We start from the raw sequence: 137291 nt of genomic DNA on the forward strand, positions 1-137291 counted from the left end.
AATTAAAACAAACTAAAACTTAGGAGTATTTTTGAAATTTTTGTCAAACTTCAGAAACAAAAAATATACTTTATCTTATATTTTAATTGCATCTTATTGAGTTAAGTCTTAAAATGATTTTTTTTATTAACTGTGTGTACTAAAATAATCTCTAAAATTCTAATTATATTAATTAATTCTATAAATTGATAAAAGTATACCATATTAATTTCTAATCATGTGATGAGATACTTGATGAAAAAGAATAAAAAAACTAAGGTACATAATGTACATTTATTATTCTTAAAGACGTAATTAATACAATTAGAATCTTGTAAATTATTTAACACATGTAACCAATTCAAAAGACCTTCTTAAAATTTAACTCAGCTTTGTTTGGAAGAAAAGATAGTTATATTTTAATGCATTCATATATCTTGATTGTCGTGTACATTGCACTAATCAAGAGCAACCTTAAAGACCATCAACCATGTATAAGTAAAATTAAAATATGGAAAGTACCTACCAATGAAAGGCTTGATACAATTTCATAACGAGTTAAATCTTATAATAGTTTTTAAAATTATACTCTAATTTTAAAATGGTCCTTAAAATTAATAATTACTCAATTTGTTCTTGAACTTACACTTTGAGACTTATATTAATTTTTAATGTGCTTTCCGTCCATCTGAATATTAAAACGACGTCGTTTTATATTTATAAAACAAAAAAAGTAAACCTGAGCCTCCCTTTCTCAACCCAAACCCCTTTTCTTTTTCCTTTTTTTCTGTTGTCCTTTACTAACTTAATCTTTTACATTCTTGTCTCTTTATCTTTCTCTGCCTCCTCCTCTTCTCTTTTATTCTCTCTGTCTCTCTTTGCTTTACTGATCCCAAGATTAATTTTTTCATTATCTCATTTTGTTTTTCTTCATACACAGCTAACAATCAATTTTAACAGATAAATTAACTAAACATTCTCATTACTCATCAATACACACCATTTCAACAAACTCAATTCAAAGTCAACTTTCATTTAAACCACAAAATTCATTTATCAAGAGTTTAAAATTGTATACAACCAGTGATAGAACAAACTCCATTGTAGTAAAAAAATTGAAAAAAAAAAAAAACTCATACAAGAGAAAAGAGACTAGGTTGGGTAGGGAAGCGAGCAGCGTGACACTGTAACGAAAGTCGACAAGAGGTGGTGGCAGAGATCTTGGGTTGTAGAAGGAAAAGGAGAAATTAAAGGCTTCAGGATAGAAAAGGAGAAAAGGAAGGAAAAAGAAAAGGGGAATTGGAAAGAAGGAGGAGAAGGAGAAGGGTCTCGGATTGGAAAAGAGGAAGGGGATAGTGTTTTTCTTTCTTTTTTTTTTAATAAATATAAAACGATACCGTTTTCAGTGTTCCAATGAACGAAAAGTGCCTTAGGAACTAATATGAGTTTTGGAGTACAAATTTGAGGATAAAATTGAGTAACTATTAATTTTAATGACCACTTTAAAACTCAAGTACAACTTTAAGAATCACTTTAAGAATTAACTTGTTCCATAACAATATTCTTTAATTATTGAGCAAAGTTATAATTAAATTCAAAATGGGTGAATACCATCATTCCCATCCAAGAAGCCAGCATATATTTTTCCTCTATGTTGAAAGGAGCTAATTGTTGAAGGTAATTCATCACGCTGACTGAAAGTAAAGGAGTTGTTATAGTAGATGCTTAAGATTCATGAACAAGAAATATTTAACATTCAAATCAATGCCCTAAAATTCTTGTTGCCAACTCTAAGTTCAAGTTTGTAATTTTATAGACCGGTGGGGAAGGAACAAGGAAACGAGATTTAAGAAACAAATAGTAGGTTATTAGTGGTTTTTCCTTCACAATAATTAAGTATCTTGTAAAATTGAAACTAACCTTGTTCTTCTTATTGCATGCATACAAATTTAAGTAATTACCATATGTAGTTTTCATTTGAAAGTGAGAATTAAGACAAAAGAAAATAAGAGGTAAGTTGACAAGCTGATGAATCGGGATGCCAAGCAACAACATTTTAAAAATAATTGTACAATGATTATTAACGATCGAGTCGGTGCTATTTATTTATATATTATATACTATAGGTTTATGCATAGAAGGCATGGAAAGAAACTGCCCAATCAGAAATCCTGACAGTTTGCAGCATTAAAGAGTTGTGTAAGACTCATTCTTTCGAAGTGGTATTTCTTTGCGAAACTAAAAACACTACTTCGAAGGTAAAGAAAGGGTTAAAGGAAGCAAGTTTCGGACACTCGTATTGTGTGGAACCAAATGGAATTGCTGGCAAATTGATAGTTGGTTGGAAGGAGAGTGTAATGCTACAAGTAGTTAACTATAAAGACTATTTTATTCAATTTAAGATGGAAGTACCAGGAGTCTGATAGTGAGAATCATTAGTATCTTTTTTATATGATTTATATAGTATTTTGTTGATTTATTAGAGAATTTTAGTGAACTATATCTTAGTGGATATTACTTTAAATTTTTGTACTTTTTTATTGATTTTAGATAGCATTCGGAGAAAGATTTGGTAAAAAATTCATGAAGGAGCAAAGAAGAACTCACGTGTACGTATCTACGGATTTTCAAACCATAACTTACCGACAAATGCATTGGATCGTACCAAGTAATGAACTCAGGTGAGTGAGTATTGATCTCACGAGAATTAACGGACTAAGCAAGTTATAATTCTTTAACTGTTCTAGTTAGACAAGTTGAAATGAGAGTTTTGAATATCAAATAGTATGAAAGACAGTAAATTAAAAAAAGCAAAACAGTGAATGATTGAGAAAATAGTATGAGAACAGTAGAGTTAAGGTTTTTAAGATGTTTAACTTTTTGGATTAACATTTAATGTCAACTACCTTGATCACGCCAAGATTGAGTTTATGGCAAACCCTAGGTGATTGAATTCCTATTGCTAGGAAATTCAATCTCCTCTAACCCAACCAACCATCAATTCCTTGATCAATAAATTGTGTTAGAAGGTTAAATTCAAAATCTGATTTATAAGCCACACAATCCCTAAGAACCCAAAAATGATCCAATTATATATTACGTATCACATTAAATCCATATAATTAAGGAGTTGTGAGAAAAGGGTTTCAAGCTTTAATTCTAGTGACGTAACTTATCCAAGATTCAAAAGAATTCAAATTAGATTAGGGTTATTTTTCAATGCACACTAATCTGTGAGATGAAGAACGAAACCAATTCTTAAACATAAAGCAATGCATTAATCAAGAGTAGAAAAATAAATAATTATTAATCCATCAAAGTAAACAGAGCTCCTAACCTTAACAATGGAGGTTTAGTGGCTCATAGTGCAGAGAAAAATCTAAGAGTAAAAAAAACTGTAAATTGTAGAATGAGGAATTAGGAGAAAAGAAGATTCCTACGAGGATGAATCTCTATCCTATTTATAGTCTTAATCCTAATTGATTTAAAACTTAAATTAAAACCTAAATATATATTTTCTAATTGTGTTTTGATTTAAAATCAAATAAAAAAGGCCATCGTATGACTTGTTTGCATGCGTGGGAACCAACGGAAAATTCACTCCCGACGCTAAACGCTGGTGATGTAGTGTTTAGCGCCACCCTTCCAGAATGGTTGCACGCAAATCAATGGCCCCAGCGCTAAATGTTGGTGAGGTGGCGTTTAGCACCAACTGTCCTAAATTGAATTGGCTTGTTGAGCTCGTGCAGTCATGCGTACGCGCAATAGATGTGTACACATGAGGTCCTTTGCTGCGCCAGTGATGCGTACGCATGTATTAAAGAAAATTATTATTAATATTATTATTATTATTAATTTATTAAGAATATTATTTAGTAAATATATTATTATTATTATCAATCTTATTAAAAGTACGATACAACAGAATAAATAGAAGTACCCTTTAAAAGATTTAGAAACACAAAGTTAATTTAAGAATCTTATAATTCTCTTTCCATAAAATATTTAGTGGAAAGCAAGAGTATAGTGTAAAGATATTTTGCGCTATTAAGGATAAATAAGTAAAAGACTAAAGAAAGAGAGAAGATAAATCAACACATGTGATTAGGAAGGTGACGAAAGGGTGACGGTAAGTATGGTTACGGTGCTGAAGGATAAATGTTAACAAGCCGTGGGCTTTATATGTGAATGATTGTGTGGAGACGCCCATAAATATCGAATGACTTCCAGGAGAAGGGGTCATATACTTCAGCTGGAGAATCAACGCCTGCAAGTACTTGCAGAGGTCATATTCGACATACTTCAGGTGGAGAATATGCACCTGCAAGAAGTAGGAACTTGCAGAGGTTATGTCACTGGAATGCCTTATCCGACTTGCGAGTTGGATTTCGTCGGGTGTGGGACAAAACCAACAAATGAGCTCATTACTTGTGATAGGAATAGACATGCATCATCCTTGTTTGAACATTTTGTATTTGGTTCGGTGTTGTGAATTGTTTGCGATTGCTCGAGTGTGTTTGTGATTTCTATTGATTGTTAATCTGATTTTCTGTAGCTGGTTATTGTTCTGGTTCCCTGTATTTGGCTGCGATTGACTGAAATTGTGATAATACTAACTTGATTATCTACCTCCAACCCTAATAAGAACTCCCCCTCCCCCCAATTCTTACCCCTTCCTTCCTCTCCTTTCAGATGGAGACAGAAGTTCTGTTCCTTGAGCTAGAGCATCTATATACATATGAGGACCCTGTATAGCATAGTTTTTATATAGTAGCTACTGAGCCTGGAATACGTATGTACGTGTTGCGTGATCATCCCTTCCAACATCCGATTAACACTCCGCTCTTTAACTCCGATATGCCTTACGAGTTTCCTCTAGCATGGCTTCACCCAGACGCTCCTCATCATCCGTTCCATGATGGACTTAGACTTCATCATTACCCTGTTCAGCTTGAGGATCATGTTGCTCCTGAGCCTAACCCTGTGGAGTGTAACACCCTTACTATCAGAATGTCATGGTTCTAGCTGTGCCACTCTGATAGCGAGAAGTATTACGACGACTTCATATACTTAATAATAAAATAGGATCTTTCGACTCGAAACCGTGTCACTGTTTTCTTTGAAAAACCGGGAAATATTTTGCCTTGAAAACAAACAAGCATATACATATATACAAAACTTCTTACTTAAGTAACTTACAAATATTATGTATATACATGTCAATACAGTCACTGAAGGGTATTTACAAATTTGATTAATTAATATTATTAATATTATTGATATTATTATTAATATTATTAATATTAATAAACAGTTACTAACCGTTTTGTACCATTTGGTTGAAGGGACACAACCTTTTAAGGATTGTGTATGTTCAAAACATTGTGTCTATTGGCTAAAGGGACACAACTCTTTAAGAGTTGTATATGTTCAAAACATTGTATCTGTTGGCAATAGAAATGACACAACCATTTGTATACGTAACTAATCATAATTGCTACGTGCAATATGTATAAATAAGTCCTTGTCCACTATTTCAAACATGAAGTACTAAGCGTACAATTTACTCTACTATTAAGAAATTTTCTTTGTTCAAGAGAGTTGAGAATTTCTTACTATTGCTAATTAAGAAATTCTTAGGTTTATTTCATTGTATCCTGGGAGAGTATTGTCATCAACCCTATAGCAACTAAGTGTGGGGACAAATATTTCTCTAAAGAAAGCGATCTAATCGTGCCTTGAAACCACTACACAAATATAAGATTTTGTCATCTTACCATCTTCATATACCCAACAATTTTAGAGAAATATTTTTTGAAGATGGCACAAGATCAAAACACTACGTTCAAGGTCATGAATCAAGAGTTTGTCAAATTAGATCGCTTTGATGGAACAAACTTCAACCGTTGGAAAGACAAGATGATGTTTCTTCTTTCAGTTCTCAATCTTGCATATGTGATTGATCCAAAGACTACACCAATTGCCGATGCCACTGAAAATGTCACACCGGAAGAGAAAGAAAAGATAGTTCAATTGAAGAAGAAACGTGATGAAGATACTTTTGCATGTCGAGGTCATATTCTCAACACTTTATCCGACCGACTCTATGATCTCTACATGTCAATTCAATCACCATTGGAGATTTGGAAATCTTTGGAAGAAAAGTACAATACCGAACGACAAGGAACAAATAAGTTTATTATGATGAAATATTTTGAATTTATTATGAATGATACTATGCCTGTCATGGATCAAATTCATGAATTACAAATCCTTGTAAGTAGACTTCGTGATCTACAAGTGGTGATCCCTGAATCATTACAAGTTGGAGCAATTATTTCAAAATTGCCTTCATCTTGGAATGGTTATAGGAAAAAACTTTTACATCTTGGTGAGGACTTCACAATTGAGAAATTACTAAGGCATATACGTATAGAGGAGGAAACTCGAAAACATGATGCTGTGTATCTTTCTCAAAGTTCTAAAGTGAATCATATTGGTGGAAACACACCAATAAGAAGAAAAGAAAGTTTTCTAAAGATTCAAAGCAAGATAAGAAGAGACAAAGAGAGTGTTATCATTGTCACAAGAAAGGACACTATATCAAAGAATGTAGACTTCTGAAAAGGGAAGCACCAAAGACCAACTTAGTGGAAGAGAAGGATCTAATTGCTATGGTTGTAGAAAAAGTACAAAACATGCATATTGGCATGGTTACAGAAGTCAACATAGCAACACAAGGAAAATCACTTGAGTGGTGGTTAGATTCTGGGGCTACTGTTCACGTTTGCAATGATCGCAACCAATTCAAAACATATGAAGAAGTGAACAATAGAGAAGTCTTGATGGGCAATGACAACTCAGCCAAAGTTTGTGGTCAAGGAAGTGTGGAATTAAATTTTACATCTGGAAAGAAATTAAGTTTAATAAATGTACTTCATGTTCCAGATTTGAGAAAAAATTTAGTTTCTGTTAGTCTCTTGTGTAAGAAAGGATTCAAAGTTGTTATGGAATCCGATAAAGTGATCTTGCTTAAGAATGATGTATTCATAGGAAAAGGATATTGTACTGAAGGCATGTTTAAACTTAGTATTAATAAAGTGAATGTTTCCTTGTATGTTGTTGATTCTTGTGATTTATGGCATAGTAGATTAGCACACTTAAATTACAAATCAATTGAATATATGCAAAAGAATAACTATATTGATCTTAGTAACAAGGATTTTAATAAGAAATGTGATATTTGCATACAATCCAAAATTACTAAGAAACCTTTTCCTAAGGTTGAAAGAAATACACATTTATTAGAATTGATTCATAGTGATATTTGTGAGCTAAATGGCAATATTACTAGAGGAGGAAAAAGATACTTTATAACCTTCATTGATGATTGTTCTAGATTTACTTATGTGTATTTGCTTAGAAATAAAGATGAAGCTTTTGAAATGTTTAAGAAATATAAAATGGAAGTAGAAAATATGCATGATAAGAAAATAAAAGTTCTTCGTAGTGATCGAGGTGGAGAATACTTTTCTAATGAATTTGATCACTTTTGTGAATTACATGGTATTGTGCATGAATCTTCCGCTCCATATACTCCGCAACAAAATGGTTTGGCGGAAAGAAAAAACCGTACCTTAGTGGATATGGTTAATTCAATGTTACTAAATGCAAAATTGCCTTACAATTTGTGGGGTGAAGCATTATTGACATCATGTCATATCCATAATAGGATACCATCAAGACATAGAAAGGTTTCTCCTTATGAAATTTGGAAAGGAAGGAAACCTAATTTAAATTATCTTAAAGTGTGGGGGTGTTTAGCCTTTTATCGAGTTTCTGATCAAAAGAGAACCAAATTGGGGCCAAGAGCCATAAAAGGTACTTTTAAAGGATATGCTCAAAATTCTAAAGCATATAGAATATTAGACTTAGTGTCTAATGTAGTTGTTGAATCAAGAGAAGTAGAATTTATTGAAAATAAATTTATCAATGATTCAACTTCTAATTCAGAGTATCCCCAAAATGATACTAATATTTCACAAGAAATAAATAATCAAAATAATAAACGTCTAAGCGACAAAGAGTTTATTGAACCAAGGAAGAGCTTGAGAGTAAGAAAAGAAAAGGACTTGGGTCCAGATTTTATTTCTTCTCAGGCTATCACCTTTTTTGTAGAAGGAACTAGGAATTCTGTGACAAACAAGATTCCTATTGTTATGAACATAGAGGGTGATCCTCAAACATTCAAAGAGGCTATGGCTTCAAGGGATTCTGCTTGTTGGAAAGAAGCAATAAATGATGAAATGGACTCAATATTATCTAACAATACTTGGGTCTTGGTTGATTTGCCTCCAGGATCAAAGCCTACAGGATGTAAGTGGGTATTTAGAAAAAAAGTATAATACTGATGGTTCATTACAAACCTTTAAAGCAAGGTTAGTGGCCAAGGGGGTTTAGACAACAAGAAGGTCTAGACTATTTTGATACCTACGCACCTGTGGCAAGAATGACTTCTATTAGGGCTCTTATAGCATTAGCATCCATACATAAGCTTCATATACATCAAATGGATGTTAAAACGGCTTTTCTAAATGGAGATCTTAATGAAGAAATTTATATGGAGCAATCGGAAGGCTATGTGCTACCCGGAAATGAAAAGAAAGTTTGCAAATTAATTAATTCTTTGTATGGGCTAAAACAAGCGCCTAAACAATGGCATGAGAAGTTTGATTCAGTGGTGTTATCAAATGGCTTCTCACATAATAGTGCGGATAAATGTATTTACTCAAAATTTACTAAAGATTATGGAGTAATTATTTGTTTTTATGTTGATGATATGTTAATCATCGGAACAAATTTAGAAGGAATTCGTATAACGAAGGAGTATCTAACTTCTAAATTGAAGATGAAGGATTTGAATGAAGTTGATACAATATTAGGCATAAAGGTACATAAGAATGAAGTTGGCTTTACTTTAAGTCAATCTCATTATATCAAAAGGGTATTGGAAAAGTTTGATCATCTCACAATTAAAGAATCCAATACGCCATATGATCCTAATCTTAAATTAGAAGGAAACATGGGAAGACCTATAGCACAATTAGAATATGCTAGTGCTATAGGAAGTTTAATGTATGCAATGCATTGTACTAGACCTGATATAGCATTTGCTGTGTGCAAATTATCAAGGTTTACAGGAAAGCCTAGCAATCAACATTGGAAAGCTATAACAAAAGTTCTTGGTTATCTCAAGAAAACCATAAACTTGGGATTACATTATAGTGATTATCCCGCAGTTTTAGAAGGTTATTCCGACGCAAGTTGGATTACAAATCTTAGTGATAACAAATCCACTTCATGATGGATTTTCACCATAGGTGGTGGAGCAATAAGTTGGGCCTCAAAGAAACAAACATGTATTATACATTCTACTATGGAGGCTGAGTTTGTAGCTTTATCAGCCGCAGGTAAAGAAGCGGAATGGTTAAGAAATTTGTTATATGATATAAAGCTGTGGCCACAGCAGACGACAGCCATTTCAATCTTCTGTGATAGTGAATCAACCATGTCTCGAGCATATAATAAGGTTTATAATGGAAAGTCTAGACATATAAGTTTGAGACATGAATTTGTGAGGCAACTAATAGATGATGGTGTAATTACCATCACTTATGTAAGATCTCAAGAAAATTTAGCAGACCCTTTGACTAAAGGTTTGTCAAGGGATAAAATCAAAGAAACTACTGCTAAAATGGGATTAAAACCTATTATTGCTAAATGATGGGAACCCAACCTTATTCTAGTAGACCACTAGTTTCAAGGTTTAATAGGTAATAACAAGTTATTTAGCAATTGGAGCACTAAGGTATAGGATTTAGTGCTATTTACAATAAATTAGGAGGGTGAGTTTAAACTCTTAATGGAATGATAATATTATCTATCAAAAGATTCCACCTATATGAATATAAGAGTGGTGCCGCTCTAATCGAGAATTTTAGAAGTTTTATTCTCGTAAATATTCATGAAACCAGGATGAACACAAGGCCATATAAGTGCTTAAAATTGTAAACTCTTGAACTTGGAGGGTATAAGTAATGTGTGTGATTTTTGGTACTAGCATATGGAGTATATGTTTAATCGATTAGACACCTATTACTTCGTTAGAACTTTAAAATTTACACTAAAAGAATGTTTAATCTTAGTGACACATTCTTTATGCATATACTTGTATGACATTTAAATTTTGTAAATAGTGGGGGATTGAAGGATATTTACAAATTTGATTAACTAATATTATTAATATTATTGATATTATTATTAATATTATTAATATTAATAAACAGTTACTAACCGTTTTGTACCATTTGGTTGAAGGGACACAACCTTTTAAGGATTGTGTATGTTCAAAACATTGTGTCTATTGGCTAAAGGGACACAACTCTTTAAGAGTTGTATATGTTCAAAACATTGTATCTGTTGGCAATAGAAATGACACAACCATTTGTATACGTAACTAATCATAATTGCTACGTGCAATATGTATAAATAAGTCCTTGTCCACTATTTCAAACATGAAATACTAAGCGTACAATTTACTCTACTATTAAGAGATTTTCTTTGTTCAAGAGAGTTGAGAATTTCTTACTATTGCTAATTAAGAAATTCTTAGGTTTCATTGTATCCTGGGAGAGTATTGTCATCAACCCTATAGCAACTAAGTGTAGGGACAAATATTTCTCTAAAGAAAGCGATCTAATCGTGCCTTGAAACCACTACACAAATATAAGATTTTGTCATCTTACCATCTTCATATACCCAACAGTCACGAGTGACGACTCCTATCCCTCTTACAAGAATATAATAATATAGGTAAGGAAAATCTATAATATATGTATACAAACAGAAATAGCATATCTATGAACTTGGCAAAAACTCCGCAAGCTTCTTCATCCATCCTAAAAAGAAAAGTCTATAGGGGTGAACATCGTCATTGTAGGTTCTCAATAGAGGGTTTAAGAATTGTCATAAGAAAATATTTTAAATAAAACTATTTTCAATCGCAGTAATCGTCAGTTCATTATCCAAATTTAAAACTCATATTTTTCTTATAAAAATTTCACGCAAAATAACATTCCATACATTTCACCGCTAGCTAAGAAACCATTTTAACCAAAACTTACCACTGAACCAACCAATCACGGCCTCTGGCCCAAATCAAATCAACTCGGCCTCTGGCCTAAAATAGAATCAATCACAAGCACAAACAATGCAAAACAAATACAATTAGAGAGCAATTACAATAAGTACAACAAATAACAATTAGACATAAATCATCAGATAGGAAAACCAAAACACTTAAGCATACCCAGACAAAGCAAACAAATTCAGTATGATGCATGCGTGTCCTACTGGCCGTGAGTTCACGTGTCGGTTAAACTGTCAGAATCTGACACATCCGGTAGCTAACTTAGACATGCATTATCTCTAGGTTGCGCATCCCCAGGAGGAATACAAACAAAGGAGATTGCCTTTCCACATCGAAAAAGTGTGCCTTTCAACCTTCTCCTGGAGGAATTACGAAGGAGAGTGCCTTTCCACATCGAAGGAGTATGTATTTTCACTTTACAATTAGAGAAAGATGTAAGAAAAATAATACAAAGGAGAGTGTCTTTCCACCTTCCCCACATCCATACCATGACAAGAGAGGGAATCCTTCATCCTCAACTTGTCAAATCCGTGAGCGGGACAAAACGACTGTCATCACAACATCAATCATACTCATATATCAATCTCAAACACGCAAGTGGGATAAAATCACCATCCTTGTCAATCATATTTCAATAATATTCACAATCAATCATGCTCATAATCATAATCAAATTCCTTGAGCTAACTTCAAAACCATTTTCAAATTTAAACTCTTTTCAAAAGGTTCAAGAATTTATTTAACAGACTTCAATAATCTGTTCCTTCATATTCATTTGAAATCCCTGATAATATAACTTTTAAATTAAATTTAACTGAATAATGCTCACTTTCGTTTTAAAACGAGTTTCCAAAATTGATTTTCCAAAACTAACTTTAACTTCACTTTAAGTTTTAAAAACTCTTCCCTGAAAGATTTAAAACTATTTTAAATTCCCAATTATAAATTTTAATTGAAACAATATCGCTTATTCTTTAATACTACTTAAAAATTTGCTAAAACACCTCAAAACCTACTCCTTCCTTTAGTAAAATTAAAATCAAATAAAATAGTTCTTCAATCAATTTAACTAAAATAGAACTTCCAATTTCTCATAAAATTTTAGCAGCATCTCCTCTAAAACTCAGACTTTTACCACCCTTCAAAGGTCCCAAATAAATCATTTCTCAACCCTTTCCAACAGGTTCAAAACCCAACCATTTCCAAATCTTAAATCATTTTCCAAAATCAAATCATTTTCCAAATCTCAAATCATTCCTCAATAAAACATACGAATCAGATTTCCAAATCAATCTTTCATTCACTACCACAATGCCAACTTAATAATTAGAAATATCCACAATCCAATAATCATCATAACAACCTTAAACCAAGTACAAAACCCAACTAAACATCTTCAATCATTCAATAAACCAATCAAGCAAGCAATTGCATTTATTCAAAGCAACTCAGTTCAATCTAGAAGACTTACGAAATCATAAAAAATATATTTTTCATATTAATATCGACTTGTAACAATTCTTGAAAATAAAATGAGTTTAATAAAATGACCCTACCTCGAATAGTCAAAACCCGAAAGCTATAAAATGCGTCAAACTCTTTTTCTCCCGGCCCGCAGCAGTGGCAGCTGCAACCACAACTCTGTCTTACTTCCGCAGCAACAGCGGCAGCTTTAATCACAATATGTAATAACCGAAACTCGACCCTACGTTACCAAAACCTCATAATCTCTAACCAAACATAACAGAATACTGTTTTCAAGGGTTTCAGAATAAAAATACTTACCGCAACTAAGAAGGAACAACTGCACCGGACAGTAGCAGCTCTGACGGTTACTCTGGCGACCACAACACCATTTTCGGTGGCCACAGACACGGCGGAAACCTTCGAGTAACTCCGGTGAGCTCCGTCAGCGGTGGAAATCCCTCCTCCTCCTTCGGTAGTGACTCCCGTAGCAGCAACATCCAGGTTCTCTCTCCCATCAGCGCTCCTCTCCACAGCCACGGCGGACTCAACGGTGATAGCAGTAACGGGACGACGATGGCACTCCACTCCACGATGGCACTCCATGACGGAACGGCGACGGTGCGCGAAGATAGTCCTTTCAACTCGCGCGAGCTCTTTGGCGACGACCCTGGTAGTGGTGACGCTCCCCACGGCGGCTCGCTCCCTCTCACTCAACGACACACACTCTCTCTCTCTCCTACGAAAACGATGGCGACGACGGTGGTAGTGATGCCCACCTGCGCCGGCTCCCTCCTTCCCCTTCCTTCTTTCTTCTTCTGCTTCTCCCTCTCTTCTTTTTTCCTTCTTCTGTGTGTGTGTATTCGTTGGTGAGGGTGAGGGCTTCGGTGGATGATGGGGGGAAAAGGAAGGATGAGAGGGTGTTAGGGTTAGGTTAGTGTGTGTTTAGGGAGTGTTTGGTAAATTAGGGTTTTATTATTATTATTATTCACTACTAGAAAATTACTTATTACAAACAAATATTTTTAACAAATTTTATCTCACGGAAATGCAGATAGATTTTGCGAGGAAATTTTTGTCAGAAACAAAGAAAAATGAATTACTATGAATTACAGACGAAAAAGAGAATCTGTCAATAATTCTGTCGAAAAAATTAGTTTTATTACAAACAGAATTTTTGTCTGTAATAATTTAATAAAATTACAGCATTCTATTTATTTAAATACAGATTTTTTCGTGAAAAATAATTACCGACATAAAATCTGTCTGTAGTTTAAAATATTCCATCGAAAATGTTAAAATAAGGAGTTGGTTCACGTTACTCCCAATATTTCATTTCAATTTTTTCACGTTTTCTTGAATTACTACTAACACGTTTAAGCGTGCCTTTTCTCTCTCCATTTAAGATATGACGTCCTCCACAGTTGCCGCCGCTCGCGTCGCACGAACTCCCTCCACCACCGCTCTCAACGCATTTGCACCCTTCGTCGCCATCGTCGCACAAGCTCTCTCCGTCGTGCTCTTATCTTACGAGCTCCCACCACCTCCATTCTCATCACTACTTCTTCTCTCCTCGCCGGAGGTTTGTCATCGTCTCTTCTCATCGCCATTAGTTTAGGTAGGCCTCTGCCTCCTTCTCGTCCCTAGCCCTAACCCTTCTATTGTGATTCTGTTATGATTTCATTATTCCTAGCCCTAACCATATCCCTTCCCTGTTTTGCTTGACGTTGAAAATCAAAGAATACGATCGAAGAGAGCTCTTATTTTTGCAAATTAGTTATGGCTGCTGTAGAGAACGGAGTTTCTAAATTCTAATGTATGAATTTTGTATTTTCCTGTAATTTGTGTGAAAACTGAAACATAACCAATTCTATGATTGTGGTATAGAATGAAGTTTGTTTATGAACTATACATCTGAATTACTGAGATTTTTTATCTGGAATTTGCATGCATGTTCTTGTTCCTTCCTGTTCTTGTTATGACTATTGATTTTGGTTCCTCCTACTTGTCCTTGTCTGGATCTGCTATGTTGTAAATATGCTAAATTGCTTTTGATTCTTGTCCTTGTTTGATTTTGTTGCTGATTCTGGCAATCATGCTAGCTCCCAAGGTTCTGGTCCGAGGTTAGTTACGATTTCAATTACTTTTGGTGGGATGCTTATATTTGCAATGATGCTTGGACTTGTCTCTGATGCCATTTCTGAGAAGTTTGACTCACTGAGAAAAGAAAAAGGTGAGGTAGTTGAGCAAAATCATACTTTGATTCTTGGCTGGAGTGATAAATTGGTAAGATTCTGAAATTACTATCTGCCAATGAATTATTCATTAAAAATGAAACAATTCAAACATATGTCAACAGTTTATTGATTGATTTATTTATTTATTTTTATCAATATTTTGTACATCTCCATTTGGATCTTTTAATTTCTCATGCATCTGAACCACAATAATATAATTGGGTGTGCCAAAATGGAGTTTGATTTCTAAGGAACATCGGTCATATGCAGAACTGGGAGTTCACTGATTCTGGCTGATCTTAAAAAGGTATATGACTCTTGCATGCAATGATGTGCCTGTGACATTTTTTTCTATGTCATTTTTATCTCTCATTTTGGAAACCATCATCAAAAGATTGTGATTAATTTGCTAGCTTTATATTATAAATCGAAGCATGGTTATTGAGAAATGTTGAATATTCTCTGTTGAATAATTGGATTTGTTTTACATATCCGTTAATAAAATAAAAAAACTGGAGAAAGTATCTTTTTCATTCAAAAGTGGTGATCAATATTAACTGGGATCCACAAATAACGATCTTCAAAAAGCTATGAAAAATGATAACATACGTAAATCAGAACCCAAATGCATCGAAACGTATACTGCTTTGCACCTTTATTACAGAAGCAAAATACATAAATATCCAATTAATTATAATAAATCCACCCTTACCTGAAAGCCACTTATTATCTCCAACACCATACTTCATAAGAAAATCATTTCAATTTCTATCAAATGCATCTTTTGTAAAAAAGTTTCAAATAACATGACTCATCTCTTGTTCTATTTCTTCATGTCTCTTGTAGCCATTTAATTTCTGTATAATCTTCTTCATAATATGCCAAATGTACCACCTGTGAATTGTTGTGGGGATACAACTCTTAATAGCCCTTTGCATTGATGCATATTGATCGGTAAGAATACCTTCTGGATCCTTTGCACCCATGCAACAAAGCCAACATTTAAATAACTATTGGAATGATTGAATATCCTCATTTTTTATCAGAGCATATCTGAGAAGTATAGAATGACTATGGTGATTCACATCAACAAAAGAATCAAAAACCAAATTATACTTGAAGTCAAAAACGCTGAAACAAAATTAGGATTGTACCGACACAAGAATCTAATATGCATCGAAATTTGTTTCACAGAGCGCATAAACCAAAACAACAAAAATACGTGTTTGTATTATAAGTGGTATCAAAGAAAATAACATCTCCAAAATACTCACAAGCAGCACTGCTTCTTGCATCAGCCCAAAAAGTATTTTTGATTGAGTGATCAACCTCAAGTTCAAGCTCATAAAAGAAGTTCCGATTCTTCTCTTTAATTCTTTACAAGTATTTCCCAAATTCTTTGGCATCATCTAGTTCAGAAACATTATGGACTTTTCTCGTAATGTAATTTCTCACATCTTTTTCAATAAAGCTTAATTCGCGATGACCCTCTGCTGCTGAGACAAATGATTGATATATTTTACTTGGTCTAATTTCATCTTCATCATTATTCTCAATTGTACGGCGTACAAACATGCTCAAGTGTTTGTGTTGTTTAAAGATCTCTGCTTGATTTGGAAAACATAGATGTGAATGATGCAAAACAACCTTCCGAATAATTCAAACAGCATCTTCCTTCAATATATGTATATAAATTCTTGTAGGACAATTTAAATTAGCTGAGGGATTTGTCTTCTGAGTTGGAGATATGTTCGATTTCTTTTTTTCCTCTCTTTTTTCATTCCAATTTTTGGCACAAACTACTCATCAATATCACACATAAACTAAAAAAATACCGAAAATAGTTCTGCATTAAACCAAATTGTCTTTCACAATGCACCGAAACTAGGAATGAAACAGATTAATCGAAATGACAATTCAAAACTCGAATTTGGATCCTCTAAATTTTAAATTTGTACTTTAGAGGGTAAAGTGTGATCTTCTACCCTTGAATGATTTCTCTCTCATATTTATTCTTGGTTCCACTCATATAATAAATGGTGAGAGATCACACTTTACTCTTTAAAGTGAAATTCAAACTTTAGAGAATCCAAATCCAAAAAACTCCTACATTATATTCAAAATCAAACATTCAACAATGAAAATTAATTTTCACAAACAAAAATAAAATTATTCAACTACAAAAACATCAATTACTAATGAACTCCATTAACTAGGTTCAAGCCAAACATCATCAACTTGAATCGATTCAAAACAATAATCTAATTAGCCTTGATTCAACTGACAGTCTGAACTTGCATCATTCATCATCTTCGAAAACGAAATACCTAATCAAATCTGATTTCAATGCTTGATTTAAAAAAAATTGAACTAAATCTTTAAATCAAATCAAACAAAATTAATCGTGAATGAACAGACCATAGAAATAAACGCAAAAAATGCAGAAAACATTGAAAAAAATGAAATATTTGGTGAACAACTAAGAGAAAAAACAAAAGAGCAGAAAAGAAAAAGAAAAGAAATCAGGTTCTTAACAGCAAGAGAGGACAAACCACCTCTGGCGGCTGGTGCCAAAGGTGAACCTCATCAGCTCCGCTACCTCCAGATCCCATCTTTGCCAACCGATCTGCCACGACATTAGCTTCTCTCGGGATAAGCTCAAAACGAATATCCCAATCCCTTCTTAACTTCAAGTCAAAGATCAGTTGTATCACTTCTTTTTCAAGATGCCAGAGTGGAACTTGCCAACTAGTCACTAGCTCAAAAGCTGATGCGCAATCTATCTCACAGACAACAAGCTTAAGACCCGCCTCCCAAGCCCAAGCCAAACCTTTCCATATACTCCACAACTCCATCTTGATGACACTAGATCCAAAGGAATTTCCTGAGCATCCCATTACCCATTGACTGGAGCTATCGCGAATTATCCATCCAAAACCAGCACAATCATCTCCCAAGTTCACACTCCCATCACAATTTAACTTCCAAGCACCAGGTTCTGGCGGAGACCAAGACAGAGATTTTAATCCCTGGATGCAACACACTCGATTCTGAGTTGTATATTCAAAATCCACAATGCACCTGCGAGCCTTGTATGAAATTGACCCAGCAGATCCAAAAATTCCCTGAAAATTACCCATATTTCTGTCTTGCCAAATTGACCATATTATAGCTGCAAATTTGGAACAACCTTCATTGAGGAGGCCATGTTTGAACCAATCATGCACCTCGTGAGAGCCAAAGAAACACACATCAGAAAAACCTAGAGAAACCCAAACTGATCGCCCCACTTCACAATCCCGAAAACAATGAAGAATTGTCTCCGGAAGTTGATTGCAACGTGTACATAAGGATGAGGAGGAGAGATGTCGCCGAAAACGCAGATATTGAGTTGGTACAGCATCATGAAGGCAAAGCCACACTAGGAGCCTCAACTTTTCAGGGACCCGCGCCTTCCAAAGCCAAAGCCAATTGATATTCCTATCCCAATTCAACTTATTCTGAATTAACCATAAATATCCTTGTTTAGCAGAGTAAAGAGTGTGCTCCCAACTCCAACCCAAATCACGACCAGAAGCCGAAATATGTACTAAACTAAGAATGTCTTTCCTTAAGTCCATAGGAATAAAAGAGTAAATCCTCTCCAAATTCCAAACTCCATCACGGTAAACATCTTCAATGGTCAAAGCAGCCTCACAAATATCAAGAAATTCAACCCTCGCTCCTACTGGCCCAGAGTGCAACCAAGAGTCAAACCAGAAATTCTTAGAAAGAGCTCCCACTTCCCAAACAAACCCTTCCTTTAATACGGAAGCTGTGTGCACAATAGACTTCCATATATACGATGAAGAACCCATTGCTTTAACTGCAAATAGGTTTCTATTCTGGAGGTATTTTTGAAGTATAATCTTGACCCACAGTTTCTCTTGATTCATCAAAATTTGCCAAACTAGCTTTCCTAATAAAGAAAAATTGACCAACCGCGACTCCCGCAAAGCAAGACCTCCAAACTTTTTCGGAGTCGTCAAAACTCTCCAAGATGCTAAATGAAGACCACGGTGATTATGACTACCACACCAAATAAAACTTCTAGTAAACTTATCAATGTTAGAGCACACACCTGATGGAAAAAGGCTTACTTGCATCCTATAAATAGGTATAGAAGATAAAACTGATTTAGCAAGGCAAATCTGACCAGCTTTATTAAGGAAGCGACCTTTCCAAGATGCTAGCCTATTAGTAAGCTTATCAACCACATCATTAAAATCAGCTTTAGTAACTCTGCCATGCTTGAGGGGGACACCAAGGTATTTTCCCAGAGAATTAGCAAATCGGATAGAAGAAATACCAGTGAAGAGATCCTTGCGTTGTCTAGAAACATTCATAGAACAGATAGCACGAGATTTGTCAAAATTCACCTTCATACCAGATGCTCTGCAAAAGGTGGCCATAGTGTCCAAAACATGAAGCACTTGAGATTTCTTCGCTTTGCAAAAAAGGATAAGGTCGTCTGCAAAAAGGAGATGGGAGATTACAGGACCTCCCCTAGACACAGTCACTGGTTTCCATCTACCAACCTCCACTTGCCTAGCAATGAGGCAACTCAACCTCTCCATACAAATAACAAATAAATAAGGAGACATCGGATCTCCTTGTCTCAAACCCCTCTTTGGCTGAAAACCATCCAACCGGTTACCATTCCACATTAGAGAAAGGGAGGAAGACTTTACACATTTCATAATAAGAGAAACAATAGTACCTGGAAAGCCAAACATTAGGAGAGATTGCTCCAAAAACTCCCAGCTCACCCTGTCATAAGCCTTTTCTAGGTCAATTTTAAAAGCAAGAACACCTTTCTTTGATTTGATTTTCTTCATAAAATGGAGAACTTCCTGGGCTACAATGATATTGTCTGGGGCACCCCTTCCAGGAATAAACCCTCCCTGCAGAGGACCAATGATATCTTGTAGAAAAGGTCGTAACCTCTCCACAACCACCTTAGTTATAATCTTGTAGATGACATTACAGAGGCTGATAGGACGAAACTCTTTCATGCGAGATGGGTTATCAACTTTAGGAATCAGCACCACCAAAGTGTCAAACAGAGCACTATCCAGATCAAACCCAGCGAAAGCCTTCTTAACAAGTTCCCATACCTCTGTACCAACCACTTCCCAATATTCCTTGAAGAAAAAAGCCTGAAAACCATCGGCACCTGGGGCCTTAAAAGAGTTCATGCCCATAACCACCTTCCTAACCTCTTCTTTAGAAACATTTCTTGTGAGACTTTCAATAGCCTCACGAGATAAAGAAGGTAATTCCTGATCCCCCATCACATCAAGTTCTACCTGTTCCACATTACAAAAAAGATCTCTATAAAATCCAATTGCACATTCTTCGAGTTCTTGCGGATCAGTACTCCATCTTCCATCCTCCAAAAACAACCCCTGAACCTTGTTACGCTTCCTTCGCATAATGGTTTGCATATGAAAGAACTTAGTATTTCTATCTCCAAATCTGACCCAGTGCTCTCGGAATTTTTGATACCAAAACAACTCCTCTTGCATAAGCATATTACTATATTCAGCCTGTAACTCCCTTTCTTCCTGTATGAGGGATAAAGCATTAACTCTCTCCATTCGCTGTTGGATACTGGTCACACGCCTCTCCAATTCCCTCTTTCTTTTAAAAATATTCCCAAAGACATCTCGGTTAAAGGCCAAAGCATCATCTCTGACCTGAGAAAGGCAACGAATAGGATTGGGTCTACCCTTGTCCCAAGCACCCCTGACCACCGACAAAAAACTTGGGTGATAAGACCAAGCTACTTGAAAACGGAAAGGTTTTACTCCTACTCTTCTATCATTACCTTGACATCGTATCATAATGGGACAGTGGTCAGAATGCATCCTCGCCAAATTCTCCACATAGCTTTCCGGAAAACGAAAACACCAAGCATCAGTAGCCACAGCCCTATCCAGCCTCTTCGAGATGAACCGATTACCCTGCATATGTCTGAACCAAGTGTACAAAGATCCATGGGCTCCTAAATCAATCAAACCACACTCATCTAGGAGAGCTCCAAACCGCTCTGCCCTTCGAGAGACAAAGTTCCCACCTTTAACCTCAGATGAAAGAAGGATCTCATTAAAATCCCCAATAGCTAATAAAGGACCTGAATAATTTCTAGAAAAATCTGTCAAAACCCTCCAAGCTTCTTCCCTTTTGCTAGGAACGGGACTTGCATAAATTACTGCACAGACCCAAGAAAAACCGCCATTCGAAAACTCAACACACACCACTTGCGAACTCGCTGCCACGACATTGCAAGATACTCCGGGCCATGCAGAGAGCACCCAAATACCTCCACTATGCCCCTGAGCTTCTTCAATATGAATAGGAGTATAACCTAATCTGTTCCAAAAGACAGCCATCTTTTGGAAAGCACAATGAGTCTCTAAAATGATAAAAACGTACGGATGAAAATTCTTTACCAATTGTTTCAGATGCACCCGAGCCAGCTTATTTCCAGCTCCTCTCACATTCCAAGCTATAATGTTTGCACAATCCATATTAATATTACTTGGAGTGAGACCCACACCTCAGATTATTTGAGGGTAATGAGTGGGGTCTCCACTGTGCCCATTCTCAACCGGAGAATTCTGAAGAGAATTAGGCCTTAATCTCTTTAAATTGCTTTTGAATGGCGTTTTAGAAGTCCCCGCGCCTTGCGAATAAGCCCCTGCCCGTTCTGAACCAGGTCCTTGCTTGCCACCCGTCACACCTTGAGCAGAGGTAAAACCTGACGAAGCTAATTTAAAGTTCCTCGCTTGTTTTAGCACTTGATTGCCCTTACTTATGTGTAAAGATGATTCAACCACATTGATGCCTTTCATAGCAGGTTCTCCTTTAGCAACATAATTAGAAGATTTATCCACATAAATTTTTTTGGACTTATCCTGGTCATGCCTACCCAAAAAGACCTTCTTGCCCTTTGCCTTTCTTTCCACTTTGGTCTACGTTGTATCCCCTGCATGTGCCCCTTCCATTACATGCACTACCTTATCCTTATTCTTCTCTATCCCAATTGTAGTACTACTAAAAACAAAAGGCTTCTCAATATTAGAAGAAAATGGCACCTGATCTATCTTCTCATGATCTTGTTCCTTGTCTTCATTCACCCCTGTTTTATTAATGTTCGCTGAAATTGAACTAATCAATTTACAGTCCACACCAACATGCCCATAACAACCACACGTATTGCAGACCAACTCAAGGCTTTCATATTCAACATCCAAAACCCTCCCATCTACCTCAACACTACGAGTAATGGGAACGCCTAAATCAATCTCCACACAAGCCCTCGCATACTTCCCTCTTGCTGCCATCTTAGTTGCTACATCGACTTTCACTGGCTTTCCCACCGCAGCGGCGATCCTCAACATAGCCTTCTCATGGTAGTAACGAATCCCTAAGCCGTAAAAGCGTACCCATACCATGGTGGATCCAAAAACCTCCTCCTCTGAATAGAACTCAGGTGACCATGGTTTTACAGCAAGATAGAACCCAGATATCATCCAAGGACCACCAAGTAATACCCTCTCCCGATCTTCGAAAGCATCAAACTTCACCAGAAAATAACCATTTCCTACATCTAGAACTTGAAACCCACCCTTCAATCTCCACACCATACCCAGCTTATGCACCATTGCAGTGTAACTCATATGCTTGCCCAAGACTTTGACGACGATCGCTTCCTTATATGGTACAGATAACGCCGCCAGCCCTTCTTCTGAGAAGATGACCCGAGGAGGATGCGAATCCCCGTGGTTCCCTTTGATCACCTTGGCTAGCCTCTCTCCATCTAAAGCCTCATTCCAAAGCATAGGAGATGGAGACTTCTGTCCAGTCACCATGTCGCGGAAGAAAACCTTTTGAAAGCCATGTTCTTCCTTAGAAACCCTAGTACCCTCCTCCTTCTCACCAGATACAAACCCTCCGACGCTCTCCCCCTTAATTCTACCGCCGGCATTACTGGTTACCTCATTGTGTGTCACCCTCTTCGTGAACCCCCCGCTCACTCCGTCACTCATACCTAAACCCTAGCAGAAAGAGTACAGAAAGAGTACAAAAAAAGAGAATGTTAAGACTTTTGAAAAAAAAATGTAAAGAAAAAATAATTATATAGCTGCTCCACTCCAATATGCTGAGCTTTTTTTGTTTTAAAAAAAAGACAGTTATATATAATGAAGAATTTAATCAAAAGCTAGTTAAAATTAGTAACGCAACTTAAATTAAATTATACTAATAAAACTTAGTTGAATAATTAAGTTAGTTGTAGAGCATTATCAATTAAAAAAATAAATGACAAGAAGATCGACCACTTTATGTATGTGTAGTAACATCGAGATATACATGGTAACATGAAAGGTAGATAAAGAAAAAATTTCCCAAAAGCAGAAACATGCTTTTTTGCACGTAAACCACAGGCAAAAATAATCTCTACACCAATTAGCCAACAACCAAACAATCCCCACCAAAAATAATTTAAAAGAAAGTAATTTTATTAACAATAAAATAAAATTAAAGGCGTTTGATCCTTATCCTGCGCCGCCGCTACAGATCCCGGCTAGCGAAACTGGAAACCTATTGCACAGACTCCCCGCAGCCACCGCTGCGCCATCGTCGTCGACGTTAGCCTCCGGTGGAAGAACCCTACCGTCGGCAAACAGAACCCTCCCGCCGTTTCTCTGCTGGCCGCCACCGGCTGGTGCCACTATCCCCTCAAGCTCCGCCGCCGCGCCGTAGAATTCAACATCGCCGAACCTCCGCTCCACCTCAAGAAAATCTCCGAGCGACGCTGGGCCGGAGTCGCCGTCCCTGCAGAGCTGCCACCACCTCCTCCGCCGTTCCGCCACAGCGGCAGCTGAAGCATTCGCTGTCTTCTTCTTCTTCTTGGACGCGGCTGCGGCGGCTCGCCTCGATCCCGCTGCTGCTTCCGCCGGCGATTCGCGGCGGTGCTGCGACGGAGCTCTGAATGCAATGGCTGGGAAGCTCACTCCCATTAGAGTACCCAATGTGGTGCTTCTATCATGAAAAAATGACCCTGTGGACTATCATTCAAAACCCCGGCAAAAAAAAAAAAAAAAAAAAGAAAACTTTCAAATTAATTCATGATAAAGTTGAGAAATTTATGAAATTTGTAAACATGTGATGTAGAAAGGATAAGATTTTTAAGCAATCTGAGAATTCAAGTTGAGTTTTTTTTTTTTTTTTTCATTTTGCAGTATGATGACGATGATGAAGATATGAACGTGGATGTGGATACAAAATTGAAAATGTTAAGTACCTCAGTGTCAAGATCAGAAGAGGAGATGGAAGAGTTGGTGGGTGAAGATGGTGGTGGCACCAATTCAGCGGCTGGATCTAGCATTGTTTTGATGCCTTGATGGGTTTGGAGGTTTTTAGGGGAATTCTAATAGTTGAGATTTAATGATTTATGGCTCTGTCAACTGTCATGTAATAATGTAGAAGGGGATTCGATTGGTGTGGAATTTTCTGAGGTTTGTTAGTTTTGTAAATGAAGAAATAAGGATGCAAGCGTCTTGCTAGGGAATCAAAGAAAAAGAGGAGTGTGTTTGAAATGATTAATGCAAGCTAGATGGGTCATGGGTTTTTCAGCTTTGGGAGAATGATGTCAAGAACAGGTTTTAGTATTATCACTATCGATGTTGGGTAAAGGGTCGTGCAAAAAGGATGATTGTTCCAAATAAAACCAACTTGTGTTTTTTTTTAAAAAAAAAAAGCTAAAAAATTTGTACATTTAAAATATGAGTTTAATTTTAATGTACTGATATTATAAAATATTTTACATAATTACATTTGATTTTTTAGTTGATCATTCATGTGGTTAATGTAAAAGGTAGTTATTTTTAGGGTTAAGTATTTTTTCGTCCCTAACGTTTGAGTTTAAAATCAAAATCGTCCCCGACTTTTTTTTTTTATTAAAACCATCTATAACGTTACAAAAAGTTATAAAATCGTCATTTTTTTATCTCAATTTTATTTTTTAACCAAATTATCCTTAACTATTAATAAAAAAAATAAAAAATATATTAAAAATAAAAACTTAACCCAACCCCACCCCACCGCACTTCATTCCCATCCTCATCCCCATTTCCTTAACAAAAAAAATTAAACTCCATCCCACCATGATCATCACCCCATCCCCATCCCCTTAACGAAAAAAATTAAACCTCATCCCACCATGATTATCACTTTTCATTAACCCTCCCTTTCTCATTAACACCCCATAAAATCATAAGCAGAATTCTTTTCCCCTCCTCCTCCATCACCACCACCATAAAGCAGAGTCTTTTTCCCAATATCTTCAAATCCCAGAATGGTTAAAAGCTCCTAAACGGAAGGGTAAGCATTGAATCCTTCAAGAAAACCTCTCTCGTGTACGATTGGAAGAGAAAGGTGGTGACTTTTTCAGTCACAACTATGGCAGAGAACAGAGAATTCTGTAGAACAGAGCAAAAAAATCGTAGCAAGAGTCACAGAGAAGAGTGCATACAGAGCTTCGTTGAATTTGCTCCATCTCCCTTTCCATGCCATACTCCCTCACTTCCTTCAGAAGCCACAAACTCTTCCCTTAGCTACGGCACCTCACGCTACGGTTACCTTTCACGCCACGATGACGACATAGGTTCCAGCTCTGTCGCAGGTTCCAGCTCCGCCGCAACTTCAACAGGGAGAACCGGCCAGAGCAGAAAACAGAGAAGCTCGCAGATCTGCTGAATGAGGCGGAGGCGAAGAAGAAGAAAGAGGCGCTGGTGGAGCTGAAGCGAGTGGTGAAGGACCTACAGCAAGAACCAATTTCCCCAACCCGTTTCAGTTTATCGGATGCTCCGAACCCCCAATTGTTCCTCCAGCTTCAAACATAAAGTGGTGATATTTGGCTGTTTTAAGGGGGTTTTGGGTTCATCTTCATTCCTCCTTTTTTCGTTCTTCCTTTTTTTTTTTTTTGAAGAAGATAAACATCATTTCTTTTAATTCTTTTTTATTTCTGTGGTTGCTGATTTTAGATTTGAAGTGCGATTGATGATTGTTGAACTGTTGCCAAATTTAAAATTTTTAGTGATTTATTTTGTGGTTGTTGTTGCTGCTGAATTTGCTATTGTTGAATTTGCTGAATTTGTTGTTATTGCTGCTAAAGAAGAGAAGAAAAATTGTTGTTGCTGAATTTGGTTGTTGCTGTTGCTGAAGGAGAGAAGAAGAATTGGGGTTTTTTGGGTGGGAGAAGGGGAGGAAGGGGGAGTTCGAAAAGAGCAAAAGGAAGGGGATGGGGAGGGAAAAGACATCGGGGGTGGGGGGAGAGGTTTTTTGTTTTTGTTTTTGTTTTTTTAATTATTTTTATTAATGTAAGGGTAATTTGGTCAAAAAATTAAAATTGAGATAGGAAAGAATGATTTTATAACATTTTGTAACGTTGAAGATGATTTTAACAAGAAAAAAAGGTTGGGGACGATTTTGATTTTGACCTAAGACCTTAGGGACAAAAAAAGTACTTAACCTTTATTTTCACTAATGTGGCATGATGTAATTGAATACACGTATAGAACTACTTTACGCTTACAATACATCAAAATTAAATTCTTAATATATATATATATATATATATATACACCAACTCTATTAGGTAACCAACACGGGTGCAGTTAATTAATAAAAAAAGATGTCTATTAAGGAACCTAATTTCACTTTCAGTAAAAAAAATAATCACAAAAAACAAAAATAATATCTAAAACGTAACAAAAAAAACATCCAAAACCTAGCAAAAAAGATATCTAAAATCATTAAAAAGAATCTAAAACCTAACAAAACGAGACATAAAAAAATATTAAAAAAGAACATCCAAAAATTAAGAAAAGAAACATCTAAAATTAGTAAAAAAAATAACCCAAAACCCAAACATAAAAAATATCCAAAACTTAAGAAAAAAAAATCCAAAACATATAACAAAAATATATCCGAAATTTAGGAGAAAGTAACATTTAAAACTAATGAAAAGAATTATCCAAAACATAAAAGAAGAAGAAAAAGAATAATTCAAAACTTAGGAGGAGGAAGAGGAGGAGGAGGGTGCAATGTCATGGGACGACAAGTTGCAGAGAAAAAACTTATGAAACCAAACATAATGTAACACATGAACGACGGTGCTATGACAAATTATGAAATCAAACAGAATGTAGCACAGAAAGCATGGAGATGGCAAAAAGGTCTAGCATGCGTGGGCAAGATCAGTTAGAAGGGGATGACGACAAGAAGAGTTCAACATGGAGAGTCCAGCAGCGCAGCAAGAGGTGTGGCGCAATGTTGTGGCATTCGGAGTCTCTATCTCTCTCGCACACATAATTTTAAAAACCAAATCGAACCAGTCAATTCAATCAAAAAATCGAATCTTTATTCGGTTCGGTTTAATGTCCTCACTGTTTAAAATAAAAAATCAGTCAAACTCGTTTGAACTGATGAGAACCACGACTATTTTACAAAAATGCTACAACAAGGTGCCAAACCTTGGACCTCAGCAATACATAGACATAACTCTAAACCCTAAACCCTAAACCCTAGGCCAACTATCATCTTATTACATTGTGTGTTTATAATTTTATATATTCAATACTTAGTGCAACTTAAAAAATTCTTTTTGTTATATATATTTGTTCATATAATATATATTATATAAAAACTCATATTATAGTATAATTTATATATAATTAATTAATTCAAATTTAAGTTATATTAAATATTAATTTTATTTTTCAATAATAATATTATATTTTATTTTTATTATTAATATTTTTTATTATAATTTTATATATTTATTTTATTAGAATTTATATAATTATTAAAATAAATATTAAACATTTTAAATTGTTATATATTAAAATATTAATAAATATATGTATTTTAACTTTTAATTTTATATTTTTTATTTACGTGAGACTGATTTTATCGATTCAACCAATAAGTTATCGATTAAGGTTGAAGTGATCTTTTTTTAACTCTCTCTGAAAAGTTCACTTTTAAGAGTCATGTTAAGGTTGGAGTGATCTTTTTTCAATTCTTTTTGAAAAGTTCACTTTTATGAGTCATGTTAAGGCTGGAGTGATCTTTTTTCAAAAAAAAAAATAATAATAATAAATGGTGTAAAAATAAAATTAACTCCTCCAAAAAAAAGACAAAAATAATAGTAAATGGTCAAAATTGTCTTTGAAAAATTACTTATTTTTTAAATTGGTCTCCAAAATTTTTTTTTTTAATTAAAATAGCTCTTCAAAGATTTTAACTTAGTTACATTAATCTTTCTGTCACTTTCATTGCTGATAGCGTCAAAATTTGCTAATGTGACACGTTAAGTGATTCTATACTAATCACAACACCCACGTGGTAGTCTTAATTAATTGTTAATATGATAAGTTTTTTGCAATTAGATCAAATCAATTTCAAATTGAAGGACCTTAGAGGATTGAAATTCCTTAATTTGGAGTTAATTTGATCTAATTTCGTAAATTTATCATCTTAGTAGTCAATTAAAATTGTCAGGTGTATGTTGTTATGTCACTTACCGTATCATATTAACAAACTATGACGCTATGAGCAACAAAAGTAACAAAAGGACTAATGAACTAACTTAACAACAAAAGTAACAAAAGGACTAATGAACTAACTTAAATATTATGAAAGACGAATTTGATTGAAAAAATATTTTAAAGACCAATTTAAAGAGCGAATAATTTTTCAAAAATGAATTTGACCATTTATTCTAAGAATTGGACAATAAAACAAAAATAATCATATTTGTAATTAAGTTTTTGCCATTTCTTTTTCATATTCCTTTTTTTATTCTTTTTACAACTACAATGTAATGTAAGTATTTAGGATATGGCTATACAAATAACAGGAATTCTTTTGCACAAATTTTGATCAAGGAATATCTTATTTTTTATTAGATTTTTTTTTTTTTAAAAAGAAGCTCAACATACTAAAATAAAATAAGTACGAAAGAATAATACAAAAATATAAAAAAATAAAATACAATACTAACTTCTATGTCATCTCTAATATTGTCATTAATTACTATTCGAATTGACAACAATTCACTCCTTATAGTTTTAAATCAATGCATCAATAACTTTTACAATATCTGAGATTTACTTTGAAAGACCATTTGATTCATTTCTATCCCAAACACTATACGATAGAAAAAAATCTGTCAACCACTTCTTCTAGTTTTCTTTTTTCATTATCACAGATATTCAACTTTCAAAATATTATTTTAAATTGTCTGAGATGATTCAAAAGTAACTTGCATCATAGATCCAAACACACCATACACACCATACGTGTCAAGTTAACTCACAAGCAACAATTATGTGATATACACTTTCAATATCCTTCCTACATAGCATACAAACATCATCATTTTAACCAATAACACCTAATTTATACAATATATCTTTTATATTAACTCTATCCACTAATACAAACTAAACAAATAATTTAACTCGTGGAGGAACAAATTCCCTCCGAATAGCTTTAGTGTCTTTCGAAACTGTTTTTATTAGTAAAATCTGCACAAAAGAATAAGTAATAAAAACACCTATTTTTATCAAATTTTCACATAACAATATCTTCTTTATCTCTCATCAATTTGACTAATTATAAAGCAACATGAAACCGATTTAGCTGTTCCAATTTTTATTGGAAGAATTTTCGCTTCCATTATATTGAACATTTCACACCTATTCTATTCCATCTCAAAACTCACATTACTTTGTGACAAAGTCTTTTTTATTTGAAATCGAAATTTTTTTTTGAAAAAGTGACCTTTAAATCACGACATTATGATCAAATATCCTCTCAGAATCTAATATGCCTCCTATCTTCTAGTTCTATAGATATTTTGTTAATTATCCTTTCTTGTACCCTTATTTTTTGATCTGTAATTGACAAATATTTTTCTATGACCTCTATAATAGACAATATCTGAGTTGATAATATCTAATTAGGATTCAAGTTATTATATAAATGGACTTTTTTTTAAAATAGACAATCTCTTTTAAAGAATTGCTACCCCCACTTGAACAGAAAAATCATATTCCAAAAAAACTGTATCACCCATCCCTAGGCCTCCATGTTTTTAGGTGCTTGTACTGTTTTTCACTTAACTTGAATAATTCTAGATTTTCCAAAGGAATCTATCTCCTTTGTTAAAAAAACTTTCTGCCTCTGCATTGGATATTTTATAAAGACTAAAATAGTAAATAAAAAAATTATTGAACATAAATTTTATAAAAACTAACTTCTTAATTTTGTTCGAAATCTTAATTTTCATAGATTGAACTTCTTCTCTCGCATTATCAATTATTGGTTTCTAAATTTTTATCAGTCGTAGATTCACGGCTACATTATTTGTTAAAATATGCACATTTTTCTAATAATCGATAAGGATTAATAGTTAAATTAGTCTCTGAAAAATAGATTATTTTTTAAATTTGTCTCTAAATTTTTTTTTCAATCAAATTAGTCCTTCAAAGATTGTGAATTAATCATATTTGTCTTTTGGTGACTCTATTAATAATTTTTGTCAACGATTAACGATGTAAAAGATTAACCGAAAACATACATGATACCTAACATATCCAACTAAACGCTGATCAAATATGTTTATGAAAATCTATCAATTTAGTCGCTAGGTCATATACTGTGAATATAATTTATGTAATTGAAAAAAAGAGACAAAATTAATAAATTTTCATAAATGTATCTAATTAACGTTTAATTAGACATGTCAAGCATTATGTATGTTATCAATCAATGTTTCATATCATCAGTTGTTGACAAAAATTATTAATTAAATCACTAAATGACAAATAGAACTAATTCAAAATCCGTAAAAAATCAATTTGATTAAAAAAATTAAAGACAAATTTAAAAAATATTTCATCTTTCAAAAACTAATTTAACTATTAATCTAATCAATAACTTCCGCGCCACATTAGTCATTGAAATATGCACAACATTCCCCTAATAATCAATAACCTTTTATAACTTTTATGAAAGTATAATTAACCACAGTTACCATTTAGAATTATATATAATGGTAGACGATGGCCCATGCTAACACCTAACGGTAATGATTTTTCTTAGTTCCCCTTCCCCTTCCGAACTTTTAAAATTCTCATTAACTAAGATAGAGGAAAAAAGTCAAGATCCAATCCATTAGGTACTGGATTATTTATTGTCTCCAAAAGATTATTGAAATTTTTTTTCCATTCTTATGCGGAGGACAAATTTTATTTTCTGATAACTTTTGGTTAGAATAGCTGAATAGTATACTATTAATAAAGTAAAATGTTTGCAATTCATGCAATTGCTAAAAAATATATGGTGAATGTTATGGTGTCTAAAAGGTAGTGTCTATTTATTAGAAATAGGTTAAAAATAATATTTAATTTAAAAAATATAACAACAAATAATTTTTTAAAAATCAAAACTTACTATAAAAGGTAAGTTAGGTAAAATTTAGACACCAACTTATAAGCACCACAGAATTGGCCAAAATATATATATATATATATCTTTTAAAAACGACACCATAGTTATTCCAGTTTTATAAAATCACCATAATTATTTTCAAGTCTTGCTGTTTATACTTTTATAGAGATTAAACATGGTATAAATCATAAGATCCAAATAGGTTGGTTAAAATGGTGGAATATGTCTGATTTTATATGTCATAAAATTGTGCATTTAAAACTTAAAGGTAAATTCTATCGCACTGCTATCAGACCCGCAAAATGTATGTTAGGCGGCCAAATAGGAGTACAAATATAAGTTAAGTGGGATAGAGACGAAGATGTTGAGATAGATGAGTGGTTATACGCGACTGGATAGAATAAGGAACGAAGATATAAAAAAGAGAGTTGGAGTAACACCTATTGTGGAAAAGATCGTAGAATCGCGTCACAGGTAGTTTGGACATGTAAAAAGAAGATCGACAAAGCAGCTAATGAGGAGGGTGGATGAGATAGAAGATAGACAAATGGTGAAAGGCAGAAAAAAATCTCGGAAGACCATCTATGAGGTGATCAAACGAGATCTACATGTAAATGACCTTTTTGGACATAATACATGATAGAGTTTAATGACGTCATTTAATCTATGTAGCTACTCCACCTAGTGATTGTTTTTATTTTTATTTTTGTTGTGGTTGTTGTTATTTATACTTTTACCATAATTCTCATATTTTTTTAAGTTCTGGTATATATGATTTTGATAGTGGCACTTTAAGATGATTTTTATTTATTTTTTTCATTATAAACTCTAAATCTTGATTATAAGTTTATAACTTATTTTACTTGTATCATAATTCTCATATATATATTGTTACAGATTTTTTTAATCAAATTGAATGAGCTAAAAATTAACTTAGTTTAAGTTTACAATAGAAGAAAATATAGATGTTATAAATAGAAAGAACAAAAGTGTCATTAAAATATCACTGAAACATATTTTTTCTAATGTCTAATTATAACTATATATGACATCATGCATGAAAGAGGTCTGTTACGCATCATACGCACAAGGTACTCGCATTTTAGTTGAAAGTTGAGACTAAACTTGTGGGTTTATTTGGTGAGTTATCTTTTAACTACTTTACAGTTCATTTAGGAGGTGCAGATTCATCACGTGAAAAGTTTCTACTTTAAACCATTCAAATCGGTGGATATTAATATATAAGAGTCTATAAGGTAATTGTTTTGTGCTTCCTATTATCTCTTATTTATCCTCTGTTCCCCTTCCCTATTATTTGAACAGTATTTTCCGAATTATTGAGAGTGAAAAACTTTTTTCTTTTTTCATATTAAAGATGACAATGACCGAGAATACTTAAATTTTACACTAAACCACAAACAATAATACACAAATCTAAAAGGAGATTCTTTATTATTATTTTCCTATTCATCAACTTTCAAAGAAATCTTCTAAAACTATTGGGTTCTATCTAACGTTATTCTTAAAGCTTGAAAACTCGGACGTTTTTTTAATGGTTAAAGAATACAACGTTGAGGAAATCATATATAATCGAATGCATTTCCAATTGGGTTTTAGTTGTTGAGTTCAATCCTTATGGTCAAGTTTGAAGTGAAGTGATAATCATGATGATGATGAATCTAGTTTTTTGCTTTACATCGTGTGGTTGATTTTTTTAATAGTTTTTTTTTACAGTATCTCTTAATTCGTCAGTCTAAAACTTAATTTGTTGTGGATATAAGCTCTGTCTAAAAGTTTGTCGCTAATTAATGAATTTTTAAAGTTTGTCACTAATTAATAGATTTCTATATACATAAGTATGATTTGAAATCCAAATACTTACTTAAGTTTTAAAAAAAATTCGTATTTTTGGAGTCAATTAAGTGTTAACTAAGAGCTCAATTAAAAATATACTTGCACACCATCTTTGTGAAATTGTGATTCACAATAATTAACTAGGAGTAAGTGTTTGTGACTTTCTTTATTATCATACCTACTTTATTCAAAAAATTAGGATAAAGTATTTTTAAAATTTTAATACTTAAGTTAAATTTTTATTTTATCTTTAATATTTGAATTTTAAAACGTTTTATTTTTGTCCAAAATATCTTCTTTTGCCTTATTTATTTATTTTTTGTTAATATATATTTTTTCTTCTAAAATTACTCATTTTTTCTATTATCATCTTCTAGATATTAAATAATAGCAACAATTGTAATTATGGTGATAATGATATAATATTTGTAATAATTTGATAATAAAAGTGACAAGAAATAAGAAGATAAAAGTAGAAAAAAGTAATAATATTTTTAAAAAATATTTTAACTTTGATCAGACGATAAAATTATAACGAAATAAAATATTTAAAAAAATATACAAAACCTTTTTTTTTTGAGTGATTTAAAAGAAAATAAATAATAACTAAGAAAGAAAAAATAAATAAGAAATTGCTTAAAAAAGACAGTTCTGCTGAATATTACTCTCAAACTCCTTCCAAGGCAACGGAAGCTCCATTTGAGGAGAAATGGTCCTCATTGCAGTCTTTGACATGATGTCTGTTACTGTATTTACATCTCTCAAGATCAACTGGAGATCAGCACGTCATTTCCAAGACATGATATCTCAGATTTTTAACACCAAAGAATCAATAAACCCAGAGCAATCCTGTAAATTATTGACAATAGTAAAAGTCTCCACACAGTCTATCTCACATATAATGTCTCTTTGTCCCGAGTTCCATGCTAAAAGAAAGCCTCTCCAAATGCAAAATGCTACGACTCTCAATTGTTCCTAGACAGCCTCGTTGCCACCTTCTCTTCCAATCTCTGCTAACACAAGCAAAACCAACTCGAGCACCATTGTCAGGATAGCTAGCATCACAATTAATCTTAAAGGTACCCATTGAAAGGGGAATCCTAGAGCCACTAATGATGAAGGGAATAGACTGTCGTTGCAACTCAAAAATATTTCGGAATTCCTTTTCCAAGGGACAAAGCCATATCAATCACCGGTCCAATGCTACATTTTAAATGTTAATAACTAAACTAAAACTTAATTTAAATTTTAAAAATTAAAACAATACTCTGTACGTCCATGTAAAATATTAAGAACCTATCTGAGTTTCATTTGCATTGTTGGGAGCTGTCTTATATGTTAAATGCCTGCCTATATATATATATCATGTGCAAAGACCGAAAAAACCACGGGCATGACGATTACAACTTCACATGATTAAACTTACATAGGAAGCCTCAAATCTCAGTCCTCATGTCTCCTTCAATTCAATATCGCTCATGCAATAATCTTTGTCTTCATGATCTTTTCAAATGAGTAATGGTCCCATGAACATTGAGTATAAAATGGGGGAAAGTTGGGCCATCTAGTGAATGATGCTCTTCTAATGATCAAGCAGCTACTCAAGACTGCATAAAACATTTGTTTTTCTAAATTGCTTTCAACTTTCCACCTTAGCTTTAATTACCACTAAAAGCAATATTATCATTTAGTGTTCATGAACGGATTGGAAATAATTTTGGGAGTTATGACTCTAGAAATGGAAATAAAAGATGGGTTTTTAATGTAAAGTGGATAAAAATGTCGAACTTTCTTAAGGTTTGTTTGAGCTAAGAATTTTTTTTTTAAATTATTTTTTAAGATAGATATGGACAGAATGTACAATTTGTTTGTTGAAAATACAGTTTGAATTTTAAGATAGATATGGAATGTATTACTGAGTAGGAATAACACAATTAGTTATGATCAAGAGTACCAAACTCCACATAAGATCCTGAATGCAAAACATAGGCCACCAAAATGTAATTTTAGTTAATACCTGTGAATTTATATGTATAAAATTATAAATAACACCATCTAACAAAAGAATGTAACCAAATCTTATAGAGCAAAGTGCTCCGGAGATTTTCGTCAACCTGAGTCTCTTGTTTGTTGTCCACTTTCAAGTATAGCATACATCTTTGACTTTCATTCTGCTCACGGCAGGGGAACTAATCCCTTGAGTCCAAGAAGGAGATCTTGCATGTGCATGAGAGGAATCAAGGTTTCTTGATGAAGTACTTGCCACAAAAGAAAGAGGAGTATATAACACTTCAACAAAGCAATTATTCCTACTTTGCCTATATAACAAATAGTAGAACTTCAATATCAGTTACCTTCCATCATCAATCTTGACAAAATTGATTGCTACACATCAGAGCCGGTATACTGCTGCCCTTTCACCAAGCGGCAGGGGATGACATAAAGCAGGATATTTTTATTACATGTACTGAAATTCAGGCAAGTTAAGTGGAATTCTCAAAAAGCAAACACAAAATTCCAGGTTATAATAAATACACACTTCTAATGCCAATGCCAAACTAAGTCCTATTAACTGAAAAGGATGTAACTGAGGACGGTGTTCCTTGCAGATCGACTAGCGAAGGCATTCTAGAAGAGGTTGAGTCGGTTAAAATCCCAAAGAGTACAAAAATAGAGTCAAGTAAACCAAGTGACATAGGAATAGTTCATTCAATATCAAGACCATCGAAAACAACAGCCCTCTAAATGAGTACTAATCCCTCTAGTGTGTAGAACCAATAACTGAAATTAAAACCAAATGTATTTCTACGAAGGGGAAAACTACATGCAAAAGTATATAACCGAAGATCTTACAACAAAGTTACCACACTATTTCAAATTGTAAGAGTCTCATCCCTGAGGAAACCAGCCCAACAAAGTACAGAGTAGACTAGGCTAGCCATAACGCCGTATCATTTACCAATAATTTATGCGTGACAAATGATGGAAATTTTGATAGTAAACAAGGTGAACTTAATAGGCCTTTTGAACAAAGGTTAAAATATGCAGGTCAGAACAATAAAAGTTCCTTTTTTTTCTGAAAAATATGTAACTATTATTTTATCAGAGCAATTCCCAAATATCCAGAAACAGAAAGACCGTTCTTGATGCAGAACTATATTTGACCAAAACTTAAATATAACCTTAACTATCTAAGAGGATAGTTTCCAGTTTCTTCTTATCAAGGTGCCAATCAATTTTTTATACTCTAAACTGTCAATTAATGTCTAGGAAGTTAATCAGATTCATAAAATGCTGAAATTGAATAATATTGGAATTGTCAACCAAAACAGCATTGTTTAGAATGCTAAATGTATTTAACTGTTAGAGAGGTATAACCATTCATATTGTCTCTCTTATCGGTTTAAATTTTAGGAAGAGTGGTATTATGACATGGTATCAATGATCAAAGTTCTATATCCAAAAGATTTAGAGTTCGATTATTGGTGAGCCAACAAATAAAAGCATAAAGCAAATAAAAGAAGAAAAGAAGATTTAAGCAAAAACCAAGCTAAACTAAAACAAACTTTTGTTTAAGGAAAATATTAGAGATATAATTATTTATGTTGTCTTCTCCTATCAACTTATGTTTTTGGGATGAGTAATTTCATGACATTAATGATATGAAGATTCTATATTCCTACCACATAGGCAGATACATGATTTGCTATCCATGTCATTACACATGGGTGAGAGGAAGGTTAAAGGTAAAACACATTATTATTATTTTTTTTTTTGTTAGTTCTTGTTTTTTCCTATGGAGGGTCTCTTCTCCTCCAATCTCTTTCTAATCTTCTTTTTAATGAAATTCTTCTTTATCTCAAAGAACATGCATGAATTAGGGCAAAATAAGATTTAACTATCTAAGCACATTCCTTGATCATTAGTTTCATCCCTTTTATCATTCCTCAGTCCTACCTTTTTTATCCTAAGGTAGATTTTATACCCTCTATGCTCAAGATTATGCAAATGACGCATCATTTCCGCATCGAAAATTCTTTGCACAATTCCATGCAAGTCTTATACTTCTCTAAAAACAATGAAATCATCAATCTTATGTCTTCCAAAATCTTCTCATCCAACAGCAGCAGTGGCTTAACAAACAAGAATTTGACTTCAACCTAAAGTCAATGTTCTTAAGAGGTGAATTAGAGTGACTGACCGAGGTTCGGTAGGCCAGGACTTCAGCCTGCGTATTATCAGGATCACAAGACCCTAAACTGATTTGCAAGAATTGTTCATCATACTTCTAACTATATCCATTTGAGTACGCTTCTTCTGCCACATCATTTTGTTGTGATATGCACATATGCAATGTCTTTTTAGAAGTTTTGCAAATAACATTGACATTGTCTTGTTTCATAATTTTTTTTTTATATATTCACCACCTCTATTTGAATTAACAACTTTCACTTTTTTTTATCTAATTATTTTTCAACTTCTGTAATATAAATTTCAAGAACAGTTCCACTCTATCAAGCATCAACTATTTGAGACTTTTTTTTAAAAAATAGACATATCCATAACGTAAAAATTCATTAATAAAAATGATAAAATATTTTTCTCTATCAAAAGTAAGGGTGTGCATGGCCCGGCCCGGCCCGAAAACCTGGCCCGGCCCCGAACACTTTAGGGACTATTTTGGTATGATTTCACCGGGTCTAGAGCCGGGTAAGGGTCTCAAAAATAGACCCAGTCATTATTTCGGGTCAGGTCTGGGCCATGGCTCGGGTCACCCGAAGTCGGCCCGGTGGCCCGGTCATCATACAAAATTAATATTTTGTGTTATTAGTGATAGATGATGGCAATTCTTATATGGAATTTAAGTATTGTAAACCTTAATATTTTGTGTTATTAGTTATTATAAAACTATAAGTTAATGTTTTATGTTTAAAATACATATGATTTTAGACTAATGCATAATATTGTGTTATTTATATTGATTTAAATATTTGGTGTTATTAGACAATATTAGTATTGATTATGATTATGCTTTAATTTTAGAGAATAGTTGGTTCTTGTTATATTTTTCTAAGTGAATTTTATCATGTCAAATAATGGTTGGAGTCTTGAAAATTTGGATATTTTCACATGCTAGCTTATAAGAAGGTATCAAGGTAATGTAATGTTAACGGCCCGGTTTTCACCCGGTATAATCGTAGCCCGAAAGTGTATAGATTTCATCGGGTTTAGGGCCGGGTTCGGGTCTAATAAATAGGTCCGGTATATATTTCGGATCGGGTCTAGATCACATCAACCCGGTTTCACCCGACCCATGCACACCCCTAATCAAAAGATAGAGCATAAAAAAAATCCACATACACCAACGTCAATAAAATTTAGACTTACTTTATCTGGTTTGTTTTTCCTTATATAACCCACACATACATCAAAGTCGATAAAATTTAGACTTTTTAAATTCTTTTTCTTTACTAATCTTTCCATTCTTTCCTTTGATGTGACCCAAGTATTTTTGCTACACATAACTTTCCTTAGGCATATTCAGTCTAATTATGCAAGTCTAATACCCAATAAGCAAAGATTTAGAAAATTGATTAAGAACTATATAAATCATCAATCAGAATACCATAATAAATATATTAGAATTTTTACATAAATTAAAACAACAATTTTTACCCCTTTAAAAAAAACTACAATTGTCTAATTTTAAAACAAAAATTAAATTCCTACACGTTGGGAATACATAAAAAGTCTTAACTCTTTAAGTAAATCTAAATGATAGCTAGTATACAACACCAAACAGTAAGTCCCTATTCCTTTAATTGGAGTTTTCACATGGTTTTTCATGTAGAGAAACATTTTACTTTGACTTGTAATAGGAATAATTTACAATTATGAATAAATACAATTAGACTACAATAAGAATTTATATTATAATATACTTCCAACAAGAAAGAGATACAAACAACATTTTCTGATGTCTAACAAGCAGGATCTTACTACTTTTATCCTTGCAATAGCCCTCTAGATATCATTTCATGAAGTTTCTCCGCTTTGTCATTTTTACATTTTTCAAATAATGACTGATTATTTTGTTAGTTACTTCATTCGGAGAGCAACCAGCATCTTTCATTTTTGACTTTAAGGCCAATGCTTCATCAAGCAGGCCCTTTTTGCAGAGCTCGTTGATCATAATAGTGTATGTCCAAACATCTACACGATCGCCTCTAACTAAAAGCTTTTGAAAAATCTGTTGAGCACTCTTAAGTCTTCCACCTTTACATAGACCATCAATAATTATATTGTACGTGCGTATATCTATTGAGCAAAAATTGTCTTCCATTTTTGACAAATATGCCAATGCTTCATCAAGCAAGCGTTTTTTGCAGAGCTGGTTGATCATAATATTGTATGTCCAGATATCTGGACGATAGCCTCTAAGAAAAAGCTTTTGAAAAATATGGCGAGCATTCTCAAGTCTTCCACCTTTACATAGGCCATCAATAATTATATTGTACGTGCATATATCTGTTGAGTAACCATTGTCTTCTATTTTTGACAAATATGCCAATGCTTCATCAAGCAATCCCTCTTTGCAGAGCCCGTTGATCATAATATTGTGCGTCCAGATATCTGGATGATGGCCTCTAAGAAAAATCTTTTGAAAAATCTGATGAACATCCTTAAATCTTCTACCTTTCCATAAGCCATCAATAATTATATTGTACGTACATATATCTGTTGAACCATTGGCTTCCATTTTTGACAAATATGCCAATGCTTCATCAAGTAAGTCCTCTTTGCAAAACCCATTGATTATAATATTGTGTGTCCACGTGTTTGGTTTATAGTCTTCAATGAAAAGATTTTGAAAAATCTCTCTTACATTTTCAAATCTTCCATTTTTGCACAAGCCATTTATAAGTATGTTGTATGTATATATATCTGGATCAATGCCACTCTCTTTCATTTGATTGAATAACATTAGTGCCTTTTCAAGTTGTTTGGAATTGAACATCCCGTCCAACAAAGAATTATAAGTCACTATATCAGCAAGTTGACCTCTATCATGCATCTTTTGAAAAAGCTTCTCAGCACAAAGGATTTTTCCTGATTTTCCCAAGCCATCAATTAGGGTATTGTAAGTTACCATATCAGGAACCATGTTCTTGCAACACATCTCTTCAAAGAGATTCAAGGCGTCATCAACCATTTTACTTTTGCACAATCCCTTAATCATGATATTATAACTCCAAACATCAGGAGACACTCTACTTTGAGCCATTGTACTGAATACATATTTTGCCTTATCTACCTCACTAGCCAAACAATATCCATCCATTAAACTATTATAAATAACCACTTCTGGTTTCACACCTTTTTTTATCATAACAGCAAACACAGTGTTAGCATCTTTGATTCTTCCTTCCTTACATAGTCCATCAATCAAAGTACTATACGTACAAACATTTGGAATAATGTTTTTCAGCATCATATGATTTAGTAAATCAATGGCTTCCATTGGTTGACCCGCAAGGCACAGTCCATGAATTAGAGTAGTGTAAGTGATAACATCGGGAAAAATTCCCATAGCAAGCATTTCAGAGTATAAATGAAAAGCCTGACTTACAAGTGTATCCTTGCACAGACTATCAATAATTGCGCTGTACATTACCACATTAGGAACAATCCCACACCGTGGGTGGTGTGGGATCTTTCTCAACACTTGAATAGCAGCTGCTGTGTGTCCGGTCTTACAGAGTCCATTGATTAAGGTCCCGTAAGTGACTTCATTAAACTGAAATCCTTGATCCAGCATTCTCTCGTGAAGGTGCAGTGCTTTTTCAACCTTACTACTGAGACAGAGACCTTTAATGAGTGTATTCAATGTTACCGTATCAGGCTGAAAACCCATCCTGAAAATCTTAGCCAGTACAGAGAAAGCAAGCGTGATACGACCCATGCCGCAACAACAATTAATTACGATGCTCAAAGTAAATAAGTTGGGAGCGATTCCCCTGGCTTGTAATTGCTGAAAAAGGGAAATGGCGGTGGGGAAATGGTTGGTCTTGGCAAGAGATCCCAAAATCTTGGTGAATTGGATGATGGATGGAGGAGGACGCATAGAGAGCATGCGAGTGAAGGAATCAACAGCTTCATCAAGTGATTGGGGCTGAGAGTGACAGTGCAGGGATGAAGTTGAAGGGAAGCAAAGACGGAGAACGGAATGGGGAACAGAATACGGAGAGAGCTTTGGCATTTGAAGAGCATACTTTAATTTGACTGGTGAGGATAAGAACAATGAAAACAATTTTTGCAAGCAAGAGGAATGTGCCGCGTTGAAGAGTTCTTCGACCTGAGAGAGAGCAAGAGAGAGAGTAGTATTCAAACTTAATCGAGGATTAGGTTATAGAAAAATATTTATTTTAGTTTTTGAATTGTTTGTTTTCTGCTTTTATAAACGGCCAAAAACAAGGAATTAATAATTTTTATTATCTTAATCTATTATTATTCTTATTAGAGTAATTACTCAAATTAGTTTCAAAAAAATTTAAAAACGAATATTTTAGTTTTTTAAAAAATTAATACACAAATATTTGTAAGATTTTATTTTGATAGAGATAAATTAGTTTTCAGTTCATTTTTTAACGGAATAATTATCTAAATCAGTTCTCAAAAATTTTAAAAGCGGATATTTTAGTTCCTAAAAAAATTAATACACAAATCACTTTTCAAAATTTTTTTCCGTCAAACATAACAGTTTTTCGTCTATTTTTCGATATGATTCACTAAATTCTTTGAGTATTTATTAGAAAAAAAATATTAGTAGATATTATAATCAAATTAATTTTTTAAAGTTAAATTAAACCAATTTTATTTCTAATATGGTATTATTTAAAAAAATATTATTAAACCATCTTCACTACATACACAAGCAACGTCAATAATGTTCAATAAAGTTATTAGAGATTATTTAACAAGAAACTTAAGGTTAAAACCATTTGATATTTTTGTATTTAATACAACTTAGCTTGGTGTGATAGTTATGAATTAAGTATAATCAAAGTTATTCTTCTATTTTAACTTGAATCTCAACTTGATCACTAAATTATTAATTAACTCAAAAAATTAACTGAATTTTTACTTCATAATTAAACTAACTTAACATATACATTCATGTGGCACATACATATTATTTTTTTATATGTAATGTGTGCAAAAACCATGCTAACAAAAAAAAAGTATGCCAAATTTGCAACTTAATTCCATATGCATAATGTCAAATTGTCAACATGAATCCGACAATGTCATATTTTAAAAAACATGTTTGTATTAAAAGAAAATATTTTAATTTAAATTTTTAAGCATCATTATTCACCTTACTTGTTTTCAACCAAAAAAGTATATCAATATACTAGTGTCATCATCCACATACACAAAGCTAAGCTAATAATAATAAAGATTGACATATAATAAAAGTAAAATAGAGGAGGGACTTTTATATCTTACAGGAAAAAAACGACCGAAATTAATCTGTGTATTAATTTTCTTTTCATTTTAAAATCCTTGGGAGACTTGGGTAATTAGTCTGCCAAAAAATAGACTCGAAATTGATTTGTCTGTGGAAGTAAAATTTTAGAAATTGATCAAAATATTAATTTTGTTGAGAAGCTAAAATATCAACTTTTAAAATCTTTAAAAACTGAGTTGGATAATTACTCTTATTATTATTTTTGCATTAACTGTAGGAATCTTCTCATGAAAAGGAAACCAGAAGCATTAAAATAGAGAAAATATAAATATTTATTTTTATTAATATTTAGGATTTAGATAACTTATGTTTTAAAGACATGAATTAAAATTATTTTTAATAAAAATTTGTGATATTTTATTTTAATAAATAAATGAAAAATATATTAAAAATTTTAATTTTACATATTTTTATACAAACCTTTTTAATTGATAATCTTTAAACCCTAATATTTAACAAGTCACAAAAAAAACCTAATATTTAACATAAAAGTATTTTACTATTACAGTATTACTAACAATCAAATGTGGTACTGGAAAATTGGTCTAAGGGTTTTCTCTCTGTGCTCTGCTAGGGTTAGCAGAATAATCCTAAATTTCTCAAAGTCGTGCGACTTTTTAAAAAAATTGGTGAACAAGGTGAATCATGAGGAGCAATTTGAATTCTGTTAGACAGAATCAGAAGCATAACCTAGCTGAAGAAGAGGAGATAGTGGTGTTTGATGATGGAGACCTTCAATCTGAATTGGATAAGTGTACAAAAAGTTTAATGGGAAGACTTATGGCTGATTGTCCTTTTAGCTCAGAAACAATGGAGGCTGCCATGTTTGCAATCTGGGGACAACCGGCAGGTTTCAAGGTACAAAATCATGGAGGTAATGTTTTCCAATTCTTTTTTTCTTTATGATGAAATGGATGTACTGAGGATTGAAAGAGGTACTCCTGGATATTCAAAATTACATACTCAATCTAAAGAGATGGGAACAAAAAAAACAGATAGATGAAAGTGAATTTGCAAATGTGCCCATTTGGATATAATTATGAGGACTTCCTAATTACTGCAAAACCAGGGAGCTTGGAAGAAAAGTGGAAAGAGCATTAGGAGAGGTACTTGACAAGGAAGGAGGTAGAGAAAAGTCAGAGTCCTCAATTCAAAAATTTCAAAACTTCATCAATGAGGTTGGTTTGATAGATCTGGGTTATGAAGGACCAAAGTTTACGTGGACTAACCGTAAATATGGCATCAACCACATCAAAGAAATGTTGAATACAGCATTTGCGTCAGAAGCATGGAAAAATTCCTACCCAAGAGCCTTGGTTTCTCATTTATCTAACGTGGGATCAGATCATAGGCCGATTCTACTCACCTTGGAAACACACACAACAAAGCCAAAGAGACAATTCCGATTCTAACAAAGATGGTGCGATAAGGAAGTGATCGCAAATTTGATCAAAGAGGTATGGAGGACTGATTGTGAAGGATCTCTAATGTTCAAATTCCATCAAAAGCTAAAGAGATATAAGCATGCAATTGTGGATTGGCAGAAGACTCATAGCTCTAACTCTTAGGCCCAAATCTCCCTAATTAATAATCGGTTGATGGAGGAAAAGGAAAAGGGAAGTTCGGCAAAATGGTGAGACTATCATAATTTTAGAGGCTGAGCTGGAAGAAGCTTATGACATGGAGGAACGATATTCGAGGGAGAAATCTCGTATCCAGTGGCATAATTGGGGTGACAAGAACACCAAGTTCTTTCACACTAAATTTCACACAAGAATCGTATCTCTTAACCGCAGTTGTGCTGCAGTCAGCCACTTATTTTTTGCGGATGATTCCATCTTATTCAATGGGGCAACAGAAGAGGATTGCTTACAGTTAATAACTATTCTTCACACTTATTCTCTCGAGTAAGCGGCCAAGTCATTAACCTAGACATATCCTCTGTTTTCTTTAGCCACAACACTCCTATGGAAGTTAGAGATCACCTGGCGGCTATTCTCAATGTTCCCCATGTCGATAACCAAGACAAATATCTTGGATTACCAGCAATTATCAATAGATCTAAGAGAGAAACGTTTTCTTATATTAAAGATAAGGTTTCTAACAAGTTACAACACTGGAAACGATCCTTACTATCAACAAGAGGAAGGGAGATTCTTATTAAAGCAGTAGCATCGCACAGTCCCTTTATATACGTTGAGCTGTTTTAAACTACCGGAGACGTTCATGGAGGAACTTCATAGTATGATGATGCAGTTTTGGTGGGCCCAAAGAGAGAATAAAAAGAAAATGCAGTGGATTGGGTGGAATCTGATGTGCAAACCAAAACAACAAGGCGGGCTACATTTTAAGCATCTTAGAGCTTTTAATTTGTCCATGCTCGGAAAGCAAGGCTGGAGAATTCTGAGCAGGCCTAACGCACTGATTAGCAGAGTCTATAAGAGCAAATATTTCAGGTTTCCATCCTTTCTTAAGGCAGGAGTAGGAAATAACCCCTCCTGGAGTTGGAAGAGTATGTTGGAAGGCAGAAAAGTGATTGAAAAGGGGATTCAGTGGAAGATAAGGAGCAGCAGATCAGTGAAGTTAATGGAAGACGCATGGATAAAAAATTACCCCCCTCTATTGACTATTATGCAACACCCGAACAATAATGGGTATCTCAGCTCATGACAAATAATAGACAGTGGAAGTGTGGAACCAACAGTTTCTGTTTATCACAGAAATTTTTAATTAAGATATAACTCAAGCAATTATTCAGACAAGCATTACAGAAGGAGAGGATGAAATTACCTAGTCCAGGGAGAAACAAGGAAGATACACAGCTGCTTCAGGCTACCAAGTGGCTTACCAGTTCTATGACCCTCCTCTGGAGATGCTCTCAGTCCAGTGTCGCGAGAAGAAACTCTGAGCATCAATTTGGGACTGGCAAATACAGCTGAGAGTGAGGATTTTCCTATGGAAGATCATGCACAATGGTATACCTACGAGTAAGTGCACGAAAGAATCCCAGGAATATCTCCCTTGTGCCGCTGCTGCTCTGCCGAAGAGGAATCCGTCACCCATTGCCTCATCAATTGTGAAACCTCGCAATTAGTGTGGCATCAGACCACGAGCCTCTGACAATTGTGGATGAATTTGATTGAGAAGTTGAAAATCGAAAGAAATGGAAGAAGAAAGATTAAGGAGGTTGCATACCTGCTCTGGAAAATCTGGAAAGGAAGAAACAAGTTCTTCTTCGAAGGTGAAGCTCTCAACCCGAACCGAATCGTTGAAGTGGCCACCCGCAGTAAAGAAGAAGTTCGCAATGCCACCTCCTCAGCAACTAGATGAAGAAGATGACTTTTCCCTCTTACCGCCAAATCTATCTATTTCTCAAGCTAACATTAAATAAATAAATTAAGATAGTCAATATAATTATATATATTACAATTCTTTCTATTTTAGTTAACCCATTACAAATCATTCACTTAGTTTAAATCAAATATGATTTATCTTATAAAAATTGAATTCATAACAAATACAGAAATAATATATTTATTTGGGTAAAGTATCAAAAATATACTTCCGAATTTTATTATCGATAAAAATGACGTTAAATAATTTAAAAATGCGACAAAAATGTTCAACATTAAATATGTATTCTCAAAAAATGCTTTAGAAATTGAATTTTGATACGGTTTTTTGCAAGTATGATTAGAAAAATGAGATATTTTTATCCTTAAAATTTGGTGATTTTTTACTAAGTGTGCAAGGTTAGGGCTAGGACTTTCTACAGGTCGAAAATACACATTCGCTATCTTCTCTGTCAGTTACTGCTTCCATCACCATCGAATTCCTCCTACTTTTTCACTGGTGATATGTCTAGGTATTTTGAACCACAAATTAATTTGTGTATACTCCACATCTGCCCAGAGAAAGAGAGAGATAGAAGAAATCAAGTAATGATCTTATTTTTAAAATATGCATTTAAACGTTACACAACTAACCTCAAATGGATCATTCTGCAGAATGCCGCTAGATAGGTAAATAGACACAGTTGTACGCATCCAATAGCAGCGGTGGCATCCATCACCGCCGTCGCCTCATTTCTCTTCTTTTCTCTGTCGATCTAGCATCCTTCTCTGTGACCGTCCCTGTCGTCGTTACCCTCTTCTCCTTCTTCCGTCGTTCTTTGTTTCTTCACCGTTGTTTTCTTCTTCTCTTCTCTGCAACGTCGAAAGAGGAAGTCTTTCCCTTTGCTGGTGCCAACTACTCCCCCTTTCAAAACTTGCAGCAGGCTCTCTCTTATCTTCTCTTCTTGTTAACAATAAAAATGCAGCTGCAAGTCCTAGAATAAAACCATTTCCAATTTGAATTTGAATCAAAATCCCGCCCAATTACTTCTTTATTTGAGAACTGGCAGGTGCCCAACTTTAAAAGCAAATACTTGTCAATCACACACACAGTTTCACGTGTCGGGCATAGAACGCTCCACTTGTCGCTCACAGACCACTCTACTACTCTCCTATTATATATTAATAGATTTGAATTTGAATCAAAATCCCGCTCAATTACTTCTTTATTTGAGAACTGCCAGGTGCCCAACTTTAAGAGCAAATACTTGTTAATCACACACAGTTCCACGTGTCGGGCATAGAACGCTCCACTTGTCACTCAGATCACTCTACTACTCTCCTATTATATATTAATAGATTTGAATTTGAATCAAAATCCCGTCCAATTACTTCTTTATTTGAGAACTGCCAGGTGCCCAACTTTAAGAGCAAATACTTGTCAATCACACACAGTTCCACGTGTCGGGCATAGAACGCTCCACTTGTCGCTTATAGACCACTCTACTACTCTTTTATTATATATTAATAGATTTGAATTTGAATCAAAATCCCGTCCAATTACTTCTTTATTTGAGAACTGCCAGGTGTCCAATTTTAAGAGCAAATACTTGTCAATCTAACACAATTCCACGTATCGGATATAGAACGATTCACTTATCACTCACATACCACTCTATTACTCTTCTATTATATATTAATAGATTTGCATTACCTATTTGTGTATGATCTGGATGTTACTGTGATCAATTTTATTTGAATATCATGACAGAAAGTAAAATGACCAACTCTATCACCATTTGCAAATGCTGGTGGCTTTATTGGTCATGGTTGGAATTGCTTTACAAAGCTGATTCATCATGATAAAAGAAAATGACACTTACCATGTGATTTTGCTATTAATGCATTTATCCACTTTGTAAAGATGGACTATTATTGAGTTCTATATCATAGTGAATTGCAAAATTGATTACTTAGTCAGAAGCTCTTAGTATTGAAGTCCAAGAATATAATATGGATACAATATCCAAGAATAGTCTATCTTGTCTGGAATGTGATTTGCCGTAATTCTTTATTGTGTGCACTAGTTATTAGAGTCATATTGCCACTTAATACAATTGATCTGAGCAGTTTTATCTGCATCACGTCAGTTTAGGAATAAAAATATTTTACATGACCAATCAATCAAATATCATTATATACCATATATCCACATTTTAATTATTCTAACTAGAGTATGTTCTCGTGCCTTACATAGGATAATGCATAAAATTATATAAAAAAATTTTATTAAAAAATTAAATAAAAAATATATATAGTAATTATTATTATAAATTTTTTTAATTTAAAAATATTAAAAATAATTAGTATTTATTTTAATTAATTTGGATTGGTTAAATAGTCATCTCATTTGTCCGCTTAAGTAAATATTTGGAGCTCGAATCTCGCATTGTGTGTATAACAATCTATTAATTAACAGCAGACCCTTAATAAATAGAGCATCAATATGTGGTGGAGTCCTCGACTTGTCGAGTTAGAAAGTCCATAGAAAAAAAGTTGTATTTTTCTTTAAAATAGATTAATTTCTCATTAATAGCAACACTTATAGACTTTTGTCTTTGTTGAAATTTATCTAAGACAATTTTATTTGTTGGTATCGTATTGATTTTTGAAGTCAAAACAATATGATCAACATTGTTACTTGTTGAAACTTCACATTTTATGAAATGATTTTTAAATTTTTAAATTTATAAACTTATGTCATTACAAAAGTTATTAGATCAATTAATATTTCTTGATAACATGATGTACCAAAACACCATCATTGAGTATTAATAAGTATGAAAAGAAACCAATAACAACTTTTATTATTTAATATATATTTTATTCTATTAAAAAATAAATTAATATTTCTTGAACTTGTAAATATTTTTTTTCCTAATTTCTCATACCATTTTATTTGACAATATTTACCATTAAAAATAACAAATGACCATACTATCCTACAATATATATGATGTATAAAATAATTTCTTATCTTAAAATTAATTATAGTTAGTGAGATAAAATTTAAAATATTTTTATTTTCTTACTCAAATCTAAATTTAAATTTAGAATTGATTAACAATTCATCCTTTTTTAATTTTAGTAACAGAAATAAAATTGGTTAGATACAAAATATTCAGCACTTAATAATTTCAATCATTTAAATTTTAGTTATCAAAATTTAGGCTAAAAATTAATTATAAACATAATAATCGATAATATATATTATATTAGTACGTAAATAATAATATCTAATGTATAATCGATTGAAGATTGATTTATTATTTAAATTTTTTTCATAAACTTTGTAATATCTAAAAATAATAATCTCATTTTTATTATTATTTAAAAAATTATTCATAATTATTTGATTATGTAATTAACTTAATTAATAACCTTTATTATTATTTTTATACGAAAAAAAGTATCAATTTATACTATTTATATATTTTTCACTATTAATAAATAAGTAGATATTTGCACTACTATACTTATCATCTTAGATGATGACTTAAGTTACTTATTTTGTATGTTAAATAATATTTTGAATGTTAAATTCATTAAATATTAAGATGAGAAAATTTGTTCAATAAATTATATAAATAGTTATTACAAAAAAGAAAAAAATATTTAATTATGTGAGTGATTATTGTATATATTAGGATTATCTATTTTAATTATGTGAGTGATTATTGTTATTTTTATTTTTTTGTTATATTAGTAAATAATATTTAAAACTAAAAAAAATAATTAATTTTTTAATTTGAATTAAAAAAAATTTGTAAATATATCCAACTTTTACATATACTAAGTGTTATAATATTAAATAGTATAATATTTGCTATAATAATAACTCAAAATATTAATCCAAGATATATTTAGGTCTAGTGAGACCTCAATGCAAGCAAGATCAACCTTAAAGGCCCATGGTTAGGGTCCTAAATCCGACTTAGGTTTATTATCTTAAAGGTCCAATGCAAATGAAGTCCACGCGTCACCTTTTAAATTGGTTAAGATTGGATCTCCGTTGCTAGTTAGGTATGGTAATGAGTACTCTGGAGAGTGTGACAAGCCTCCTTCCCATCCCTCACTCCTATTTTTTAAAAAAATTCTCCCGTCCTTTCTCCGTCTTTGCAAGTCCCTATTTAATTATCCCTTAGGTAACAGAGAGAGGGAGAGAGGGAGAGAAAGAGAGAGAGATAGAGAGAGATTAGGATTACTAAATTCAAGAAATGGATTTATTTATATATAAATCAGAATAAATTAGTAATTTTATATTCGCGTGTATTTAATAGGTTTCATGGGGCAAGTACTTATGTCCGTGTTCCTATAGGCCCGTCCTGCCCCGCCAAAAGCCTACCATCTGACGGATTGGACCGTTCCGTTCCGCCTAGTGAGACGGTCCTGAATTCCTCCCACGTTCTGCCTAACGGTAGGCTGGCGGGTTGGCGGGGCCGAACCCGCCAAATCTCTCATTTTTTTTATAAATCATTAAATATTAAACAATATATATAATTTCACAACTATTTCAATAAATTTATAATTTCTAAATTTACAAACATTAAAGTCTTTATAATTATAAGTATGTAATAAGCATAATTATAAACCAAATTTTTTAAAACAAAATAATAAAACTAACATTGTCCAAAGCAAAACAAATATTGTCCAAAACATATAATTAAACATCTTCAAATTTATAATCAATCAAACATAAAATATAATCTAAAATATAACTTAGAATATCTTCAATTATATTTTTATCCTCTTGTAGATCAATAACATCATTGAAATTTGAAAAAAAAATAGCCCTGATAAAAAAAATGCTTGGCCCGGCAGGAAAGCCTACCCGCCTCCCCCCACCGAAATCCGCCAAAACCCACGAATTAGGTAGTACAAGGTAGGCAGACTTTTTAATTTTGGCGGTTTCAAATTTTCAGCCCACCCTACCTTTTTTGGCGGGTTACGCAGGCCGGTCCGACAGGTTTCAGCCCGTTTACCACACTTAGTCCCATCTAATTTCGCGTGGCAGTTCGTGAGGATTTCACGAGTTTCCATCTAACCCTAAAACATATTTTGGCTGTTTTTGTGATCATCCCTATTGCTAGCATTCATTGGCTCGTGACGTGGAGCTATTCCAACCACTCAGTAAATTCTCAGATAATCAAAATCTAGGATATATTCCTTTTTTATAAAATCACATGTATCCTTATTATAATAATATTAATAGGAGATAAATGGATAAACACTAAACTATTGTTTGGATATAAGATGAAAAATAAGAGGAAAGAAAATAAAAAGAAAGAAAATGAGAAGAAAGAAAAATAGAAAAAGATATTTTTTTTTTTTTGTGTTGTTTAGATGAAGAAAAAATAATTAATGGAAAGAAAATAGAATAAATTTTTTCTTTTGCTTGGATGAAAGAAAAAGTAAGAAGAGAGAAAATTATAATAAAGTAAAATTATATTAATATTTTTATATATTATATATAAATTATAATTCAAAGGGTAATTCTATACTTTTATCCATGTTTACATTTCTCCATCAGTTTTTTCGCAACTTTAAAGGGAAAAATTTACATGAGTTCCACATACATTTTTTTATTTTTCATTCAATTTTTTTGTTGATCCAAACAATGAAAAATTAATTTTTTTCATCCATTTTCTTCTCCACCATTTTATTTCTCTAAAAATTCTTTTAATCCAAACAATACGTAAATAAGTCACATTTTTCATATATATAACAATAACCAATTAATATCATATATTATAACTTGTTAAATCATAATATTTTGAGAAGTGATGTATAGATAACTTAAATAATATTGATAAGTCTAAAAAAATTTAGAAAAAAAATATACAAATTACATATTGATCCATAATATTTTCTTTTTAAAAATTTGTCCATAGTCTATGATTAATAACTTTAAAATTATATATATGTTATTTATCTTATATAATTTTTATTTTATAGAGGCTTATAATTTTTTTATCGGCGATATTAATAGTTATAGAGAGATTTTTACTTTTAAATAAACTTATAAAAAAATTTAAAACAAAACTGGTTGCAATTTTTATGATAATTCATTTAGTTTTTATTTTAAATTAAAATTAAATTATATATTCAATTTATATTTATTTGTTTATCCTAATGATTGTATATAATAGATAATATATTTAACTATATTTTAAAAGAAATTATTGAATTTTATATAATTGAATTTTCATATAATTTTATAGATAATATATTTAAAAAAAATTGAATAACCCTTTTTTAAAGATATGTCAATCCAAATAATATAGATTGAAAATAGAAAAAATATAACTAAATTATATAATACAACATAATATTCCTAAAAGTTTGTTTTATAGCAAATCTAATGCTAACATATTTATCATCATCTGTGATATAATCTAATTTCACAATTATTCAAACATTGCTTTTATGAAAAAATTGTATTATTTACTTTGAAAAAAATATTTACTCACTATTATAATTTAAATAAAATATATAATAGATATTGAACTAATTTATTTTAATAATTACCCAGTCACAAATATTCATCAAAGATATGAGATTTAAAAACATACAAAGTAAATATAACACCTACAACTTTTACACTTCCACGATAAGATGATTATCATAAATCTTTTTAGCATAAATTAAACAGAACAATATATAATAATAAAAAAATAATCAAATCCAAAAAGGTTATACAACACCTATCATACACTACTACTGTTAACATTGAGAAAGTTTTAACCATTTATTCTTTTATTAGTTATCTTTTTATCTATTCTACACTTTATCTACAAGTATGTTAAGGACTAAACCTATGCTTCAGCCTTTTAAAATCTCATATATTCTTGCCAAATATAATATTATTATGCGTCGTCCATATTAACCAAAGAACTGAAAATAACAAAAGCATCTATATGTTCTTTATAGAAACTATTGAATGAAAGAATTGTTGGTAAAAAGATAATATTTTTTATAATATGTATGATTTTTTATGATGATAAAATAAAAATAAAAGGCATGGAATAATATTGTGTATATTTAAGTTAATTTTAATCTTTTTTAATAACCAGATTTGTCATAATATAATTGATAAACAATGACAGTTAATAGAGATTATATATATTTTAAGTATAATATACATTTTATGATTTTGTACGAAACAATATTAGTTTTAATTTATATATTTATTATTTGATATTAAAAATAAAAAGTATTTGTATTGTTAGCACTTTTCAAACCTTTCTCAACTCCGACCGTGATTAGGTCTAAAAAGTACCCACCTCGTTAGAAATAAATGTAATCTAATCAATTTTTATCTGATAGTGCTATACATTGGCATAATCATAGAAGAATTAACTTTAGCGAGATAACAATATGATATTTAGTTACCACAGGAGTATTTTTATATATAGAATTTTCAATCAATTATGTATTATTTCTGATGAAAATAATATATTCAACATGGATATTGTTTGTTAGGTAAAAGATAACAGATTGATATAGAAAATTAATTACAATGGATATATTCATTATAAGAAATATTTTTCTATGTAATACTATAAAAAATATCAGGGTCACCCTGAATTACTACAGGTTCAACTTCCATCAACAGTGGTAAAATGCTTAAACTGAGATATTTTTGGACTATAATATTTGTCAAATAAATAATTAATTAAACACTCATCCATACATTCTCATTTTAAGTATATTTATACATAAAAAAAAAAAAAGAAAATAAGAGTTGAAATAGCAAAAGCGATAAAAATGACGATTCTTATAATTATGTGTGGCTATCTATATATAGAATATCAAAAGACTGTGATTATCTAACAAAATTAATTTGTATTTATTGCATTCAATTTGAATAGCTAAAAAATTATTTTATTTTAGTTTAGTCCTTAATTCACATTATTTGAATTTAGCTCAATATATATAATTTGATTTGATTTAATTATTAGTGAAAAATTTCTGGAGAGTCTATTTTATTCATAAATTTATTATTTTAATAATTAATAAATTAATCTAATTGATACAGATAATTAGTATAATTAATTTGGTTTAATAAATTAAAAAAATACTAACATAATTTTAAAAGAAATAAATTAGAAAATACTACTAAATCAAATTGATATAAATTATAATAAATTGTGTGATACTTAAATATCTAATAAAATTAATTAGTTGATATAGTTAATTTATCATAATAAATTGTATTTAATGAGTTAAACGAAATAAATTGCTAAACACTCTCAAAAGCATGTCATGTCAACTCTATCATTAAGTGCAGAAACCTGTTTTTTATATAATAGAATAAATAGAATAAATGAGAATATGATATGTGACATATTTTAATTATAAAATTAGTAATATATAATAAATTTTTTTATTAATCTTTATTGCTTGTTCGTTGCTAGTTTTTACGTAATTACTTAATAATTTTTACCTATAAAACTATCAACTATCTAATATTATGATTTAGTTAATAAGAACGATGACATTAATATTTTTTTCATAAGTTTTGTTATTATTTTTAATTAGAAAAGAGCCATATATAAATTTATTTCCTTAATGAATGTTAATTTTGTTGTAAAATTCTATATTATTTTTAAATTTTTAGCGTAATTGAGTCTAACTTTTACATTTTGAACTAAATTTACTTGAAAAAATTAATATGTAAATCACATTAGTATTACAAAATTACTTTATTAACATAATTAGTGGTGCTTACTTGAACCATTAAATTTAACTTCTAATGATATCAAAGTCAACCTATTTTATTATCTTATGCCTTCAAAGAATTTACACGACTGACATAAAAATCTAATAATTGAAAAAAATATTCAATACAATGAGTATATTCACTTTAACAAATATTCTTCTATATGATACTATAAAAAAATATACTGGTCACCTTGAATTACTACAAGTAAACTTCCATCCACAGTGATAGAATGCTTAAATTAAGATATATTCGTCAAACAAACAATCAATAAAATATCATCCGTACTTTCTAATTTTGGGTACATTTATCTATACCAATATATAACGGGGATACACAGGTTTGGTATCCAATTTTTTTTTGTCCCTGTTCTTTTTTATTAAAAAATGGGTCTACCTATAACAGAACTACAAAACTGAACCACTCCTAACTGAACCACTCCTAACAAAAAAACTGACACCACATACTTAGGATACATAAATAATTATTAATTTTATTTTTATCTTTAAGTGATTAATATATCATTATAATACAATAACTGATAGTATATAAAATATATTTATTTTATTAATTAAATCTACACCATATGGTTTACATATTTTTTTTGTCCAATATTTATTTTTTAAAAAAATTACATCTAAAAGTGTACCCATTAATCAAGTTTATACCAATACAATATATAATAGACTATACCAATGTATAATTAGAATAAAAAAATTTGGTATCCAATTTTTTCTTACTATTTTACCCCCTGTTTCTTTTTATAAATGTTGAATTCAAAAAAATATAATAAACGGTAACTACTTCCTCCATGTTTATTATTTTTTTATTATCAAGGAAAGAATTTACCCCACTACTGTATCAAACTGCTTCACCATCAACCCATGACATATTTTAAAACTGAACAAAAAAAACTGCTACTATTACGTACTCACTTTAAAAACTAATTCACTGTTCCACTTTAAATTACTCTTTCCCTTTCAATCTTGGTGTCGCAAAATTTTTTTTCTCTGCATAGTATTGTTATATTTCTGACAAATAGATATGGAAACTTCACAAAATCAACAGCCACGTCAACGTCGACCCACTTTGACAGATTATGCTAGGCGAAGAAGACAGAATATGACCGAAGAACAAAGACAACAATACCTAGCTAGAAGACGTGCAAGTTATCTGGAGATGATTCGACAAGGAAAGCAAATTGCCATACCAACTGATACAACTCCAATTCCAAACACTGGTGGAGGTACCCAATTAACTATAAACATTGGGGTTGGTGGAGGTACCCAATTAACTATAAACATTGGGGTTGCCAGATTGACTATAATTAGACAAATGGCCAGAGTTACCACCTATCAACAATTTGTTACAAGTAACACGATAACTAAATTTAATTTTTTTTTTGTTATGAATTGAATTAGTTTTTACTAATTATATTTTACTTTTCAAAAATACAGGAATGGAAGCATGACACTAGAACTGCCACAAGTAACAAAAATCAAAATAACATACTCAAAATTAATCAAATTAATATTACTATACAAAGTTTAGTATCCAAAATATATATCACGAAATTATACATACATTACAGTGTCTTTTTTAATCAAACAACACATCAATCATATATGAAGTTATAAAGTTAACATTAAAAATTTGGTATTCAACTTTTTCAGACATCATTCATCCTTAAAAAATAATTTTAAAAAAAATAAATAATCAAAAAAATAATAATATTTTTTTAATATATTTCATTTTTATCTTACAACATAATATATAACGTAATATATAATATTTACGTATTTATATTTATATTAAAAAAGAATAAAAAATAATGTCATGTAAGACTGATGAGAAAAAGTACATTTATATTAAAGTTTATGATAATGATTTTATAATCAAAAATAAAATTTATATATTAAAGTAATGAATCAATATAACATTAAATTTTTTAACAACACTTTAATTTAATTTTTTTAAATTTTTTATGTTCTCATATTTTAGAGCTTTGGTAATGATATATATTTCTAAAAAATTAAAAATAAAATTAGGATATTACTTATATACAAATATAATGGTTAAAAAAATTATAAGAACTATCTATACCAATATATAATAGGAATACACATGTTTAGTATTCCATTCTTTTTTATTAAAAAATGGGTTTACCCACGACAGAACTTAAAAACTGAATTACTTCTAAAGCAGAAAACTGACATTACGTACTCAGGATACATGATAATATTTTAAAATTAAATTTATTAATTATATTTTTTTCTTTATTTTTTCATAATATTTTTTTAAATTATTAAAAAATAAATAATTAATATAAATAACATTATACTATAATCATAATAATTATATACATAAAATTACGTCAACAAATACCAATATATAATGGGATACACAGGTTTAGTATCCAATCTTTTTTTTCTTCTTTTGTCCCTGTTTCTTTTTTATTAAAAAAATGGGTTTACCTACAACAGAATTTAAAACTGAACCACTTCTAATAAAAAAAACTGACACTACGTACTCAGGATACATGATAATATTTTAAAATTAAATTTATTAATTATATTTTTTCTTTTATTTTCATAATATTTTTTTAGAATTATTAAAAAATAAATAATTAATATAAATAACATTATACTATAATCATAATAATCATATAAATAAAATTACGTCAACAAATACCAATGTATAATGGGGATACACAATTTTAGTATTCAGTTCTTTTTTCCTCTTTTGTCCCTGTTTCTTTTTTATTAAAAAAATGGGTTTACCCACGACAAAATTTAAAATTGAACCACTTCTAATAAAGAAAACTGACACTACGTACTCCGGATATATGATATATATTTTAAAATTAAAATCTATTAATTATATTTTTATCTTTAATTTTTCATGATATTTTTAAAAAATTATTAAAATATAAATAATTAATATAAATAACGTTATACTATAATCATAATATAATGATGTAAATAAAATTACGTCAACAAAATATAAATTATTTATTTTTTTTAATATTTTTTATACATAATAACTCATAATACAATAGTATATAAGTGATCAATATATTATTATAGTACAATAACTGATAGTATATAAAATATAATTATTTTATTAATAATTATTTCAATGGGACAATAGTTATTAACTAAAGTCATTGGAATAATTAAATTTACAACACATGGTTTACATATTTTTGATGTCCAATATTTATTTTAAAAAAAATTATATTTAAAAGTGTACTCATTAATCAATTTTGTACCAATATATAATATAATGAACTATATATAACGGTTAAAAAAATTACAAGAGCTATTATTTTTTATCCCTTAAAATTTAAAAAAGCACGACATAAATAAAGATTAATTCATTTTATTATCAACGTAAACACAAAAAAAAATAATACGTTGAAGTATAACAAATAAATTATTTTTAAAACATATCGTTGTATTCTTAATTGTCTTAATTGATAAAATACTCATCATATCATCAATTTATGGTAACAAATTAAAATATCTCAAACATTAATGGACGAGATTCAAACCTTTGAAAAAAAATACCATAAAAAAATTATAATAGAAGTATAGAAAAAATTATTTGTATTATAATAAAGAAACATAAATCAATTCTAATATAATTAAAGTTACCGATATTTTGTTTCACGCAATCAAAATTAACTAATATTATGATAACTAATTATTCTCTTATGAGTTTAATTTATGCTTATTTTCTATATTGCTCTTTAAAAATATAAGTACGGAAATACATGGTAACGGAGCTGGTCCAAGTAATAGATCTCCTGGTTAGTATCTTTATATGCTTTAAACATGTAAACACATTGATATAAGTTATTTTGTCTGCACATTAAATCTTCATAACGTAGAATATTAACAAAATTAACCAACTTAATTAACACACTTTATTTTATTGTTAAGCACTAATTTTTTATTAATTCTAAAATATTTAAAGTTACCGATATTTTGTTTCACGAAATCATAACTAATATAATATATTATAATTAATTCTTCTCTTATTAGTTTAATTTATGTTTATTTTTTTATATTGCTCTTTAAAAATATAGGTACAGAAATACATGATAACAGAACTGGTCCAAGTAATAGATCACCTGATTAGTATCTTCATATGTGTAAATACATCGATATAAGTTATTTTGTCTGCACATTAAATCTTCTTAACGTATAATATTAACAAAATTAACCAACTTAATTAACACACTTTATTTTATTGCTAAGCGCTAATTTTTTATTTTTTCAAAAAAGTATATAACATTTAAAAATTGCAAATTTTTTAAATATAGGTGTACGTCAAGACACCATTACTAATTCAATTCCTCAACCAATTGTTTCTTATGAACCAACTACAAACAATACTAGAAGCCATGCAAATATGAATGGTGAGTACTCTATTTATATTTTTAATATTTTATCATCATCGTATAATAATCATTTAATATAAAAACACAATTATATAAAAAATTATCAAAATAATCAACTGTTGTTTATAAATAAATACTTAACAGTTGATTAATTTTTCATTTAATAAAAAAAATTAAAATAAATACTTAACAAATAAAACATTTAAAATAGGTGAAGCATTCATAAAACTAATAATAATAAGAATAACTTTATAATAAAATTTTTGTAACAGCATATATCTTTTAAAATTAAATAAAAAAATTGAACAAAAAAATTAAACACAAAAATAACAATTAACAGATACTACAAAAATATTGATATCCTATCTTATGTATTTAAAAATAAACTGTACAAATTATATGGGTCATTTTTATTATAAAGTTATTAACAAATTAAGCATTTAATAAATGGTAAAATTTACTAATGGCACAATGTATCTGATTTCTTAAAATAAAAAAACCAAATATTATATTAAAAGTTACAAGTCAATAAGTAACTAAATAATGTAGACCTCAAATTAAAAACATAGATAATGGTGTTTACATTCTTATGATCTACAAAATTTTTTTTAATGAATCACTAATTTAAGTACTAACTAAAAAAATGCTACTACAACTGTTATACAATAGCAAAAACCATGAGACACAAAATATTATTTAGTGATGGAAAATAAATTTTAACATCATTACCGTAACTACGGAATAAACCCTTAATGATAACAAGATTATTAAATTAAAATTTTATAATATAGAAAATATTATTAACATAAACACCAACTGAAATAACAAAATAAAAGTACACCATGCATGTAAACCATAAAAAATTCTTATGCAATTTTAATGGACAAAATTTTTACTGTACCGTTAATTTATCATAATAATTTTAAAAAATATAATTAAAATTATTACAAATTACTGGGCGACATTCAAAACTTTCATAAAATTGAAAAGCAAACAAAAACACAATAGAATCATATCAATTTAAAAATATTCTTTGTATATTTCAGTATAACTCAGAATAAAAATTTGCTCTATTAAATATATATTTAACCTCATATATTACCTAGAACTACAAACTTTGATAATCTTATATGAGCTTATGCAATAGAAAAATCTAGAAAAAGACACTACATCTTTAAAAATTACGTTTATTTTTCAAAAAACAAACCTCAATTGAGAAGTTGTATACATATTCTTTGTTCACTCTTAATTTCACTATCTAAAATAATATGAAATAATTAATGAATTATACCCGAGTACCTAACCAACAATTATTGGCACATGTAGAAAAAGAAATCTATAACATAATATTTTAATATTCCTATGCGAGTGCAGAAATTAGACACCATGTCCGAACATCCCACAATTGTGCTCGAAATTTTCAAGAGAATACAACAGTGCTTCAAACTACACTACCTCCTACAAGGACATGGACACACTATAATGCACGTCTGTTTCACCATGAAACATTTGACATGTGTTGCAATGGAGGAAAAGTCTCTTTACCCCAAGTAAATGCTCCTCGGGAATTACTTGAAATCTTCTTAGACCCTTCTGCGGAAGGGAACCATTTCAGGAAACACATTCGTGGTTACAATCATGTTTTTTCATTCACTTCGTGTGGTGTACACATAGACGAATAATTAGCTACAGCAAGTCATGGTATATATACATTTCGTGCTCAAGGATCAATGTACCACAGTATAGGAGGATTTCATCCAGATCAAGGCTCGCGGCCACGCTTCTTGCAACTGTATATATATGATACTGAGCACGAGTTACAAAATAGGATGCTGGAGAACACCCAACTGCATGAAAGTTTGGTTTTGAAACTACAACAATTGTTGCACCGATATAATCCTTTTATCCATGTATTCCGCCAGCTTGCACAACGACTAAATGTGCAAGAGTGTAGTTTGGTGATCAGAGAGCGACCTGCTAATCAACCACAATACAGTCTTCCAACTGCTTCACAAGTAGCAGCCATAATAGTCGGTGATGACATTGAAACAATGGTGCGCGAACGAGATATCAAGGTTCAAACTCATGCTGGTAACCTCAGAAGGATTCAGGAGTTTGTTGGGTATTATGATCCATTACAATATCCTCTTCTTTTTCCATTTGGAACCCATGGATGGGATATAAATACTCGAACTCAACGTGGAAACAAAGTATCATGCCGGACATATTATAGCTATATGCTCCAGGTACAAACTCCTATATTTGCTATATCATTTATAGAATTCTGTAGATGATAGTTTGTACCAATACATCATTTCATAATTTCTAACAATTTTCTATAATCCTTGATATTCGTAGATCCGCCCCAATGATCACTCAACAGTTTTGCAAGCGGGGCGACTTCTTCAACAATATGTTGTTGACAACTATGTGAAAATGGAAACAGGCAAGTTAAGATGGGTTCGACAAAGACGAACGGAACTTCGAGCTGAACTGTATCAAGGCTTACAAGATGCTTTGCACATAGGAGAGAATAATGCAGGTAATTATTCAATTTAATAGCCACACGATTGATCATTATGTGTTCCTGAATTTAAACTTTAAAACTAATAATACTTTTCTCAAAAATTGGTTTTAGAAAATGTTAGCAGAAGAACGATATTACCATCGTCGTTCGTGGGCAGTCGTCGAGACATGACTCAACGGTACGAGGATGGAATGGCTATTATTCTTAAAGAAGGAAAATCGGATATCTTTCTAACTATGACATGCAATCCATCATGGTCAGAAATAGCTTCAGAACTCAGTCCTACTCAAACTCCACAAGATCGTCCGAATCTAACAACTAGGATTTTCAGAGCCAAGTTCGAACAATTAAAGCAGGATGTTATTACCAAGGGTGTATTGGGAAAGGTGAAAAGTTATATTTATGTCACCGAGTTTCAGAAAAGAGGATTGCCACACGTACATATGTTGCTAATCTTAGAAAACAATGACAAGTTGAGTGATCCTGACCAATATGATAGTTTGGTCCGAGCGGAAATACTATGTAAAGAAACAGAACCATACTTACATGAGGCAGTGCTAAGGCATATGGTCCATGGTCCTTGCGGAACACTAAATCAATCTTCACCGTGCATGAAGAATGGTCAATGTAAACGCAACTATCCAAAAGAGTTCGTACCAGAGACACGACGAGGTGATGACTCATATCCTCAATATAGGAGGCGATTTGATACTCCAGTCCCTATCAACCAAAATGTCACAATTGACAATAGATGGGTGGTTCCGTACAACCCTTGGCTACTACTGAAGTATGATTGCCATATCAATGAGAGATATGTAGCAGTATCAAGAGTATAAAATATCTATACAAGTATTGCTATAAGGGACCAGACCGTGTGGCAATGGAAGTTCACAGAAGTTCTCATTATGATGAGGTGCAACAGTTTATTGATGCAAGATGGATTGCCACTCCAGAGTTAATTTTAAAATGATGAGAAAAACACTTATCTAACAAATTTAAAGGGTAAATGATATATTAACACCGACACTAAAATATAATATAAATAAGATCACGTCAATATTAAAATTACAAAAAGATCATCTAATAAATTTAAAGAACGAATAATATATTTTAAAAATAAAATTAATTTCTTCAGAACAATAGAAAAGCGGCTGAACAGGCACTAGTCGCTAGTATAGATGAATGAGAATATTAGAGATATAGAGTTTGTTTGGGCGCTATTATTTAAAAAGATCTTTTATAAAAGTAAAAATAATTTTATGTTTGAATATTTTATGTAAAAAAAATTTATTTATTAATTATATTTAGATAAAATAAGATAAAAATATTTTTTTATTTATTTATTATATAAAAAATATTTTAAAAAATTGCATCAATAAATATTTTATACTGTTGCACCTCATCATAATGAGAACTTCTGTGAACTTCCATTGCCACACGGTCTGGTCCCTTATAACAATACTTGTATAGATATTTTATACTCTTGATACTGCTACATATCTCTCATTGATATGGCAATCATACTTCAGTAGTAGCCAAGGGTTGTACGGAACCACCCATCTATTGTCAATTGTGACATTTTGGTTGATAGGGACTGGAGTATCAAATCGCCTCCTATATTGAGGATATGAGTCATCACCTCGTCGTGTCTCTGGTACGAACTCTTTTGGATAGTTGCGTTTACATTGACCATTCTTCATGCACGGTGAAGATTGATTTAGTGTTCCGCAAGGACCATGGACCATATGCCTTAGCACTGCCTCATGTAAGTATGGTTCTGTTTCTTTACATAGTATTTCCGCTCGGACCAAACTATCATATTGGTCAGGATCACTCAACTTGTCATTGTTTTCTAAGATTAGCAACATATGTACGTGTGGCAATCCTCTTTTCTGAAACTCGGTGACATAAATATAACTTTTCACCTTTCCCAATACACCCTTGGTAATAACATCCTGCTTTAATTGTTCGAACTTGGCTCTGAAAATCCTAGTTGTTAGATTCGGACGATCTTGTGGAGTTTGAGTAGGACTGAGTTCTGAAGCTATTTCTGACCATGATGGATTGCATGTCATAGTTAGAAAGATATCCGATTTTCCTTCTTTAAGAATAATAGCCATTCCATCCTCGTACCGTTGAGTCATGTCTCGACGACTGCCCACGAACGACGATGGTAATATCGTTCTTCTGCTAACATTTTCTAAAACCAATTTTTGAGAAAAGTATTATTAGTTTTAAAGTTTAAATTCAGGAACACATAATGATCAATCGTGTGGCTATTAAATTGAATAATTACCTGCATTATTCTCTCCTATGTGCAAAGCATCTTGTAAGCCTTGATACAGTTCAGCTCGAAGTTCCGTTCGTCTTTGTCGAACCCATCTTAACTTGCCTGTTTCCATTTTCACATAGTTGTCAACAACATATTGTTGAAGAAGTCGCCCCGCTTGCAAAACTGTTGAGTGATCATTGGGGCGGATCTACGAATATCAAGGATTATAGAAAATTGTTAGAAATTATGAAATGATGTATTGGTACAAACTATCATCTACAGAATTCTATAAATGATATAGCAAATATAGGAGTTTGTACCTGGAGCATATAGCTATAATATGTCCGGCATGATACTTTGTTTCCACGTTGAGTTCGAGTATTTATATCCCATCCATGGGTTCCAAATGGAAAAAGAAGAGGATATTGTAATGGATCATAATACCCAACAAACTCCTGAATCCTTCTGAGGTTACCAGCATGAGTTTGAACCTTGATATCTCGTTCGCGCACCATTGTTTCAATGTCATCACCGACTATTATGGCTGCTACTTGTGAAGCAGTTGGAAGACTGTATTGTGGTTGATTAGCAGGTCGCTCTCTGATCACCAAACTACACTCTTGCACATTTAGTCGTTGTGCAAGCTGGCGGAATACATGGATAAAAGGATTATATCGGTGCAACAATTGTTGTAGTTTCAAAACCAAACTTTCATGCAGTTGGGTGTTCTCCAGCATCCTATTTTGTAACTCGTGCTCAGTATCATATATATACAGTTGCAAGAAGCGTGGCCGCGAGCCTTGATCTGGATGAAATCCTCCTATACTGTGGTACATTGATCCTTGAGCACGAAATGTATATATACCATGACTTGCTGTAGCTAATTATTCGTCTATGTGTACACCACACGAAGTGAATGAAAAAACATGATTGTAACCACGAATGTGTTTCCTGAAATGGTTCCCTTCCGCAGAAGGGTCTAAGAAGATTTCAAGTAATTCCCGAGGAGCATTTACTTGGGGTAAAGAGACTTTTCCTCCATTGCAACACATGTCAAATGTTTCATGGTGAAACAGACGTGCATTATAGTGTGTCCATGTCCTTGTAGGAGGTAGTGTAGTTTGAAGCACTGTTGTATTCTCTTGAAAATTTCGAGCACAATTGTGGGATGTTCGGACATGGTGTCTAATTTCTGCACTCGCATAGGAATATTAAAATATTATGTTATAGATTTCTTTTTCTACATGTGCCAATAATTGTTGGTTAGGTACTCGGGTAGAATTCATTAATTATTTCATATTATTTTAGATAGTGAAATTAAGAGTGAACAAAGAATATGTATACAACTTCTCAATTGAGGTTTGTTTTTTGAAAAATAAACGTAATTTTTAAAGATGTAGTGTCTTTTTCTAGATTTTTCTATTGCATAAGCTCATATAAGATTATCAAAGTTTGTAGTTCTAGGTAATATATGAGGTTAAATATATATTTAATAGAGCAAATTTTTATTCTGAGTTATACTGAAATATACAAAGAATATTTTTAAATTGATATGATTCTATTGTGTTTTTGTTTGCTTTTCAATTTTATGAAAGTTTTGAATGTCGCCCAGTAATTTGTAATAATTTTAATTATATTTTTTAAAATTATTATGATAAATTAACGGTACAGTAAAAATTTTGTCCATTAAAATTGCATAAGAATTTTTTATGGTTTACATGCATGGTGTACTTTTATTTTGCTATTTCAGTTGGTGTTTATGTTAATAATATTTTCTATATTATAAAATTTTAATTTAATAATCTTGTTATCATTAAGGGTTTATTCCGTAGTTACGGTAATGATGTTAAAATTTATTTTCCATCACTAAATAATATTTTGTGTCTCATGGTTTTTGCTATTGTATAACAGTTATAGTAGCATTTTTTTAGTTAGTACTTAAATTAGTGATTCATTAAAAAAAATTTTGTAGATCATAAGAATGTAAACACCATTATCTATGTTTTTAATTTGAGGTCTACATTATTTAGTTACGTATTGACTTGTAACTTTTAATATAATATTTGGTTTTTTTATTTTAAGAAATCAGATACATTGTGCCATTAGTAAATTTTACCATTTATTAAATGCTTAATTTGTTAATAACTTTATAATAAAAATGACCCATATAATTTGTACAATTTATTTTTAAATACATGAGATAGGACATCAATATTTTTGTAGTATCTATTAATTGTTGTTTTTGTGTTTAATTTTTTTGTTCAATTTTTTTATTTAATTTTAAAAGATATATGCTGTTACGAAGATTTTATTATAAAGTTATTCTTATTATTATTAGTTTTATGAATGCTTCACCTATTTTAAATGTTTTATTTGTTAAGTATTTATTTTAATTTTTTTATTAAATGAAAAATTAATCAACTGTTAAGTATTTATTTATAAACAACAGTTGATTATTTTGATAATTTTTTATATAATTGTGTTTTTATATTAAATGATTATTATACGATGATGATAAAATATTAAAAATATAAATAGAGTACTCACTATTTATATTTACATGGCTTTTAGTATTGTTTGTAGTTGGTTCATAAGAAGCAATTGGTTGAGGAATTGAATTAGTAATGGTGTCTTGACGTACACCTATATTTAAAAAATTTTCAATTTTTAAATGTTATATACTTTTTTGAAAAAATAAAAAATTAGTGCTTAGCAATAAAATAAAGTGTGTTAATTAAGTTGGTTAATTTTGTTAATATTATACGTTAAGAAGATTTAATGTGCAGACAAAATAACTTATATCGATGTATTTACACATATGAAGATACTAATCAGGTGATCTATTACTTGGACCAGTTCCGTTATCATGTATTTCTGTACCTATATTTTTAAAGAGCAATATAGAAAAATAAACATAAATTAAACTAATAAGAGAAGAATTAATTATAATATATTATATTAGTTATGATTTCGTGAAACAAAATATCGGTAACTTTAAATATTTTAGAATTAATAAAAAATTAGTGCTTAGCAATAAAATAAAGTGTGTTAATTAAGTTGGTTAATTTTGTTAATATTCTACGTTATGAAGATTTAATGTGCAGACAAAATAACTTATATCAATGTGTTTACATGTTTAAAGCATATAAAGATACTAACCAGAGGATCTATTACTTGGACCAGCTCCGTTACCATGTATTTTCGTACCTATATTTTTAAAGAGCAATATAGAAAATAAGCATAAATTAAACTCATAAGAGAATAATTAGTTATCATAATATTAGTTAATTTTGATTGCGTGAAACAAAATATCGGTAACTTTAATTATATTAGAATTAATTTATGTTTCTTTATTATAATACAAATAATTTTTTCTATACTTCTATTATAATTTTTTTATGGTGTTTTTTTTTTCAAAAAAGTTTGAATCTCGTCCATTAATGTTTGAGATATTTTAATTTGTTTTTTTAATTTGTTACCATAAATTGATGATATGATGAGTATTTTATCAATTAAGACAATTAAGAATACAACGATATGTTTTAAAAATAATTTATTTGTTATACTGCAATGTATTGTTGTTTTTTTGTGTTTACGTTGATAATAAAATGAATTAATCTTTATTTATGCTGTGCTTTTTTAAATCTTAAGGGATAAAAAATAATAGCTCTTTTAATTTTTTTAACCGTTATGTATAGTTCATTATATTATATATTGGTACAGAATTGATTAATGAGTACACTTTTAAATATAATTTTTTTTTAAAATAAATATTGGACATCAAAAATATATAAACCATGTGTTGTAAATTTAATTATTCCAATGACTTTAGTTAATAACTATTGTCCCATTGAAATAATTATTAATAAAATAATTATATTTTATATACTATCAGTTATTGTACTATAATAATATATTGATCACTTATATACTATTGTATTATGAGTTATTATGTATAAAAAATATTAATAAAAAATAATAAATAATTTATATTTTGTTGACGTAATTTTATTTACATCATTATATTATGATTATAGTATAACGTTATTTATATTAATTATTTATATTTTAATATTTTTTAAAAATATCATGAAAACTTAAAGATAAAAATATAATTAATAGATTTTAATTTTAAAATATATATCATGTATCCGGAGTACGTAGTGTCAGTTTTCTTTATTAGAAGTGGTTCAGTTTTAAATTCTGTCGTGGGTAAACCCATTTTTTTAATAAAAAAGAAACAGGAATAAAAGAGGAAAAAAGAAAATACTAAACCTGTGTATCCCCATTATATATTGGTATTTGTTGACGTAATTTTATTTATATGATTATTATGATTATAGTATAATGTTATTTATATTAATTATTTATTTTTTAATAATTCTAAAAAAATATTATGAAAATAAAAGAAAAAAATATAATTAATAAATTTAATTTTAAAATATTATCATGTATCCTGAGTACGTAGTGTCAGTTTTTTTTATTAGAAGTGGTTCAGTTTTAAATTCTGTTGTAGGTAAACCCATTTTTTTAATAAAAAAGAAACAGGGACAAAAGAAGAAAAAAGGATTGGATACTAAACCTCTGTATCCCCATTATATATTGGTATTTGTTGACGTAATTTTATGTATATAATTATTATGATTATAGTATAATGTTATTTATATTAATTATTTATTTTTTAATAATTTAAAAAAATATTATGAAAAATTAAAGAAAAAAATATAATTAATAAATTTAATTTTAAAATATTATCATGTATGCTGAGTACGTAATGTCAGTTTTCTGCTTTAGAAGTAATTCAGTTTTTAAGTTCTGTCGTGGGTAAATCCATTTTTTAATAAAAAAAATATATGTATTCCTATTATATATGGGTATAGATAGTTCTTGTAATTTTTTTAACCATTATATTTGTATATAAGTAATATCCTAATTTTATTTTTAATTTTTTAGAAATATATATCGTTACCAAAGCTCTAAAATACGAGAACATAAAGAATTTAAAAAAATTAAATTAAAGTGTTGTTAAAAAATTTAATGTTATATTGCTTCATTACTTTAATATATAAATTTTATTTTTGATTATAAAATTATTATCATAAACTTTAATATAAAAATACTTTTTCTCGTTAGTCTTGCATGACATTATTTTTTATTCTTTTTTAATATAAATATAAATACGTAAATATTATATATTACGTTATATATTATATTGTAAGATAAAAATGAAATATATTAAAAAAATATTATTATTTTTTTGACCATTTATTTTTTTAAAATTATTTCCAAGGATGAATGATGTCTGAAAAAGTTGAATACCAAATTTTTAATGTTAACTTTAAAACTTCATATATGATTGATGTGTTGTTTGATTAAAAAAATACTGTAATTTATGTATAATTTTGTGATATATATTTTGGATACTAAACTATGTATAGTAATATTAATTTGATTAATTTTGAGTATGTTATTTTGATTTCTGTTACCTGTAGCAGTTCTAATGTCATGCTTCCATTCCTGTATTTTTGAAAAGTAAAATATAATTAGTAAGAACTAATTCAATTCATAACAAAAAAAATTAAATTTAGTTATCGTGTTACTTGTAACAAATTGTTGATAGGTGGTAACTCTGGCCATTTGTCTAATTGTAGTCAATCTGGCAACCCCAATGTTTGTAGTTAATTGGGTACCTCCACCAGTGTTTGGAATTGGAGTTGTATCAGTTGGTATGGCAATTTGTTTTCCTTGTCGAATCATCTCCCGATAACTTGCACGTCTTCTAGCTAGGTATTGTTGTCTTTGTTCTTCGGTCATAATCTGTCTTCTTCGCCTAGCATATTTTGTGAAGTTTTCATCTCTATTTGTCAGAAATATAACAATACTATGCAGAGAAAAAAAATTTTTGCGACACCAAGATTGAAAGGAAAAGAGTAATTTAAAGTGGAACAGTGAGTTAGTTTTTAAAGTGAGTACGTAATAGTAGCAGTTTTTTTTTTTTCAGTTTTAAAATATGTCGTGGGTTGATGGTGAAGCAGTTTGATACAGGTAAATTCGTTCCTTGATAATAAAAAAATAATAAACATGGAGGAAGTAGTTACCGTTTATTATATTTTTTTGAATTCAACATTTATAAAAAGAAATAGGGGGTAAAATAGTAAGAAAAAATTGGATACCAAATTTTTTTATTCTAATTATATATTGGTATAGTCTATTATATATTGTATTGGTATAAACTTGATTAATGAGTACACTTTTAGATGTAATTTTTTAAAAAAATAAATATTGGACAAAAAAAATATGTAAACCATATGGTGTAGATTTAATTAATAAAATAAATATATTTTATATACTATCAGTTATTGTACTATAATGATATATTAATCACTTAAAGATAAAAATAAAATTAATAATTATTTATATATCCTGAGTACGTGCTGTCAGTTTTTTTATTAGGAGTGGTTCAGTTAGGAGTTAGGAATGGTTCAGTCTTTTAGTTCTGTTATAGTTAGACCCATTTTTTAATAAAAAAGAATAAGAACAAAAAAATAAAAAAATTGGATACCAAACCTGTGTATCCCCGTTATATATTGGTATAGATAAGTTGGATCTAAAATTTTAGTCCTCTTACTTTATGGTGGATTAGTATGCCGAAACTACTCACCAAACTCTTTTTTTTAATTAAAATTAATTTAATAAAAATTAATAAACAAAAAATATAATCAAATTTAAACATAAATAAAAAATAATTAATTTATAATATAATTATTTAAATTTTAAAATTAATAAAATTATTTACCATAATGTCTATTTTTAAATTACTTTTAGAAACAAAAAATAGTTTCAACTCAATTTTCAATTAAAAAATAATTTTAAAATAACATCAAAATTTACAATACAAAAATAAAAAATAAAATTGTATAATAAAAAACCTCTCTACTTCAAGAAACAAGATATGAATGAATGTGCGAAGGCGTGTGATTAATCCCAAAATTAAAAGAATAAAGGTAAAGTATATTTTTTTTTAAATTCAAAATTTTTTTAAAAATATATCTAAATTTTAAAAATATTTTTAAATTTTATTTTATTTTAATTTATTCTAAAAATTTTTAATTTGTATCAAATATATTCCTAAGAATAGTAATACAAGCAAATTACATGTAATTGTCATACATTATTATTAGTTGGTCATTAATTTTTCAAAAAATTTAGAATTACTTCAACAATAATTATTCTCTAAAATAAAAATTCAAAATTTAAAAAATTCAAATTCTAAATCGAAAATTTTTAAAACAAAATTAAAACAAACTAAAATTTAAAAATATTTTTAAAATTTTTATCAAATTTCAAAAAAAAAAAAAAAAACTTTACCCAAAAGAATAAAAAACTGCTATTGATCTTTTCAACAGTCAAACAGCATACGCCCTTGTTGATAGAGAAATGATTATCCAAACGAAATCATAAATTCATAACCTGACACCTCAAAATCTCAATTCATGAGTAGAACATCGAAAACAAAAAGCGTATATTCATTTAGTTACGTCACATCCACCTAGCAACTCAGTGACTCAGTGACTGAGACCGGCGATTCAATCACCTTCCCTTACAATGGCCGATCAGAACCAGAAACCTGAGATCTTCGAGCTCAACAATGGCACCATGGACGTCAAAGTTACCAACCTCGGATGCACCATCATCTCCCTCTCCGTTCCCGGCAAAGATGGTTTCCGCTCTCTCCCTTTTCCCTTCTCAATTCCTCTAATCTTCATTCAAAATCTTCATGAATTAAATTAATTTGATATTGCATGCATTTTTTTCCTTAAATTATCAAAGATAGAAACTGAGTTGTGTTATTTTTTGTGTGGAAAGGAGCGTTGTCTGACGTTGTTCTTGGCCTCGATTCCGTTGAATCATATCAGGTGAAAATTAAGCAAATCCTCATTTTTGTTTTTCAATGGATCATGATTTGAATCGCAATTGCTAGTTTAGTTATGCATTTGATTAGATTGGTTTTTTATCTAATTGATGTGCATTGTGTTTCTCTTTTTCAAGTTTCTATCTATGAAGTTTGAAACAACAATATCATGCGTTTCTGAAAGGCCTTGACAAGTTACATTTATCCATATAGTAGAGGGATCGATTGATATTATTACAATTATTAATATTTTTTTTTTTCAATTTCTTCTTATTTTATAGATATTAATTTTATAATTATATTTGCTGATAGATACAGTGGATTGCAAGAAAATATTGAATCATGGTCGATAACAATCCACCATGATTTGACATGTTCTTGCCAAGCTATTGGTGGATAGGCTAGAATTCGGTTTCTCAGTTTTATTTTGATGATTGATTTGTCGAATTTGTTATGCATGCAGAAAGGTCTTGCTCCTTATTTCGGCTGCATTGTGGGTCGCGTAGCAAACCGAATTAAGGAGGGAAAGTTTACACTTGATGGGGTTGAGTACTCTTTGCCTCTCAACAAACCCCCAAACAGTCTTCATGGTATCAGTTCTACACTCTTGATTTCTACGTATCCTCTGCTCCACATGTATAGTATGTTCATATCTGTGTGCATTTTGGTTAGGATCATGTTAATTCTGTAGTTGCGAACTATGACTTTAACATATCTATCTGATTGACTATCTGTTGCAAGAGTCAGCTTTGAAAATTATGGTAAAGCAAGAAAGGATTCTCATGGTTGAGAGATGCTTTGTCGGCAATAAACAAAGCTGCAATTTGTACACTAACACTATAATTCTCCAATAGAATTTTGAAATGGCATTAAATCTCAATCATTTTCTGTAGGAAATTACTCTAGTCTAAACACTTTAATCCTGATCATATCAGTCTAAGGATTCGTTATATATTACAAAAATACATTGTATAGCTGTTCTCAACAATGCTGGAGGTGGACCACCTAACATTCTTGGATAAACCTTCTTTTGCTCTTTTCACCAATAACATTACATGATTATGGAATGGAATTTGAAATAGCCTAAAAGCGCAAGTGTTTTCTAAGACAGCTATTTGTTTTTGTTATAAAGTTTGTGTGTGCCTGATCCATTTCTGTTTTCCAATTTTAGGAGGAAATATAGGGTTCGATAAGAAGGTATGGGAGGTTGTTGAATATAAAAAGGGTGAAACCCCATCAATCACTTTTAAATATCACAGTCATGATGGAGAGGAAGGTATTATTTATTCTTTCTTCCTCTCACTTTTGAGTGTCTCAGTTATTCTGCCCTTTTGTTTCCCTTTATCTATTTATTTTTTCATTTTTTTCACCGCTATATAAGGTTATCCTGGGGATATTACTGTTACTGCAACTTACACGCTCATTTCGGGAACAACTATGAGGCTTGACATGGAAGGAGTACCAAAGGACAAGCCCACCATAATTAACTTAGCTCAGCATACCTATTGGAACTTGGCTGGCCACAACTCAGGGGACGTCCTTAACCATTCCATTCAGATATGGGGGAATCATGTAACCCCAGTCGATCAGAACACTGTGCCAACCGGTGAAATAATGCCGGTGAAGGGCACCCCATTTGATTTTACCACTGAGAATAGAATAGGCAACACCATTGGTCAGGTTGGAATGGGATACGATCACAACTATGTGCTTGATTGTGGTGACGAAAAAGCAGGTTTGAAACATGCTGCCAAAGTGAGGGATCCCTCAAGTTCAAGAGTGCTAAACTTGTGGACAAATGCCCCCGGCATGCAGTTTTACACGGCAAACTATGTCAATGGTGTTAATGGAAAAGGAGGCGCCGTATATGGAAAGCATGCAGGGCTGTGTTTGGAGACTCAGGGATTCCCTAATGCCATAAACCAGCCAAATTTCCCATCTGTTGTGGTTAGACCTGGTGAGAAGTACCAACATTCAATGTTGTTTGAGTTTTCAATAGAGTAAAGTGATGATGTGGCATTGGAATGAGGAAGACGTTTTTTCCTTTTTTCTGTTTCCATGTTTTGGTTTGGAACTTGAACAATGGTGTTTCTCACAATAAGTAAAATGTGTGTTTGTGTTTTACATAAATGTGTTGCCTTCTTTATGTTACAGTTTCAAGACTATACCGTTCTAAGAATATCAACATAGAAAGAGTAAGTTGAGGCATAAATCTCAAAACACCTAAAATAAGTATGCAAGTTCAAATCTCAATCTGAACATACGAGATTGTGGAGGAAATGTAGTTCAGTATAAAGGAAAAACTATTCAAAGACCATTTACTCAAAAACAAAACATGACCCATTAACCGAATAAGAGAAGACAACCAGCATTGCTATCGACAGATGGCTCCATATCTTAATGTAATAATTTGTTCTACGTATTTTATCAAAATTCTAATCCATACTAGTGTCGTTTCCTTGCACTTCATTACTCCCAGACAGTCCGAAGATATTTTAACCAAGCATTCCACACTTCAATTTTCTTTTCCTCCCTTTTTCTTGTCTCTCATTGAGTCACTCAGTTCACCTTAGTTAATCATTCTATAGAAAGTAAAACGAATATGTTGTCCAGAATTAGTGTTCCTTTGTTCCTTAACATATATGCAGTAACTCATTGGTTAGCCGCTATGAAGTACGGACAGTCGGACACTTCGTTGAGTTGTCGTGTCTGTGTGTCAGATACATTTCGGATACATTTCGGACATGACACTCACCGACACTCGTCGTGTCTGTTATGTCCAACCGTGTCTTAATAAAAAGTAAAAAATTCTTCTTCGTACACGCTTGGACATACCTAAATGTCATCACGTGTCAGCGTGTCCAGTCTTATTCTTAACATATATTTTTGAAATAAATTTAGATATAGTATATATTATTATTTATTAAAATAAAAAATATTTTAAATACTTGATATAATTAAAATAAGACATTAAAAATAATTAAAAAATTAATTTATATTTTAATATCAATAAAATATCAAAATATCATTACGATATATCTAAAAAATACTTTATATTTTATATGTATGCGTGTCTCCGTATCTTATAAGATTTTAAAATTCGCGTGTCGACGTGTCCAGTGTCGTGTCGTGTCATTATCCGTGCATTATAGATTAGCAACAAACCCTTAAATAAACTCAAATTTGTGACGGATTAATTATTGGTCTATAAGACTAAAAAATTACTGTAAAAAAAAGGGATCCAGGAGGCCCCCGATATTTTTAAGTACTGAAACAAAAGTCATGGAAGGATGACGCTATTGTGTTTCAAAAGTGCTCCAGAAACATAAAAAGCGGTACAATACATTTTGTATATAATATACATGTTATTTCACACGTATCTTTAACAAAATAATTCATCACTCAAATAAAATCTATCGTAATTATATCAAACTCAAGCCTATAATAGCCAAACAATAAATTTTTTGTAGCAATATAATCAATTTTTTTTGTAAACACTACAGCTGCATATTCTTATACAATGTGACTGATTGGTGATTGATTTTTCATTGTATTCGTGAGTTATATATTCTTTTTATCGTCTATATATCACTTCTTTTTCCTTTTAACAATTTATAGTTTTTTTAATATCATTTAGTTGTAATAATATCGTTGAAAATACATGATATTATGATTCATAAAAAATAAAATTAAAAAATTAAATATCATTTTTAATTATCAAAATATTAATAATATTTATACTTGTATTTTATCTAATAATTTTATTATTGTACTATAATATTTAAATATAACCTAAAAAAGATAAATAAAAATAAACAAAACTAACTATTTTAAAAAAAATAATTATATGAAATCATATGAATAAATTTCAATTGAATTTTTTTTTTATTACTTACACAAAATAGTTTCACAATCATTCTTACACATTTGATTTCACTCTATGTTGTCACATAAGATTTTTTTTTAAGTGGAATAATCTTCTATCTTTGCATTATACTATAGAATTCTTATGATAATTTTATCTCCTCGTAATAACCTATCTTTTTATAATATTATAGAATTCTTTTTAAGGCAACTATTCCAACGAAGATGTCAAAAATATCTTCTCATGTCTTGGTTTAAAAAGTGTAACTTATTTATTTTGTCACACTTTAAACAAAGGTAACATTTTTATAGCATATGAAAATTAAGTCCTATATAATCTATCATCTAATGATCAAAATAAAATATCTTTTTACATAATGATAATTATAAAATTTTCATAAGAGTATCCATCTCTTTTTAAACCTCAACTTTTTATATTCTTTTAGCTTTTATTTTTTGTAGGTTACACTATTACTTTCAATGTTAATATTAATTCTTTTTAATATGTATAAATTTAATTAAAATTTAATTCATTTTCTTCTCCTTTCATACTCATCACTCGTTCTTATATTTATTATATAAATCAACATTCCTTTCACACATTTTTTTTATCTCCTCTCACATAATTTCCCACATCTTTCTCTTTCTTCCTCTTCATTCTCACTAATTTTTTGCACAACTAGAATTTGATAAATGACCATAGTTTTTTTTAATTGGTTGTGTGATTACATTCGTTAATTTTTTTATTTCTTTGTGTAATTGTATCTATAAATTATAGTATTTTTGTCGTCTATATATCATTTTTTTTTCTTTTAACAATTTATATTTTTAATATTATTTAGTTATAACAATATTATTGAAAATACATGTTGTCATGATTCATAAAAAATAAAATTTAAAAATTAAATATCATTTTTAATTATAAAAAATATTAATAATATTCATACTTATATTTTATCTAATAATTTTATTGTTGTAATATAGTATTTAAATATAACTAAAAAACAAAAAAAAAACTATTTAAAAAAAATAAAAAATAATTATATGAAATCCAATGAATAAATTTCATTTGAATGTTTTATTACTTATAGTATAATTTATTTATAATTTTATTTTTTATAATTATTAAATTTTAAATTATTTTTTTTTAATTTTAAATTTGTCATTTATTATCAACCATTATAAAAATTAAATTAATTTTGATATGCTATTAGACAAAATTTTTAAATTTCTTAATCAATAAAATCTAATTCATATTATTATTCAATTAAATTACAAAATAATGATTAAATACAATTATTATCTTTTGTATATTTTTTTGTTGAATAATAATATTATTGAATCATATATAAATTGTCAAATTAAATAAATATATTGTACAATATTTCTTACAAATTAATTTCTAAGTTTAATATTAATTTACATATTATTTAATATATCCCTAAGTAATATATATAGCATTTTAAATTTATACTATATAATATAATTAATTTAACTCTCCACGTATCGTGCAGGTCTTAATATAGTTCATATGGTTGTAATCAACACCTGTAAAGTATACATGAGACTTTTCCAGTGTGCATCACTGTTCCAAATCTTGGGAAGTTACATTACATGAAATGGAAAGCCAATTCACTCGAAACCAACTCAAATGTTATATCAAACAATATATCCACTTCCTGCCTGCTATAGCTTGGTGCATTCTTATACACAACCTTACTTTGTCCGGACCAACTCGAGCGGCAATGTTTCCATTGCTAGCTGAAATTTCATAAAGGAAATTGGAAAACAAAAGGATCCTTAATAAAGTGAAGAACACTAAATGATAAATGAACTGCCATTTGGGGAAAATGGAACTGAATTTACCCAAAGTTTTGGAGTTCTGGAGTCAGTCTTCTTATGCACTTGAGATAGGTCTGACTGAAAACTTATGACAATGGCAACTTTGAACTCAATTGAGAAGGGACTGCATGGAAATAGAGAAAGAATAAAATAAAACAATAGACATCGAGCCATCAAGATTTGGAGTGTAGGATCCAAGAATTTTCGCAAACAAATAAGAAACAATTTATTATAAGGTTATTTATGAAATGGAAATATAGTTTACTGAGTATCCTTGAGCACATCACATGCAAAAAAATGCAACAATTACTATTGTGCAATACACTGAATGGAAATTATCAAGAACAAGACACTTACCCAGCAAAAGTTGTTGGACACGTCAGAAGCCGTGGAAGTATTACATAGATAGGCATAGTCAAATTATGGCATACATCTCCATCTGCTATCTGATAAATGGAAAGGGAGTTAAAACATTGTTTTAATTTCAAATGCTCTTAAATTTGTATCACTTGCCTGGGTCGTTTGTATCAAAGATGTTTCAGTTGCAATTTTCTCCCCAAGAAGAATGGACTCAACACGAAACAACTGAATGTCGATTGAGTGAATCGGAACTGCAGATGTTTCTACAGTTAACTCACCACTAATAGGACCAGCCAAAGAACACTGAGAAGAGATCTTCCCCATCACCCGAAATCCACCTATTCAACAATACATCAGCATTAACCTCATGATTTTTTCCATTAAAATGTTTGCAAATACTATTATTCAAGTTTATTACCAACAAACACAAGCAAGTTAATATCTGCCACAGTAAATGAGAAATGTGAAAACAATAAGATAAATGGTTTTAACGAAGCCTGAGTAGAAAGTATACCCTTAAATAAAAGAACAACACACCAGATTTTAATTCAGGAAGTAGAGAGTGTCGTTGAGTGTCCTGGGTTATGTAGAAGATGACCATTTCTGGAGGAATTGGCCGTTGTAGAAGATCAGCTGAAAAAATCCACAAACAAAAGAAATACTAGTAGTTTAATCATGCTTACGTGAATAAATGTATAAAAACAGAACATTTGATTGCAACGAACTTATACCTTTATCACTTTCAACAATGAACTCCATTGTTGTTGACAAAGATTTATGTAAGTATCCGCGAGTCACATCTACAGTCACCAAATACTATAAAGGCTATCAATCACCAACTGTCGAAATTAGTTGATAAGTTAAATAAATAAAACAGAGACTTACACGTGTAAAATGAGTTAATTTTGATCAATTTTCAATTCTAAGAATTTACACCATCAGTGAACCATATGGCATCACCAAACCTTATTAGTGTAAAAATATTCAACCTTGATTAAGATCAAAGCCAACTTCTTTACCAAATGTCAAAAAGAGAGATAATAATCAATAGTAGGAATGGTGGTGAAAATTTAATCGTGTAGATCAGTTGGCTAAGAAAGCATCTTCCATTACATTACCTGGATACTTATATTTGCCCCATGGAAAGTCTCATAAAACTTTTCCAAATTTTCACCTTGCTGTCTAAGGGTCACTGAAAATGGTATCTGCGACAAGATTGCAAACCTTTAAATGAATATGAACACAGTGAACTAGGTTAAATCAAATTAATAGGAAAACCTGTCAAATATGGTACTAAATTTTCACTCAAAAGAACATTATAGTATTTCACAATATTATTTTGTTCAGAAAAGCCAACTTAAGACAGGAACTGCAAGAACAAATCCAACTATGTTATTCGAACAGTGAGATCAGATTTGTTTCGTAGGACAGTATCATATTTTTGGCAAAAATGAGAAAGTAAATCCAGATGAGACAAGACACTCATTAAGGGGTAAAATCATATAACAAAACAGCTTCTTAAAAGCCTAATCTTCCAGATGGTTGCAAGTCTAGAAATCAGATATTTAACTGAACTTTACCATAATTATGAGAAAACCTCTGCAGAATCACATATGGTTATGCTTATCTTTTTTATCAAGTTAAATTCCTCTATCCCCAAAACAAGAACCTCATGCACCAGGCCCACCTCTTTGGGAAACAAAACACAATGGGCTAGCTCAATATCTTATCCACTTGACAGCTGATACTAGATATCATGCCTTAATAAGATAAGTAGTCTAAAAGACAAAACTGTAATAAATAGAAACTTCTATTCATTCACTAATGATATATTACCTCTGTTGTGCCCGAAGCAATCTTTCCAGAAGGTTTAACCTCGATGGTCCTATTCCTGTTTACAAGTTAGTCATAACAAGTTTCATATTTTCCTCTCTGTAACACCAGAAATTCCTTATGAGTGCTATTAGCAAAGTATCAGCTTGAATGAAAGTGATCATGCAAAGCATAATTGTTATCAACCAACTTCACGATGGCGTTTATGTTGGTCCCAACTAGTTTTTAGGGAAATGATAATGCCACTTCCATTTTTGATAATGCCACTCCACACATGATTCTTTTGCATTGTATATTTTTATGAATTTGTGGAAAAAAGAAGTGGGATTATCAAAATTGGAGTGGCAATATCCATTTCCTAGTTTTAATCTAAAGCATTTAAACTTTTTTATTTGCAAAAAAAAAAAAAAAAATTAACTCATTATTGCAATATTGAATGTAACTCTTTTCAATTACAATATATCCCAATAATGTTATTTACAATTATAAACTCAATGTTTTATTGTGCCATTTAAGTTTAATAATAATTTGAAAATCAAATCAAACATTAAGTCTTTCAGAATTTTGGAGATCACAAATTTCAGCAGAGGCAGCGATGACAGTTTAAGACCCATCGGAGGCAGAGGCGGTGGGGTTGTGCCGTGCTGAGGGCGAGGGGTTTAGGTGGAGGTGGAGGGTGGTGGTAGTGGGGTCATGAGTGACAAATTGGTCCTGACCAATCCTAATCCCCCTCTAGCACGGCACTTAAATGGTCATTTCATCACAATAACAAGCCAGCTAGGAAAGTTTGGTGGATTTCACAAAAAGGGTTATGTTGTCTCACGACAAACAGGATCAAGGGCCAAATTATCCCTTTTTTTTTGTCATGGGTCGCATTGTCCTCTAGGAAGATATACATGGACCAAATTGGGTGTTTACTCGCAAAATTAACAAATTACAGGGATAATTTGCCAATTTTAAAAGCATAAATACAAGTTGAGTTACACACTGTTGGATCTAAAAGTAAACAACCTAACAGCTAAAATTAAAAGCAAACTTAGAGGACTAATGTTAGCCCCAAATAAATCTGGGACCAACAGAAATGCCACCCAATTTCACCATCAAAAAGAAAACAATAGATGATACAATGTACTCTCATGAATTCTTCTTATCATTACTATCTTCTTGTTTTATATATATATATATTAAGTATCGTCTCTCATGAAGATTTACCTAGTCAAAGACCGGTAAGTTAATCACAGTCACATAGAAACTGAATCAAATCCCAAATAAGCAGACTGATCTGCAAATCTATAATTACAAGGTTATGCATTACGGTTGGCTCATCGAGAAAGATCATATATGCAAAAATGAATAAGGTAGAAATCATTTACAATTTGTTATTTTGTTTAGACAAGGAAGCAATAAATCAATAACACTATTTGCCATATTTTGAAAGGAAAAGAAAATCAACAACATCAATAAAATTGACACTCTGCTTGTCAAATTACACAGTAAGAAAACAAGAAACAAACTTACAAAATAGGGATTGGCTTAATAACTCCATAGAGTGACTCAACAACCCCAGCTGATCCTCCACGAACCTTCACCATACACAACAATAAGTCCAACAAAACCATGAATTAAAGCTTCAATAAAATACTAACTATAAAGTTTGCGTCTTTTTAGTGTAGCGAAAGAGAAGGGTGAACCTGCATGTTGACGGATCCTTTGAGAGTAAGGCGAATTCCATAGTGGGAAATTGAAGACTGCGTTTTAATGATGATTTTGCCTTCCAGTGCTTCCTGAAGTCAAATTCCTAATCATAATCGATTAAGAACATTTGAGAGAGAGAGAGAGAGAGAGCGTTACCGAAGGGCGATAAATACGATTGAAGCGCGAGAGTTTGAGGTCGATAGACATCGCAACTAACAAAAACAAACAAGCACTGGTCACCGGCTCTGTGGCTCAGATGAGTTATGAGTTTTGAGAAGGCAACACTCCACTTCATTTCCTATTATAGATTGCTCCGGTAACCTTAGCAACATAGAGGTTAAAATTATGTTCTGTTGTGTTGTCGTGTACTTACTGGCGTGATAATCCGTACATTGTACGGAATTCACGAAATTTAAACCTTTTTAAGAAAAATACTAAGAATATAATTAAAAGAGGAGTGCTAGGGGTTAACAATTTTTGGCATTTGTAGCCATCAAATAGCTATCAATGATGGTTTTAATGGTGTGAGATTGGTGTGAGATTTCATCCAATGACTCACTTTTTCTTGCTGGTTACATGCTGGCCAGAATTTGGAAAAGTTGCTGGCCCCCTAGACTTTTCCTAATTAAAATGTATTCTATAAAAATAGATATGTTGTATTAATTTTGGATAATTATAAAATTATCATTACACTAAAATAAAAAAATAAATTACAACAATTATTCAATATGTCAATAAATAGTATAACATATTTTGTAAGATAATAAAATATTCAAATAATTGGTAGACAATAAAAAAAAAAAAAAGAAGTTCAATAGAGATGTAATTTACTATTACGTATTATCTTAAAAACACATAACGTCAAGATACTTACTAATAGCAAAACAAAATATATACAACATATATAAATTTGTTCATTAAACAAAAAATAAAATATGTCCAAGACAACTTAACATATAATTCAAAATATCCATCAAATAGAGTTATACATAGGAGGCCTAACGTCGCTGAATCGATAACTCTATCTGGCGGTTAGCTATCAAGCTGAGTTTGAAAGTAATGATATCACCCTCCTTTAAATTGTATATTCTACAACATTCACTCCATCCGACCCCAAATTTTCATTCTCCACGTCTTCCTTCACTATTCAGTAAGTGAAAAAAGAACACATTCTTCTCTACATTGGAATCTGGACCGGTGATCGTCCAAATCGAACCATCTCCAGATGATTTAAGATACACAACAAATTTTGAAGCCAAATACTGCAACGAATAATTCATAGTTAACATAAACATAATATTTTCATACACAATGAATAGCAGATTTAGGAAGAACATCAAATAAGCTTGCAGGAAAAAAAAAGAAAACACTCTTTTGAGATCAAGTTACCAATCTAGATTGTCCGAGATCCGAAGCTGTGATCTTCTTTTTATAAGAAACCTCTGGAGCATATCTAATTCAGGATAATATGAATCTTAGTCACCACACTAAAAAATAGCAAGCTATCCCATGATATTAAAATCCAAAACACAAGGAAAAAAGTTACATCTAGCATTACCTAGGATCAGCCAATTCATTTGACGCGTTAATGTGTTCATCGACCTCCAATGATAAACTGCTGCCACTAGACAAATCTATCGGATTATGTGGATTATCCCCTACCAGTGCTCCATCTTAATCATTGTTTTCATCACCATCTGATGAAAACTGATCATCTGATGGTTCAGATCCAGATAGAACAATCACATCAGCTGATGAGTCCTCATCCATCCTGGTATACTTTATGTGGAACACTCTTGATATATTATCAGGTGTCTCTGGGTCCATTAGCTCAGGAACATAGCAGTTAGGATCAAGGTGAACTTGGATGGATTGGTTGTCCTTATCCCACAATGAAATAAAAAAATTCCAAAACCGACATTCCTAAATTGAACAGATGCCCCTTTATCGATAAGATAGAAAGTTCTAATCTGTTCAAATGAGGAGTCAGTTATGAACAACTGATCATTCTTTTTGATCACCTCCAGCGATAAACAATTATCTAACTCGTTAATGACATAGAATATTGGCCCTAATCGTTCCCCATGAGTTGAAACAAAATTTGGGGGAAGAGCTCTGTCACCCTATATTCAAATTTCTTCCCAAAGTTAATTCATGTGTAACAAAATATGCTAAAAAAACTTCACATAATTTTACCTAATTATTTAGCAAAAGAGAGGTATTTTAAATCTACCATTATTATCAACTGAGCACACAATAGAACAATAATCACGTAAATAAACTAACATTATAATGAAAAGAAAGCTTTAGAATAAATAAATGAGAAGATTCTAGTTCAGTAAACAGCTCAATGAATTTAAACAAAATATCCATAGAAAAGGGACAAAGGGGCAAAGCAATCACTCTCACACATGCAGAAAATAGTAGAAAATAACAAATTAAAGAACATAAAGTCAAATCAGGAATCTAATTAGTTGAGATTGATACTATTGGCCAAAACTGCACATTGGCCATCAAGCTTATTAAGAATCAAAGACAAAACTGAGAGATTTCAACAATGAAAAATAAATTTCTGTTATCTTGAAGGATTCTAAAACCAAATCATGTACATGAACTTCGAATCATCTTTTCAGGTATTAATAAATGTTGAATCTTTAAAGTCAGTATGAATATATGTATGATTAGTAAACATTATATTATTTATTTTGAATGGACATTGATAATTTATCAAAACTAATCTTTTGCATTAAAAAACATTATATATTTCGTTACCTGCTTACTGAAAATGCGAAATCTAAAAACCAGTTCTTTTTCGTTGGGCCAGTATTGCTGGGTTGCTAAAAATCTCCTATTAGCACATAATGGTACGATTAGAATTTAAGACTGAGACTTTTAACCAAGAAAACAACTAACTAACCATAGAAAAAAATAGTAACAAACTAAAAGCACATTAATGAAAAATACCCAAGAGACCACGTTGGAAAACTACTACACAACATATTTTACAGATTACAACAACTTCTGAAATCTGGCCTACATATAAATGAGAAGCCAATAAAATTAAATTACAACATGAAAAATATCTGAGTAAGAATTTAAAAAAAAAATTATAGATGGCATAACATCGATATTTAATTGACATTAAAATTTTCAAAAGTTAATCTGAAATATATTAAATGGAAAAGTAAATGAGACTTCAATCGAATTGAAAATGCAGCAAAGAAAACATCTTCTCTAATGCTCAGCACCATGCCTATTTGGATCTTCTCTATTGGCATCCATCGCCATTCAGACTTATCAAATAGAGAGACTTGGTATAAAGATTCAAGAAGAAAGAAAAGATCTTGTCTCTTACTGCAAAAGAGAGCATTATAATAAAGTAAACCCTAATAAGAGATTTCAACCAATTCAAGAAAAACAGGTGATAAAATTGAATCGAGAAACATAAAGAACAAACATAAAGAAGGAATAGCAACCATTCATAAACAAAAGAAGAAATAGACGAACAAAAATATGATTATTTATTCTACTAAATTAAATTTCTACTAATGCTAATTATAATGTTGAAAAGTTTCAGAAAGCTAACCACTAATACTAATAATAATTTAATGAAACAATCATGAATCATGAATTTGTTAATTTGAATATGCATTACAAACGATATGAAAAAAAGAAAATATACAAAAATTAGATCAATATTAAAATATAAAAGAACAGAATCAGTATTAAAAAATTATAAATACGATTTTCTTTTTTTTACTCTTAAAAATGTTTTAAATTATCTGCTTAATATTTTTTCTTATTGGATACAATATAGTAATACCAAAATTACCGAATTTCACACGGCCAATACAACCTCACTGAAACTGAATTAATTAACTTGCTAAAAAGAAATTAACAAAAAAAAAATAGCTTCCTGTTATTATCCTTTGAACTTCTCTCATGTTAATAACTTACATTATAGTATGTTACCTTAAATGTAGCTTCCTAATCAAGATAATTAACAAAAGTAGCAGCTACCCACGTGTGACAATCTGCTAACAAAAAGCATAAAAAAAAGAACTTAATAAGAATCAGACATTTGACATATCCAAGTATCAGAGATCAGTTGTTTCAGAAATCAAAAATTTCTTTCTTTCTTTTTAAATCGGGGAAGAACGTCTCCTTGAATGATACATGCATGCCAAAATATATGACAATCTCTTATATTGGTTCAAGTTAAGACTCAGCAAGATGCGAGAGCAACAAAGATTTGAGTATCAGTCAAAAAAATACTCAGAAAGCATACTTGAACCGAGGCTATTCACATAAATGTATTAACTAGATATTTTCAGAAGACAAAACTTTAGTTGATGAAATCACCGAAAGGAAAGATACCAAAAATGAAAAGAAAAGCAAAAGAAAAAAAAGTGAAGAGAAGATTATGTTGGGACTGCAACAGTTAGGGCAAAACCTTAACTTGTTATTCGATTGTCAGAAAATTTACCTGTTCAAAGAAATGGAGACGCCGAGACCACTGGAGATGACGACAAGTTTGTAGCTTGTAGGATTATTTGAGGTTTAACGCTGCAAAAAGTAGGACGGTGTCTTTCTGGGTTGAGTAAGCTGAGACCCCAGAGGGAGAGGATGGACGGTGACGACGTTAGCTCTTCTTTTTGACCTTCTTTTTTTTTTCGCGTGTGTGTGTCTTGTTTGTGAACTTTGTTTTTTTATTGCGTGTGTGTGGGGGGTAGGGAGGGGGTGGGAGAAGAGAGAGACACATTTGGTCTTTTAATATTTCCTTGGTAGCGTTAAACAACTAAAAATACTAATAGAAGATATAAGATTATAATTAAAATAATATAGATAATTCATTAAAAATAAATGACACTAAAAGAACGGTTATGAGAAATGAATCATTAGACAATACAATTAATTTCATAATTATTAATCAGAAATTTTTTTTAATATTTATGATAGCTAAAAATAACTAAATATTGAGAAAAATATATCGTAATATAATTTTTTCTATTCATTTCAGAATTTTTGATATCAATAAATTTTATGTGTCCCAAAGTTTAACTAATTTTCACAAATTTTTTCATTTTTATTTTCTATTGATAATTAGAGAAAAAAATGATGGAAAATCACAAAAAAAAATGAAAGAAATAATTACTTAACGAAAATTGTATGCAATATAAAACAGATTAACATACAAATTAACAACTATAAATAAAAAAATAAGTAAGAATGCATTTATTTTTTTATAAAAAAATATGGTTCTTCCTCTTAAATTTGAAACTTGTTAAAAGAAAAATTAATTATTGTTAATAATTTTATCAGTAAAATTTTTTTTTAGTAATAAAATCTTCCTAACAATTTTTTAAACTAATATTTCCTTTTTTCTTATATCGACGGAATCAATAACTTTTATAACATAAAAAAAAAGTAAACTTTGTGTAGATATTAATTGTTTATATGTACTGTAGAATGAAGTTTCTAATTAACCCACAAACCAAGAAAAAAAGAAGAAGAAAATTAAATATTAAATATATCAATTATCTTTCTCCACCACATAAGTAAAACCAGAATGAAACTTCAATACCTATGAAAAAATGAATTTTATATAATGCAATCTGCAAATAATGGGAAATGAAAACAATAAGGACCACACTTCAAAATATATGATACTGCAAACCGAACGAAGGCCCACAAATGGCAAAATCACGCTAATAGGTAATGGATCTAGCAAGAGCATAATTTTCGAGAAGCCAATTCACAAATAAATCAGAAAGTTTTCTCTAGAAAATTCATTTAAACCCATCAATTATGAAGATTGACCCAGATGAAAATCAAATAAAAAACACAAACTTTTATCAATCATGCAAAAGAAGTCAGCTGAAACTTCAAAATATTTGAAAAACAAAATAAATCCTACACCCAAAAAAAGGACAAATTTGAGACCAACCAACAACAATTGAAATAAACTAATCACTTTTTTTCTCATCGATAATTTTCTTTCAACCTGAACCTAGATTAGAAAATCATTAAGGAGATTCATTAAAGTCTTACTTTAAAACTTTACCAACTTCCTGAAAACATATGAAGATAAGTGAATTTTTGTCCTACCATACCAAACATAAGATAACTTTTATTACTAAAGGAAGAGAGAGAGAGAGAGAGAGAGAGAGAGAGAGAGAGAGAGAGAGAGAGAGAGAGAGAGAGAGAGAGAGAGAGAGAGAGAGAGAGAGAGAGAGAGAGAGAGAGAGAGAGAGAGAGAGAGAGAGAGAGAATATTATCATCGGCGCTGTGAGCAAGACTGCTGCCTCCATCAGAAGATAAGACAAGATTAGACAAAGAATCAGCTAAAAATCATGATTCTTAGTGCATGAGTAAACCAATTGACCTGTGATGTTTAATATCACAGAGGGGAAACACCTTCCTACATAATTAAAAGAAGAAGTTAGAAAACATACTAACATAGGTTTAATTAATGTTAATGATGAATTCCTACAAACTAATAAGCATACAATCAGATCTTTTTTTACTTTTGAAACTTCAATACCGATGAAAAGTGGATTTTATATAATGCAATCTGCAAATAATGGGAAATAAAAACAATAAGAACCACACTGCAAAATATATCATGCTGCAAACCAAATGAAGCCTCACAAATTGCAAAATTACACTAATAGGAAATGGATCCAGCAAGAGCATAATATTCGAGAACCCAATTTGAAAATAAATCAGAATGTTTTCTCTAGATAATTCATTTAAACACATCCATTATGAAGATTGACCCAAATGAAAATAAAATAAAAAATACAAACTTTTATCACTCATGCAAAAGAGTTCAGCTGAAACTTTAAGAGTTCAAGATATTTGAAAAACAAAATAAAAGCAAAGCCCAAAAAAAAGACAAATTTGAGACGAACCCACACCAATTCAAAACCAACTAATCACTTTTTTTACTGATGGATAATATTCTTTTAACCTGAACCTAGATTAGAAAATCATTAAGGAGGTTGATTAAAGTCTTACTTTATCACTTTACTAACTTCCTGAAAACATATGAACATAACTCAATTTTTATCCTACCATACCAAAAATAACATAACTTTGATTACTAAAGGAAACATAAGAGAGAGAGAGAGAGAGAGAGAGAGATAGAGAGAGAGAGAGAGAGAGAGAGAGAGAGAGAGAAACTATTAAAATGGGCGCTGCTAGCAAGCCTGCTGCCTCCATCAGAAGAGAAGACCCCATTAATCAAAGAATCAGCTCAAAATCATGATTCTTGGTGGATGAGTAAACCAATTGACATGTGATGTTTAATATCACAGAGGAGAAACACCTTCCTACATAATTAGAAAAAGAAGTTAGAAAATATACTAACATAGGTTTAATTAATGTTAATGATGAATTCCTACAAACTAATAAGCATAAAATTGATTTTGAAAACACATGATTAACTAACAATCAGAAGATAAAAGCATCAAAGATTGTAAACACATAATAATCAAAACCCACCATTTGTTGCAAGGGATCCATATCCACAGGAAATAAAATTTAAAGAGAAGAAAATACCTACTCATTATACATAACGTTATAATCTACTAACTTTAAAACATCTGCACTAAAAAAGCTTTCTCCTTCATTTCGTTTACAGTGCATATCGAAGTTATAGTTATATGAAAGTGATCAAGCTTAACTTAAACCGGGATGGCACTAATTCAAACTCTCATCCATGTACATCAGAAACCCAAAAAGCACATAGTTATACCTAAGAGACACCTAATGAAGCACTAAGAGACAGAGAAGAGGAAACCACAACGAAACCCAAGAATCTAATATTATGCACAATTTCACTTAACTGTTATAAAATATCCCACTTCTAACCGAAATGAGACGAAACAGAACAGACAAAAAGCCCCCAATTACTACCTCCTTCCCCCAACTTACCCCTCAACTAACTTCATCCCGAAAACCTAAAATCACTCGTAAATCTCAAATTTACCCCCAAAACGCAGAAGATCAAAAACGCGGCACAATTCCACCTAAAAATTAGTATCCAAATTCACCACACCATACACAAACGATTGCACAAGCTGCCGAAATCGAGCCCAACGCAGAACGCGAGAAAATCAACCATAGATTTGCAAAGAAAATAAAAAACCAGACATGAAAGAAGGGGGATAATAAAAGATTCCTAGAGAGAGAAAGGCTAGGCTTTTGATACAGAGAGAGAAAGAGCATGAACTCACAGTGACATTGAGGTAGTTCCATTGAAGCTCGAGATTGATCCCCTCAGCCGAAGAGTGTCGAGGAGCCAAAGCGTTAGGGTTTCAAAAAGGGAAATATGTTAAACAAAAAGAAAAAAAGGGAATATGCATCTAATATTACTTTATGCATCTATAAATAACAAATATATATATATATATATATATATATAACAAAATGCATACATATTAAAAAAATAATGAGTCAAATATATGTTAAACAAAATAGAGATAGAATAAAAAAAATTAAAAATTAAAAGAAAGAAGAAGAAGAAAAAAGAGAAAAAAGATTTATAAAAAAAAAAGTATGAGAAAGAGTAAACTGTAAATTTAGTAATATACATCCCATGAATTTTTTTTAATAAATTCAAAAATCATTTAACCTTTTTAACTTGGTCAAATTTAAAAAGTGTGAAAAGATTATATATGAGCATGTAATCTATTAATGTGAGTATGAAAAGATTATATGTGACCGAAAAAGTTTGCATAATGGAATAGAAAGAAATTGTTCACATATAAACTTTTCACATTTTTTAAATTTGACCAAATTAAAAAAGTTAAATGATTTTTTAATTTATGAAAAAAATTAATGGGATGTATATTACTAAATTTACAATTTAATGTTTCAAATCTTTTTTTTAATTTTTTTTATAAATCTTTTTTCTCTTTTTCCTTTTTCTTCTTTCTTTTAATTTTTTTTATTCTGTCTCTATTTTGTTTAACATATATTTGACTCATTATTTTTCTAATATGTATGCATATTTATATATATTTGTTCTTTATAAATGCATAAAGTAATATTTTTTTCACTAATTATTTATAAATGTATTAAGAGGAAATATACACACACACACATATATTTTTTTTCTTTTTTAAAAATCAGTAAAATAATTTATGTAAGAGTGATAGTTATTTAGAATGTTTCATTTTTCATTATATTAACAGAAAAAAAAAGAATTTCTTTGTATAAAAAAGGGAAGTAGAAATAAGTACAAATTATAACACAATTGAAAAGAAATACATTTTTTCAATGATTTTGGGTTCATTATTTATATTATTGCATACATTTAAATAACTTGTAAGTAGAAAAAAATATATCATACATATATATATATATCAAACAAAGCACATGTCTATATATAATAACCATGGTTTATTCAACAACACAGAGAAATATACCCACACATAGAAATTTAAATATATGAAAGAGAACAATAAGTTTCATAAGCATCACAACTCTAGAAATGACTTGATATTACATAACAAAATAGATATGTTGACAACAGATTTTACCAATTTTCCAACTACTTAACACAACTAAGCAAAGTTCTGACAATTCTTTACAGAGTTGGAATTATATTATAGATATCTATATATATTGTAATGTAACAAATGATTAGCCACTACACTCATCCATCCTTTCAACAGCCTCGACAGTATTTTCACATTGTCCAAAAGCACTCCGAAGCTCTTCCCTAATAGTGAGAGGCTGATGACTCCCAAATAAATTCGAACCTTGTGAGGATGAGATTCTTGCATGAAAATCATGGTTAACAGTCTACAAATAACAGAGCAAAATATAAGAACAACGAATGAAGAAGACACAAAAATAAAATAAAATTAAATAAAAAAAGATGAGAAAGAAACCAGGTATGATGAAACTTTAAAGAGCAATAAAACAAATATTAAACAAATAAACTAAAAAAATTTAAGCGATACATATGTAGGAATATATCTGTCACTGTTCACATAGTTTAAAAAGAGATAAAGAATCAAAGTGAATTAGGTCAACAAATACTCAACAATTCCAGTTGAGAACAGAAATGGGTGAAACTTGACCCACTGTAGGATTTGAGCTCGATGAACACTGAACGCTTGCATTGGAGTGAAACTGAACTGGATTCTTAAATTCGAAAGGAAAATGAGGAACAAAGGGATCCAGATCAAATTTCTAAATTGAACAACAAACAAATAACATCAGTAACCATTAACACATGACACATGGAAAACACAGAACAATATAGCCAATTCAGGTTGACCTGATTAGAAACAAATTTGACTAACTCAACATCAGATTCAGTTAATAATCTTATCACCTGCTGTTGATTATCATGGCTGGAATCCTCCAAAAACTTCACAATTTCAACATCATCACATATTGGACGAACAACATGAAGAGATGTGTTCAATTCATATCCAACAGGTCTAGGATCCACTATGAACACAATTTTCTTATTCATCAACTGAGAAATCATCCCATTCGGAACAGTGTAATCATCGGTTGACTAAGGAAAAAAAAAAGAAAAGGTACATTAGCAAAATTGACATACCTGAACCATAAATACTAAACTGAAAAGAAGGACAACTAAATTAAATTAAAACCAAAATGATTACTTGGAAGGATTTTCTTTCGTCTATCAAAAAGTCTGAACAACTCTTTTTGAGTACTTGCATCACCTCATCATCCTCAAGTATGAAAATATTGCTGCCATTTGAATGGGAAACAATAATTTTGATCCGATACCTAAATAATGTAAAGAAAAAAAATATACAGTGAGAAACATGTGCAGAAGATGCAATAAAGCAAAAAGAAAACTGGTACCAACAACTCCGAGAGATAAAATAGATACCTTCTTATGGCATCAACACACTCAACTCTACACAGATAACAATAAAATACATTCCCAACATGAGAAACAGGTGCATTACACAAACAACAGTAGTACCACCACTTCTGATGTTTCAGCACATCAATAATCTCACCGATCAAAAAACAAATATGATCCTGTAGAGAAACAATAATTGGTATATTATGATACATTTTTTTATCATACTACACATTTTGAAACACAGTTCAGATGGTTGAAAACAAAAACATAAATACTAACATTTCTTGATGCAGAAGAATATATCTTATCACAAAGAATGTCAGCAAGCATCTCTTTAATGCTATGAAGTTGTATTGGAACACCAGATATGACTTGGTTCTCATAACTTCTAAGCTGTCCATACCGAGAGAAGTCTTCAAATATTGGGCTAAAGCCCGAATCAGAACTAACATCCTTAAAATTTGGAAAGAAAACATGAATTATTAAACACAACCAATTTTATAAAGTATGAGGCAAAATCATGTTGGCATGTAAAGGAAACCATTCAAAACAACAGCCAAATAATTAAAAAATGGGGATTGACAAACTCTATATAAAAAATGATTCCTCCAATTCATCCATATCTAACATAAAGAAAGAGCACTAACCTTGATGCACTTATCAGCCTGAAGTTTGTTGAAAAATCGTGCATCACTAATGACATTGATGACTTTAAAGGTACTACAATAACCCTGAGTGCTAATCCTCTTTGCTTGAACTTTGAAAATAATTTCTTTTCGAAGGAGTTTATGAAAAAACTGTGGACAGTATTGGTGCTCAATTCTCTGTCATAGATATTGAAAAGTGATCACTAATTAGTGCACAAAAATGAAGTATAAGAAATACTTATTCATAGAGTATACAACAATAAAATCTAAGTGGATAAACCATACATCGATTTCATCTTCTAACAACAAAAAGACATCAGAACAGGTTCTCCCTAATAGCTTAGTGGCTGGGCTGTCTAACAAGACAAACATTCCAAGAGAAGTACCGTCTTCAACAAGTATCTTAATCCTGTAACTATAACAAAGAAAGTAAATATGAGATTCACCTATTTCTAAGTCCAAGAAGAGGCTAATACATGAAGGCTACTTATATTAATGAATCAGAACACATGAAAGAAAATTTGTAAATCATAACCTGGATTTACCTTATCATAAAATGCTGAACCTCTCTGCTGCACAACTGACAATGGAATACATTATCATCACCTACAATAGGATGACCGCAAACACAAGAAAAAAACCACCACTCCGGATCTTCAACAATCTCCTTAATTTTTCCAACCACAAAGAATTGTCCATCCTATATTAGGAAAAAAAAAATTATGAATTGAATCGGCAAGGGATGTCTACAATTTTCAAAAATCAATTAACATGGGTACTTCTTACATAGCACTAAAACATGTTAAAAAACCAATAGTGCGCACCTCATTGTTTGCCTTAAGATTATCAATAGTGCGTATTAGCTTCCAATCAAAAGATTCATCATCAATTACACATACTAAATCCCCAACCTCATTACTACGAAGTCTACTGAAATGGTGGCTCGCAATACCATATCTATTTAAAAGGAAAAAAAAATTAATATTAGCATAAAAGAATTTCAAGAAGAGAGTTATAGAGGGACACAAAGAGAAAGAGAGAAACAGAAAGAGATAGAGAGAGAGTGAGTGATAGAGAGCGAGGCTCAAATTTCAAGTTTAGACAGGCAAAACTTAAAGAGAACTAAATAAAACTAACTGATTCAGAAAATTCACAGCTTCCTACATATCAGGGTTGATCAAAAGTCGGGAAATATTGATTACATTTTGGAGACTGACTTTATCTACAAATTAGAGAAGACAATAAGAAGAAATTAATTCACAAATAAGGTATTCATTGGTATAAAAAAATATTTAAACAAATCAAACTGAGACATGTGCAACATGGACAACTCTTCACCTCCATTGACTTTGATCTTGAAATATTACAGAATTACAACAGGTGGTCTCTGGTACCTTTTCAAAGTATTCATGTCTATAAGAGCAGGACAATCACCAACAAAATTGCAGGAGATTTTCTTCCTGGGTAATGATTATAAGAAAGGATAGACAACGATAGAATAATTCAAGAGCAGTAAAAAAACAAGAAAAACAAACACAAGGTATTTTAAAAAAGGATGAAAAACAGAAACATAATTGATACCCATCAACAAAAACTTCAAGGGTCAGAACTTTCAATATCTTTCCATTACACTCAACATCCCTTCTCTTTTTCAATCCACAAAGGACCCCAACAAAATCTGTTTAGTAAAATTATAGAAGACAAGATTAAACCCTCAGATAGAATACCATGAGACATTTGGTTGAATTTTTTTTAATTTCAATTTTAAACACCTTTATAATGGTTCATATTTCAAAAAGTGAAACTTACCTATTAAGTACTCATAATCAACGCACTTCTGAAGAATCTGGTCCGTAGAAGTTATGCTTAAACCAGGGTTGGGTATGAGTGTACTTGCAGCAGCAACAACAGATGTACTACACTTGAAAAGGATGCGAAATCGATGTCTTGTAACCTTGACCAATCCACGATTAGGTATCACTTTGAAGTCAGAAATAATGAATACTTCTCCTTCTTTTAACTGATCAATAAAAGTTCCAATCAAATCATCCTCAACAGTTGCTTGGATTTTGTGGTGCTGAAAAAAAAACAGGAAAAAAAACACCTCAGCCTTTATAAACATTATACCATGAGACATTACATGCTAAAAATTATCACATATAGAATTTTAAAAAACAGAATTTAGTTAACTAAAAAATGAGTTTTTGATAGAACATATGCGCATACACACGCACACACATATTCACCTGCTTATCCATCAAGACCATGTGTAAGAGTTTCTGCATATTTTCATTAACAATCATAGCATCTTCCCAAATGGTCAAGATCTTAGCCTCAATAATCCAAGCTTCCTTCCATGGAGAGATTTTTCTAAGAGCATCAATAGCAAGACTCATCTTATAAATAGCAGAAATGAAAGAATGTAGATGAAAAAAACAGAAAGCAAAATGTTGGCAAGAGAAAACTGTGTCGGATCTGAGTCTTATCTCAATGGAAGGGAATGCAAGAGAAGAGAACCAAGTAAGGAACAAGTGATAGGTTCTGAGAGTTCAGCACAATACTCCATCACCTCATCACTACTTATAGCAGAGAAATGAGCAACCCTGTAAGGCAAAGCTTGTAGAATACGTTTCTGTTGAACTCCTTGCATAGATTGATTGATTGATTGACATATGACTTTCAATGTGTCCATACTTAATTAAATTACATATACTCATACCTCTATATATAGCTATGTCATATCAACCTATCTATGAATCTACATACATTTATCTATCTATCTATCTATCTATAAACCAACCATACTTATTGAGTCATGATATCTTTGACTATATAATTATGCTGTTCCCCACCAATATGAGTGGTGAGATAGAACACATGATCAAGATTCACCCAAATAAAAATAAAATAAAAGCTACAAACTTTTATCAATCATGCCCAAGAGCTCAGCTGAAACTCTAAGAGAGCTGAAAAAGAAAGTAAAAAATACACCCAAAAAAAAGATAAATTTCAAACCAGCCCAGACTAATTCAAAATCAACAAATCACTTGTTTTGTGGTGGATAATTTTGTTTTTAACCTGAAACAGAAATCAACATAAAAAATGATATCCCTTTTTCAAATTGTTATCTTTTAAATATAGTAGAGCTCCCAATAACAACAGGCTTTGGAGATATTTCAATTGAAGAAATGTTGAGATCCTAGTTTCATTCTTATTAGCATAGATTTGAAGGACACCGTTATCCTGAGACCAAACACGGAAAAAACCCTACAAATCAAAACAAGTATACTGTCCCAAGAGCCCCTGTATAAACGGTATAGTCCCTTGCATGCTTCCCACTTGAATCCGTTCTCTCCTTCACTACATGAACACAGTCAGAAATAAAACGAATGACCCAAAACAGCTGGTAAGAAAAATAAAAAAAACCGATCACAATTGAACATAGTTTCTACACAGATAGCTCAGAAGAAAAATTATTTAACTTAACTTTGTTGCAAATTTACAGACCCTATCTCGATTTTTAGTGGAACCCATTTGCAATTTCAGATCCAAAACTAGCTCCATTCTCAATTGATCTCTTATACATCTTCATCTACCAACAGATTACATTATAAAAATTAGTAAATTAGAATTCTACTTTAAACAAAAGGAAACAAATCACAGAGAGCACGACGATGATAGGAATACTGTTCCGAGGAGACGTTTGGGACCGAAAATGTCGACCGAAGTGGGTAACCTTAATGCACAGTTTTCCGACAGAGAGAGAACTCGAATAATCCAAGAAACGATCCAGAAACACGAACTGCATGGGGATAAAGAAAACGGGTTGAGGATGCTGAGTGACGAATCGGGGTCACAACAACCACAGAGAAGAAAGAGACAGGAACCCGAGAGTGGCCACAGCTAGCAAAAGGAGAAAAGAGAAAGATAGGGCTGAGGTCTCGGTAAGGAAGGAGAAAGTTATGAGGAAGATGACTATTGATGTTCCATAACACCCATTGAGCACCGAACAAAGTAATGAAACCAAAATAAACCAATATTAAACATTCGAAGATTATTATAATTATATTTTATTAATCCAATATTATTGTAATTAAAAGCAAATAAAATCAGCAACAATGAAAGCTCATCGTTAAACACTCCTTATTAAGTATGGAGTACTGTACATTTTGTTAATTGGTTAAATCTGAACTATTTATTTACTATATCATATTTGAATGATCTGAGTTTAAAAACCTAACCTGTTAATTAGATGAAGCATTTTTCGTTATGTTTTAAATTTTTTTTATAAGTTTCAAATATTAGCTTGAACTCCAAAACAAAAATAAAATAGTATAAAAATATTAAAATCAACATATCTGTACAACAAAAGAAATTACTGGTGTTTAAAACTAAAATAAATAATATACGAAAAAAAAGTTGAAAATCTATGTACTAAATTATGAAAAAAAGATATATTAGAATCTTAAAAAAAATTAATATTAAATATATATTAGGTATATAATATGAAAATTTAAATAAATTTTGTTTTGTCTAAAACAAAATTATGATATTAAATGTAAATACAATAATAGAAGTTTTTATGTTATATAAAAGAATATTTAAAATATATATTATTTGGTGTTATAGCTTTAGTGATTGATGAGACGGCTGATGCAAAAACACCATACCATCACGACCACGCCACTGACACCGCTACCCTACGATAATGATATGACGTTCACCTCACTAAGCAAACTAACTAAAATTGTATATATATATGTATATTAATTAGATTTATATATTATTATAAAAGAATATTTAAAATTTATTATTTTGTTTTAAAGATATATTATGAGTTTTTTATTAAAATAAGATTTTCTTTTTTTTTTTTCGTTCAAATACCATGGAAAAAAAAATTTACACCACAACTCAATAAACATTATATAAGATCTTTTAGGTGAGCATGAAAAGAGTACATCAATAAATTTAAAGTTTAATTATTTTTTTAATAAATTGACAAAAAAATACAAATAATTCTTTAAATATAAATGTATTTTAATTTTTCATGTTATTACGTACACGTTGAGGATAATTTAAAATAAAAAATAATGGACTTGTTGTAACTACAATATATTTTGTCTTTTGACTGCGTTGTCAACAAAAAAATCCTTTCATGAATACCAGAGTTCTTCTACAAAATCATTTTTGTATTTGGAGTTAACCGGCTTTCATATTTATATTTCAATTTGAAATGTTATAAATTTTTAAATGAAGACAAGATATATATTTTTTAATAACAATTAAATTTAACTTTAGGTTGAATATATTTAAAAATGTAAATGTAAAACATTTTATTAACCAGCATTTATATCTTTTTGGCTGATTATAATTTTTTCTTCTTTTTATAAACACAGTAATAATTAATTAATTATTGAGCCAGTTCATTTGAAATTGATCAAATAAACGAAGATTTTCTTTTCTTGTAATCAAAAAGAGCTTTCATTAAATACATAAATATCACAATTATATCCATATTAGAATTCAACAGACACTAAGTATCACAAATCAAACAACAATTTAAAATAGTATGTGAACACATTAAACTAAAAAGCATGCAGATCCTCCACAGCCTCATGATCACTTCCACATTGGCTGACAGCATCTTCAACTTTAGGCATAGAATCAACCAGAACATGAATCTGAAGAAAATTGAAATCCTCTTAGTTATTGATATTTTTAAACACTAATAATTGAAGAAATAAAAAAAATATACAACAAACCTTATGGTCATTCATCTCAGCAGCAGCCTCAAAAACATTAATAACAGAGGCATCATCCCAGATTTGTTGAACAATATACACAGATCGATTCATCTCATAACCCACAGGCCTAGCATCAACCATGAATACAACTTTTTTGTGCAAAAGACTTGAAATGAGTTTCAATGGAACAACTTTGCAATAAGATCCCTAAAAACCAAAAAAAAAAAAAAAAAAAAACAAAAAACAAAAAACAAAACAAAATACTTAACAAATACATCAATAATAATTTATGTTTTCTCTAGGAATTTCAAAAGAAACAAAGTTACTATATCTATATCTATATACTAATTAAAACCACAATTGGATGACAACCTGACTCAACTCTGGGTGATTATCCAAAAAGCTCGAGCATCTTGTCTTTATTATTTGGACGACTTCACGATCTTTAAGAACAAATATATTGTTCCCATTTGAATGAGACACTACAACCTTCAAGCAGAACCTTCCAAAGCATGAGAAAACAACGAAAATTTGAGTTAACATTGAAATAATAGATAGTTACGAAAATAGAATAAAATGAAAGAACAAAACACCTTCGAACAGCATCAATGCATTGAAGCTGACATAGATCACATGATAAAATATTTTTATTAGTTGACACAAGAGAACCACATAAACAAGTTGAGAACCACCACTTATGATTCTTCAAGACAGATGATATAGTTCCCAGAATAAAAACGAAACCACCCTGCAGCAAAGAAAAAAGGATTACAGCATTTAAAATTTCAAATAATTTACAAAACTATTATTTACTAACTTTTCGAGTATGATATAACAAGACTAACAAAAACAAATGATCTAAGAATTTCATTGCAAATGAGGAAAAAATACATTCTCAGCATCAGAATAACAGTGGTTTGGTGAAATAAGATCAGTGATAATATCTTCAATAGTTTCTGATTGAATAGCATTATCACACAATACTTGAGTCTTGTAATCTTCGCCAGTTGCATACTGCAAGTAGCTATCATAGATTGGTGAAAAATTGGGACCATGAAGCATTGCCTGGGATAAGTTGGTTACAATAAGTATCGAATCCATTGATTCAGAAAAAACAATTGCATGAACATGTTGTAACATAAGGTGAGGAATCATACATTGTTATAATCATCGGCTGCAACTGGTTCCGGATTATGACTAAAGACATTTACAATTTTAAAGCAACTAGAGTAATCTGGATCAACTGCAGAATCAATTTCAACCTTGAAAAAATTCTCCTCTCCAACAGCATGATCAAACATTTGTGGAGAATATGACCGACAAACCTTAGGAGTTTAATATAAAAGAATCAATAAACTTGAACACAAAATATAAATAATAAAGATTAAATAAGGTTCGGTATGAAAGAGTTCATACTGCAAGCACACTAGGATCAACAGGAAATTCTTCTTCTATCCTGAGAAATGCTTCAGAACAGGTTCTTCCAAATAGTTTTGTTGCCGTATTATCAAGCAAAACAAACAAAACAGTACACCGAGCAGCCTAAATCTTTACCCGAATCCCATATCTAACACAATTAACAACCAAGAATCATAACTAAAACCAAGAAATTTGCTTAACAACACATAGAGTGGCGCATAACAAAGAAGTAAGAAAAAATTCATAAGATTATTAATTAATCTATTCCAAAATAAAGTTACATATGAAGCTCACTTGACCATAACATGCTCAACACATGAACCACAAGCATCACAAAGGTAGAGATCCTCATGCTCAACAACGGCATGACCACACACACATGTGTAGTACCACCAATCTGGTTCATCCATAACTTCCTTAATTGTCCCAATAACAAAGTAATGAGAATCTTGTAAAATTTTTAAAACAATGATATACTATACAATAATAATTAACAAACCAGATTACAAAACCCAAGACACATGTTTAAGAAATTCAAGTTTAAGTATTAAATGAAGAGTTTGCCAATCTAAAATAGTACCCCATTATCTGAATGAAGATCTTGAATATTACTGATCTCTTTGGGATTGAAATAATCACCATCAACTTTAGAAACTAAGTATCCAAGGTCATTGGTCACAAGTCTTGAGAATCCATATCTGGCTACACTAAATCTACACACAAGATACAATAACTAATCTTCATAACACAAAACATATACATGAACACCAACAAAATAAGCATGGCAGCTTCTAGGTTTTCAATATTTTTATCACAACTAACCTGCTTAGGAACTCAACAGACTCAGGAATGTCAGGATTAATGAATAACCTAGAGACATTTATCACATTCTGTAGGATTACCCCACCTGCATGCAAGAATCCTATTCTATTAGCCTCAAACCATATTTATATTAGAAGGTCAAAAAACAGAAAGCTAAATATTAGAGTAAAAATTCGCTGAATATGAGTGAAACTAACCTTCAATTGCTTTGATTTTAAAAGACTCGAGGACAACCAGGGGAGATCTTGCATATTTTTGTAACTTATCATATTCTAACAGATCACAAGCATTTCCAAACACATTGCATTGTACCCTTTTGCTGAACAGATAAGTTTCAAAAGATCAAAAGGATCTAACTATATATTTATTCTTATAAGCATAAAGACTGGAAGAAAAAAATTAGAATTAATAGAAGATAACTACTGATATAGGAGACAGTGAGAGAGATATTACCCATCAGCAAAGACTTCTAGCACCACTGCTTTGACCAGCTTCCCATATGATTCCACATCTCTTTCTTTTCGAACACCAGTAATAATCCCAAAAAAGTCTAATAATTAGATTGAAACATATACAAATTTGAATTAGAAACCACACATTTTAAAACATAATACTATGATAGTAAAAAGGAAGAGCAAGAAACTTGTACGAACCAATGAGGAAATTATGGTCCTTTGTTATTTGATCAATTTCATCTATTGATGCAAAACACAGACCCGAATGAGGTATCCTTGGAGATACCACAGAAACAACAGAGGTGTTGTATTGGAACAAAAGTCTGAACCGATGTTTTGTCACTCTGTTCAAACCAGTGTTCGGTACAACTGTAAAATGGGTCATCAAGTACACATCCCCTTCATTTAGAGACAAGGAAAATTTTGATATAAGCTGATATCTAATGGTGGCTTGGATCTTGTGTAACTGCAGTTGAAAAAAAATGCTTCATATTTTGAATTTATTAACTTATTTAGGTATCCAAACAGCATAACAACACTTGATTAAAAAAATAAAACAACAAAAATATATCAGTTTCCAACCTTCCCTTCTGCATATTAAAAAAAAAAAAAGAAAACTTGCAACAACCTAAGGAAATGCTAACATAAAATAAAACTCACCTTCTCATCCATTAAGACCATATGCAACAGATTTTGAGAAGGATCCAAAGCAGGATTCTTGTGGTACCACAACTTCACAACTTTAACATGCACTTTCCATGATTCTCTCCACGGAGTGATTTTGTCCACCAGATCAACACGGTTATTCATTCCCAAAATATGAAAGATAAGAACACCAAAAGTAGAAAATATACACAGAAGAACTCAGAACTAAGATGAGAAGATAAACACATGAGTTGGAGTTATAAACTCCCAAATTTAAGAAACACTAAAGCTTACAATGTAAGCTTCACATATAGGATAGAGATAGACTAATAGGCATATATAGATTGATATGGCTACACACATCATTTAGGAAGATATCACAAGTTACCAAATACTCATGGGAAAAGAGCAAAAACAATATGGGAAGAGACCTATTGCAAATTACCAAATACCTACCACATATAGTTGATTTGACAATTCACAATAAAGCAAAAAGAGAATTTCATCAGTCAACTATACCAAACACTACAGTTAACTTCAGTCCAACAGCAGAAAGAAAACTATATAATTTATAATGAGCAAACCCCCCCAAGAAGTAAATTATTTCACAGAAACACCAACAGCACAAACATAGGAGAGAACCATTGATTTACAAAAACAAGTAACAATCACCATGATTAAATCAGAAACCAAACAACTCAAAATTAAATGATAGATCCAGAAAACAACAACAATTAACACAAAAAAGAAATTGAAACTGGAGAAGGAATCGAGAAAGAGATTGAACAGGGGGACAATGGAACCATAGCCCACATATACCTCTTGAACCGCGGTGGCAACATCTGCTATCCAAAACCGAGAAATCGAGATGGAGAATGAGGTATGCTCCACAGAAACAGACAGAGCAACCCTGGGGAGAAGGAACAGACACAACGAAGAGAACAACATCCTCATGCTGGGATCGAATCGAATCGCATAGATAGCCATAGCTTCTCTGCATGTGGCCAGAACCGAGGAGGGAAGCCGAAATCTCACTCGAGGATGGGGGTGCGGCGATCATGCGACGAATGGAGATTGGGTTAGGGATAGAGGAGATGGGGTGAGGCAGAAACGTCTTTTAGGATCCCTAATCACCCGAAAGTGATGAATTTGCTGAAAAGAAATTAGAATAACCTCACTTTAATTAACTTTATCGTTTAATTGAGATGATTATACTAATCAAAACAAATAACTGCAACCAAGTGTTTTTTTGACTCGTAGTTAAAAAAAGAAAATCAATAATTTTATATATTTAAGTTTTTTATTTTATGCAAATTCAATGTATTAAAAAAGATACTTTAAATTGAATTTTTTAAAAAATAAAAATATGGTTCATCTATTAAAACAGATACATTTTAACTAAAAAAAAATAAAACAAAATCAATTGAGATTTGGATAAATTCACAAAAATAAAATATAAAATAGTTACAATATATCTTATTTGGAAAAAACAATATAAAATTTAAAAAAGTAAATAATTAAGTTTTTTAATAAAATTTCATATTTTCATAAAGATATAGGGCCTGTTTGCAAAACTTTAGAAGTAACTTTTTTTAACTTTTAACTTATGAAAAGTAGTAATATTAATGTCTGGTACAATTTTCAAAACCAAATTGCAACCTTCTAAGAAGCTATTTAGAAGCTTATAAAGAAATTAAAAAAAATGACTTCTCTCATAATACATTTACTTTTCATCAGATTTCTATAAAATAAGCACTTTTAGAGTTAAAAATCCAAACACAAAATAACCTATTTATAAGTTACTTTTAATAGAGTCATTTATTATTTAAGTTATTTTATCAAAAAGAGAAGTTGGTTACCCAAACTGAGCCACAGTCAATTAACTTTTTGATAGTCACTAAAATAACTGTATTTAAAAACTGACTTTTTTAAACAAAAAAAAATCAAAGTAAAATATGAACCATCAATTCTATTCATTAAACAAGAGGGTATATCTTAAATGAGAACAACAATTATGTACTTATAGAATATGCCATATTTGTATAGACCATTAGATTATATTACATGGAGATCAAAGGTTAATATAAAAGAAGAATATTGATAGACTGTAATAAATACACAATATCTTAGTGCATAATTAAGTACTTTAAATAACAATACTATAACAATATCTAAATTCGTACAAAATTATTTTGAACTAAAACAAAATATTTAAAATATTAGACATCAAATTAGAATTTTTACTAAATATTAAAACCAAAATAATACAAAAAATTGAGGACAGAAGGCACCAAGAATAATTGATACATATATTATAAAAAAGTTACTACTAATAATATATATTACCTAAATATATTTGTTAGAAATAACAAAATAAAATAAAATTGTATAGACCGAGTCTAATTACGAATAAAATAATTTTTGTTTATAACATTAAAATGAAACTTGCATTGGTATCATATGACCTTTCTTGCTATAAGAAGATAAATAATTATTTTTGATTAATAAGATGGAAATATTTTATTTTAATTAATAAATTAACAATATAATTTCTTTCTATTTTTTTGGAAAAAATAATATCAGAATTAAAAAAGTAAATAATCAAATTTTTGAATAAAATTTAATATTTTCAAAAAGACACATAAGATATGGAAGTACATCATTATATGTGCAGAAAATATTTTTAGGGAAAGAAAACAGAGGACCATGATGCCAACTTGGTGTCACAACACCCATTCCTTTCTCAATGAAGCTATTAAACTTAGCGCAAACAACTTTATGTCTACAAAAAACTCTGCCAATCACATCACCGCTGAGGAAGTAGATTAGGTAGAAACCCGATACCCAAACAATGATTGACAAAACAAACCATGATCTGTAACACCCTACTATACTTAATCTTATGCTTAAGTCATAAGACTGAGATAGTAAGGTATTACGACCTCTAAAAATAGTAATATATATATAATAATAGAGAAAAGATACTTAACTAGGAGCCTTGAAAAATGGGTAAAACAAAAATCGCAAAACAAAAAGCGCAACGCTCAGGAAAGGATTACTTGCGTGCTAAGAAACCTAATAGGAACATGATAAAGTTAAGCAAAAGAATAAAGGAAAGCCAAGGAAACAGCATAACTAGCCCCTGACTTAGCCTGCGAAGCTAAGGCTGGCCAGAGGATATATATATATATATATGAACACACATAGGTATCCCCAAAATATACCAAAATACCAAAATAAACTCCTATCTCTCCCTCAACCTCTAAGAGGAGCAGCATACACAAGTTACTTGGAGAGTAAGCTAAACAAATATATACATATATACAACCAAAAACCAAAATAAACCCAAGGACTACTTCGCTTCCCAAGATCCAGACGTCTAGCGAGAAGCCTCTCGACCTACATCTGAAAAACAACAATACAATATGGAATGAGAACCGGAGGTTCTCATCATGGTAAAAGTGCCACGCGCATAAGAAATACGGTCCTGAGAATGCCATAGGCAATCCTAGAACTCCGTTATTCAATTATCCAACTTAAGTACTAAACAGAAGCCATAAACAGGGGTAGGTATTCTAAATCTACCTAACTTACTCAAGTTCAAGCTTAACCTAACACCAAACCATTTCCTCCGTTTCCTCCATCCTTTCATCATTCAGAATGCAACAGAAACAAGCAACCAAACAAGTTCACGCACAAGTAATGATCAAATAGTACAAATAGCAAGTATAACAAATAGCGGGTAATATATATCAATTAGGCATACCCAGAAAATGCATAGCAATCAATACAAACAAATGCATATGATGCATGCCTGTCCTATGGCTGATGGGGCCCATCTGTCGGTTATCCAGCCAACTCGACAAGTCCGAAAATCTTAGACTGTCCCCCGTCGCGCATCCCCAAGAGTCTATGCATAGAGTTCACATTCATATTTCATAAAATCACTCAATGGGGGCTATCCATACCCGGGAATTTATACGTGCCCGGTCACCCTTACGACGTAGGGTCAACAGAGTATCGAGATTCAACCTGGAACACGTGATGGCGAGCCACGGCTCTTACCCAGGGAACTCGTATCTCAGATAACATTATTCATAAGTCATTTCATAGTCATAATCATTATTTAATCATTCATCAAGCCATGGCATATTAACTCCTTTTATTAACAACCTCCCTTTCACATTTTTTCATCGTCATTCCCTTATAATTCATCTTGATTACCCTTTCCGGGTCCTGACCAAACTTTTTATCAAACTCTTCTCATCCTTCTTAATATCGAATAATCTTAAAATCAACCTAACTCTAACATTAAATCAATCACATCACACGAGGATTGAACTTTAACTTCTCGAACTCATGACTATCACTAAGACATCCTCGACACTCTATTTTCTTTTTTGTTTCTAATATAGCAAATGAACTCTGAATTGCACAAACTTTATGTCCAGGCGTTCATATTGAAATAAGATTTCTAACAAACTAAATATCATAATTTTCTGATTTTTCTAGCCTCAGGAATAAAGGAAAAACCGTGACTGCTCTGCAGTGCATAAAACCAGAAAAACAGCAGCAGCATGTGATATTCAAAATTCAATATAAAATCCAAGTTAAATCCAATGACTTTGAAAATTAATGTAGTTAAACTTTACTCATCCAGGTTTCTTTCTCAATTGGTTCTGAGTTAATACCATTTTTAATGAAAAAGTTACATTACCTGGAAGTTAAGTAAAAATGAGACAAAATCTGTTTTAAAAACCAACAAACTTAGTACCTTTCAATTGGAATAACTTTTATTACAAAACTCCAATTAAGCTAAATTTTGATTTGAGAACCCCTAGCTCATCCAGAAACAAGTGTGTCTTGGTTGCAACCCAATTTCTATTTAATTCTAAGAGTTACAAGCATTGAAAGTTGATGCATAGCTTGCTGAAATCTGTTTCTTTTCAGTTTTGACCACCAATATTCAAAAATTCACAGCTCCCAATCCTCAACTCTTAAAATTCTGAAATTTTAGAGAAATAAAGCAAGTTAATCAAATTTTATAACAAAATTGGTTTTGCTCCAAAACTCAACTCGTAGAAGTCGCAGCAAGACAAACAAGTTGCTGCCCTGTTTTTTTCTGCTGTTGGACAGATTTAACAACCTAACTTTAAAAATTTGCCATAAATTGTATATTTAACAAAAAGGTCCCAAATTTTCCAGTTTAGTTCCTTATATTTCCAAGTTTAGCCCAAACTTAGTCTCATACAATTCCGATCATTACATAATTAGTTACAGCATATACAATACCACCACAACACAACTCTACATCCTTATTAACAAACACCAATTCTAATCCATCATAAATAAATATAAGAGCACACCATTAATAACTTTCACACATCATAATTCTAATATATAAATTCACTAACAAATCTATTCTAACAACATTACAAGGATAATCATTAAATACAACAAACAATCCAACTTATTCTATGGTTCCTCTAACCTAAGTTTTCACAACACCGTAAATATTAAATGTGCGAAACTTAAACCATACCTTGGCCGATCACTTAATTCACCCAAGGCAGCCTCACAACTCAAAATTACAGCCCCTCCAAGCTCAATCAAACAGCCCCAAACCAAGCTTGATCACCAACAAGCCTCCAACAAGCATCAACATTCACATACACACTACCTAAACCACAATTAACACATCCAAACATAACAACTCAATACCCAAATTCCTAAATTCAGAAATTTCATTAGGGTTTAAGATCTCTTACCTTTACCTACTGATCCTTGGGCAATACCCACAAGAAATCAAGTCTAGTGGACCCCTAAAACATGAAAATCATCAAGGAATTGAGTTTCTCAAACCTTAAACCCGAAATTCATATACCAGCAGAAATGGAGCTAGAAAAAAGCAATTCACTTACTGTTTTATTTGAATAGAATTGAAGAACTCAGCGAGCCCGACGCGTGGCCGCAAACGGCTCGTCAATCGGAGCTCCAGATCAAAAGTTATCAAAGAAAGAAGATCAAGCTAGGTTTTGGAATTCATTCTCTTCTTCTCCATGCATTTACGCTGCTTCTGTTGTGTTCTAAGGCAGAAAATGAGCTTTAGCTCATTTATATACTGGGCTGGTTGGGCCCGCGGGCTTGGTTTGGGCCCGGTTCAACCGGCTCGGCCCATTCGGCTCAATTTTGGGCCAAATTTTTCGAAAGTGATATCAAAATTCTCGTTTTGCCGAGCTCTATCCTATTTTGATATTAGTTTTGCATATTTAATTTTCCTATTGAAAATTCGATTTATTGACTAATTATATACCGATTTTAGCGGGGTTTACATCCTACCCACCTAATTAGGAATTTTGTCCTCAAAATTCAGAGTGCGTTACCTGAATAGAGGTGTGGGTAGTCCTTCCGCATCTCTGTCTCAAGCTCCTAGGTATATTCTTCAATACTAGCCCAACACCAAGCTACTTTCACTAAGAAAGTCTCCTTCCCGTGTAAACGCTTAATGCTGGTATCATCAATTCTAACGAGAGTTATTGGAAACGTCAGATCTTCTCTCACTTGAATTAATTCCGGCTTTAGGACATGACTAGGATCAAAATTGTATTTACGAAGCTGCGATACATGAAACACGTCATGCAGGTTCGAACAATGTGGTAGTAAAGCGATCCTATACGCCACTGGTCCGATGTGATAGGGATTTAGCTTTTTAGTTTTTTTTTTTTTTTTTTTTTGATTGATCATCCGATTCTAGTTCATTGAAGTGATCTTCAGAAATAGGTATCCCCTTTCTTCCAACTTAAGAAGTTTTCTTCTTAGATCCACCTAACTCTTTTGTCGGCTTTCATAGTGAGAATTCTAACTTAGATTTGCGTAACTCTTCCTCTGTTGTTTCGGCTGTCAAATTCAGGAACTAAGACGTTTGATATTCCAGTTTTCGGTTAATTCAAAGGTGTTTAGCATACTGTGAAGTCTCACCTTCTCCCTGATGTATAGTCTCTTTGATATCCTCAATAAGTGGTTTACTCCGATGGGCAAAACGGGCCTGGTCGCTTGATCCACAGTTCCCTAACAGTATCACCTTTTGTCCTAGTCTTCGGTAACCTATTATGAAATCAATGGCTATTCCCTTTTATCTTTAATGTAGAACCTTCGACGGTTGTGGAATTTCGAACAGTTTTTGGTGGTCTTTCATTTCTTTCTCATACGTCAAACTTGTAATCACATAGATTTCCACCTCGTTCTTCATTTATGTCTGCTCAAAATATCTTCTTTGATTCGTGGTAGGTTTTAGAAATCTCAAGGTAACTTCAAAAATTTTCTCCTGTAAGCTTCGAACAACAGTTTCTTATTTCAACTTCCGACCTCAACACATAACCCTCTCTTGGTGTCTTCTGGATTCAACCGGTTTCAGTACTCTTAGTAGCCCCTTATCACCGTTATTGCACTCCTTAAGTCTTTGACTTTACAATCTCTATTTCGACATTAAACATATAAATCTTTTCTTAGTTCCCTTTCGTTTGCCAGACTTCGACATCCTCAGTAGGTCTTTATCGTCCCCTCACGCTTCCTGCATTTCGTCTTTGCTATGTTTTAAAACCGCAATAGATTTAGTTTGACTCCTTTATCTATACCCTTAATATCCAATTTAAAGTTCCAACTTATCTAGTCTTCCATTCTCCGAAATTTATATCCAAGCATTTCCCCAAAAATTTCTTACTCAGGGCATCTGTTACCACTTCACGATGTTGTATTTACATGTATCCTAAACCCCTATGGTAATGTATCGCACTAATTCCGAGTTGTTAAATAAGTTCGGGTATTCTAATTACTGGATTTGGGGTTAATCCTTCTCTTGGAGTTTGAAAGCTCTCTTCATATTCGGGTATCTATGTAACCGGTGTATTTCTAGCGCATTAAACTAATCATAGGCTTTGTGGTCGACAAGAATTTAAAACTCCAAAACTCTTTTTGACGGTGCACGCTTACCTGCTTCATCTTCCGTATCCAAAAGTCATGCTCTTAAGGAATCAACATCTCCACAGTCACAACTATATTTTATACGTGATACTAATATAGGCTCGAGTTGATTTTCAAAAGGACATTAAGCTCGAAAAATGAATGAGCAATACAAACGGTGTTCGTAATGAGTCAAAAAGGAAATTTTGTACACGGTTGTTCAGGATTATACCGAAATGACGGAATACACAAGGAGAGGAACCTAGGTGCATCTCAAGAAAAGAGTTCAAATTAGAGACCTTTGGTAGGAAGAACAGAGCGTACAGAGTCAAAGAAGTCTCAGCTGATTCTGAAGAACATGGTTTGCGAATAGGGGTAACTCTAGTCATAGCGAGCACACAAGATTCAAGGATTACGCGCTTATACCAAGACAAGCTCAGACTCATCCTGGAAGAATAATATTCATGTGCACAAGGAGTAAAGTTAGAAAGGAAGTCAAGCTATTTAGGAAGAGCTCCGGATCGAATGTCAATGTAGGTTTCAAAAGAAGGATTAGATCGAGTCGCGAAGGTTCGTTAGCACACTCTCTCTGCATAAGGTTTCCTACCGTTCTCTTCCTTCTTCTCCAGCATAACCGATGCTTCCCACAAAGAAATAGTTGGTTAGGTAATTCCCTCTTCTAGTACTCCCTTCCACTCAATCCTAAATTCTACCGGTTATAATGATGTCTTCACTTGTGGTGCGATTGAAGTTAATCCGATTTCCGGTACTAAGCCTATCGCAAACTCGCTTCTCTCTGGAATGGAAGTTTTGACACACCTTCAAGAATTGTCTTAGAAACTCTCTCGTATAGAGATTTGGTTTCATCTCCACTTACCTCTGAACAATTAACATCTAAAGGTTGTGTTCGCTCTACTCCTCTTCCTCAAAGTTTCACCGTCACTAAATTCCAAACAATAACTCCGCATAACCCTCAACACTCCTGATTCCTTAGATATAGTCCAACCTACTTCCACTACGTCACTTAATCCTTAACCTTCAAAAGTATAACCACCCTGATTCCACTGCGTCATTCTGACTCTCATCCTTTAAGAACCTAGTCACTCATCTAAGTTAGTTAAGTATCGCTCTATCTTAACAACTAGTAGTCTTCGACTAACCATCGGTTCGGACTCCACGATCATCAAAACTTGTCGTGCTTCACAAATGGATCATACATATATTAATGATACGCAAGGTAGTTAAAAACTCAACTGCTAGCTTATGATTACCTCGGGTCTGAAGATCGGATTCGACTGCATCCTGGCGTTTCTTGTGTGGACAGTCTCGAGCTATATGCCCCGACTTCTCGTACTTGTAACATACGCCTAATCCGGCCCTGCACGGTCTGTTTGGATGGTACTTCTTGCACCTTGGGCACCTTAAATCATCCAGTTGAGTACTAGTTTTCCCTTTAGCATTCGGATCCGAACGGTTATCGTTCCTTCGGTCATTGCTCCAGTGCTGAGAATGTGAAGCGACAAAGCGATTCTTTTTGAAAGTTTAGCTCCTCGGTGTAATCTTTCCCTTTTTCTTTGTGAAGGGTTCTCGGTGATTACTTCTTGCTACCTCAGCCCTCCTTGAGCTTTCTCCCATTGTCTGACCCACATTAACCTGCTCCAGATAACTAAGTGGTACCCCTGTATTCGGAGCATTATGTCCACCTTCATATTCATTATCATCATTGTTGCCAGTTCCAGCTTGTGGTTCCATTCCACCCATTACTCGGATGGTCGCGGCCGCAACAGTACCAATGGCAGCAACAACACTCATCATTGCGGTCACGATATCGGTCAAACTATCTATTGGTACGGTTACCTCATTAGCTCTCCGTCCTTGATCCCGATTACGCTCACGACTGCGCCCACGAGATGCCATTTGGTTCCTGTTCACACCAAACAAGTGATATCAAGGTGATCAGTCTCAATATCTCTAGTTTAGCATTTAAAGTCCCAAATGCATGCTCATGAGCATTCATGCCTCATATATCAGTTAGATACCCTAAATAGCATGTATAGACACCTAGAGTATGCCCAGAGGCATAATCAGTCCGTCCCTCAGGCTCTATAGGAACGAACTGCTCTGATACCATAATGTAACACCCTACTATACTTAATCTTATGCTTAAGTCATAAGACTGAGATAGTAAGGTATTACGACCTCTAAAAATAGTAATATATATATAATAATAGAGAAAAGATACTTAACTAGGAGCCTTGAAAAATGGGTAAAACAAAAATCGCAAAATAAAAAGCGCAACGCTCAGGAAAGGATTACTTGCGTGCTAAGAAACCTAATAGGAACATGATAAAGTTAAGCAAAAGAATAAAGGAAAGCCAAGGAAACAGCAAAACTATCCCCTGACTTAGCCTGCGAAGCTAAGGCTGGCCAGAGGATATATATATATATACACATATGAACACACATAGGTATCCCCAAAATATACCAAAATACCAAAATAAACTCCTATCTCTCCCTCAACCTCTAAGAGGAGCAGCATACACAAGTTACTTGGAGAGTAAGCTAAACAAATATATACATATATACAACCAAAAACCAAAATACACCCAAGGACTACTTCGCTTCCCAAGATCCAGACGTCTAGCGAGGAGCCTCTCGACCTGCATCAGAAAAACAACAATACAATATGGAATGAGAACCGGAGGTTCTCATCATGGTAAAAGTGCCACGCGCATAAGAAATACGGTCCTGAGAATGCCATAGGCAATCCTAGAACTCCGTTATTCAATTATCCAACTTAAGTACTAAACAGAAGCCATAAACAGGGGTAGGTATTCTAAATCTGCCTAACTTACTCAAGTTCAAGCTTAACCTAACACCAAACCATTTCCTCCGTTTCCTCCATCCTTTCATCATTCAGAATGCAACAGAAACAAGCAACCAAACAAGTTCACGCACAAGTAATGATCAAATAGTACAAATAGCAAGTATAACAAATAGCGGGTAATATATATCAATTAGGCATACCCAGAAAATGCATAGCAATCAATACAAACAAATGCATATGATGCATGCCTGTCCTATGGCTGATGGGGCCCATCTGTCGGTTATCCAGCCAACTCGACAAGTCCGAAAACCTTAGACTGTCCCCCGTCGCGCATCCCCAAGAGTCTATGCATAGAGTTCACATTCATATTTCATAAAATCACTCAATGGGGGCTATCCATACCCGGCAATTTATACGTGCCCGGTCACCCTTACGACGTAGGGTCAACAGAGTATCGAGATTCAACCTGGAACACGTGATGGCGAGCCACGGCTCTTACCCAGGGAACTCGTATCTCAGATAACATTATTCATAAGCCATTTCATAGTCATAATCATTATTTAATCATTCATCAAGTCATGGCATATTAACTCCTTTTATTAACAACCTCCATTTCACATTTTTTCATCGTCATTCCCTTATAATTCATCTTGATTACCCTTTCCGGGTCCTGACCAAACTTTTTATCAAACTCTTCTCATCCTTCTTAATATCGAATAATCTTAAAATCAACCTAACTCTAACATTAAATCAATCACATCACACGAGGATTGAACTTTAACTTCTCGAACTCATGACTATCACTAAGACATCCTCAACACTCTATTTTCTTTTTTGTTTCTAATATAGCAAATGAACTCTGAATTGCACAAACTTTATGTCCAGGCGTTTATATTGAAATAAGCTTTCTAACAAACTAAATATCATAATTTTTTGATTTTTCTAGCCTCAGGAATAAAGGAAAAACCGTGACTGCTCTGCAGTGCATAAAACCAGAAAAACAGCAGCAGCATGTGATATTCAAAATTCAATATAAAATCCAAGTTAAATCCAATGACTTTGAAAATTAATGTAGTTAAACTTTACTCATCCAGGTTTCTTTCTCAATTGGTTCTGAGTCAATAACATTTTTAATGAAAAAGTTACATTACCTGGAAGTTAAGTAAAAATGAGACAAAATCTGTTTTAAAAACCAACAAGCTTAGTACCTTTCAATTGGAATAACTTTTATTACAAAACTCCAATTAAGCTAAATTTTGATTTGAGAACCCCTAGCTCATCCAGAAAAAAGTGTGTCTTGGTTGCAACCCAATTTCTATTTAATTCTAAGAGTTACAAGCATTGGAAGTTGATGCATAGCTTGCTGAAATCTGTTTCTTTTCAGTTTTGACCACCAATATTCAAAAATTCACAGCTCCCAATCCTCAACTCTTAAAATTCTGAAATTTTAGAGAAATAAAGCAAGTTAATCAAATTTTATAACAAAATTGGTTTTGCTCCAAAACTCAACTCGTAGAAGTCGCAGCAAGACAAACAAGTTGCTGCCCTGTTTTTTTCTGCTGTTGGACAGATTTAACAATCTAACTTTAAAAATTTGCCATAAATTGTATATTTAACAAAAAGGTCCCAAATTTTTCAGTTTAGTTCCTTATATTTCCAAGTTTAGCCCAAACTTGGTCTCATACAATTCCGATCATTACATAATTAGTTACAGCATATACAATACCACCACAACACAACTCTACATCCTTATTAACAAACACCAATTCTAATCCATCATAAATAAATATAAGAGCACACCATTAATAACTTTCACACCTCATAATTCTAATATATAAATTCACTAACAAATCTATTCTAACAACATTACAAGGCTAATCATTAAATACAACAAACAATCCAACTTATTCTATGGTTCCTCTAACCTAAGTTTTCACAACACCGTAAATATTAAACGTGCGAAACTTAAACCATACCTTGGCCGATCACTTAATTCACCCAAGGCAGCCTCACAACTCAAAATTACAGCCCCTCCAAACTCAATCAAACAGCCCCAAACCAAGCTTGATCACCAACAAGCATCAACATTCACATACACACTACCTAAACCACAATTAACACATCCAATCATAACAACTCAATACCCAAATTCCTAAATTCATAAATTTCATTAGGGTTTAAGATCTCTTACCTTTACCCACTGATCCTTGGGCAATACCCACAAGAAATCAAGTCTAGTGGACCCCTAAAACATGAAAATCATCAAGGAATTGAGTTTCTCAAACCATAAACCCGAAATTCATATACCAGCAGAAATGGAGCTAGGAAAAAGCGATTCACTTACTGTTTTATTTGAATAGAATTGAAGAACTCAACGAGCCTGATGCGTGGCCGCAAACGGCTCGTCAATCGGAGCTCCGGATCAAAAGTTATCAAAGAAAGAAGATCAAGCTAGGTTTTGGAATTCATTCTCTTCTTCTCCATGCATTTACGCTGCTTCTGTTGTGTTCTAAGGCAGAAAATGAGCTTTAGCTCATTTATATACTGGGCTGGTTGGGCCCGCGGGCCTGGGTTGGACCCGGTTCAACCGGCTCGGCCCATTCGGCTCAATTTTGGGCCAAATTTTTCGAAATTGATATCAAAATTCTCGTTTTGTCGAGCTCTATCCTATTTTGATATTAGTTTTGCATATTTAATTTTCCTATTAAAAATTCGATTTATTGACTAATTATATACCGATTTTAGCGGGGTTTACATGATCCATAAATATAAAAAAACATAAGTAGAAATTTCATCTTTCTAATCATTATAAGAACCAAAATATTAATAAAATAGACAAACCACATACCAAAAAAAAAACCTCAACAGCTAACAAAAGGAGAAATGATAATGAAATTAACACGAAATTGCAGACAACGAAGATGAAGAAGATGAATCCAATTGATAGACCATATTCAAATTAACATCAACTTCCAAAAACTGTAAAAAAGAACATGAACCCAGAAACATACGAACCGAAATAGACAATTCACAAATTAGCAAATTCACAAAACCTAGACAGTAAAACCTGGATTAACAGTGTAGGAGATATGAAATTTGATCATAAGGATATACACAACGAACAAAAAGCAAAACAATGAAGACGAAAACAGGTTTGGAAGTAAAGGGGCCAGAAGAGTGTACCTAATTGATTGGTTGCAGATCTTCTATTTGAGACTCTATGGGAAAATCCTTAACCTGCAATGAATGACAAGGAACCAAAGACCGAAGAAATAGAGGCTGTACACAACATTTGGTAAGGCAGAGGGTAGTAGATCAAGAGATGAAAACAAAAGGGCTTGGGTTCAATTTGATGATTACCTGATCAACTAAATCCGCGAAAAAAGGGGCTTGCGTGAAGGAATCACAAGAAAAAATAGCTGATAGCGAAAGCAAAGAGGAGCACATGCACCCTTCCTGAGGAGAAGCCACGGTGGAGAAGAACGTCCATCTTGGATGTCTGCGGGCCTGAAACGCGGATAGCTCTCCACATCGGAGATGAAACCATGCGTATGCTAATATATAGTAATATATTCTATATTTATAAATCGTATGAATACTCTTCTTTCATAAGATCCTTTAATTTTCATTTAATAGAATCTAACGGTTCATAAAAATTGGTGCATCTAATGCACACAAAATGGTTGAGACGATTTTACACATACCCCAAAGAAACTGTCCCTCTCTAAAGAAAACATAGACCAAAACAAAACTATAAATTACACAGATAAGATTAGAATGTATAAGAAGAAACTACATTATATCTTATCAAAAACTTCTGTAAATACAACATTTTCAGTCCTGATAGGATCAACTAATCCATCATCACAAAGTAAAATCTTAAGATCATTTCTATTCCTAACTCGGGAAACAGCTACATAAAGTTGACCGTGACAAAACACAGGACGACGCAAGAACAATCCGACTGTTGATAATGTTTGACCCTGGCTTTTGTAACGACAAAGAAACCAGGAACTGACGGCGTTGGAATTTAAATGGTATAATCGTATCACTGGGAATCATATTCATTCTACTGATAAAAACTTTATCCCCAACATTGCTACCAGAAACAATATCCGCACCGATCACAGTTCTCCCTAAATCTCGCACAACAAGTCGGGTCCCATTACACAAACCCCCAACTGGATCAATATTCCTCAACAAAATAATAGGCACGCCTATTTTCAACTTCAACGAATGATTAGGTAGACCAGAACACCTAATCTGATTCAAGAATTCAACATTTATCCAATCAACATCAACATCAGAATAGACATCACTACCACATATCGAATCAGCACTGAGATAATTTTTCTCCTCCCCGGGCAACAAGTCAACTATATAATTGTTTATCTCTTCAACATTGTCGACAGTCGGAGCCAAAATTGCCCTATCCTGGAAAAAACTTGGATCACGAAAATTCTGAACCAAATTTGGATAGATTGTATTTACAATATCTTCCACTGGATTTTCCAAGACAGGAATGATTAGATCAGAAGGAATATCAACAAAAAGTTTATCATTGACCACTGTTCCACATCGACCTTCGCCGATTTGAAGTATCCAATCTGAAAATGACCTTAGCTCCTGAGGAGTTGATTGTTCCAATCCCATTGTTAACCTCATATTTTTCGTCAAAGACAAAACTTCGCAATATTTCCAGAGGACAGAAGAATTTATCGAAGCCATGACAATCTCAGCACGAGAACCTTTAGGAATAACTGGCAAGACCTGCCTGAAATCACCACCGAGAACAACCACCTTCCCACCAAAAGGTAAATCTTTATTCCTATCAGAGACCGAAACCATTATATCACGTAACGTCCTATCGAGTGCTTCAAATGCCAATTTGTTAGTCACCGGTGCCTCATCCCAAATAATCAAATCAGCCAATCGGACAACTTCAGCTTTTGCACTATCCTTCTTAATCCGACAAACAGTATCTTTAGTCAGCTCAACAGGAATATTGAACATAGAGTGAGCCGTCTTACCACCAGGTAACAACAAAGAAGCAATACCACTAGAAGCAACATTTATAACAATCCTTTTCTCAGATCGCAATCTAGCCAACAAAATCCTGTATAAAAAAATTTTTCCAGTGCCACCAAACCCATACACAAAAAAGAATCCGTGCCTCTTATTCGAGACACAATCAATAATTTTATCGTAGACCACCCTCTGTTCTTCATTTAACTTTAAGACATTTGCATCATGCTCACGAGTTAAAGAAACAGTGTCATACTGCAACTCACGCAGCAGCATCAAGTTGCTAAATTGAGAGACTAAACAGTTATTAGGAACCGGCATGCCAGCATAATTTCTCAATGATTTTCCATTACTCTGCAATAGTTTCTCAATCTCCAACAAACAAAATGTTTGCAACTCGTCCTGACTCATCGTTAGATCTATGTTTAACGATAATTAATAAATATTAGCACGATAATATAATTTCTGCAGTGTATGTGTCCGTGTGTGCCTGCTTGTCATATAATAAAATCACAATGAACAAAATTCTTACCAGGATATTGCAGCTCATGCCTTCTGCAATAAAGAATATCATCAGACAAATAAGCCCAATTTTGTTCCCAAACTGACAGAGGCCTTCCCATGGAACCAGATAGCAACAACATCACAAAAAATCTCCTTAGCTGTGCAGCGGACGCTACCTCGGTGACTTCCTTAATAGCAGAAACATACTCCTTATCATCTATCAAGAATCCCATGGCAGAACATGCCTCCTGGAATGTATCATAAGTAACACCATTCACGGTTCTTATACTTCAAAAACTGGTACAACCTCTCTGCACATTCAAAAGCATACGCATATAGAAAAGTTCACCAGATGAGGGATGAGCAAAACTCAATCTTCCAATTGAGAATCCCCTCTGTCTCAGCTTCCACTCCCTACTGTTCAAACAGTAGACAAATTTTCCTGGATATTCCACATATGTTAAAGACCGCCCATCCGGAAACCGCCTGTTGGCCATCATCCAAGCAGTAAACATCGTCAGCAAATCTTTGTTGCGCAAATAAACATGAGTTGTGATATCAGCATCATCGAATACAACATGCTGCTGGTTCGGCAAGTGAAAAGTCAACCTTTGTACTGACGGCCATCTATGATGAATATCATAAGCAAAAATTCTCCACATAGATTCAGACGGTGATAAATAACGACAATCATAATACTGCTTGATCTCATCAACCACCCGAGAAGATTCACCAACATTATATGTTTCTCCAACAGTTGCAGTCACCCGATCCGGACCCTTATTGATATACTTAAAAAGATACTTGATAACGTTTGACTTGTTACAGAACTCAAGATTTATGTGAGCTTGATATTTCATTAACAGTAGTGGATTATAAGGCACAACAAATCTGTTGTCAATATCAACGTCGTTAATCTTCACTGTCACACCCATATTACGACGTTTATATATCGGATAGCCATCTTCATCAAAGCTCGTTTGATCAACGAATCTTTTTGGATAAAATTTTGAGCACTTACCATCTTTCATGCAAGGAGAACTCGGTCTAAGTCGACCACAGGGACCATGGATCATGTACTTGGTGACGATATTATAAAGAGCCAAAATTTTGAGGGATTAGGTAGCTCGGCACAGATGAATTCATCAACAATTTTAACACTTTGTAAGTTGCTTTCCCCGTTAAGCCATAGTAACATGTGTGCATGTGGTAGACCTCTTTTTTGGAACTCAATAGTATACATACCTAAAAAATACAAAAGCATCATTAAGAAGCCAGACAACAACATGTTCGAGCACACCAGACAAAAATTGAAATGCCAAGGGAGAAATAACATACCTGCACTAAGTGGACCAAAAAACACACCTTCCTTGAGATCGCTTAGAAGGCATTTCAACTTAGCAAGAAAAACATGGCATGAGATATCAGGACGATCAGCGATGGGAATTCGCTCTCGCTCTGTGAATCGCTGAAATTCAGGCCAATTTGGATTACACGTAATAGTAAGGAATAAATCTGGATAGCCAAAATGTTTACAGATTGCCATCGCATCCTGACAATGATTAAACATATAACGTCTACCACCAGTGAAGGAAGAAGGCAAGATGACTCGTGTCCCAATGGAAGAAGCTTTGTCATCACCACGACGCATAGTCTCTTCTATTCCTTGAAGCACTTCCCCTCTAATTGTACTTTGCTTCATTCTAATCTCATACAACCTCTGTGACTCAATCATGGTAAAACAGTCAACAACAAATTGTTGAAATAATCGCCTATACTTGTGAATAATTCCATCTTCTTACTCCCTAATCTGCAAATGAAAACATATGAATTCCCTGAGAGAAACCCTTGTTCTCCTTCCAGGGACATATCCCTCCTGTTGACCTCAATAAGGAATATTCAACTGGTAACCATCCTCGCCATATGGAAACAACAACGGATACTGTAAAGGCCAATATAGAGCATGAGTTTCATAGATACGTTGCAACTGACCAGCAGTAGATCGAACAATAATGTCACGACCATGATCCGACGAATCAAAATCTCCAACAATCAAAGCAGCAACTTCGTCACAAGAGGGAGTATTGTAAGTTCCTCGATCAACCTTCCTATGTGAATACAACTTCAAAGAGAAGATCTCGATGGATGACACTGATAGAATTCTCTGACTCTTCGAAATGAATGTGCTATGACATTATGAGTATCGATCATTTGCAATAACTCAGTTATCAATTCTTTATCTATCTCAGATGTTTGCCTAAAACAAATATACATTAACCACAAAAATATATTTAAAAACCACACAGAATACAATTTTGATATGTTTTGATAAATCATTATCAGTCAGAAATTATTAATAATGCATTATAACGGGAATAAAACACAATATAACTATGCAATGACAGATATAAACATGTTTTTCAATGCAAATAACATTAAAACATCAGGGAAATAAAATAAAAAAAACTTAACAAGAAAATTTCAAAACACATACCGAAAGATTCCCTGCCTATGCATTATCTCATGCTGAGTGTCGTATATATATAATTGCGCAAATTTAGGCTTCTGACCAGGATCTGGGAGCAAACTTCCAATTCGATGATAATTTTGACCAGCTATTATAAATTGCGGTGGACCACTCCCATCATTCACTGAATCCAAAACCTTACCACCAAGAGACGTGAAGGCAAACATACTATTATAAGATCGAATATTTTTTTGGAAATACAAACTCTTCCTATCATGTCCATTAATCAAATTATATAGCAGATCTGGGGGCTTTCGGAGATAAGGTAACTGTATTTTCCCTTTCGAGCAATAAACAGTAAAAACAGGACGATTAATTGTAGAGTCTCTTTCAACACATTCTGATAACCAGAAACACGTCCCACAGATTGAACATTCATAGTTAGGATCACCAACATCAAGACAACCTAGTAAAGATAGAACAGAAAAAAATATGCATAACAATAAAAAAAAGTTTTATCTCAATTAGATGGCATGAAATAGATTCAACATAAAATGAATAAACCATTAGCTTACTAATATAATATATAATAAATAATTGAGTCGTTTAAATTTTGTCAAAAGAATATATCACAAAACACTATTTCTATTTTACACTGCCTGAATAATATCTCATCACAGAAGCACAATGGAATCTTTTAAAAGTAAATTAATAAAATTTCTATTTGACTATTCTTGAATAATAGATGATTTAAGAAAGAGAGCGTATCTTGTATCTCACTTTGCAAGAACAGAGGATGATCAATAACAGAACCAACTTGACTGAGTGAATTTATCGAAGGATCATATATTTCTGATTGGTCTATATCACCCATTTTAATTAAAGATAACAACACAAATTTATGTAAATATATACTTCACAACCAAACATTAAAAAAAAATTAATGATGAAAGAAAAAATCAATTAATTATTTAATAATCAGCATGCAGATTAAACATTAAAAATGTAATAAACTACAAAAACCAATCTGAATTAGCATTGATTTATTAGATAACTAAATATAAATAAAGCTTAATGCACATTGAAGAACAGTTTGATTTTACTTAATGGTAGAATAGACTTTGTTTCATTATTTTAACCACTTATACTAATTGTCTAGGTTGCAATTAAATAAGCTAAATCACTATTAGAATGATTTTGTATTTTTTTAGACTTTAATCAGTCTATTGCTCCATAGAATCCTGTAAAATTTTTAACCAAGTACGTATATTTTTTTTCACTATCAAGGGAGGCATAATTGAAAACACTAAAAGAAAAAAAAATTTCACAGACAGAACTAAAAGGAAAAATATTTATATCGAACTAATAGGAGATTTCAAAAAAATAGAGGAAGCGACAGAAGAAATAAACTTTTCTTTAATATACAACTATTGATTATGACATCAAATTAAGAGAGTTTCAAGAAACACCCCTCGTCTATTATTTAGCTAGAAAAGTTAATTAATTAACTAATCACATGAATCCAATCACATAACGAAAAAACTCTTCATATTGTCCAAGACAAGAATAAACACTAATTAAACAATTTATTAACCTATAGTACTTGTGTATGTTTGAAACAACAATATAAATTAAACCTATATACTGATCTAAATCATTCCATAGAGAATTTTATAACAGTGTAAAAAAACAATAATAAATCAACAAGCCAATCTATTATTAGATGTAAATCCAAAGAACTTAAAATATAACTTAACAAAAACAAATTTGGACAGGGATAAAAAACTTAAAGATATTATTATACCTGAGAAGATAATATTTGAACTCTGATTAACATTCTGGGACACCTCAACTAAATTTTCTAAAAAATAAAAATAAAGAAAAACATTGGAAACATATAAAATAAACAGATAAATTTTTATAAACACAAAGATTAACTAAAAAAATATAGGTAGAGCAAAAAAATTACCCATATAATCATTAAAAGAGAGAGCAGGCATCGAGGAATCGAGGACCTCTAAAACATTAAAAAACAAAAGAAAATTACAAAACATTCCCATAGATATAAAATCACTGAGAAATGGAACATAAAACACTAAAAATATCACGAAGGTCAATTCAGTACTGACCTCTTTCATTTCGATGGTGACTTTGTGTTCGCTTTCTTTTCAAAGAATTTCGCCTATATTCTCTAGCACGAACAGAATTATGAGACATCTTTGTTACTCGTACTAAAGAAAACAAGAGGTTGAAACATAAATCGCAAAAACTACCCTTAATTCATTGCCCAAAAGACATCCACATTGTTAAGTTCATATAAGCAAGAGGTAAAAAAAATGGGGGGTGATTGGGAAGAGAACTTGTGAAACACACCAACAAATAACTTATATAACCATGCACACCTTTGATAACACAGAACATAAAAATAATAAAATATTATAATCAACACCAATAACCAATTGACATGAAAAGATAAAGTTGTACAACAATAAAGAAATAAAAATAAGAACTGCGGCATTTCATTAAAATACTGATAGTGAGACACAATTACATATGGGTATCTCTCCTATGATAAGGAGGATCCCAATATCTGATACATATCCTAGTATGTAACCTAAAGAGGGTACAACATTGAAAATGTGTCCAATCCCTAGCAAAGTCACTATTACAAAAGGAGGAGTTGACAATAGACATAGTTGGCACACGACACGAGCCAACAGAAAAGAAAAATCCCTATATCTGACAATCCTATTTGTTGGACACAATCCAAAAAGGTCAAATCAAAATACCATCCAGCTAGCATGATTACATTTCGATGTATTTGGAATCACAAGCCTTCCTAAACACTTGTAGATATACTATATAAACTACCTACACCTAGACACAACAGCTCAATTCCACACCTTAGATCAAACTCCATTAACCTTGGCAATCTTGAATCCACGCCCATCTGCATCAACAGCCGCCTCTTCAAATTGGGGATTCAGATTCCTCTTGCCCTTGGAGGTGACAACATCATTTTCATGAATAAGCTTCTCTCCATATTTAGAAGGTGCATCAATAACGTGGGACAACACCTCCTATCAGAAAGAAATTAACAAAAGGTATGAAAGTCATCCAAGAAATGCAAAATCCATTTAGAAACAACACACATAGGAAGGAGGGAGAAAATATTATATAACAACACCTGAGTTTCTTTTTCTGGTGAGCTAAGCAATATATCTATTTCAGCAGAAAGATCATCACTAACAGTATCATTGCTAGGTGTTTTCCCATCTTTTCCATGTTCACCATTAATTAAGGAAGCAAACTCAGTCCTTCCAAAAATAGGAGGCTGTTTTCCAGCCAGAAAATCTATAAGAACTGGGGATTTAGATAAAATCCCAGAAGACTCACCAGAAACTTTTTCACTTTTGATAAAATTCTTTGATGAATCCTTCTTAACACCAATATCACCTTTTCCAGAGGGAACAGATTTGTGTAAATCAGCCTCCTATTCATATGCCACAGGAATTTAATAATACATAAGACCGTAAGAAAAATTAAACACAGCACAATAAATAAATAAAAAAAAGGAACAAAACATGAATTTACACAATCTAAAAATAATTATATTTATATCTAACCTTTTTTGGGGTAGACTCATCATCAGCATCATAATCGGGAAGCTCAAACATGGCAATAATCGTGGGATCATCACATATTCTCCTAACTCGGAAAGTGCCATAAAATGTATCATGTGGCACACCTTTGGTATCAACCTTCAGCAGTAACTTCTTTCCAATGAGCCCTTGGAATATGGGAGGATAAGTATCCCACATACAAGCTATTTTGAAAATAATACATAACAAATACAGAGTTTAAATAACACATATAACATCCCATAAAGTGAATAATACACTAAAGAAAACTTAGCACATACACTTGCATCTCTTTGAACCTCGGTAAACAAGTCAGCACATGATTTCTTAAGCAAATAAGATGCCTCACGATCAAAGAGAAGGAAAATACCCTCCCCACTATGATCTTCAACTGTTATTTTAATTTTAAATCTGCGGAGAAAGAAAGAAAGGAACACAATGATTCGGAATAAAAAATACCAAGAAACATTATTTTCATAAACAATCCACAAGACAAAATGAAAAGACATTTTGAAAAAAAATTTCTGACCTTAGAGTCACATTAGTTATGTGCTTCAAACAAAAATCACAGTAATATGCACCATTTTGAGGATAGATACCCTTTCCACACACACAAGCAGAATACCACCAACCTCCATCCTCGACAATACCTTGGATTATACCAAAAATGATAAAAGAACCCTCCTATGCAATCAGCATTTCAAAATTTGTTAAGAATATGAATGGAAAAATAGATCTGGAAATTGTTCTTTAATTTTTCTTTTCAGTTCATTTCTGTATAAAATAAGCATAAACACAACTAACTCAGAAGAAGACAACCTCATTGTTATCTTGAAGCTCTTCAATAGTGCATTTTCTAGTTAAACGCATGAAATCATCTTCCAAGGATACAACTTTACCCTCATTTGCAATAAATAGTGGCTGGGTACCGTTGACACCTTGCTCAACCATACTATAAAAAAAATATGCAAATACTTGTACTTGTTATTCCAGATTGGTTGTAAATAAAGAATACAATAAAAATCAACAAAATAAAACATCATAACCTCTGCCTGAATTCAACAACTTCAGGAAGATCAGGATTAAATAACATTTGAGTGGCATATATCAAATTTTGAAGCCCTACTTGACCTACACAACAATAGAGAAATAGTCTAGCAAAGTTTATTGCAGACAACACCTAGAGTAGCAATGAGATGTACAGAAAAGAAACAGTTTACCCCTAAAGAACTTGACTTTAGCAAGTTGAATCACTACAACAGGCTGCTCCACATACCCAGAGGCAAGGAAATGATTTACTTGATTAACATAGTCCCCAAACAATGCACATCGCACTGTAAGACTAAAACTCAAAACATGACAAAGGATCAAATAGAAAACAAGCAAAAAAGATGATCAAAACATAAAGAGAAAGCAGCAGAAATGACTCAATCAACATACTCTTTTGAACTTAATTCAAGCGCAATCATTTTCACAATTTTCCCCTCTTTTGCATACTCTTTCTCTTCTCCCACTGAAGTTAAAAGGCCAATGACATCTATTCCAAATAAACAGAACCTATTAAATATTGAAATGATTTGTTAAAAAAACTTGAATAACAGCAAACCAAGAAGATAGACACACCAACTAAAAAATCATAATCTTGGGTCATGTTTAGCAGCTCAGAAAAAGGAAGCATGTTGAAACAAGTCTTAGGGATAACATATTCATCAACAGCTACAATAGTGGTTCGGTGAAGGAAAACCAATTTGAATTCATGAGAAGTTGCTCTATAACTACCATGATTTGACACAACAGTAAAGTATGCCATTCTATAAACTTGACCTTCAACTATATGATCCCTAAACCTATTAAGGAGTGGTTTCTTAACTGTAGCTTGAATTTTTCTACACTGAAAATCCAACAAAAGAACAAAATCAGATCAGTGAAACACATCATTTAAAATTGGAAACTTAAAAAACAACAAGTAACACCATATTTAAAAGAGAAACTAATAGGGTCTAACATGCTCATCAAGGAGAATCATCTCCATTGAGTTAGGAACATCATGATTCCCAAAAGAGGGTACAACCCAAAGCCTTAGAACCCTAACTTTCAGCCTCCAAGCCTCTCTAGGAGGATGCATCTTAGAAATCATATCAAATGGAGGAGGCATTGCAGAAAAAAAAAAAGAAACAAAGGAGGTAAATAGAGTTGATGAAATAGATCAAATGTAAACAGAAGAATTCTGATGTAGATAGAGCTTAGGAGGAAATAGAAGAAAGCAGAATGTTTGTGCATTGAATGTGCATCACCAACCATCATTTTATAGAAAAAAAATCAAGGGCTTTTGGCTCACCTTTTTGAATTCAAATTGAATTGAATATGGAAAATGGAGGGAAAATAAAACATGAGTCCATATCCATCTCCATAGAGACAACTAATGAAAGGGGCAAAACCTGAACCAACACAAAAACAGCAAAAACAAGTGAAACTTTCAAGAAATCAACAATTAGGGACCAAAAAATGAGATATCACACCATACCTGCTATAGTGCACCTACATGTCATCACACCATAGGGAAGGCAGTCATCAACTACCCCAAACAATCATTATACTCATGGGAATGAGAGTTGGTAAATGTCTTAGGTAGGCATACATTGGAAACAGCAAAATGAATGGGAAAAAAAAGGTATACAGAAACATCAATAAAAATCTATCAATCACATCAACATTCAGGAAATGGGTGAGAATGAAACCTCTTACCTTGATAATGATTGCCAAATTTCCAATGAGGAATAAATAGCACAACCGTATTATGTGTGCAGAAGAGATTTTCATGCGAACAGCAGCTGGTGGATAGATTTTTCTTTGGATAAAGAGATGTGCTAGTTAGATAAACAATACCATGGAGACATTTTACTCGCACAAGGCCATTCTTTTCTCAATGAACCTCTTAAATTCAGCCCAAAGAGCTTTATGTCCATCCAACAGCTGATATATAAAATAATGTTTACACAAAGAAAAAAAATATGTAATGCAAATCAGTTGAACTCAAAAAATAAATAAATGACCAGCAGGCTATACATCAATCTCTGTCAATCACATAACCATGGATAGAAAACATTAACCACCAAACCAATTCGTTGATAATGATTCTCACAACCCACATGCAACCAGCAATTCATTTTAGGTAAACTTAATGGATTTGATGGACATAGCTTAAAAAAAAAAAAGAAAGATTCATCACTGGCATTATTGAATCAGAATTGAAATGGGAATGCACGACTTGAACAGCAGAGAATCGAATTGGGACGGAAAAACTTGAATGGGAGTGGCAAAAGCATATTCCTTTAAAACAGAAGTACAAAAATTCATGACAATCAGCTCTACTTCTATGCAACAGGCGAAATATAGAGCACTCTTTGCATAACCACTAAAGAATTCAGATGCAAGTGAGTTGACTAACAAAAGCTTTCATCAAAATGCAAATCAAAATGCAAAAAAATCACCAAGAAGCTATCAATCAATTCCTATCAATCACATCACCGCTCATCAAATAGACTACTTAGAAGAGAATTCCCTAGAAACACAAACAGTGGACTGAGGCCATGTGATTGTGAGAAAGCCACCTCCTTCCTATCAATCACATCACCACTGACTAAATAGATATAAGATGGAATGAAATTGACCTAAAATCAAAACATCAAAACATATAAATAAACAACCAGCAAGCTATACATCAATTTCTGTCAATGACATCACTACCAATAGAACAGATTAGGTACAAAACCCATTCCCTCATCATGATTCACACAGCCCACATGTAACCACCAAATCACTTGATCTAAACTTGATGGATTTGTTGAATATACAGAAAATAAAAAAATAAAAATAGATTCATAAAATTTTAATATTACATTCAATGGGTCTACTCTCAATATAATTATGAGAGTGCTTCATAAAATTTGAAATCAAACATAAAATGAAAGAACATGATCCTGAATACAGAAAACAGTATAAAAACTAAATGGATTTGTTGAATATATACAAAGTAAGAGATTAAAAATAGATTCATCAGTTGATATATAGGATTTAATGGCTCTACTTTCGATATAATTAAATGAAGCACACAAATGCATCACAATTAGTTGTAATTGTATGAAAGAGGCTCACCTTTTTGAATTCAAATTGGATATGGAAATGCAGGGAAAACAAAATATGAGTCCATATCCATCTCCATTCAATGCCATAGAGACAACTAATGAGAGGGGAAAAACCTGAACAAACACAAAAACAGCAAGAACAAGTGAAACTTTCAAGAAATCAAGAGATAGGGACAAAATCAAACCATACCTGCTACAGTGCACCTAGATGTCATTTCACCATAGGGAACGCAGTCAAAAACTACCCAAAAAATATCATTGTACTCATGGCATTCAGAGTTGGTAAATGTCTTAGGTAGGCATACATTGGAAACAGCAAATGAATTGGAAAAAAAAGTATATATATAAACTGGAAAAAAAAATATACACAAGCATGAATAAAAATCTGTCAATCACATAACCACCAATAGAATACATTAGCTACAAAACCAATTCCTTGATAATGATTCTCACAACCCACATGCAACCACCAATTCACAATAGGTAAACTTAATGGATTTGATGGACATTGCTTAAAAAAAACAAAAAAGGAAATTAGAATCAAAATGGAAATAAGATTAGAAATTGCTAGATTCAGCCCAAAAAATCCAAATAGATTACTGAATTAAAATGGAAATTAGAATACAAAAGTTGAATAGGAGAGAATGAAATTGGGAATAAATTGACCTAAAATTAAATCAAACTATATAAAGGAACAACCAGCAAGATATACACCGATTCTTGTCAATCACATCACCACCAATAGAACAGATTAGGTAGAAAACCCATTCCCTCATCATGATTCACACAGCCCACATGTAACCACCAAATCACTTGATCTAAACTTGATGGATTTGTTGAATATACAGAAAATAAAAAAATAAAAATAGATTCATGAAATTTTAATATTGCATTCAATGGGTCTACTCTCAATATAATTATGAGAGTGCTTCATAAAATTTGAAATCAAACATAAAATAAAAGAACATGATCCTGAATACAGAAAACAGTATAAAAACTAAATGAATTTGTTGAATATATACAAAGTAAGAGATTAAAAATAGATTCGTCAGTTGATATATAGGATTTAATGGCTCTACTTTGGATATAATTAAATGAAGCACACAAATGCATCACAATTAGTTGTAATTGTATGAAAGAGGCTCACCTTTTTTAATTCAAATTGGATATGGAAATGCAGGGAAAACAAAATATGAGTCCATATCCATCTCCATTCAATGCCATAGAGACAACTAATGAGAGGGGCAAAACCTGAACAAACACAAAAACAGCAAGAACAAGTGAAACTTTCAAGAAATCAAGAGATAGGGACCAAATCAAACCATATCTGCTACAGTGCACCGAGATGTCATTTCACCATAGGGAAGGCAGTCATAAACTACCCAAAAAAATCATTGTACTCATGGCATTCAGAGTTGGTAAATGTCTTAGGTAGGCATACATTGGAAACAGCAAATGAATTGGAAAAAAAAGTATATATATAAACTGGAAAAAAATATACACAAGCATGAATAAAAATCTGTCAATCACATAACCACCAATAGAATACATTAGCTACAAAACCAATTCCTTGATATTGATTCTCACAACCCACATGCAACCACCAATTCACAATAGGTAAACTTAATGGATTTGATGGACATAGCTTAAAAAAAACAAAAAAGGAAATTAGAATCAAAATGGAAATAAGATTAGAAATTGCTAGATTCAGCCCAAAAAATCCAAATAGATTACTGAATTAAAATGAAAATTAGAATACAAAAGTTGAATAGGAGAGAATGAAATTGGGAATAAATTGACCTAAAATTAAATCAAACTATATAAAGGAACAACCAGCAAGATATACACCAATTCTTGTCAATCACATCACCACCAATAGAACAGATTAGGTAGAAAACCCATTCCCTCATCATGATTCACACAGCCCACATGTAACCACCAAATCACTTGATCTAAACTTGATGGATTTGTTGAATATACAGAAAATAAAAAAAATAAAAATAGATTCATGAAATTTTAATATTGCATTCAATGGGTCTACTCTCAATATAATTATGAGAGTGCTTCATAAAATTTGAAATCAAACATAAAATGAAAGAACATGATCCTGAATATAGAAAACAGTATAAAAACTAAATGGATTTATTGAATATATACAAAGTAAGAGATTAAAAATAGATTCATCAGTTGATATATAGGATTTAATGGCTCTACTTTGGATATAATTAAATGAAGCACACAAATGCATCACAATTAGTTGTAATTGTATGAAAGAGGCTCACCTTTTTGAATTCAAATTGGATATGGAAATGCAGGGAAAACAAAATATGAGTCCATATCCATCTCCTTTCAATGCCATAGAGACAACTAATGAGAGGGGCAAAACCTGAACAAACACAAAAACAACAAGAACAATTGAAACTTTCAAGAAATCAAGAGATAGGGACCAAATCAAACCATACATGCTACAGTGCACCTAGATGTCATTTCACCATAGGGAAGGCAGTCATAAACTACCCAAAAAAATCATTATACTCATGGCATTCAGAGTTGGTAAATGTCTTAGGTAGGCATACATTGGAAACAGCAAATGAATTGGAAAAAAAAGTATATATATAAACTGGAAAAAAAATATACACAAGCATGAATAAAAATCTGTCAATCACATAACCACCAATAGAATACATTAGCTACAAAACTAATTCCTTGATAATGATTCTCACAACCCACATGCAACCACCAATTCACAATAGGTAAACTTAATGGATTTGATGGACATAGCTTAAAAAAAACAAAATAGGAAATTAGAATCAAAATGGAAATAAGATTAGAAATTGCTAGATTCAGCCCAAAAAATCTAAATAGATTACTGAATTAAAATGGAAATTAGAATACAAAAGTTGAATAGGAGAGAATGAAATTGGGAATAAATTGCCCTAAAATCAAAACATCAAAACATATAAATAAACAACCAGCAAACTATACATCCATTTCTGTCAATGACATCACTACCAATAGAACAGATTAGGTACAAAACCCATTCCCTCATCATGATTCACACAGCCCACATGTAACCACCAAATCACTTGATCTAAACTTGATGGATTTGTTGAATATACAGAAAATAAAAAAATAAAAATAGATTCATGAAATTTTAATATTACATTCAATGGGTCTACTCTCAATATAATTATGAGAGTGCTTCATAAAATTTGAAATCAAACATAAAATGACAGAACATGATCCTGAATACAGAAAACTGTATAAAAACTAAATGGATTTGTTGAATATATACAAAGTAAGAGATTAAAAATAGATTCATCAGTTGATATATAGGATTTAATGGCTCTACTTTGGATATAATTAAATGAAGCACACAAATGCATCACAATTAGTTGTAATTGTATGAAAGAGGCTCACCTTTTTGAATTCAAATTGGATATGGAAATGCAGGGAAAATAAAATATGAGTCCATATCCATCTCCATTCAATGCTATAGAGACAACTAATGAGAGGGGCAAAACCTGAACAAACACAAAAACAGCAAGAACAAGTGAAACTTTCAAGAAATCAAGAGATAGGGACCAAATCAAACCATACCTGCTACAGTGCACCTAGATGTCATTTCACCATAGGGAAGGCAGTCATAAACTACCCAAAAAAATCATTGTACTCATGGCATTCAGAGTTGGTAAATGTCTTAGGTAGGCATACATTGGAAACAACAAATGTATTGGAAAAAAAAGTATATATATAAACTGGAAAAAAAAAATATACACAAGCATGAATAAAAATCTGTCAATCACATAACCACCAATTAGGGGTGTTCATAAAAAAACCAAAATGTGGTTAACCGGTTAAAAAACCATAACCACATTTTGGTTAACCAGTTTAATGAAACAATTTAAAAACCATATCCATATTTTTTAGAATTGGTTAACCAAAATCAAATTAAAAAAAACCGGTTTTTAACCGGTTAACCAAAACCAAAACCAAATTAAAATCAAAATCTAATTTCAAAACCAAATTACATACTCTTTCTCTCTCTCTCACTCTCTCTCTCTCTCTCTCTCTCTCTCCCCCTTCCTCTCCCTTTCTCTCTCCCTCCCTCTCCCCCTTACTCTCTCTCTCTCCCTCCCTTCTTTATCTCTCTTTCTCTCTCTCTCTCTCTCTCTCTCTCTCCTCTTTCTCTCCCTTCTCTCTCTCCTCCTATCTCTCTTTTTCCCTACTCTCCCTCTCTCTCTCTCTCTCTCTCTCTCATTTTCCTCTTTCTCCTCCTCTCATTTTCTCTCTCTCTCTCTCTCTATTCTCTATCCCCTTATTTCTCTCCCTTTTCCCTCTCTCTCCCTTTCCTTCCCCCCTCTCTCCCCTCTCTCTCTAACTCATTTTTCTCTTTATCTCCTCTCTCATTTCCTTCTCTTTTCGCTTCTCTCTCTCTCTCTCTCTCTCCTTTTTCCCTCTTTCTCTCCTCCTCTCTCTCCCCTATCTCTCTCTTTCCCTATCTTCCTCTCTTTCTCTCTCTCTCTCTCTCCCCTCTTCCTCCTCTCTCTCCCCTCCCTCTCTCTCTCTTTCTCTCTCCACCTCGTCTTTCTTTCTCTCTCCCTTGTCTCTCTATCCTTCTCTCCCTCTCTCCCCTTCCCTCTTTCTCTCTCTCCCTCTCTCTTTCTCTCCTTCTCTCTGCTCTCTCACTTCCTCTCTCTCTCTCTCTCTTTCCTTGCCCTCTTTCTCCCCCTCCATTCTCTCTCTTCCTCTCTCTCTCTCTCCCTCTCTCCCATATCTCTCTACTTTCTCCTCTCTTTTCCCTTCTCTCTCTCTTTCTCTCTCCCCTCTCCTTCCTCTCTCTCTCCTTTACCTCCCCTCTCTTTCTCTCTCTCTTTTTTCTTTTCTCTCTTTCTCTCTCTCGCTCATCTCTCTTTCCTTTTCTTCTTTCTCTCTCTCCTCCTCTTCCTCTCTTCATTTTCTCTCCTTCTCCTCTTTCTTTTCTTACTCTCTCTTTTCTCTTTCTCTCTCAACCTTCTCTCAATCTCTATCCCTCTTCTATCTCTTTCTCCTTTTCTCTCTAAAGCGAGAGAGAAGAGAGAGAGGAGGCGAAGATAGAGAGGAGAAAGAAAAAAAGGAGAGAGATAAAAGAGAAAGAAGGATAAGAGAGAGAGAAGCAGAGAGAGAAAGAGGACAAAGAGAAAGAAAGAGAGAGGGAGAGAGAGAGAGAGGATGGGGAGAGAGAAGGAGAGAGAGACAGAAAAAGAGAAGGAGAGAGAGAAAAGAGAAGAGGGAGAGAGGAGGAGAGAGGGAGAGGAGGGGAGAGAGAGGGAGAGAAGGATAGAGAGAACGAAAGGGAGGGGGAGAAAGAGGGGAAGGGGAAAGAGAGAGATAGATAGAGAGAAGGGGAAAGAGAGAAGAGAAAGAGAGGAGGGGGAGAGAGAGAAGAGAAAGAGAGGAGGAGAGAGAAAAATGGGAGAGAGAGAGAGAAAAGAAAGAGAAGAGGAGAGAGAGAGAGAAAGAGAAAAATTATTTATAGAAAATATTGAAAAGAGATAAGAAAGAAAAAGGAACGAAAGCAATGGAAGGGACTTCATTATTTACAAATGTTACTCGTATCATTTAGAAAGAAAAAAATTAGATTAAAAAAATTCAATTAAAAAAGGTTTAAAATTTTGGGTTTTTGTATGTAAAAATATTAATTTTTGTGTAAAAATCTATTTTTACATGTAAAAACCAATTTTATGGTATAAAAACCAATTTTTTAGTACAAACAAAAACCACCGGTTTTTTATATAAAAACCGGTTATCTTTTAAAAACAAGTTTTTATTTTAATAACCGGTTAAAAACCGGTTTTGAAATTCACTAACCGGTTACTAACCGGTTTCATCATGTAAAACCAATTTGGTTAATTAACTAAAACAATATTTTTGGTTAACCAAAAAACTGATTTGGTTTTTGGATTAACCAAACCATGAACACCCCTACCACCAATAGAATACATTAGCTACAAAACCAATTCCTTGATAATGATTCTCACAACCCACATGCAACCACCAATTCACAATAGGTAAACTTAATGGATTTGATGGACATAGCTTAAAAAAAAAACAAAAAAGGAAATTAGAATCAAAATGGAAATAAGATTAGAAATTGCTAGATTCAGCCCAAAAAATCCAAATAGATTACTGAATTAAAATGAAAATTAGAATACAAAAGTTGAATAGGAGAGAATGAAATTGGGAATAAATTGACCTAAAATTAAATCAAACTATATAAAGGAACAACCAGCAAGATATACACCAATTCTTGTCAATCACATCACCACCAATAGAACAGATTAGGTAGAAAACCCATTCCCTCATCATGATTCACACATCCCATATCTAACCACCAAATCACTTGATCTAAACTTGATGGATTTGTTGAATATACAGAAAATAAAAAAATAAAAATAGATTCATGAAATTTTAATATTGCATTCAATGGGTCTACTCTCAATATAATTATGAGAGTGCTTAATAAAATTTGAAATCAAACATAAAATGAAAGAACATGATCCTGAATACAGAAAATAGTATAAAAACTAAATGGATTTGTTGAATATATACAAAGTAAGAGATTAAAAATGGATTCATCCATTGATATATAGGATTTAATGGCTCTACTTTGGATATAATTAAACGAAGCACACAAATGCATCACAATTAGTTGTAAATGTATGAAAGAGGCTCACCTTTTTTAATTCAAATTGGATATGGAAATGCAGGAAAAACAAAATATGAGTCCATATCCATCTCCATTCAATACCATAGAGACAACTAATGAGAGGGGCAAAACCTGAACAAACACAAAAACAGCAAGAACAAGTGAAACTTTCAAGAAATCAAGAGATAGGGACCAAATCAAACCATACCTGCTACAGTGCACCTAGATGTCATTTCACCATAGGGAAGGCAGTCATAAACTACCCAAAAAAAATCATTGTACTCATAGCATTCAGAGTTGGTAAATGTCTTAGGTAGGCATACATTGGAAACAGCAAATGAATTGGAAAAAAAAGTATATATATAAACTGGAAAAAAAATATATACACAAGCATGATTAAAAATCTGTCAATCACATAACCACCAATAGAATATATTAGCTACAAAACCAATTCCTTGATAATGATTCTCACAACCCACATGCAACCACCAATTCACAATAGGTAAACTTAATGGATTTGATGGACATAGCTTAAAAAAAAAAAAGGAAATTAGAATCAAAATGGAAATAAGATTAGAAATTGCTAGATTCAGCCCAAAAAATCCAAATAAATTACTGAATTAAAATAGAAATTAGAATACAAAAGTTGAATAGGAGAGAATGAAATTGGGAATAAATTGACCTAAAATTAAATCAAACTATATAAAGGAACAACCAGCAAAATATACACCAATTCTTGTCAATCACATCACCACCAATAGAACAGATTAGGTAGAAAACCCATTCCCTCATCATGATTCACACAGCCCACATGTAACCACCAAATCACTTGATCTAAACTTGATGGATTTGTTGAATATACAGAAAATAAAAAAATAAAAATAGATTCATGAAATTTTAATATTGTATTCAATGGGTCTACTCTCAATATAATTTTGAGAGTGCTTCATAAAATTTGAAATCAAACATAAAATGAAAGAACATGATCCTGAATACAGAAAACAGTATAAAAACTAAATGGATTTGTTGAATATATACAAAGTAAGAGATTAAAAATGGATTCATCCGTTGATATATAGGATTTAATGGCTCTACTTTGGATATAATTAAACGAAGCACACAAATGCATCACAATTAGTTGTAATTGTATGAAAGAGTCTCACCTTTTTTAATTCAAATTGAATATGGAAATGCAGGGAAAACAAAATATGAGTCCATATCCATCTCCATTCAATGCCATAGAGACAACTAATGAGAGGGGCAAAACCTGAACAAACACAAAAACAGCAAGAACAAGTGAAACTTTCAAGAAATCAAGAGATAGGGACCAAATTAAACCATACCTGCTACAGTGCACCTAGATGTCATTTCACCATAGGGAAGGCAGTCATCAACTATCCAAAAAAATCATTGTACTCATGACATTCAGAGTTGGTAAATGTCTTAGGTAGGCATACATTGGAAACAGCAAATGAATTGGAAAAAAAGTATATTGATAAACTGGGAAAAAAATATACACAAACATGAATAAAAATCTGTGAATCACATAACCACCAATAGAATTGATAATCACATGAATTCTAAATAAGGAAATAAAGAAGATGAAACAGATTTATAGACCATACTCAACGTTAACAACAACTGGGAAAGAATGTAACCAACAACATGAACCCACACACAAACCAGGTCACATACACAATTTTCAAATTACAATTTTCAGAAACCCTACACAATAAGATCTGGAATAAAAGTGGAACAGATACCAAAATGGATC

General features: G+C 31.9%; 10 protein-coding genes and 2 long non-coding RNA genes across 17 annotated transcripts; 3 read left to right on the forward strand and 9 right to left on the reverse strand.

Annotated features, from left to right (window-relative positions):
* Nucleotides 1-17411: 17411 nt before the first annotated feature.
* On the reverse strand, nucleotides 17412-21323 carry LOC140179376 (uncharacterized). Its single transcript, XM_072218239.1, has 2 exons — nucleotides 19698-21323; nucleotides 17412-19613 (listed from the first exon to the last, which is right to left on the reverse strand). The coding sequence occupies exons 1-2, from the start codon at nucleotides 21321-21323 to the stop codon at nucleotides 17412-17414; spliced, it is 3828 nt and encodes a 1275-aa protein (XP_072074340.1).
* Nucleotides 21324-23254: 1931 nt separating this feature from the next.
* Nucleotides 23255-24671, reverse strand: LOC112750980 (uncharacterized protein At3g17950). Its single transcript, XM_025799930.2, has 2 exons — nucleotides 24239-24671; nucleotides 23255-24002 (listed from the first exon to the last, which is right to left on the reverse strand). The coding sequence occupies exons 1-2, from the start codon at nucleotides 24320-24322 to the stop codon at nucleotides 23490-23492; spliced, it is 597 nt and encodes a 198-aa protein (XP_025655715.1). The 5' UTR covers nucleotides 24323-24671; the 3' UTR covers nucleotides 23255-23489.
* A 14486-nt stretch (nucleotides 24672-39157) lies between these two features.
* LOC112750981 (uncharacterized) lies at nucleotides 39158-46208 on the reverse strand. Its single transcript, XM_025799931.3, has 3 exons — nucleotides 46037-46208; nucleotides 45632-45957; nucleotides 39158-41665 (listed from the first exon to the last, which is right to left on the reverse strand). Exon 3 carries the CDS (start codon nucleotides 41567-41569, stop codon nucleotides 39341-39343), a length of 2229 nt encoding a protein of 742 aa, XP_025655716.1. The 5' UTR covers nucleotides 41570-41665; nucleotides 45632-45957; nucleotides 46037-46208; the 3' UTR covers nucleotides 39158-39340.
* Nucleotides 43370-46300, forward strand: LOC140179000 (uncharacterized). The gene is made up of 2 exons (XR_011872390.1): nucleotides 43370-43715; nucleotides 43911-46300. It is a non-coding gene; the product is annotated as an uncharacterized lncRNA (long non-coding RNA).
* Nucleotides 46301-61090: 14790 nt separating this feature from the next.
* LOC112749090 (uncharacterized) lies at nucleotides 61091-62723 on the forward strand. Its single transcript, XM_025797357.1, has 3 exons — nucleotides 61091-61606; nucleotides 61719-61902; nucleotides 61999-62723. The coding sequence occupies exons 1-3, from the start codon at nucleotides 61091-61093 to the stop codon at nucleotides 62721-62723; spliced, it is 1425 nt and encodes a 474-aa protein (XP_025653142.1).
* Nucleotides 62724-63362: 639 nt separating this feature from the next.
* On the reverse strand, nucleotides 63363-64995 carry LOC112749091 (uncharacterized). The gene is made up of 3 exons (XM_025797358.1): nucleotides 64480-64995; nucleotides 64184-64367; nucleotides 63363-64087 (listed from the first exon to the last, which is right to left on the reverse strand). Exons 1-3 carry the CDS (start codon nucleotides 64993-64995, stop codon nucleotides 63363-63365), a joined length of 1425 nt encoding a protein of 474 aa, XP_025653143.1.
* A 6569-nt stretch (nucleotides 64996-71564) lies between these two features.
* LOC112750982 (uncharacterized) lies at nucleotides 71565-74201 on the forward strand. The gene is made up of 5 exons (XM_025799932.3): nucleotides 71565-71879; nucleotides 72026-72075; nucleotides 72535-72661; nucleotides 73243-73347; nucleotides 73453-74201. Exons 1-5 carry the CDS (start codon nucleotides 71765-71767, stop codon nucleotides 74073-74075), a joined length of 1020 nt encoding a protein of 339 aa, XP_025655717.1. The 5' UTR covers nucleotides 71565-71764; the 3' UTR covers nucleotides 74076-74201.
* A 3217-nt stretch (nucleotides 74202-77418) lies between these two features.
* Nucleotides 77419-82052, reverse strand: LOC112750984 (uncharacterized). Of its 3 annotated transcripts, none has more exons than XM_025799934.3 (11): nucleotides 81822-82052; nucleotides 81662-81754; nucleotides 81489-81553; nucleotides 79974-80028; nucleotides 79256-79342; nucleotides 78869-78953; nucleotides 78675-78770; nucleotides 78291-78475; nucleotides 78135-78223; nucleotides 77802-77901; nucleotides 77419-77696 (listed from the first exon to the last, which is right to left on the reverse strand). In XM_025799934.3, exons 1-11 carry the CDS (start codon nucleotides 81870-81872, stop codon nucleotides 77652-77654), a joined length of 951 nt encoding a protein of 316 aa, XP_025655719.1. In that variant the 5' UTR covers nucleotides 81873-82052; the 3' UTR covers nucleotides 77419-77651. The 3 variants fall into 3 exon arrangements, with proteins under 3 accessions (XP_025655719.1, XP_025655718.1, XP_072073131.1); XM_025799933.3 differs by having other exon boundaries at nucleotides 81662-81741; nucleotides 81822-81996; XM_072217030.1 differs by having other exon boundaries at nucleotides 81662-81768; nucleotides 81822-81937.
* Nucleotides 82053-98628: 16576 nt separating this feature from the next.
* LOC112750985 (uncharacterized) lies at nucleotides 98629-108535 on the reverse strand. 4 transcript variants are annotated; one of them, XM_072217033.1, is made up of 16 exons: nucleotides 108183-108532; nucleotides 108030-108083; nucleotides 107804-107941; nucleotides 102277-103413; nucleotides 101815-102082; nucleotides 101615-101711; nucleotides 101359-101480; nucleotides 101162-101246; nucleotides 100920-101052; nucleotides 100337-100487; nucleotides 100078-100245; nucleotides 99812-99985; nucleotides 99514-99668; nucleotides 99293-99422; nucleotides 98939-99127; nucleotides 98629-98857 (listed from the first exon to the last, which is right to left on the reverse strand). In XM_072217033.1, exons 4-10 carry the CDS (start codon nucleotides 102424-102426, stop codon nucleotides 100428-100430), a joined length of 915 nt encoding a protein of 304 aa, XP_072073134.1. In that variant the 5' UTR covers nucleotides 102427-103413; nucleotides 107804-107941; nucleotides 108030-108083; nucleotides 108183-108532; the 3' UTR covers nucleotides 98629-98857; nucleotides 98939-99127; nucleotides 99293-99422; nucleotides 99514-99668; nucleotides 99812-99985; nucleotides 100078-100245; nucleotides 100337-100427. The 4 variants fall into 4 exon arrangements, with proteins under 4 accessions (XP_072073134.1, XP_072073132.1, XP_072073133.1 ...); XM_072217031.1 differs by lacking the exons at nucleotides 98629-98857; nucleotides 98939-99127; nucleotides 99293-99422; nucleotides 99514-99668; nucleotides 99812-99985 and adding an exon at nucleotides 100634-100755 and having other exon boundaries at nucleotides 100105-100245; nucleotides 108183-108535; XM_072217032.1 differs by lacking the exons at nucleotides 98629-98857; nucleotides 98939-99127; nucleotides 99293-99422; ... (3 more) ...; nucleotides 108030-108083; nucleotides 108183-108532 and adding an exon at nucleotides 100634-100755 and having other exon boundaries at nucleotides 100105-100245; nucleotides 102277-104341.
* A 6301-nt stretch (nucleotides 108536-114836) lies between these two features.
* Nucleotides 114837-115558, reverse strand: LOC112747205 (uncharacterized). The gene is made up of 3 exons (XR_003174836.2): nucleotides 115392-115558; nucleotides 115239-115292; nucleotides 114837-115150 (listed from the first exon to the last, which is right to left on the reverse strand). It is a non-coding gene; the product is annotated as an uncharacterized lncRNA (long non-coding RNA).
* Nucleotides 115559-116230: 672 nt separating this feature from the next.
* Nucleotides 116231-119511, reverse strand: LOC112749092 (uncharacterized). The gene is made up of 5 exons (XM_025797359.1): nucleotides 118894-119511; nucleotides 118605-118824; nucleotides 117131-118491; nucleotides 116408-116554; nucleotides 116231-116284 (listed from the first exon to the last, which is right to left on the reverse strand). Exons 1-5 carry the CDS (start codon nucleotides 119509-119511, stop codon nucleotides 116231-116233), a joined length of 2400 nt encoding a protein of 799 aa, XP_025653144.1.
* A 137-nt stretch (nucleotides 119512-119648) lies between these two features.
* LOC140179377 (uncharacterized) lies at nucleotides 119649-120311 on the reverse strand. The gene is made up of 2 exons (XM_072218240.1): nucleotides 119915-120311; nucleotides 119649-119821 (listed from the first exon to the last, which is right to left on the reverse strand). Exons 1-2 carry the CDS (start codon nucleotides 120309-120311, stop codon nucleotides 119649-119651), a joined length of 570 nt encoding a protein of 189 aa, XP_072074341.1.
* Nucleotides 120312-137291: the final 16980 nt, after the last annotated feature.

This window comes from Arachis hypogaea, chromosome 15 (genome assembly GCF_003086295.3).
Source record: "Arachis hypogaea cultivar Tifrunner chromosome 15, arahy.Tifrunner.gnm2.J5K5, whole genome shotgun sequence".
NCBI lineage: Eukaryota > Viridiplantae > Streptophyta > Magnoliopsida > Fabales > Fabaceae > Arachis > Arachis hypogaea.

Coding starts and splice junctions, on each gene's coding strand:
- LOC112749092 (XM_025797359.1), bottom strand. CDS start 119,511: ATGGGTGTGACAGTGAAGATTAACGACGTTGATATTGACAACAGATTT. Junction 118,825..118,893: donor ATATGCGTATGCTTTTGAAT/GTGCAGAGAGGT, acceptor GATACATTCCAG/GAGGCATGTTCTGCCATGGG. Junction 116,555..117,130: donor GTAGCAATGTTGGGGATAAA/GTTTTTATCAGT, acceptor TCCGCGTTTCAG/GCCCGCAGACATCCAAGATG.
- LOC112750985 (XM_072217031.1), bottom strand. CDS start 102,426: ATGAATAACCGTGTTGATCTGGTGGACAAAATCACTCCGTGGAGAGAA. Junction 102,083..102,276: donor TGGTCTTAATGGATGAGAAG/GTGAGTTTTATT, acceptor TTTCAACTGCAG/TTACACAAGATCCAAGCCAC. Junction 101,481..101,614: donor CTAGAAGTCTTTGCTGATGG/GTAATATCTCTC, acceptor TTATCTGTTCAG/CAAAAGGGTACAATGCAATG.
- LOC112750980 (XM_025799930.2), bottom strand. CDS start 24,322: ATGCTAGATCCAGCCGCTGAATTGGTGCCACCACCATCTTCACCCACC. Junction 24,003..24,238: donor CTTCTGATCTTGACACTGAG/GTACTTAACATT, acceptor TTTGAATGATAG/TCCACAGGGTCATTTTTTCA.
- LOC112749090 (XM_025797357.1), top strand. CDS start 61,091: ATGTACCACAGTATAGGAGGATTTCATCCAGATCAAGGCTCGCGGCCA. Junction 61,607..61,718: donor ATTATAGCTATATGCTCCAG/GTACAAACTCCT, acceptor TGATATTCGTAG/ATCCGCCCCAATGATCACTC. Junction 61,903..61,998: donor CATAGGAGAGAATAATGCAG/GTAATTATTCAA, acceptor AATTGGTTTTAG/AAAATGTTAGCAGAAGAACG.
- LOC112750984 (XM_025799933.3), bottom strand. CDS start 81,960: ATGAAGTGGAGTGTTGCCTTCTCAAAACTCATAACTCATCTGAGCCAC. Junction 81,742..81,821: donor ATCGTATTTATCGCCCTTCG/GTAACGCTCTCT, acceptor AAGCACTGGAAG/GCAAAATCATCATTAAAACG. Junction 78,476..78,674: donor ACTTCCTGAATTAAAATCTG/GTGTGTTGTTCT, acceptor ATTGTTGAATAG/GTGGATTTCGGGTGATGGGG.
- LOC112749091 (XM_025797358.1), bottom strand. CDS start 64,995: ATGTACCACAGTATAGGAGGATTTCATCCAGATCAAGGCTCGCGGCCA. Junction 64,368..64,479: donor ATTATAGCTATATGCTCCAG/GTACAAACTCCT, acceptor TGATATTCGTAG/ATCCGCCCCAATGATCACTC. Junction 64,088..64,183: donor CATAGGAGAGAATAATGCAG/GTAATTATTCAA, acceptor AATTGGTTTTAG/AAAATGTTAGCAGAAGAACG.
- LOC140179376 (XM_072218239.1), bottom strand. CDS start 21,323: ATGGCTGTCTTTTGGAACAGATTAGGTTATACTCCTATTCATATTGAA. Junction 19,614..19,697: donor TAGAAAAGGCTTATGACAGG/GTGAGCTGGGAG, acceptor AAATGTGTAAAG/TCTTCCTCCCTTTCTCTAAT.
- LOC112750982 (XM_025799932.3), top strand. CDS start 71,765: ATGGCCGATCAGAACCAGAAACCTGAGATCTTCGAGCTCAACAATGGC. Junction 72,076..72,534: donor ATTCCGTTGAATCATATCAG/GTGAAAATTAAG, acceptor TTATGCATGCAG/AAAGGTCTTGCTCCTTATTT. Junction 72,662..73,242: donor ACCCCCAAACAGTCTTCATG/GTATCAGTTCTA, acceptor TTCCAATTTTAG/GAGGAAATATAGGGTTCGAT.
- LOC112750981 (XM_025799931.3), bottom strand. CDS start 41,569: ATGCCAAAGCTCTCTCCGTATTCTGTTCCCCATTCCGTTCTCCGTCTT.
- LOC140179377 (XM_072218240.1), bottom strand. CDS start 120,311: ATGATTGAGTCACAGAGGTTGTATGAGATTAGAATGAAGCAAAGTACA. Junction 119,822..119,914: donor TTTTGGTCCACTTAGTGCAG/GTATGTTATTTC, acceptor TGTATTTTTTAG/GTATGTATACTATTGAGTTC.